We start from the raw sequence: 129,724 nt of genomic DNA on the forward strand, positions 1-129,724 counted from the left end.
TTTCCTGGGAGTCTGTAGAGATCCAGGGCATGGTTATCCCAAAGGTGCTTTTTTTAGGAGGCAACTGGACTTTCTTGGTTTTTCATTTGAAGATGTTTCGCTTCTCATCCAAGAAACTTCTTCGGCTCTGATTGGATGATGGGGAACAGAAGGATTCATATTCCTTGCAGACAGCTTTTTCATTTGTATCCTTTTAGAGGGTCGTTGAGGCAACTTGGAAGTTTATCTGTATCCTCAGGGTCACCCGAGTGGTGCAAGTGGTTCCTGTAATCTGCAATTTTCCTGGTTCCTGTAGTCTGCAATTCCTTTGCAATTTCCACAGGAAAGAAAATTGCAGACTACAGGAACCAGGAACACCGCTCAGGTGACCCTGAGGACACAGATAAACCTCCAAGTGGCCTCCTCTCAAAGGATGCAAATGACAAGCTGTCTACAAGGGGAATAAATCCTTCCCTTCCCCACCATCCAGTCAGAGCTGAAGAAGCTTCTTGGACGAGAAGCGAAACGTCTTCAAAGGAAAAAAAACAAGAAAGTCCAGTTGCCCTCTTGTGAAAAAGCACCTTTGGGACTTGATATAGGTAGGCCGCTTCCTGAAGAGCTCTCAAGAAGCAGTATCCGGGTGATTTGTAAATCGTACTGTTTTTCCTCTTTATTTATAGAAAATGGAATGCCTCGTAAAAGAAACACGTTTTCTTTGAAAGGATGAGTGTGTGGGGCAGCACCTACAGAAACACGTTACCCAAAAAAAATAAAAATAAAAATAAAAATTATGAATGGCTTCACATACTGAGCTAGGAAGTGAAACAATGAAGGTTAACTTAAGAGTCACAGTCAGTGGAACACCGAGTCGAGTAGTGTCGAGTATCTTTGTCCCTCGTCTTGGTTGCCATTTGTACAGTTAAAAACGATAAAAACATTCAATAGTGACAGCTGAACCGGGGGTCGTTGGGTCGGTTTGCCCTCTCTTGTCCTGCAAAGCCCTCTCCCTGGGCAGTTTGTTCCTGCCGGCCACCTGGGATGAATCCTTGTCTGGAAAAGAGAGAGAGAGAGAGAGAGAGACCACCATGAGAAGGGAAGGACCGCAGGTCAGGAGCCCTTTTCCCATCCCCAGCTGTGCTCCATGCTCCTTCCTCTTTTTGCAAGGGATTAATTTACCCTGGTTGCAGCACTGGAATTGTTCAGGCTAGAATCAGGGGTCTCCAACCTTGGCAACTTTAAGACTTGTGGACTTCAACTCCCAGAATTCCTCAGCCAGCTTTGCTTTGCTGGCTGAGGGATTCTGGGAGTTGAAGTCCACAAGTCTTAAAGTTGCCAAGGTTGGAGACCCCTGGGCTAGATGGACTTCGCTGCACCAGTTTCCTAACCTTGGCAACTTTTAACGGCCAGGAATGGGTGGACTTTTCATTCCCAGAAAGGATGTGTGAATTCCCAGAATTCTACAGCCAGAACGTGTGTGGGATTCAACTCCCAGAATTCCCCAGATGAGAGGAGTGGACGTCAACGCCTAGAATTCTCCAGCCGGGATGTGTGTGGCTTCAACTCCCAGAGTTCCCTAGCTAGCATCCGGCTTGGGGAATTCTGGGAATGGAACGACGTTTGGTCCCAAAGTTGAGGGAACGTTAGGCGGGACAATCTCTCCCTTCCTTCCAAGGAAAGGCAAGAAAAAAAATATATTAAGTGATCCAGGACCCTAAGGTCGAATTGGAAGGAAAATAATGGATCTAAAACGTAGAAACGGGCCCCTTAGAGCGCAGCTAGATAATGCAGTGTTAAAAAACCCTCCAAATGCCGTACTGGGAGAGGAAGGGCTGGTTTGGGAAGTAGAGGGGGAGACTGCTATATAAAAACCATCTAGGTTTGCTATTAAGTCAAATGCATAACGAAAAAGGTTAACCTTACTCTGAATTCAGAAGGCTGAAGGCTTCTTACCCAGACATTCCACCTCGCGGCATTATGTGGCCACGCCGTTCTCTGCCCCCACCTAGAAAAAACGGAGTAATTCACACTTGCAGGTCTGAATCGCTCTGAAACAATCACATTTCCTCTGCTCTAGATTCGAACAGAACAGGAAAAGGAACTTTTGGAAGGAGAGCAATTCCGAACTTGTGGGGGGGTCCTTGGTGCTCTCTGCCCTTGTTTTTTTTTTTTTTTGCAGACGTTTCATGAACCAATCAGGTAATGGGACTAGGGGTGACATGACAGCAGTGTTCCAGTATTTGAGGGGCTGCCACAAAGAAGAGGGGGTCAAATTATTCTCCAAAGCACCTGAGGGCAGGACAAGGAGCAACCGATAGGAAGTAATGATGGAAAGAACCAACCTAGAACTAAAGAGAAATTTCTTAATAGTGCTAACAATTAATTAGTGGAACGACTTGCCTCCAGAAATTGTGGGTGCTCCATCACTGGAGGTTTTCAAGAAGAGACTGGACAGCAATTTGTCAAGAATGGTATTGTTGTGGTCCGTCAGCAGCCTACGGAGCTGGCAACAGAGTTGGACAGCGATGAGGCTGAGGAAGAGCGTAGGGTAGTCCTGGAGGCTGGGGAAGGCCCGTCGGAGGCTGAGGTGGGGCCAGGGCCATCGGGAAGTGAGGTGCGGACTCCGGAGCCTCCAGAGGCTGACAGTAGTGAGGCAGAGGAACAGGAGCCTGTTCCTAATGCACGCATGAGAAGAGCTGCCAGAAGGCAAGAGCAGCTCAAGCAAAAAGGACGACTCGGGAGTAAGGCCAGGAGATGATTGGCCCCTCCCATAAGGCTTAAAACAGACCAGCACCGATGTTTCAGCTTGCAGGAAAACAATGTAGCTGTGTCCTCTGCTTCGTGAATTTCTTTGTTTTTGTGGCTTCTGGACATTTGCCAGGAAGGGCCTTTGGCAGTTTGCCTAATTGGACTAAGGTTTGTGAGATAACTGAGGAATTTGTGTTGGGAGGCATTGTTTTACTTTGAGTTGAACAACGCTGGGAATGAAGTAATTCCCAGCTGTTCAAATAAAGTTTGTTTTTCTACGGACTAAGTTTGTTGCTTGGGCCTGGGTCACAACAGGTATAGGGCAGTGATGGCAAACCTTTTCTGGAACGAGTGCCCAAACCGGAAGGCACGTGTGCGCGCATGCTGGAGCCCTGGAAACTCAAATACCAGCTGGCCGGTATTTGGCATGCATGCGCCGGCCACCTGGTCTTTGGGTTTCAGGCGCGTGAAACCACAAGAGCAGCTGGTCATGGCACATGTGCCCACAGAGAGGGCTCTGCATGCCACCTAGGGCACGCGTGCCATAGGTTCGCCATCACGGGTATAGGGTCTCCTGACTGAGCAGGGGGTTAGACTAGAAGACCTCCAAGGTCCCTTCCAACCCTATTATTCTATGTTCTAAGTTTTTTAAAGGACATCATCTGTGCTAGAAAGGCAGAAGGATTTGGTCTCACTTGTTTATAGAGGTAGTCGTTGAGTTACAAATTTGCTTAGTGACTGTTCAAAATTACAAGGGCATTGAAAAAAGTTGACATGACCATTTTCCACACTTACGACCACCTCAGCATCCCCATGGTTGCGCGATTTACATTCGGATGCTTGGTAAATGGTTCATATTATGACGGTTGCAGTGTCCCGGAATCATGTGATCACCTTTTGTGACCTTCTGACAAGCAAAGTTCAATTCAGATTCACTTAGCTATTTTAACAGCAGCGGTGGTTCACTTAACAACTGTGGCAAGAAGAGTCGTAAAATGGGGCAAAACTCACCACATATTTCTCACTTAGCAAGATAAAATTTTGGCCTCAATTGTAGTCGTCAGCTGAGCACTGCCTGTATACAGTGGCTTGTTCTGCCAATGTTGTTTTCCTCTTGGCAGTTCCTTAAATTAGGTTGCTGCTTACTGTTGCATTGTTTGTCTGAGTCGACAGTGGCAGGTCCCTTTATATAAACAGAGCGAACCCCACACCCCCTTCTAGCACTGTGTCAGTTTTGGAAGGGAATTTTCTTTTTGCTTCTTAACTGCCACATATTTTAGCTGGGGAAGTTGGGAGGGGGTTGTTGTTGGAGCGGTAGAAAGTTAGTCATAACAACATTCCGTATTCAAGGACTTTTGCCTGCGTCTGATGTAGACTGTCTGAAGATTGTATCCAATTGAGTGTGTAGAGTTGACTGGACAATGTGATGAATTTGTGGGTGTGGGGCAGGGCTGTGAAGTGTCAACCGGGTGTGGAAAACCCAGAAGCTTTCAGTTTCGGGTTTTCCCAGCTGTGCCAACATGACATCTCTAATAAATTGGAACTTTAAGGAACCTCAAGCCTCAGAGCTTTATTTCGTTGGGGGTGTTCCTTGGAACCCTGACACACTGATGATGTTATCTAGCTGGGTCATGAAACGTCTGCAACAAAACAACCAAGATCAGACACCTTCAAGGAGTCCACAGTTCAATCCTGAACTACAAGCTACAGATATTCCCTTCTGTTAATTTCTGAACCTAACAGACTGTGGGAACACAGCTTCTTTCTTCATAGGAACCCACCCGACTCTAAATAGCACCCCCAAAAGCTGTTCGAGCTGCAGCACCGACTGATCTCTCCTTCTGCCCAAATGGAAAAGCCCTAATATCAACTATAGAAGGAACAAACATAGGGGTCTTGCTGTGCTCCCACAACAAACTCGGCTGGCCTGGGACTGGACAGCTAAAAGGGCAGAATATCTGGACATTAGCCAGGGGACAGTAAGCGCTATTCAAACAAGGACACCAACAAAAAAAAAAAGAGGGAAGATTGGTCAGCTCAACGTTCAAGAAATGACCCTCTTCAAATCATCCTTTTGTCATTCCATTCGTTTCAAAAACAGTTAAGCCTGAAGGAAAGCCCTTTAAAAAAAAAAAAAAAGAATTGTGGAAATGATAGCTTTAGGAGACCCATATAGGCTGTCCTCAATTTATAACCGTTCATTCTGTAACCGTTGGAAGTTACAACAGCACTGCAAAATGTGACTTATGACCGTTTTTCACATCCCTGTGGTCACGTGATCAAAATCTGGACACTTGACAACTGGCGTGTATTGATGACGGTCGCCGTGTCCAGGAGGTGGTGGTCATGTGATCCCCTTTTGCGACCTTCTGACAAGCAAAGTCAGTGGGGGAAGCCAGATTCATTTCACAACCGTGTTGGTAACTTAGAAACGGCAGTGATTCGCTTAACAGCTGAGACAAGAAAGGTCGTAACATGGGACAAGAGTCACTCAGCAACTGTCTTGCTCAGCAGTGGAAATTTTGGGCTCAGTTGTGGCTATTTTAAGTCGAGGATTATCTGTAATCTGAAGAATGGAGAAAGCTTAGAGCAGGGGTCGCCAACCTTGGCAACTTTACGACTTGTGGACTTCAACTCCCAGAGTTCCTCGGCCAGGAAGTTGAAGTCCACAAGGAGACCCCTGGCTTAGAGGATAAATCAATAAGCAGATGATATTTCTTTCCCTGGCTTTTCTGTTCTGCACGGAATAGGATCTTGGAACGCTCAACCCTGCCTACGTCCTATCCCCAAAGCCTAAACACAACAGGAGTTTTCCCCAAAGGAAAACCGCAGCTGCGAAGGGAACAAAATGAATTACCTCGCCATCGCTCATGTTCACGTCCTGGTGGGCCCCCATCATCGTTGCCTGGCCAGGAGCGATCGGGGTGGCCTTCAAATTTTCTAATGTGATCTCCCCAGTCACGTCCATCTCTGAAAGGCAAGGAGGTTGTCACGGATCTAGTGGTCAACCAGTTTCTAAAACGGAGATAATCCCGAAAGCTCACAAGTTCAGGAGGCCCTCTAAAAACTACCCACAGAAAAGAGAGCTTATGCGGTAAATGTTTAATGGGTTTTAAAAAATACGGAGGCGAAGGGGGACAGAACACCTTTTACGTTACTTCACTGTTACTTCACCTCCGAAAAAACAGCTAGGCCGCCTTTTTGAGAGGTCTCTTAATTTTTCCCCCACGTGCCTCGCCTGTCCACTGTACTGCTTCTTCCGTGGCTGAAAAGAGCAAGTGACGCGACCCAGGCAATTTGCGCACCCTTGCCTACCTGTAATGGTCACTCCAGCTACTGGTAGCTGTCTACCTGGAAAAGCTTGCCATCAGCAACTCCAGCAAATCTGGCCACGCATGCAGTTAAATAGGGCCTAATTTTGACGGTGGGGCCTAATTTTAACGCATGCGCACAAAACAGGGTTGGTCCTTTTTTTGGGGGGTGGGTCATGTTTTAGGAGAAACACGGTATTTATGACCCTTTTTGGAATTTCAATGACTGCATACAGTTCTGTGGTCACATGACTGCATTTTAGGGATTTGGCAAGACTCACCTTTATCCCCGGCTGCAGCATTCTTCAGTCACATGACAGCGACTTACAATGTTTTCTGCCAATTTCTAGTCTTTACAAAGCAAGAAATGCCCACAGGCATTTCACTTAATCATTCCAACGGTAGTTTCGCCTGGTCCTGGGGAGTTTGGGCCATCCTAGTGCCCCTGTGGTCATGTGAACCTACCTGGGTGCTTGGCAACCTGTTTGCACTTAAAACCTGTTTGCCAAGTGCATCCCGCGATCATCATCTGCTAACTTTCCTGATGGATTCCACAGAAAGTCAATGGGGAAGGCAGCAGGGAAGGTTGTGGAGCACTGGGGTAACTCTCCTCCACTCTCAAACCCTCCCCCAGGCCCTGAGCGCTCACATCACGCTGGGGCTGCGACAGAGAAGAAGGGGGTCACCCTATTCTCCAAAGCACCTGAAGGCAGGACAAGGAGGAACAGATGGAAACTCATCCAGGAGAGAAGCAATTTAGGACTAAGGAGAAATTTCCTGAGAGCTAGAACAATTAATCAGTGGAACAACTTGCCTCCAGAAGTTGTGGGCGCTTCATCACTGTGTTTTTTTTTTAAGAAGAGACTGGACAGTCACTTATCTGAAATGGTATAAGTCTCATGCTTGAGCAGGGGGCTGGACTAGAAGACCTCCAAGGTCCCTTCCAGCTCTATTTCTATTCTGTTCTATTCCAAAGCACCTGAAGGCAGGACAAGAAGGAACAGATGGAAACTCATCAAGGGGAGAATCAATTTAGAATTAAAGGAGACATTTTCTGATAGAACAATTAACGAGTGGAACCGCTTGCTCTTAGAAGTTGTAGGTAATCCAGCACTGGAGGTTTTCAAGAAAAGACTGGACAGCCATCTGTCTGAAATAGTCTAGGATTTCCTGCCTGTGAAGAAGGTTGGACTAGAACAGGGGTCTCCAATCTTGGTCCCTTTAAGACTTGTGGACTTCAACTCCCAGAGTCCCTCAGCCAGCAAAGCTGGCTGAGGAACTCTGGGAGTTGAAGTCCACAAGTCTTAAAGGGACCAAGGTTGGAGACCCCTGGACTAGAACAGCTCTAAGGTTCCTTCCAATTCTATTATGCTGTTAAACTCTCATCCACCTTCCTCAACCCATGCGGGCACCTCTTATGTCCTCCACCAACCCACATGGCACATTTTGTATATGCTCCCCTTCAACGCCCCTCACCCCCAAAAGTAGCCGCTTACCTATCTGCAGGTCTGGGATTTGCAACTTCCCGTCAGCTTCCTCACTGGCTGTGGGAAGCTGGCAGGAAGTTGCCTAACCTAAAGACCGAGGGATTCAATTAACAACTGAAGGGACTGCAGGGACTGCCTTTGCTAAATGATACAGTTGTACCTTATGACCAGATCGGTTAACGAAGGAAGTTGTGGTCTTGATTGCTGTTGTAGGTCAAGGACTCCTTGCACCTATAGTCTGCTTGTATCTTAACTGGTTTCTGGACTCCACCATTTGAATGTGATCACCCGCAAGCCACTCACCGGGACTGTGGAGGTATTCTCCGCCCCTCGTTCATGCGCCTGTCCGACCCATAACTGCCCCAGCCGTCTCTGGAGTGGCGATCTGGATCCCTGTGGCGTTCCTCTGCATAGTGCTGAAAGAGGGGAAGGAGACAAGAACAGCAAATGATCCAACGGGTACATGGAGGTGTCAGAATATTCATGACCGGGAAGACATAGGAACAAGGTCAGCCAATGAACAGGCATGGTAACAGATCAGCCAATGGGAGCTGCATTGGAAACTGAAACGGGAAGGAGCCTGGGTGAGGCTCTGCAGCTTTCAGCTCTGTGCTCTGAGTCTAGCAAACAAGTCTGGTCTTGTCTCAACTGAACTGAAACTGATCTCTCCTCTCTACCAAGTTGGAAGAACCACTCTTGGTACTGTACATTTATTCATGTGTTATTATGTATATAAAGAAGTTAATGAATCCTGCTGAATCAAGTGTGCTTTCTGGATTTGAATTTTTGCAACAAACACTGACAAGGAGGAATACCAAGTGGGGTGCAGGTGAAGATTTTTGAAGCCACGCAGCAAGTTCCCTACAAGGAGATAAAAGGCAGGGGAGCGACACAAAGGCTGTGTAGCAGGTATTTCGACAATCTCTCTCTCTCTCTCTCTTTTGCCTGCTGGCTCATTTGTTTCTAAAGGAAACACAAGAAACTCACAAGCAACTGAACTAAGAACATAGCCTGAAGCATTGGGACTTTTAAAAGGTTTGAGAGCTTTCAAAAGCTGCAAAGCACTGCTTTCTCAAAAGTGCTCCAGGAGTGTGAAGAAATTCTAGAGCCAGATATTTATGTTGGTTCAGAAAATTTTGAAAAATGTGTATAAAATTGAAACCTGAAGCTTTTTTTTTTTTTAAAGGAATGGCAGCTAACACAGAATCATAGGGCTGGAAGAGACCTCAAAGGTCATCTAGACCAATCCCCTGTTCAAGGTAGGAGATGTTATACCATCCCAAAATAACAGAATAACAGAGTTGGAAGGGACCTTGGCAGTCACTCGCATCTGGGAGGGAGGGGCCCTCACCGGCCTCTACTTGCCCTTCCCCTCCCAGCTACTCCTCGCCTTAGGGCCCCAAAAGGAAGCAATTGTTGGAATTAAGCAGCACCATGAGAAAGAATTGGCAAAACAGCTCAGTTCAAATTGGATCTGGCCGAGAAGGAGGCTCAGCAGAAGCACCTCACTGAGGACTAGAAGCATAGGCTTTCCAAGTAGAGGGAAGACCTGCGGGAGGGCAAGGCCAGGTACCAGCGCCTCGAGGCTCAGCAGGCTGAGATGGTCAGCCAGTTCCAGGCCATGATGCAGTCCCACTGGAACAAGGTCCTCCGGCTCTTCGCCACCAGTGAACGTATCTTTTCTTTTATGTACACTGAGAGCATATGCACCAAGACAAATTCCTTGTGTGTCCAATCACACTTGGCCAATAAAATTCTATTCTATTCTATTCTATTCTATTCTATTCTATTCTATTCTATTTCTATTCTATTCTACCAGTGGCGCTTCCTTCCAGCCTTCGCCCAAAGCCCCACACCAGGAGGCTGAAGCAGCCCCCAAGTTGGAATTTCTGTCCCCCTCCCCCGACCCACACAAAGAGACCCCAAAGGGGGAGACTCTCTGCAGCAACACAAACGTTCATTGCACGTATCCGGCCCAGGGGCCGTAGTTTGAGGACCCCTGATTTAGTGCAATATAAAAAATGCAAATAATTTCTCTGTGGACCAGCAGTTGGTGACCATTGTTCTAGACCAACCCCTCCCCACTCAAGAAGAAAATCCTATACCATTTTGGACAAATGATTGTCCAATCTCTTCTTAAAAACCTCTATTCCCCACCATCCAAGTCAGAGCTGAAGAAGCTTCCTAGATGAGAAGTGAAATGTTTTCAAAAGCAAATAAGAAAGTCCAGTTGCCTGTTGAAAAAAAAAAAGCACTTTTGGGACATCCATGACCTGGATGGCTGAGAATCTCCATAGAGCCCCAGTGCTGGAGCACCTACAATTTCTGAAGGCAAGTGGCCTCTAAAAGAATGCCGGGATAGCTCAGGCTGTTAGAAGCCTGTTATTAGAACACAGCAGCCTGCAATTACTGCAGGTTCAAGCCCGGCCCAAGGTTGACTCAGCCTTCCATCCTTTATAAGGTAGGTAAAATGAGGACCCAGATTGTTGGGGGGGCAATAAGTTGACTTTGTAAAATATACAAATAGAATGAGACTATTGCCTTATACACTGTAAGCCGCCCTGAGTCTTCGGAGAAGGGCGGGATATAAATGTAAATTAAAAAAAAACAACTCACCTGCCTCTCTCGGTCTCCCATCATCCCCCGTGACCCTTCTCTCCTGGGGAATAAAATACAGTCACGTCAAATTTTGGACCTGGATTGATCCCCAGTAAATTGCCATTAGCAATGGAAATTGTGGTCCCCTTTCTGGTTTTAAGTTTGAGGACTCTCTGCATTTCAAATATTCAGGAGCAGAGTTAGGGCTGGGGTGAGAAATATTTTTTTTCCAAAAATTATGCCGAACAGGAATCCCTCATGGAGAAAAAAAGATATTGTCTGAATTTCTCCTGAACAGTACTCTGCCTCTGAACATTTGAAATACAGAGTTCGAATATTATATTAAATTATATATTCTGAGCTGAGAATATTATCTATTAATATCCACGTGGTCTGTTAGGCCCTTTAATCAGAACCCTTTTCTCTCTCCAAGACCTTAGCAACTGAGGAAAGAATATCTTCTTCTAGATAAAGGGGTCTCCAAATTTAGCAACTTTTAAGACTTGTGGACTCCAATTCCCAGAATTCCTCAGCCAGCCACATTGAAGGGAATGATACCAACAGAATGTCCACAATAGAAGGGTAAATACACTACACCTCCTCAGGGAGAGGGGGAGAATAGATCCCCGCTGTTAATTTAACAACGTTGTGTCTTTAAAAAAATCACATTAGGGTGTGAATTGTCACTTTCTTCTAAGAAAAAGTGACAGCCAAGCAAGCAGATTTAAGGGGAAGGAAGACGGGCAGCTGGACAGAGAATGGCTGGGGGATGGAGGAAAAGAGAAAGCTTAATGTGGTTGAACCCCCAAATCCTCTTTGTGACAAACTTAAAACAGGTGTCTCCAACCTGTAGCCCACTGGAAAGCCAGTAATGAGGCCCCATAAGATAATAAAAAATACAGAAAAATAAAGGAAGTTTGTTATTGATATCCATTAACTACCGTATTTTTGGACTATAAGACGCACTGGAGTATAAGATGCACCTTAGTTTTTTGGGGAGGAAAATAAGAAAAAAGCTGATTGGGGGGTGGATCAGCCTCCTGAAATACCCCCAATCAGCTGTTCCCAGAAGTGAACTTTAGCAAAAAAAATTGTTAGTTGTGAGCTCTGCACTGTGTTTTTTTCCCCAGCCCCTGAAACCCCCGTTTCAGAGGCTTTTTTTTCAGCCTCTCAAACGGAGGTTTAAGCTTTTTTTCAGCCTCCGAAACCTCCGTTTCAGAGACTGGGCGGGGCTACATTCGGTGTATAAGACGCATCCAAATTTTTACCCTCTTTTAGGGAGGAAAAAGGTACATCTTATGCTGCGAAAAATACGGTAGTTTATATAATATAATATAATATAACAACAGAGTTGGAAGGGACCTTGGAGGCCTTCTAGTCCAACCCCCTGCCCAGGCAGGAAACCCTACACCATCTCAGTCAGATGGTTATCCAACATTTTCTTAAAAATTTCCAGTGTTGGAGCATTTACAACTTCTGCAGGCAAGTCATTCCACTGATTAATTGTTCTGACTGTCAGGAAATTTCTCCTTAGTTCTAAGTTGCTTCTTTCCTTGATCAGTTTCCACCCATTGCTTCTTGTTCTACCCTCAGGTGCTTTGGAGAACAGCCCGACTCCCTCTTCTTTGTGGCAGCCCCTGAGATATTGGAACACAGCTATCATGTCTCCCCTAGTCCTTCTTTTCATTAAACTAGACATACCCAGTTCCTGCAACCGTTCTTCATATGTTTTAGCCTCCAGTCCCCTAATCATCTTGGTTGCTCTTCTCTGCACTCTTTCTAGAGTCTCAACATCTTTTTTACATCGTGGCGACCAAAAGTGGATGCAATATTCCAAGTGTGGCCTTACCAAGGCATTATAAAGTGGTATTAACACTTCGAGTGATCTTGATTCTATCCCTCTGTTGATGCAGCCCAGAACTGTGTTGGCTTTTTTGGCAGCTGCTGCACACTGCTGGCTCATATCTAGATGGTTATCCACTAGGACTCCAAGATCCCTCTCACAGTTACTACTATTGAGCAAGGTACCACATATATGGTACCTGTGCATTTTGTTTTTTTGGCCTAAATGTAGAACCTTACTTTTTTCACTGTTGAAAATATATATTTTATGTAGCCCCAGATAAGTCCTTTTTCACTCAAAGTGGCTCAGGTAAGCCCAAAGATTGGACAACCATGAACTCAACAGTCGTTTTGATAACGAAGCCAAATGGAGAGAGACTATAGGTAGTCCTCGACTTACAACAGTTCATTTAGTGACCGTTCAAAGTTACAACGGCACTGGGAAAAAAGTTGACTCGGGACCATTTTCCAGTTACAACCTTTATGATATCCCCATGATCATGTGCTCAAAATTCAGATGCTTGGCAACTGACTCATATTTATGACGGTTGTAGTGTCCCCGTGGTCATGCGATCCTCTTTTATGACCTTCTGACAAGGGAGGTTAATGGGGAAGCCAGATTCACTTGACAACCGTGTTACTTATCAAACTACAGTGATTCATTTAACAGCTGTGGCTGGAAAGGTCGTAAAATGGGGCAAAACTCACTTAACAAATGTCTTACTTAATAACGGAAATTCTGAGCTCAACTGTGGTTGTAAATTGAGGACTACCTATACATAATACTTTCTCCCTATCTATCAAAAGCAGAACAAGTAAAAAAAGGTGACAATATTTATGTAAGATTAAATTTATTTATTTTATTTATTTAATTACAATAAATTCAATTTGTGAACTCCTAATTTAGGGGCAAGTGGGTTGTTAAAGGACATTTACCTCAATTTAAACAAAAAGGAATACGGGTGGTCCTTGACTTGAGACCGTAATTGAGTTTGGAATGAAACAGATCACATGATTGCAACTTGCTTTTATGACCTTTACTTGCCGTGGTCGTTAAGTGAATGTGCTGGCCATTAAGCAAATCTATTTTATCCAACGATCATTTTTTTTTTTTGCTGGAAACTAGAAGTAAACACTGTGTTGTGGCTACAGCCCCCCCTCGGGCCTGGCCCCCTGCCAGAAAGTGACTCAGAGAGTGAGGGGGAAGGGCCGTCAGGGCTCCCTTCTGCAGGGCCGGTCTCTCTGGCTCAGCTCCAGGAGCCAGAGCCAGGCCAGATGGAGAAAATAACGAGGCCTCTGTCTCCTGTATCCTCCCCCCCCCAGGCAATGCTCCCAGACCCAGCTGTGGACAATCAGTCCTGGTTAGATCCCAGGTTTCGTAGACAAGAGAGGCGGGAACAACAGAAGAAGGGGTGGAGCAGGCCTAGAAAATGCTGAGTCACGGAGCCACACCTCACAGGGTATAAAAGCAGGAGGGGCTGCTCTACTACTTCGTGACGGACAAATCAAACTGACTGGAGAAAACTTGAGCTGAACTATTTGACTGAGCATTTGGCTTGGAGTGCTGTTTGTTCCTGACTTCCTGGTTGACACGCCGGCATCAAGAAAGATAAAAGAAAACCTTGGCAGACGCTCGCTGGTTTGCTGCCAGAGCCGATAGCTGCCGTGGACTAAATTGCTGGCTAATTGAGTCATTTCTCGTGCCTCCTGGACTGAGGTGGGGGGACAGAACACACTGTAAACTAGCAAAAAATCATTGAAATTTACGGCCACATGACTGGGAATGCTGCAAATAGCTGCAATGACCAATCAGTTGCCAAGTGGCCTAAATGCGATGACAGGACCATAGGGTGTGTGGTCTATGTGGTTGTGAGAACTTTGAAATTGACATTAGGTACCATTTGCGGGGTAACTTGGAATGGTCGTAAAGTGAGGACTACCCATGATCCACTTTTCTGCAGGTATACTTAAGCTTGAACAAAAGAAACCCCTCCCCCAACAGGAAAACAAAACGTTTCGGTCGCTGGCTTACCTGTCTAGGGGATGGCCCTGGTACCGTCCACGTTCCCTGTGATCAAAGTCATGGAACCGATCCTGGCGGCCGAAATCGGAGCGGTGACGATCGTCCATTGGCATCCGCTTGGCTTCTGGCCAGTAGGGATCATCCCTCCTGCAAGCAACATTTGAGGTCAAGAGACCAGCCTAAAGAAACTTTTCCCCGACCTCCTAAATTGCTGCTGGGTCCAATATAAGGGGATGGAACCTGATTCACAATAAAGGAGAAGGTTTGTAGCTCAGGGCTGAAATGAGGGGTCCTTAGTGCTCTCTGAGCTTCTCTTCTTGCAGACGTTTTATTACCCAAACTAGGTAACATCATCAGTGCTAGAAGGGAGTGGGGTTTGTGGAGAGGAGGAGGAGGAGGAGGAGGAGGAGGAGGAGGAGGAGGAGGAGGAGGAGGAGGAGGAGGAGGAGGAGGAGGAGGAGGAGGAGGAGAAACGACTGTGGTATCCTTGGTGCCGTCTGAGCTTGCTTGTCTCCTCGCAGACATTTCAAAACCTAACTAGGTAACATCATTGGTGCTAGAAGGGAGTGAGGTTCGCAGAGTGGTGGAGGAGGATTGTGAGATCCTTGGCGCTCTCCGAGCTTGTTTTGTTGCAGACGTTTCATGACCCAATTAGGAAACATCATTAGTGCCAGAAAAGAGCAAACCCCACATTCCCTTCTAGCACTGATGATGTTACCTAGTTGGGTCATGAAAGGTCTACAAGAAAGCAACCAAGCTTGGAGAGCACCAAAGACATCACAGTCCTCCTCCTCTCTACAAACCACATCCCCTTCTTGCATTGATGGTATTACCTAGTCGGGGGATGAAACGTCTGCAAGCAAACAATCAAGCTCAGAAGGTTCCAAAGACCTGTTGTGTCTGCGTCCCCCGAGCTGGGCCTCCTGCCAGAAAGTGACTTGGAAAGTGAGGGGGAAGGGCCATCAGGACTTACCTTGGGAGCACCGGCTTCCCTGGCTCAGCTCCAGGAGCCAGAGGCAGGCCAGGTGGAGGAGATAACAAAGCCTCCGTCCCCTGACTCTTCCCCCCCCAGGCCACGCCACCAGACCCAGCTGATGGCAATCAGGCCTGGCTGGACCCTAGGTTTCGTAGGCAGGAGAAGCGGGAACAACAGAAGCAGGGGTGGGGCAGGCCTAAGAAGTGCTGATATCCTTTATATCACAGGATATAAAAACCAGCGAGGGCTGCTATGCCTCTTCGTAGCAGGCAAATCAACTGCTTAACTACAGCTGAAGTACTGTTTGTTCCTGGATGACTCATCGGCATCAACGGAGATAACAGAGTCACTTGGCAGACGCTTGCTAGTTTGCTCTAGAGCTGATAGTGCTGGCTAATTAAGCCATCGCTCGGACGGAGGCGAGGGGGGACAGAACAGGACCCTTCACCTGACCCAGTTGCAAATGTGACTTTCACCTGCCATCCATGTCATACGGCCTCCGCAGGGCCACGCGCCTCTCCTTGTCGTAGCGCAGCTGCTCGTGCTGCCGCCGCAGTTCCTCTCTCTCCCGCTGGATCCGTTCCTGCTCTCGTCTCCGCTCGTGCTCAATGTACATCCGCTCTCTCTCCAGCCGCTCCCGTTCCATCTGCTCCCGTTCCAGGCGCGCCCGTTCAATCTCCAGCTTCTCGCGGGTGATCTCCAACCTCTTCCTCTCCTCCTGCTCCCAGATGGCTTGCAAACGCAAGCGCTGCCTTTCTCGACGATCACCGGTGCTGTGAGGCAGAGAAAGACTGTTGGCTGTTTTTGTCTTTTGGCTCCTCCTGTCACGTTTCCCCGTTGAAGGAATGAGCAAGTGAGGAAGCCCAGCCTCCCATTTGGCCAGTTTCCTGACGCTGAACTGGCTGGGGAGAAGGAATTGTCACCTCCACTCTCACAAAGGTAGTTACACAGAGCCAGTTTGGTATAGCAGTGAAGGTACTAGATTAGAAATCAGGAGGAAGTCGGTTCTGTTCCCACCTTAGGCGTGAAAGCCAGCTGGGTGACGTTGAGGCAATCACTAGGTGGTGAGCTAGTCCCACCTTAGGCAGCAAAACTGGCTGGTTTCATATTGGGCCAATCATCAGGAGACTGGAAGTTTTGGTCCCGCCTTGGGCATGAAAGCTGACTAGGTAACTTTGGGCCAATCACCAGGAGACTGGGAGTTCTGGTCCTGCCTTAGGCATGAAACCTAACTGGGTGACTTTGGGCCAATCACCAGAAGATGGTGAGTTCAAGTCTGCCTTAGGCATTAAAGTTGGCTGAGTGACTTTGGCTAGTCACCCTCTCTCTGCCTAACCCAATTCATAGGTTGGTTGTTGTGGGGAAAATAAGAGAAAGAAGGAATATTATGTATGTTAACCACCTTGAATAGCCTATAAGTAAAATCTAAAAATAAACACAGCAGAATGGCAAGGAGTCCCAAGTTCTGTACCTCCTTGATTAGTTATTCTTACTACAATTGTTTGTAAACCTTTTGTTTAAGTACAACAATATAAAAGGTAGGTCTTTTAATATTAGAAGGACATATCATAAGATCAGCCTTCTCTAAATTGAGGTTCTCCCAATGTACCGGCCTACAGATAGTCTCCGACTTATGACTGCAATTGAGCCTGCAATTTTGGTCCCAAGTCAATATGGTTAAGCGAGTCACCCACATGACTGCCTGCCCCGTTTTACAACTTTTGTGCAACGGTTGCTAAGTGAACATGGTGGTCACAAAGCGAGCACTGTGGTTAAGTGTACCAATTTGCTATGGAATGTTTTTGCCAGAAACTGGAAGCAAGTTTTTTTTGGGGGGGGGGAAAAGGTCACAAATCATGATCATGTGACCATCCAGCATTGCACGTGACTGTAAACGCAGGTGAGCTGCAGAGCACTCAAAGTGTGGTCATGTGACCGTGAGGAGGGAACTGGGCCTTTGGAACCTCAAATATGGCCCATAGATTACTTTTGGGAATCTGTCATAACTTTGAATAGCCATCAAGTGACCAGTTGTAAGAAGGAGTACCTGTACAATGGTCATTCCCTATCAGCACAATGGCTAGATGTGATAAGAACCAAAGGTGCTTTCTCAAAAGGCCACGGACTTTCTTTGTTCTCTGAAGACATTTCACTTCTCACCCAAGAAGCTTCTTCTGTTCTGACTGAATGGTGGGGAATGGAAGGATTTATATTCCTTGCAGTCCTTAAATCCCTCCGTTCCCCACCATTCAGCGAGACCGGAAGCAGCTTCTTGGATGAGAAGCAAAACGTTTTCAAGGAAAAAAACAAAGGAAGTCCAGTTGTCTCTTGAAAAAAGCACCTTTGGGACAACCATGACCTGGATGACTGAGAATCTCCCCAGACATTGATGATAAAAGAGTTTTACCCAAAATAGAGAAGGCTGTAAATATGACACAGGTTAAAAAAAAAAAAAGGCAAAGCATGTGAACACAACCACAGATTTAGCCCCTTCCTTTAGCCTGTAGGTCTCACCGGTGCTGTTCTTCATTCGGTCGCCTGTCTCTGGTTTTGCTGAACGGCACGGAGCCTTGTCGCTCTCGGCTCTTTTCTCTGCTCTCCGACTTGCGATCCTGACTTTTCTCGCTCTGTATTTGAAGACACAGTACAAAGTTGCAACTTCTCTAACCCATTAAAGGAAGGGTCATGTCTGGGCCTCTGTGGCTCAGACTGGTAAGACAGTCTGTTATTAACAGCAGCTGCTTGCAATTACTGCAGGTTCTAGTCCCACCAGGCCCAAGGTTGACTCAGCCTTCCATCCTTTATAAGGTAGGTAAAATGAGGACCCAGATTGTTGGGGGCAGTAAGTTGACTTTGTATATAAATATACAAATAGGATGAAGACTATTGCTTGACATAGTGTAAGCCGCCCTGAGTCTTCGGAGAAGGGCAGGATATAAATGCAAATTAAAAAAAAAAAAGGAAAAGGAAGGAAGATCAAGCGAACGGCCATTTCAATCTTGGCTCTAAGAGGCGGCCCTGCCTTTCTGCTACAGATTGTTTCTTGTCTTGCCTTCTGCTGCTTTAGAGAATAGCTTGACTCCCTCTTCTTTGTGGCAGCCCCTCAATATTGGAAGACTGCCATGTCATCCCTAGTCCTTCTTTTCATACCGAATTTCTGCAACCATTCTTCATATGTTTTCTTTGAGAATCAGGATTATATAATAAATATATATATTGTGTGTGTATGTGTGTGTGTGTGTGTGTGTGCTAGTCGTTCCTGACTCTGGGGGCGGTGCTCATCTCCGTTTCAAAGCCGAAGAGCCAGCGCTGTCCAAAGATGTCTCCGTGGTCATGTGGCCAGCATAACTAAACACCAAAGGTGCACAGAACGCTGTTACCTTCTCACCAAAGGTGGTCCCTATTTTTCTACTTGCATTTTTTACCTGCTTTCGAACTGCTAGGTTAGCAGAAGCTGGGACAAGTAACGGGAGCTCACCCCATTCCGCAGCACTAGGGATTCGAACCACTGAACTGTTCGTTGGGCATAAAGATTTTGAGTCCACCTTAAGACTTACCGGTAATAATCAAAATCAACTTCAATAAAGAATCTTAAAGGTTTCACATTGATTTTCCCATTTGCAATATGCAGGGTGAAAGGATGTTTACTTCTTAGTATCAAGTTTCCAAAACACGAAGATGGAAAGACACACTTAATTCCCCACAACAGAAGAATGGATGGCAAAAGTGATGGGCTTGGCGGAGATGGCAAAATTGACCATTTGAATTAAGGAGAAAAAATTTATATAGTTTTTGTTTCCATTTGGAAACCACTGATGGATTTTGTACTCAAATCTGAAAAAAAAACTTGAAACTCTAATTTTAGCTTTTTATAATTAGAATGATTTTGTTGTTATAGGCTTGAAGTATTTAGAAAGGAAAAGGTTGAGACTGTAATTGTTTTTTTTATTCCACTTTAAAAAGTTCCTTTTTTTCCCGTTATTTCTGATCTCCTTTTCCACCTTTCTCTCTCTTTAACTTTTGTATTTTACTTTACAGTAATGAAACTTTTTGGAACTAGAAAAAAAGTTTCCAGGAGTCAAAGTAGATAGTTGCATTTCAGTTATCCAGTGATTTTTATTTCATTGGTTAAGGTTTTTATAAGAGTGGACAATGAGTGCTTCTAGAACGAAGATTAAGGGGAAAAAAGTCCTGATGTTTCAGTAATTCTGTATAGCAAATGAAAATGAAATCAGCGATATAAAACTTCTCAAGGATAAAACAGTAAAACTGTCCTATTTCCTTCCCTTGCTTTAAGAAATTTGTACCCTATGACCATCACTAAGTATTTTAAGTGTTGTACCTTGATGAAAGTATCTTTTCTTTTATGTACACTGAGAGCATATGCACTTGGCCAATAAAAAAAGAAAATAAAATCTAATAAATAGCAATTGTGAAAAGGAAAGCTAACGATTCACTTACTCTTTCTTTTGATCGTGATGTGGTCTTCACTCTAATAACTGGTTCGCCCTTAGACTTATCCATTATCACGGTTCTTTCTGTCCCTTTGCTCCCTACGCAAAAGCAAAGAGATTGGATGCCAGCAATGAATGGCTGAGGGCAGTGTTTCTTGGCAACTTTTAAGATGGGTGGACTTCAACTCCCAGAATTCCCTAGCCAGCCCAGAACTTTGGATGTTGAAGTCTACCCATCTTTAAGTTGCCAAGGTTGAAAAACACCGACTTAGGGTTTTTCCCCCCCACCAGCAATAAATTACCTGATTTGGGAGCCTTAGATTTATCGGCAGATCCAGATTTCTGCTCTTCTTTCCCCTTTTCGTCTTTTTCATCCGCTTTGTTATTATCTTCTTTTGAATCAGCTTTTTCATTCTTTTTCGCACTGGAAGCCCTGAAAAAGCAGTTAAGTTCACAATGTTTAGATAGACCTGGGTATTTTATTCCCATCACCCATCTCCTTCCACTGTAACTTTGTTGCTTGTATCCTTACGATTTATACTGATATTGTTTCCTGATTGCTTATTTGTAGCCTATGACTATCATTAAGTGCTGTATCATTAAGTGTTAAATTTGTACCCTACGACTATCATTAAGTGTTGTAAGTGTTGTACCTTGATGAAGGTATCTTTTCTTTTATGTACACTGAGAGCGTATGCACCAATTCAAATTCCTTGTGTCCAATCACACTTGGCCCATAAAATTCTATTCTATTCTATTCTATTCTATTCTAGGGGCCTCTGGTGGCTCAGACTGGTAAGACAGTCTGTTATTAACAGCAACTGCTTGCAATTACTGCAGGTTCAAGCCCCACCAGGCCCAAGGTTGACTCAGCCTTCCATCCTTTATAAGGTAGGTAAAATGAGGACCCAGATTGTTGGGGGCAATAAGTTGACTTTGTATATAATATACAAGTGGATGAAGACTATTGCTTGACATAGTGTAAGCCGCTCTGAGTCTTCGGAGAAGGGCGGGATATAAATGCAAATAAAATAAAATAAAATAAAATAAATATTCTATTCTATTCTATTCTATGACTATCATTAAGTGTTCTAAGTGTTGTACTTTGATGAAGGTATCTTTTCTTTTATGTACACTGAGAGCATATGCACCAAGACAAATTCCTTGTGTCCAATCACACTTGGCCAATGAAGAATTCTATTCTATTCTATTCTATTCTATTCTATTCTATTCTATTCTATTCTATTCTATTCTATTCTATTCTATTCTATTCATTTATGTTCTGCCTTTATTATTTTGTTTATAAATACCTCAAAAGCAGCTAACATATCTAATACTCTTCCCTCCTCCTATTTCCCCCCACAACAACCCTGTGAGGTGGGTTGGGCCGACTATGACTGCCACACTAACCCTGCAGTCACAATTGGAATTTCGGCGCTTGGCAACTGGCTCACACTGACAACTGTTGCCGCATCCTGTGGTCACATGATCAAAATCTGCATCCTTCCCAGCTGTCTTCCGACAAGCAAAATCAATGGGGGAAACCGGGGCACATTTATCGATTCAGGGTAAAAATAGCCATAAAATTGGTTTTGGTCACATAACTTTAATGACTGCATTGCTTAGTAACTGAAATTCTGGTTCCAATGGTGATTCTAAGTTGAGAACTACTTGTAAAGAAGATAATCTAGACCAGTGTTTCTCACCCTTGGCAAATTGAAGACCTGTGGATTTCTACTTCCAAAATTCCTCAGCCAGCCATCTTGGCTGGGGAATTCTGGGAGCTGAAGTCCACATGTCTTTAAGTTACCAAGGTTGAGAAACACTGACCTAGATAGAGACATATTAAGGTCCACTGCCAGACCAATGAGGGGCAAGATATATGTTGGATCTATGGTAGACAATATTTAAAAGTAGCTCAGGCAGACACCTCCGTAATTCACAGCAGTATAAGGGGGAGAATAAACGGCAGTATGAAGTAACAGAATAACAGGGTTGAAAGGGACCTAGGTGGTCTTCCTGCTCAAGCCTGACAATAATATCATTTCAGACAAATGGTTGTCCATTCTCTTCTTAAGAACCTCCAGGGTTGCAGTGCTCACAACTTCCGAAGGCAACTTCTGTTCCATGGGTTGATTGTTCTCAAGGTCAGAAAATTTCTCCTTATTTCCAGGTTGAATCTCTCCTTGTTCAGTTTCCATCCATTGTTCCTTGTCTGGCCTTCGGGTGCTTTGGAGAACAGCTTGACCCCCTCCTCTGTGGCAGTCCCTCAAATATTGGAATACTGCTGTCATGTCTCCCCTTGTCCTTCTCTTCCCTAGACTTCATATGTTTTCTAGCCTCCAGTCCCCTAATCATTTTTGTTGCTCTTCTCTGCACTCTTACTAGAGTCTCAACATCTTCTTCATATCATGGCAGCCAAAACTGGATGCAGTATTCCAAGCATGGACTTACCAAGTACGTTGATTCTTATCTGATGCCAATTTGCCTTGACCAGGGGTCTGCAACCTTAAACACTCAAAGAGACACTTGGACCCATTTCCCACAGAAAAGAAAACACCGGGAGCCACAAAACCCTTCCTGTGCCTGACTATTTCTTGAGCGGCCACAGAACTAGCATCTGTCGTTGAATTAAATGTTCTGTTTTCTTTTGAAACTTTTCTTTTCTTGGATTTATCCATGGTTGGCCTCCCGGGGGTTGAAAAGTTCAATAATCGCGTGCCGGCGGATGTCGCACATTGGTGGTTGTGGCGCATTATTTTGAGTGACAGGGAGCCGCAGCAGAGGGATGAAAGAGCCACATGCGGCTCCAGAGCCGCAGGTTGCTGACCCCTCGCCTTGACCATTGGATCACCAGATTCTTGTGAATAGATAGCATGAAATAAACTCGTAATGCTTCTGAATTCTAAGCTGGCGCCTGATTTCCTGCGCCTGACAGTTATTTCTGAAGAGAGTGGGGGAGAGGAGTAAACTGCCCACATTACGACGAGCACATCTAATAAATGGAAAAGCAAAGCAAGTTGCCGAACTTACCTATCCCCAGGGGATGTTTCAGTCTTCCCCTCACCGTCCTTTTTATCCAGAAGCTTCCTCGTGGCAGGTTCATTCTTTGCCTGAAATTATATTGGATCATCAGGAAAAAAAAATGAAGCGACGGGTTATTGTCCCACCAGTCTGGGGGCTGGAGGAAGGAGGGACGCCCCACTTACTCTTTCCACTGAGATTATTTTGCCGTGCAGCTCCGTCTTGTGGCAATGGGCGATGCATTTGGTAGTTTCTTCAGCTGTGGACATTGTCACAAAACCGTAACAGCGAGCTCCCGGGCTACGAGCGTTGGTCACCACCTTGGCACCAACCACCTAGAGAAGAGAAACCACACACACACACGGTCTCGGGAACTGATTGGCTGACGATCCATCGCATCCCACAGCCTTCTAAGATCGAGCACCAGACCAGTGATGGCGAAGCTATGACGTATGTGACACAGAGGACACACCATGCCGTTTTCTGGTGACAGGCAAGGTCTCTCTGACTCTCTGGAAGTTGTGCGAGAAGGCCTTGTTCTTGCGCAGCCTCTGAAAACTGCACAAGCGTTGTCACGTTATTTTCTGAGGGGCACCCTTGCGCGACTTCTGAGAAGATCTGGAAAGTCCAGAGAGGTCCAGAGGGGCCTCTTTTGTCTGGGGTGAGGGTGAAGCGTATGACATACCAGCAGAGCAAAGGTGGGCATTTTCTGAATTTTTGACACACTGAATGCAAAAGATTTACAGTCACTGAACTAACCCTACCGGTTGGAAGGAACAGAGACAATAATTTCATTTCGTCAGTCAGCCCCTCCCCCCAATTTTCTCCCCCGCTGTCAATCTATGGAGACAAAACAGTTGTGGACCGCTGCTGTAAAGCATTATGGGGCAGTTGTTAGTTGCGCAGTCGTGTCCGACCCATCGCGACCCCATGGACGACGTTCCTCCAGGCCTTCCTATCCTCTACCATCCTCTGGAGTCCATTTAAGCTCACACCGACTGCTTCAGTGACTCCAACCAGCCACCTCGTTCTCTGCCGTCCCCTTCTTCTTTTGCCCTCAATCTTTCCTAGCATTAGGCTCTTCTCCAGTGAGTCCTTCCTTCTCATTAGGTGGCCAAAGGATTTCAGATTCATCTTATGGGGCAGTATATAAGACCAAATGCTGTTTATATGGCTAGTGTCCTGATAGAGGACATGAACCGGTGCTACCCCAAAGCCCTTGTGTTGGAAGGGAGATAAAAGGAACTTGTAACCAAAACTGATCCATCTTTGGACTTAAGGAATAAATAAAAATAGCCTTACTTTCCCATATTTGCTAAAGAGGTTCTTCAGGTCAGTTGCTCGGGTACTGGAAGCGAGGCCGCTGACCCAGAAGTTCCGACCAGTGCTAGTGCTACTGTGACCTAGTTGGAAACGGAAAAAGAAAGCATGTGACAAAGTGCAAAGAGGGCAATCCAGCCACTCTTCACTGCTGCCCGTCCTTTGAAAGGAATGCAGCTCCAGAAAAATATCTTTTATGTTCCACTAAAGGCTCTGTTCTCAACCCAAGGGGATTGGCTCGTCCCACCCATGCCGGCAGAAGGGGCATGCTCTTGGTCAAAAGACCCCAGCCGGCAGTGATCCAGAAGGGGCCTTTTCTGCCATGGCTCCCACCTTCTGGAACATCACGTCCCTCAAGGTGAGATTTGTCCCCCACCTTCTTCGCTTTCCAGAAGAGCCTTGAAAACCTGGCTCCAGGGGGAATCTCACTCTGAAGGACGTTAAGAGAAGATTCCATTTCCACTCCATTGTATGTTGTTTCCTTCCCTAGCTGTCTTTTTTTTTTGGATTTATATCCCGCCCTTCTCCGAAGACTCAGGGCGGCTTACACTATGTCAGGCAATAGTCTTCATCCATTTGTATACTATATACAAAGTCAACTTATTGCCCCCAACAATCTGGGTCCTCATTTTACCTACCTTATAAAGGATGGAAGGCTGAGTCAACCTTGGGCCTGGTGGGACTTGAACCTGCAATATTGCAAGCAGTTGATGTTAATAATAGGCTGCATTAGCCTGTTGCGCCACCAGAGGCGCAACATTTGACATTTGAATGTCTGGTGGCTCAACAGACTAAGCAGTCTGTTATTAACACAGCTGCTTGCAATTACTGCAAGTTCAAGTCCCACCAGGCCCAAGGTTGACTCAGCCTTCCATCCTTTATAAGGTAGGTAAAATGAGGACCCAGATTTTTGGGGGCAATAAAAGTTGACTTTGTATATAATATACAAATGGATGAAGACTATTGCTTAACACTGTGTAAGCCGCCCTGAGTCTTCGAAGAAGGGCGGGATATAAATTCAAATAAAAAAAAAATCTATCGTTTTGTTTTCTATTGTGGTTTTTATCTCATAAGTCACTAGATGGTAAAATGGACAGCATATAAATTTAATTATATAAAAGCTGTGGTGGCACAGTAGATTTAATGCATTCTTGCAGGCTAACTCTCTATTCCCACTGCCAAGAGTTCGATACAGACTGACTGAAGGTGGCCTTCCATCTTTCCAAAGTCGGTAAAATGAGGACCCAGATTATTGGGGGCAAGAGGCTGATTTTGAAAAACCGCTTAGAGGGCTGTAAAGCACTATGGACCAGTATATATGTCTAAGTGCTATTGCTAATGCCTGAAAATGTAGTAATAGTCATACTTGAGGCCCAGTATCTTAGTTTTAACTGCAGCCAGTATCCGCTGACGAATGCCATCATAGAAAAGATGCCTGAAATTACTGCCTTTGGCATGCCAGCATTCAACAGTCTTTGCCATCTGCAGGACAGTATCCACCATCACAAAATGCCATCTTGCTAATTGATAAATAATGCCTATTATTTATTTTTTTAACTGACAAAAATCCTGTAGGATTTCATCTCAATAATTAGCATCAGCTGAGGTCATACGTAAACCCATCCAACATTTAAATGTCCTCTCCCCAGTAATGCTTATGTGTTAGATGGACAGATATAAGTTTTTAGACGAAGTAACACAAATACCTTTTTCATCTTTTGAAGATTGTTTGGGGTCTTTGGATTCCTCAGAACTAAGAACAAAAAAGAGAAAGGAAAACTCAAGTCAGGAGTTTACAATAAGGGTATTTTAAAAATTCATTAGAATCCAAATACCTACCCGATTTAAACATAAACGAATCAGTGAATTAAAAAAAGCAGTCTTACAGTACTCACAATTTAATCTTAGAAACAATTTTTTTTATAAAGATTAAAAAAAAAAAGGTTCCAAAACAATGTTTAATGGTCAAGAAAGGGAAAAAGCAAAACCTAAAGGATTTTTTTTTAAGTAGCAAGGAATTTTAGTGGGCTTGCAGGCCAAATTGAAGAAACATCCTAACTTAACTTCGTACAGACCAGCTGTCTATCTACATATACTGTATATAGGTATATATAAAAAAAGGAAAAAGGCAGCATTTTGTCTAGAAATGGAGAAATGTAACGTACCAGCCCGTATTACCCACGGATTAAATAAAACTGTTAAGAGCTAGCAGGATTAATTAACTCATTACTTGCACAACTGAAAAAGAGGGGAAGGTTAACATTCTGAGGAATTGGGAGAAAAATAAACAGATGCAACAATAATTTTTTTAAAAATTCCCTCCCTGATTCAAGGAGGAGGATGAAGGGGTATAATATGTTCCAGTTACTGATAGGAACCCAGTTATTTTTGGCTTTATTACTGACATGAAGTACTGAAAGTGCATAGCTGCAATCCTTCATTTCTGTAGTAGTCGTATTTAGCATAATGTATCTCTTTTAAGTACAGGTAGTCCTCGACTTACAACCATAACTGAGCCCAAAATTTATGTTGCTAACCGAGACATTTCTTAAGTGAGTTTTGCTCCATTTTATGAAGTGTCTTGCCACAGTTGTTAACTGTGCCTAACAACAGGGCTTAAGTTAGAGACACGGTTGTTAAGTGAATCTCGCTTCACCATTGACTTTGCTTGCCGGAAGGTCACAAAAGGGGATCACGCAGTATGCTGCAACCATCATAAATATGAGTGAGTCGCCAAGCGGCAGAATTCTGATCATGTGACTACAGGGATGCGGCAACTGTCACGTGAAAAATGGTCATAGGTCACTTTTTTTCAGTGCTGATGTAACTTTGAACAGTCACTAATTGAACTGTTGTAAGTCAAGGACTATCTGTCCTGTAATATAACCACAAATTGTACCATGTTGTCCTTATGATGTTCTGAAGGGGCGGCTAGTTTTCCTACACCACCTTCTGGGGCCAGGTGAAACATTTTTAAAAAGATTTTATTACACTCTAAGGTGTGTATGTGTGCAGGTGTATGTCTGTAACAATCCCTTTCCTACATAGGCTATCTATTCTAGAATTGTCCTGGCATTCCACCCTGTGGATCAGGTGTATTCAGTCTTGATCTTGGACATGAAAAAAAAATGCCACCAAGAAAAGTGGCCACGAAAAGCTCTCAATTATTGCATCTATCTTGTCTTCCTCTGTTGTGGAAAGCGTTAACCTCTCCATCCTTACAGTTGTCTAGATAGCGGCTTACCTGTTAAGTTATATCAAGGCTCACAGGATTATAAATATGGGTATCGTACCGGCTGGTACCTTACTCTGGCTCTTTGGATGGATGCTATACTGGCAATAGCGGATCAGGGATTGGCATTTTCCTTTTGTTGCTAAAACGGAGAGAAACAAACCTCGTGTTCTGATCACCACCCTCTGGGGCAGAGGACTCTCTAGTGGCAGAGGGCTCCTCCTCAACATTAGCCTTCACTTCCATCTTCTCGGCCTCTGGACTAACCACTTGAGGACCTGTGTCCGATTCCGCGGTTTCCTCACTACAGGCTTCCAGAGTCTGGGCTTCTTTGCTACTCTCACCACCTCCACCTCCACCTCCACTCCTGCTCTCTACCGCTAACGAGTCCGAGTCCGGTTTGTCTTCCTCAACTGTCTGCTCGCTCGGCTCCCCTTTCGCTACCACTAAGAGCTTTGCATCGTCCTCTTGATTCTTGGCCTCAGCCGGGCCTGATTGGCTGTCTGTATCTACAAGGTCTTCGTCCGACTGGGTGTCAGCAGCCAGCGCGTCTTCCTCTTCTTCCTTTTTGCCCAGGGACGGTTCATTTGCTTCCTGCGCCTGCTCAGCTTCGGAAGTGTCTTCTTTAAGAGGCTCAGATTTACAAGTGTCACCCAAAATGTCGAGCATTTTCTCATTTTCTATAGATTTAACAGGAATAGAATGGCACAAGGTTTAATCACCGGGGAAACATAGCAAAGACATATGCGGAACGGGCATGGCTGCCAGTCTAACAGTATGGTTATAGCTACACAGAAACTGGAAAAAACGCTTTCGGTATACCACATTCAAATGCCTAAAGCTAAGACATAATTTTAAAAAGATCATACGCTACGAAGGAAAAGAAAAAAAAAACCAACCCTGATCTTATCAGTTTAACAACAAAAAAAAAAAACACCTTCTGGCTCAATTCTTGAGAGTTCTTCAAGAGGTTCTTTCTTCCAGAATTCCAAGAGGCTTAAACAGAATGCATCAAGAACACACATTTCCATTTCAAACTCTGACTTTCTTTCTTTCGTTTTGGTTTAAAGCATGGTGGTCCAACAGGAAAACTGGAAGTTCCTTCTTCTGATGGCATGAACATGTAACTCCAAGAAAGTAAATAGAATTTTTTTTTTTAATGGAATTTCCACGTAGAACCTCTCTTCTTGCTTCTTCTGTTCAGCTTGCAACTCACAACGCTTCCCTAGGGCAACTTTTAAGGCAGCCTTTCTGCGCTACTGATCACACATATCACATACTACAATCTGCTCTATAGGATTTGCTTTCATCATATTCGACATTAACTTTCTTCTAGTGTACCTGTGAAACTAGAGGACTTTAAAAAAAAATTTCTCCCCAGGTCTAGGAAAAAAAGCACTTAAGTGACAGGCATGAATTCACAGAGTTGGAATCACGACATCTTGCATTCCAGATATTTACACACTAGAGAATTACATGGGTAATTAATTAATTAACACAACTAAGAAAGTGCAAGAACTGGCCCCTTACCTCCGCTGCACTTTAAAAAAAAAAAAGAAGAAATTAACAGAAAAATACCTGGTTCTGAATGTTGCTCTTCCAAATCCTGTAGCAAAAACAGGAAAGGAAAAATATTACATGAGGGGAGAAAATAACTGCTTCTACGTTCATATTGTGATTTCAAGCTCTATCTAGAAAAAAGCCTGAGATTAAATTATTGTAATCTGCTCCTCGCGCCTGATTCCTTTATGGCAAATCCCATCCTGAACAAGGTTATTTTGTGAAATTGCTAAGTGCTTATGTTAAGCACCTAAGATTTTAAAATAGTTGTTAAATGTTCAAAACATGTAGTAACAGGATTCTATAGATTTTTTTTAAAAATCCACATATACTGGAAAATATTCAGAGATGCTAAAAGCACAATTGCAAGAGAGGAAGGAGACAGAAAGACAACGGAACAAGCCAACAAGAGCTGAAAACAAAAAAAGGCCAGAGTCATGTAGTCGAGAGGCGTGCTTATATGAGTCTAATAAAGGGGGAAACGGGTCACCCAAAAAAAGAGCCTGTGATCCAGAATTACCGATGTTTGTCAAGTAGACTACCATTCACAATAAATTGGGAACAACGTAACAGACTAACAGAGTTGGAAAGGACCTTGGAGGTCTTCTAGTCCAACCCCATCAAGGGGGAAAATAGCTAAGAAAAACAAAACTGGAATCAAATTATTCAAAATTATTTGTTTGATGTGTTCAAGCCTACTCAGAGGCTGCCAGCCACTTGTTGGGAATGTTTAATTAATGAATGTAAGTTGGATCTATGATCTAATGGCTTCTTTCAAATTAGGGGACTGGAGGCTAAAACATATGAAGAACGGTTGCAGGAACTGGGGATGTCTAGTTTAATGAAAAGAAGGACTAGGGGAGACATGATAGCAGTGTTCCAATATCTCAGGGGCTGCCACAAAGAAGAGGGAGTCGGGCTGTTCTCCAAAGCACCTGAGGACAGGACAAGAAGCAATGAGTGGAAACTGATCAAGGAAAGAAGCAACTTAGAACTAAGGAGAAATTTCCTGACAGTCAGAACAATTAATCAGTGGAACGACTTGTGAATGCTCCAACACTGGAAGTTTTTAAGAAGATGCTGGAGAACCATTTGTCTGAAGTGGTGTAGGGTTTCCTGCCTAAGCAGGGGTTGGACTAGAAGACCTCCAAGGTCCCTTCCAACTCTGTTATTCGATTCTAAATCCTAGATTCCTTTTAAAAAACAACAGCCGCATCCATATGATATTTCACCTTGCACTCAGTTAACGAGTATTTTACAAAACCCTAAGCCAGTGTTTCTCAAGTGTGGCAACTTGAAGATGGATAAACTTCAACTCCCAAAATTCCACAGCCAGTGTTTCTGGGAGTTGAAAGCTGCCAAGGTTGAGAAACACTGTTCTAAGCCAATTAGGACTCTTAAAAAATAGGCTAAGTTCCTGCTGTTACTTTTAAAAGGAATAGTTGGTCAGAGTATGTCAATACTGTAATATATCTAAGGAATCTAAATCTCAAGGGCTGAAACCAGCTTCTTGTTCAATTCCCAGAACGTCACCTGATTACAGGCATTTCTTTTCCAAACACAAAGTTTCTCAGCCACAGGCTATCAAGCTTCTAGAAAAGCAAAGGGCTCTTAAATCCATTTCTGCCTATGCAAACAGCAACACAGAACCTGTGGGATACTCTTCCTTCTGATATTTATACCTCATCTTTTTGTGAAAAAAGGGTAGTATAATCAAGATCAAAGTCGGTTGAATGGTTACAGCTGTTGTGGTCCGCCAGCAGCCCACGAAGCTAACAGCAGAATCGGACAGTGAGGAGGCTGGGGAGGACCATGGGCCAGTCCTGGACTCTGGGGAAGGCCCGGACGAGGGCTCTGCGTCGGAGGCAGAGATGGGGCCAGGGCCATCTGGGAGCGATGCGCGGACTCCGGAGCCTCCAGAGGCGGACAGCAGAGAGGCAGAGGAACAGGAGCCTGTTCCTAGTGCACACATGGGAAGGGCTGCCAGAAGGCAAGAGCAGCTGAAGCAAAAAGAACGACTCAGGAGTAAGGCCAGGAGATTATTGGCCCCTCCCATAAGGCTTAAAATAGCAGCAACAGCTCTCAGCATCGGATTGTGGAGCTTTGCCAAGAACGGCAGGGTGCCAGAGAAGACAAAGGTTTGCGATAAAGCCGAAGGACTTTGTTTTGGACTTAATTTGGACTAAGCTGAGAATGAAGGAATTCTCAGCTGTTCTAATAAAATATGTTTGTTTAGGACCTATTGTGTCTAGTAATAACTACCTGGGCCTAGATCACAACAACAGCACATTTCCCAAGCCCATGAGAGGAGAACCAGCAGGTTACCTTCACTTCAGCCAAGTCAGGTGAAGCAGCCTCTAACTGGTCATCAAGTTCGTCACCATTCTCCTGACAGGATAAATAACGAACACAGATGCGTCTTTCAAAAGCCGATCATCTTTTTGCAGAGGCAAAATCCATCAAAAGTATATGAATGTTTGTGCCCCACTACTATAGGTGCTTACTGCAAAGAGCAACTCACTGAAGAAGTTAACAAATTTCACAGACACGCTTATCTAGTACCAAGTGTCGCTTCCCAGGGACACTCAGCCTGTGTAATGTCAGAGGAGTCCTGTGAACATTCCAACTGCTGAAGGGAAGGCAGCAGAAATAGCACAGGACTGAGGAGTGGAAGTGGGGGTATGCAGCTAATCTTTGCATTTATTTACATTATATCCTGCAGAAAAACAATGCCCATGTTAAAATGGGCCGGAATAGCTCAGGCTGTAAGGAGCCTGTTATTAGAACACACTAGCCTGCAATTACTGCAGGTTCAAGCCCGGCCCAAGGTTGACTCAGCCTTCCATCCTTTATAAGGTAGGTAAAATGAGGACCCAGATTGTTGGGGGGGCAATAAGTTGACTTTGTAAATATACAAATAGAATGAGACTATTGCCTTATACACTGTAAGCCGCCCTGAGTCTTCGGAGAAGGGCGGGATATAAATGTAAAAAGAAGAAGAAGAAGAAGAAGAAAATGGGGTGTGTGTGTGTGTGTGTCTGAATTTCATTCATTCATTCACTCACTCAAGTCAGTCACAGGTAGTCCTCGACTTACAACAGTTCGTTTAGTGACCATTCAAAGTTACAACAGCATTAGAAAACAATTACTTATGACTATTTTTTCCACACTCAAGGACGTTTTGCAGAATCCCCATGATCATGCGATCAAAATTTGGACGCTTGGCAACGGACACATATTTATGACGGTTGCAGTATCCTGGATCAAGTGACCGCTTTTTGTAACCTTTTGACGAGCAAAGTCAATGGGAAAGCCAGACTCACTTAACAACCGGGTTGCTAACTTATCAACTGTGGTGATTCCCATCAACAACGGTGAGGTCGTAAAATGGGGAAAACTCACTTAACAAATGTCTTACTGAACAACAGAAATTTTGGACTCAACTGTGGTTGTAAGTCAAAGACTACCTGTAGTCAGTCATAAAACTTATTGGCTGCCCATCTTACCACACAGGGACGCTGGGTGGCTTACAATCATAAAAGGTAAACATCTATCTATCTGTAGATATGTTATTACAAGCCAAATGCTACGATCCAATTAAAGATGGGGAAGGGCGGGGGCAGGATGGAGCGGGGGATCAATTGTTAAATCGATCCATCACCTCCACTGTGATGCTTCTCCATTGGAGCCCCAAGCTAATTGGCAGAACTAGGTCTTTATATTGGTTTTGAGTAGTCAGCCTTAATCTTTGCAGGCACATCTCTAAGGTAAAGGTAAAGGTTCCCCTCGCACATACATGCTAGTCGTTGCCGACTCTAGGGGGCGGTGCTCATCTCCGTTTCAAAGCCGAAGAGCCAGCGCTGTGCAAAGACGTCTCTGTGGTCATGTGGCCGGCATAACTCAACGCCAAAGGCGCACAGAACGCTGTTCCCTTCCCACCAAAGGTGGTCCCTATTTTTTCTACTTGCATTTTTACATGCTTTCGAAACTGCTAGGTTGGCAGAAGCTGGGACAAGTAACGGGAGCTCACCCCGTTAGACGGCAGCACTAGGGATTCGAACTACTGAGCTGCCGACCTTTTGATCGACAAGCTCAACATCCTAGCCCGAGCCACCGCGTCCCTTGGCACATCTCTGGCATGATATAAATAATCAAATAGACCTCCTGATGATCTACCTCACTTTCCATCAGCTGCTCTGGAAGTTCTTTCATTTCCATATCAATGTTGTCTTTATCAGGATCCAGAATGCTTTCAGAGCGGTAGTCATCTCCACAGTCCACGGCGCTGCTGTTATCTATTTCGGCTTCATCCAACACGCTGATGTCCATCATGTCGATATCCTGCAAGTTGTCTGAGCTTGCTTCAACATCCTTCTATAGGTGGAGGTGGAATGAAAAGAAAAAGGGAAACCAGTTCTTACTGTGACATGAAAGAAACTTTCAAAAGAAACAATGCATTTTTCTTTTCCCCCCCATACCTGTCCATCTCTGGAATTCTCTTCCAATCCATTGTCCTCGCCCCCTTCTTCTTCTGATTTACGCCCTAAAAGAATAAAACTTTAATATACTGCTAGAAAGTTAACAACAAAATGGATAGCCCTCAGAAACAGAATACTAAAGTCTAAGCCAGTGATAACTCGCCTTTACCTACAGAGGGATAAAATAGTTGCCAACTTCATTGTTAAGGAAAAAAAAAAAAACAAAGCAGAATTTTTAAATATTCCAAGCCTGAGATTTTTATATCACACATCAATGTATCATACAAATATGAAACTCTTATTGCCAGATAATGTCAATTTTATTATGTAGGTCAAGTGCAAATAAATGCCTCTAGTTTGGCAAAATATACTGAGGTCCAGAACTCTGAAGAGTAAAACTGGGCTCCAAAATACAGATTCTGAACACCACTAGTTTGAAGCAGAAAACATGCATTAAGAATTATTTTTAATGTGATTACTTTAAAAAGAATGCAAATGGAAGTTGGCTGACTATACTGTTTCCTAATTCAGAATTCTTGCACAATTGTCATCGCTGACTTTAAAGGGAAAAAAAACAAGGGCTGCTACAGGTTAGCTATGCTAACAGCAAATTCTGGTAGTGAATATTAAAATAACTAGACCCAAGATGGAGCTGCTAAGAAAGTGATCTGCAAGCTCTCATTAACCCAGAGATTGAAGAATCATAAAAAGCGATCTTCTAAAAATATCAAAGAACGTCACAATTTCCCAGTTACTCAGAAGATTAAATATGTCCAGGAACCATGCATTAAAATGTCAAGTAAGAGGAAAAACAATGATTTCTGTTAATGGCAAGAATATATGACAAAGCCAAGTAGTGGTGCACTTTTTATTTACCTAGATTCCACTTTTTATTTACCTAGAATCAAGCTGCATGTTTGTTTGTTTTTTTAATGACCACCTGCAGGTTTGCAATCTGAATATATACAGTATATACACACATGTAATTCAATTTTAATGAAAAACTGTTTTGTACCTTTCAAAGATCTTTTGGGGGTCTTCTTGCTAGTGTTGTCTGAGGCCATGGGAGCCTCCTCAGGATTTCCTCCTTCTTCTTCAATGGCCTGTCAGGAGGAAACAGTGTGAGGTTTTACAGCAAGAGCAACTTGTTTCTAAATTGCCCAGGAAAAAAAAGGCAGCCTTCTCTGCTCTACACCCTGTTTCCTGTTCACAGTGGATACCCGAACCTATCTCTGTTTTGCTTCTCTTCTCTCCTAGTTTGATTTATTCTTTTCCTATTCCTTATTTGCCTCTGTTATTCTTCTCCCTGCTGACATTATCTAAATCTTCTCTTCCCCATAACCTACAGTACTTCAATCATTTCTGCCAGGTCACCTTTTCTTATTGTAATACTCCCACCTCTGCTTAAGATAAATGCTTTCCATTTGCCTTTTTGTCTTCCCCTAATTTTTCCCTCATATTGCCATGACTGCTTTACATACCATTTTAGAAAAGCAGTATATATTTTCCAAACAAGCAAATAACTTTATTGTAAAATCTAATACAGTAGTTCCCAACCTTTTATTCACCGCGGACTCCCTTTAAATACCTTGGACCCCCCCAAGGCGTAACTCAAGATTTAAATCATAACATTTCATCAAGGCTTCACTGTGATGACATCACAGCTACCTAGAGGTCCACGGTCCACAGGTCGAGAACCCCTGGACTAATAATTTCTCCCTTTCTATGTCTCAACTCACTCAATTTCCCCTACTCATTTCTCTTATTGTTCATCAAACCCTCATCCTTGCTTATTGTTGCTAGAATCTCATTATTCCTTTTTCTGGACTTCAATTCCAGCCATCATTTTCCACATAAATTATTTCTAGTCCTACCTTTCTTATTTGCCTCACTTAGCAGTCCCTCCTCCTCTGCAAAATGCTCTGGCTTTTCTTCTCCCTTTCTACTTCCAAAGTCACATTTTCCATTTATATCTTCACTGCCCCCTTCATCTCATAACCTTATTCTGCTGAATCTGACCAAACACCCAATAAGACAACAGCAATCACATTAATATTAATGGTTGCTGTTCCACAGGGATATATTAAAAGGAGGGATAAATAGCTACTGAAAGCAACAGGATCAGAATATATTTAAACTGCAGCAAAACAAACATCAAATACAGCATACATTTTTATTCATTCCATTCTCTTTCGAATCCATTCTTTAACTATTATTACTTATTGCTATTTCTAATTTCAATGGAGCCAGTTGAATCAATCACCATTCTTGGTTCCCAGTTTTTCCTATGGACCTTTTAGCCTAAGATTTAGAGATATCATACTCTGAAATTAGTATTCAATGACAGAATGCCTCTGATTCTGGAGGCTAGTGAACGGTAGTTTTTGAAACCTTCATATGAATAATAATATAGCCTTATAATGAATTCAGGAAGCAATGAATTCAGGAAGCCTATGCCTTAGCTTACTAGACTTTTAGTTGTTCCTGTTAGCCTCCATGAATTTCACCGTACCAGAATGCAAGTTCATCCACCGAAATTAAATGATGCAAAACTAAAGGCCCAAATTCACAGAAATTAAGACTATCACAGTGGAGAGCATAACCACTTCCAAATGCCAGTTACTGAAAATAGGAGCTAGAAAGTGCTAAACATTTGTATCCTACCAGTAGTCTTCCCAGAGGCTTTGCAAAAAACAAGATGCGAGATAACAAGAGCATTTTGCTTGATCCAGCTGATCTCTCCTTAGGGAGATTTATCATGATTACAAATTGGTCTCCATACATCATTAACTGCTAGGAACAAGAGAAGGCAATGTCCCAAAGGTCTTTTTCAAGAGACAACTGGACTTTCCAGTTTTTTTTCTTTGAAGACATTTCATTTAGCTTCTCAACCAAGAAGCTTCTTTAGCTCTGACTGGATGGTGGGGAATGGACTCAGGTGACTACTCGGGTAACCTCCAGGCAGCCTCAACAACTCTCTCAAAGAATGCAAATGGCCAGCTGTCTGCAATGAGTATAAATCCTTCCATTCCCCACCATCCAGTCAGAGCTGAAGAAGCTTTTTGGATGAGAAATGAAATGTCTTCAAAGAAAAAAATCCAACAGTTCAGTTGCCTCTTGAAAAAAAAAAGCACCTTTGGGACAACCATGACCTGGATGACTGAGAATCTCCACAGAGATTAAGACGAGGCTATGATGCACAAGGCTTTCCAACAGAATAAAGGGTGCTGAACCAAAAGGACTTGTGTTAGTTACATTCCCACTGAGCTCTCCCCACCTATCTTGACTTCCCTTCAAATCACTTCCCTCTTTTGATTTCAACACCCCCATCCAGATCCAGTGACTTTGGGTTAGATGCTAACCATCATTGGGGGGGGGGGGAGGCTGGGGGGGGGGATGCAGCCTTTGTCCTCCTGTGGATTCAATTCTCAATGTCCCTTAAACCTGGCTGACAGGTGGTGTAATCTGTGGTCTCTGGAAGACCAGCAAGTTAGGGCAAAGCTGCCTTGGATGCTGCCCTCCAGGGAGAATGAGCTCAGCCTCAGAAAAGTGGCTAATAATGGATGTTGTACCAAAGATACCCTTTGGGACAACCATGACCTGGATGACTGGTATCTCCATAGACAATGGGAGTTGTAGTCCACTCTGTGGAGGGCCACCAAGTGCTGTGAGGCTGCCTGAGTCCCCTTCCCTCCGGTGAGACGGGGCTTCGGTTCCCATTCTCCTTCCAACTGGTACATGGGAACTGTAATCTGTCATGTCTGGAAGGCTGCTTTAAATCCTTCTCTAGTGCTTGCCTCAATTTCTACCCCCCCCCACCACCATTCAAGGCTGGCTGATGGGAGTTGTATTCTATGGAAAGCTGCCTTAAATCCTGCCCTCGGGAGACACAGCACTTCAATCCCCATCATCCCCAAGGCCGGCTGATGTGAGTTGTAATCCCTGGAAGGCTGCTTTAAATTCTGCTGCCCAGAGGCAACACTTCAAACCCCCACCCCTCATCATCCCCAAGGCTGGCTGATGGGACCTGTAATCTGTGGGATGCTGCCTTAAATCCTTCCTCCCTCCAGTCAGCATTTCAACCCCCATCATCCACCAGGCTGGCTGATGGGAGTTGTAATCCCTGGAAGGCTGCCTCCACAGAGACAGCACTTCAACCCCCATCATCCCCAAGGCCTTAATGGGATTTGTAATTCCTGGAAGGCTGCCTCCACAGAGACAGCACTTCAATCCCCATCATCCACCAGGCTAGCTGATGGGAGTTGTAATCCCTGGAAGGCTGCCTCCACAGCACTTCAACCCCCATCATCCCCAAGGCTGGCTGATGGGAGTTGTAATTCCTGGAAGGCTGCCTTAAATCCGTCCTCCCTCCAGTCAGCATTTCAATCCCCATCATCCACCAGGCTGGCTGATGGGAGTTGTAATCCCTGGAAGGCTGCCTCCACAGAGACAGCACTTCAACCCCCATCATCCTCAAGGCTGGCTGATGGGAACTGTAATTCCGGGAAGGCTGCCTCCACAGCACTTCAACTCCCATCATCCCCAAGGCTGGCTGATGGGAGTTGTAATCCCTGGAAGGCTGCCTCCACAGCACTTCAACCCCCATCATCCCCAAGGCTGGCTGATGGGAACTGTAATTCCTGGAAGGCTGCCTCCACAGCACTTCAACTCCCATCGTCTCCAAGGCTGGTTGATGGGAGTTGTGATCCCCGGAAGGCTGCCTCCAGCGAACCCCCACTTTACGACGCTGCCGGGATGGGCCTTGTAGTCCTCGGCCCCGAGCTTCCCCCGCTCCTTGCCCCACCGCGCTCACGCTTTGCAGCCGCTCGAGGAGAACGCTCTTGTTGCCGCTCGTGTCCAGGTTGCGGCGCTTCAGCTCGGCCCGGAGGTCGATGACCCGCAGGTCGCTCAGGCGCCGCCGAGGGGTCGAGGACGCGACGGGGGCCGTCCCGGAGCCGCCCGCTGAAGGAGCCGCTGCTGCTGTTGCCGCCGCCTCGTCTTCGCCAACGGGCCCGGCCGGCCCTTGCGCTTCCTCCGCCATCCGCGAGAGCTTCCAGGCGCCGCTTTTCCTCACATGAAGCGACCGAAACAAGTCGCGGGGCAAAAATCACGGCGTCGGAGCAAAAAAAAAAAACACTATATGGCTTCCCTTGGTTTTTTTTTTTAATTTTATTTTCGTCGCCGCGGCCGTTCCCCCCCCCCCTCTACGGCCCGGTTCTTTCTCCCCCTCAGACAAAATGGCGGGAAGGCCTAACACCGAGAGACAAGCACGGCCTCGGGAGGGGGCGCTCAAGCTGCGCCTGCGCGGAAGGAAGGGAGGGGGGGGAAAGAGATGACTGAAGAGGAAGAGGAACAACCTGCGCAAGCGCGGCAGGCCGAAACTCGCTGGGCTCGCGGAGTCGCGGAGTGCGCGCGCACAGGAGGGAGGGAGCGCGCGGGAACTCGCTGCGCATGCGCGAGCGAGAACGAGCCGTCCCCCTTCCACCCCTTTAACTATAGAGCTAAACAAGTTAAGAGCAGAGCTTCCCCATCCTGGTTGGGGAATTCTGGGAGTTGAAGTCCACGTGCTTTTTATTTATTTATTTATTTATTTATTTTGTCACAACATCATACAAAAAGATTATATAGCATATAAACATATATATGAGTAAATATAAGGAGGTAAAAGCATATATATATATATATAGAAAGAAGAAAAGAAAAACAATAGGACAGGAACGGTAGGCACGTTTGTGCGCTTATGCACGCCCCTTATGGTCCTCTTAGGAATGGGGTGAGGTCAATAGTAGAAAGTTTTTGGTTAAAGCAGTGATTCCCAAACTGTGAGCCGCGGCTCCCCAGGGAGCCGCGCTATCGTCATGGGGGCGCCGCGGAATATCTGCGCCCGCTGGGTCCGGCGCTGATGCGCCATTTCTGGGGCGTCTGGTGCGCATGCGCAGTTGCAGGTCGGATTTCCAGGGGAGCCGCGGGCGCGTCTGGTGCGCATGCGCAGTTGCAGGTCGGATTTCCGGGGGAGCCGCGGGCGAAAAAGATTGGGAACCTCTGGGTTAAAGCTTTTAGGATTATGGGAAGAGACCACAGAGTCAGGTAAAGTGTTCCAAGCACTGATGATTCTGTTACAGAAGTCATATTTTCTGCAATCTAGATTAAAGCGGTTAACATTAAGTTTAAATCTGTTCGTTGCTCTTGTATTATTGCAGTTAAAGCTGAAGTAGTCTTTGACAGGAAGGACATTACAATAGATGATTCTGTGAGTTAAACTTAGGTCTTGTCGTAGGCGACGGAGTTCCAAGTTTTCTAAGCCTAGGATTTCAAGTCTAGTGGGATAAGGTATTTTATCGTTTTCAGAGGAGTGGAGAACTCTTCTTGTAAAATATTTCTGGACACGTTCAATTGTATTGATGTCAGAGATGTGGTGAGGGTTCCAAACAGGCGAGCTGTATTCTAGAATTGGTCTAGCAAATGTTTTATATGCTCTGGTTAGTAGTGTGGTGTTTTTGGAAAAGAAGCTACACAAGATTAGGTTTACAACTCTTAGAGCTTTTTTTGCTATGTAGTTGCAGTGGGCTTTGGTACTTAGATCATTTGACATGAAAACTCCAAGGTCTTTAACGGGATGGGGGTCGTCTGTAAGGTAATGTCCATCTAGTATGTACTTAGTTTTTGGGTTCTTTTTTCCTATATGTAAGACTGAGCATTTGCTGGTTGAAATTTGGAGCTGCCAATTTTTAGACCAAGCAGTTAGATGGTCAAGGTCGTTTTGAATGATAGAAGTGTTGTCTGTGATGTTAAATAGTTTGACATCGTCACAATTACTTGCGATATGGTCACAAAGATCATTAATGTATAGTATAAAGAGTGTTGGTCCAAGGACGCTGCCTTGAGGAACGCCACTCCTGACAGGAACAGGATTTGATAAAGCATTGCCAATTTTGACCACTTGTCTGTTAGACAGAAAAGCAGATATCCATTTGTGGAGGGGTCCTGAGATGCCATAGGATGTTAGTTTTAGGAGAAGTTTATCGTGTACTACTGAGTCAAAAGCTTTGCAGAAGTCTATGTAGATTGCATCTATTGATTTGCCTTGATCTAGATTTGAAGTCCATATGACTTTTTAAAGCGGCCAAGTTTCTGAAACGCTGAATTTATTTATTTATTTATTTGTTTGTTTGTTTGTTTGTTTCAATTTCTATACCGCCCTTCTCCCAAAGGACTCAGAGAAGCATAGGACTGCTGAATTGCGAAAATCAGAATAGTATTTGTTTAAGGGGAGTATTTCATCCATCTTATTTGCAAGTGAGCGTATATTTGTTAGGAAAATTGAAGGCAGAGGAGTTTTAATGCGAGTTCTTAGCCTGATTAAGATCCCAGATCGCTTACCCCTCTTCCTTCGTTTCCGTCGTTTGGTTTTTTTAGTAATCCATGGCTCCGTGGGAATTGCCCCCTCCTGTGTTAGAATCTCCTCTGTGTTTGTAAAGACAGGCGGGGGTGAGATTAAAGAAAGCTGCTCCTTAAAGAAATGTTCCTTAATTTTTAGCAGATGGTCTCGTGAGTAGGAAATCTGTAGTGAGTCACAGAGAAGAATTAGAAATAAAGAAACAATTAGAGAGCATTTCACCGAGGCAGCTTTCGTCGGCGCCATCTTGGATGATCATCAGGACTCAGGGCGGTTTACAGACAGCCAAAGTAAAAACCATTAGTACAATTTTTAAAACCAGTTTAAAAGGAAAATTTAGAGTTGGTTGAAGACTTAAAACCAATAAAACCCATTATTATTAAAACCCCATTAGGCCAGTCCTGCACGATGAAACAGAATTCAAGGGACTGACCCTCCACGTGTCTTGCGGTGGGGATTTTTCATTTAGTGACCGCTCGAAGTTACAACGGCACTGAAAAAAAGGGACTTACACCTGTTTTTCACACATCCCTATGGACATGCGATTTACATTTGGATGCTTGGTGACTGGTTCATATTTATGATGGTTGTAGTTCTCGGGGGTCATGTGGTCCCCCTATTATATTTATGCTTATATATCGTATAGTTATTTCATGCTTATGCTTATATATACTGTTGTGACAAAATAAAATAAATAAATAAATAAATAAACTTTCTGATGCGGAAAGTCTTTGGGGACCACAGATTTACTTAACTACAGTCAGACAGGTTGCAAAATGAGGCAAAGCTCCCTTAACTGTCTCACCTCCCAGTTGAAATTCTAAGCTCAGTTATGGTCATAAATTGAGGACCACCTGAACTTCGGAGTGCTAGGATTTCGAATCCTCTAAGGACTTTTCTTTGGCCACCTAATGAGAAAGAAGGGCTCCCTGGAGAAGAGCCTAATGCTGGGAAAGATTGAGGGCAAAAGAAGAAGAAAGGGACGGCAGAGAACGAGGTGGCTGGATGGAGTCACTGAAGCAGTCGTGAGCTTAAATGGACTCCAGAGGATGGTAGAGGACAGGAAGGCCTGGAGGAATGTTATCCATGGGGTCGCGATGGGTCGGACACGACTTCGCAACTAACAACAACAAAGGACTTTTCTGTTTTATTTGTTTAATTGTCTATGGAGATTCTCAGTCATCCAGGTCACGGTTGTCATAAAAAGGTGCTTTGTTTCAAGCGGCAATTGGACTTTCTGGTTTTTCTTTGAAGACGTTTCACTTCGCATCCAAGAAGCTTCTTCAGCTCTGATTGGCTGGTGGGGAATGGAAAGATTTATACTCATTGCAGACAGATGGCTATTTGCATTTTTTTTTAAATTTACATTTATATCCCGCCCTTCTCCGAAGACTCAGGGCTGCTTACAGTGTATAAGGCAATAGTCTCATTCTATTTGTATATTTACAAAGTCAACTTATTGCCCCCCCAACAATCTGGGTCCTCATTTTACCTACCTTATAAAGGATGGAAGGCTGAGTCAACCTTGGGCCGGGCTTGAACCTGCAGTAATTGCAGGCTGCTGTGTTCTAATAACAGGCTTCTAACAGCCTGAGCTATCCCGGCATTCTTTTAGAGGCCACCTGGAGGTTTATCTATATCATCAGGGTCACCTGAGTGGTTTATTTTATTTGTTATTTATTTATTTATTCATGTATGAATACATAAATGAATTGACTATTAATATTAATTAATTAATTAGTATTTATGTATTTATGTATTAGTATATATAAGCATACATTTATATATTAGTATAAATGTATTTATGTATTGTTGGAAGAAATATCCATCTGGGTTCAGTTCCAAGTGGGGAAAAAGACACTGGAAACATGGAGGCTGCTTGGAAAGATGGTTTAATGGTGGTCAGGATCACACGGCTTGAGTTCCTGAACAGAAAAGGGCTGAGAGGCTGAGTGTGCCCTGGCTTTATGCTTTCTCTGAGCTTTGAACTTCCTGGGGCACAGGAAGAGTATTCTGATTGGTTATCAGTCTCCCAGGGGGTGGGGTGGGGGTCTTAGCTAGCCTTGCTGGCTGATGTAATAGAGCACTGCACACAACTAGACACAAGAAGGCCATCACTCTGCTAAACAAATAATTCCCTCAACACTGTCAAACTATTTACTAAATCTGCACTACTATTAATCTTCTCATCGTTCCCATCACCCATCTCCTTCCACTTATGACTGTATGACTGTAACTTTGTTGCTGGCAATCCTTATGATTTATATTGATATATTGACCATCAATTGTGTTGTAAATATTGTACCTTGATGAACGTATCTTTTCTTTTATGTACACTGAGAGCATATGCACCAAGACAAATTCCTTGTGTGCCCAATCACACTTGGCCAATAAAAAAATTCTATTCTATTCTAATCTTCCCAGGTGCCATGTGGTGAGTTTCTGTTCCTAGGTGGGTCCTATTGCGTTTCAGATGATTGTCCCATTGACAAAGGTGGGTAGAGGCAGGAAGCTGCAGGGAGAGCTGCTTTGTCCTTAAAACATGTTTCTCCATTTCTCATCCAGGGAAATATAATATTCTGCCCTTTTTAATATTTCCTAAGATATTTCATTCTTCTAGGAGGCGAGGTGGGTGCTAACTTCCTACAGTTCATTTGCTGTCGCAAGCTGACTGGGCAGTTTACAATGTTTTTAAAAAATGAAGTAATACAACAACATACATATAACAAGAGTAAGAAAGACTAAGTTTGGGGATTTATTTGTGGTGGGACCCCCACTCAGGATATTTGGGTTTGTAGCCCCCCCCCATCAAAATGATTTTTTGCTAGATGTTATGTTCCACTTAAAATAGCAGTCCCCAACCTTTGTGTCTTGGCAGCTCGGGGAGGGGGGGTGGAACCGGGGACGGGACTGGGCTGCCTGAGTGGTGGGCTGGTGTGCATGCAGCTCAAGTTTATTTGTTTATTTGCTAAACAAATAATTCCATCAACACTGTCAAACTATTTACTAAATCTGCACTACTATTAATCGTTTCATAGTTCCCATCACCAATCTCTTTCCACTTATGACTGTATGACTGTAACTTGTTGCTGGCAATCCTTATGATTTATATTGATATATAAATTACATCAATTGTGTTGTAAATGTTGTACCTTGATGAACGTATCTTTTCTTTTATGTACACTGAGAGCATATGCACCAAGACAAATTCCTTGTGTGTCCAATCACACTTGGCCAATAAAATTCTATTCTATTTTATTCTATTTATTTATTTATTTATTGAATTTATATTGCCGCCTATTCGCCCATGGCAACTCCAAGTGGCTAAACAAGTTACATAACAAAGCAACGAGCACCAACATGCATGCAAGTTGCATAATTTGCGTATACACAGGTGCCGGCCCAAGTCGAGCTGCACACCCACCCACGCACCCACACACACGTGCGTATTGGCAAAACACTTGCATAACCTGGTTGCAAATAGGCAACTCACTCTCATTCTCACTTTATCTCTGTCTGTCTGTCTATCATCTGCCATGGTGGCGCAGTGCTTAGAATGCCCACGGTCAGGAATTTGATCCTTCTGCAGTCGGTAAAATGAGGACCCAGATTGATGGGGGTGAGAGGCTGACTCTGTAAACCACTTAGAGAGCGATAAAGCCCTGTGAAGCGGTATATAAAGTCTAGGTGCTATTGCTAATATATTATTATGATTAATATTAATATGAGTCAATATGAAATGCTTGCATCTACCTCTGTTCGTCTTTTGGCTGTATTGCTTAAATTATTAAAAGGGACTAATTGCTTTAAATTTTAATATTATTAGTTTCAGAGGAATTATTGAGTCTGTCATCTGCACCTCTATAACTGCAACCCAACAAGACAGACACAGACTTCAGAGGATAATTGGAACTGCAGAAAAAACAATGGCTACCAACCTGCCTTCCATTGAGGACCTGTATACTGCACGAATCAAGAAGAGGGCCGTGAAAATATTTACAGATCCCTCGCATCCTGGACATAAACTGTTTCAACTCCTACCCTCAAAACGACGCTATAGAGCACTGCACACCAGAACAACTAGACACAAGAACAGTTTTTTCCCGAAGGCCATCACTCTGCTAAACAAATAATTCCCTCAACACTGTCAGACTATTTACTGAATTTGCACTACTATTAATCTTCTCATCGTTCCCATCACCAATCTCTTTCCATTTATGACTGTATGACTATAACTTTGTTGCTGGCAATCCTTATGATTTATATTGATATATTGACCATCATTTGTGTTGTAAATGTTGAACGTATCTTTTCTTTTATGTACACTGAGAGCATATGCACCAAGACAAATTCCTTGTACGTCCAATCACACTTGGCCAATAAAAAATTCTATTCTATTCTATTCTATTCTATTCTATTCTATTCTATTCTATTCTATTCTATTCTATTCTATTCTATTCTATTCTATTCTATTCTATTCTATTCTATTCCCTCCTGCAAGCTCCAATACTTCTCCAGTTTCTCCTATTCCTTCTTCCTGAGGTTGCTGTCACTTGGCATGGCTGCATCTGGCACTAGTGATGGTGATGTAGTGGATATCTATATACCTGCCTGCTTGCTTATTAAAGGTTATTAAAGTTAAACTTTCGCGCAATTTCTCATGTCTAGCTGCTTTGAAGTGGTTCTGATCAGAAATCAGATTCTTGCTTTGTTGCTTCAAAGAAATTAGAAACATTAATCCAAGCTTCCTTGTTACTGAAAACAGTTACAGGTAGTCCTCGACTTATGAACCGCAATGGAGCCAACATTTCCATTGCTGAACAAGTCAGTTAAGTGAATTTTGCCCCATTTTATGACCTTTCTGCCACAGTTATGTGAATCACTACAGTTGTTAAATTAGTAACACGGTTGTTGAGTAAATCTGGCTTCCCCATTGACTTTGCTTGTCAAAACGGGATCCCACTGGCCTGGGACACTGCAACCGTCGTAAATACATGCCAGTTGCCAAGTGTCCAAATTTTGATCATGTGACTACAGGGATACTATTTATTTTATTTATTTATTTATTTATTTATTTATTTATTTATTTATTTATTTATTTATTTTGTCACAACAATATATGTAGGAATCATACAAAAGATTATATAGTATATAAACATATATGGGTAAATATAAGGGGTATAAGCATATATATAGAAAGAAGAAAAGAAAAACAATAGGACAGGAACGGTAGGCACGTAGGAACAGTAAGCACTGATGATTCTGTTACAGAAGTCATTTTCTGCAATCTAGATTAAAGCGGTTGACATTAAGTTTAAATCTATTAGTTGCTCTAGTATTATTGCAATTAAAGCTGAAGTAGTCTTTAACCGGAAGGACATTACAATAGATGATTCTGTGAGTTAAACTTAGGTCTTGTCGAAGGCGACGGAGTTCCAAGTTTTCTAAGCCTAGGATTTCAAGTCTGGTGGGATAGGGTATTCTATTGTTTTCAGAGGAATGGAGAACTCTTCTTGTAAAATATTTCTGGACACGTTCAATTGTATTGATGTCAGAGATGTGGTGAGGGTTCCAAACAGGTGAGCTGTATTCTAGAATTGGTCTAGCAAATGTTTTATATGCTCTGGTTAATAGTGTGGTGTTTTTGGAAAAGAAACTACGCAAGATTAGGTTTACAACTCTTAGAGCTTTTTTTGCTATGTAATTGCAGTGGGCTTTGGAACTTAGATCATTTGACATGAAAACTCCAAGGTCTTTAATGGGATGGGGGTCATCTGTAAGGTAATGTCCATCTAGTATGTACTTAGTTTTTTGGTTCTTTTTTCCTATATGTAAAACTGAGCATTTGCTGGTTGAAATTTGGAGCTGCCAATTTTTAGACCAAGCGGTTAGATGATCAAGGTCGTTTTGAATTATAGAAGTATTGTCTGTGATGTTAAATAGTTTGACATCGTCAGCAAAGAGAACACAATTACTTGAGATATGGTCACAAAGATCATTAATGTATAGTATAAAGAGTGTTGGTCCAAGAACGCTGCCTTGAGGAACGCCACTCTTGACAGGAACAGGATTTGATAGAGCATTGCCAATTTTGACCATTTGTTGTCTGTTAGACAGGAAAGCAGATATCCATTTGTGGAGGGGTCCTGAGATGCCATAGGTCTCCAACCTTGGCAACTTTAAGCCTGGAGGACTTCAACTCCCAGAATCCCCCAGCCAGCAAAGCTTACGGGTTACTTACGGGACCGCCTATTGCCACCGTTTGCCTCCCACCGACCTGTGCGCTCTCACAGAGAGGGACTCCTCAGGGTACCGTCAGCCAAGCAATGTCGGCTGGCGGCCCCCAGGGGAAGGGCCTTCTCTGTGGGGGCTCCCGCCCTCTGGAACAAACTTCCCCCAGGACTTCGTCAACTTCCCGACCTTCGGACCTATCGCCGCGAGCTGAAGACGTATTTATTTATTCGCGCAGGACTGGCATAGAATTTTTAGAAGTTTTTATTATTCGGTTTTAAATTTTAAAGTGGGTTTTATTGTTTTAAATGCATTTTAATTTGGGGCCATATTTAATAAGTTTTTTAATTATTGATTTTATTCTGTATTTATTCATTGTTGTTTTATTTGGCTGTGAACCGCCCTGAGTCCTTCGGGAGAAAGGCGGTATAAAAATTTAATAAATAAAATAAATAAAATAAATCAATAAATAAAGTTGCCAAGGTTGGAGACCCCTGCTATAATGGCCGTGTGAAAAACGGTCATAAGTCACCATTGTAGCTTTGAACAGTCACTAAATGAATGTTGTAAATCAAGGACTACCTTCATTCAGACAGACCCCCTTCTCCTGTCCCCATCAGTTTTAATTGTAGAAAAAAAAAGTCTTAAATGGCAACATATTCATGTGGAGAAAAGCAAGATTTTACACCTGGGCAGGAAAAACTATAGGTACAAGTATAGATTAGGTGAAACCTGGCTCAAAAACACTAACTGTGAGAGGGACTGTTGGAAGAAATGTCCATCTGGGTTCAGTTCCAAGTGGGGAAAAAAGACACTGGATTCATGGAAGTTGCTTGGAAAGAAGATTTATTGATGAACAGGATCACATGGCTTGAGTTCCTGAGCAGAAAAGAATAGAATAGAATAGAATTTTTTATTGGCCAAGTGTGATTGGACACACAAGGAATTTGTCTTGGTGCATATGCTCTCAAAGGGAAGAGATGCTGAGAGTGCTTGGGTTTTATACCCTCTGTGGGGCTTTGAATTTGAGCTTGTCTTCTGATTGGTTGTCAGACTCCCGTGGGGTCATGCAGGGGTAACTTTGTAAGCTGCCTGTGTCCCAGGCTTGGTTGAGCCTTGCTGGGTGATGATGCAATGAAGGGGCTTTGGGCAATTCCTATTATTCGGCTGATGTTATGCAATGCACGGTCCGTGGCCAATAAGGCCCCCCTAATTTATGATCTTATCCAGGGGGGTGCCGCGGACCTTATGGGCGTTACGGAGACCTGGTTGGGCGCAGAAGGGGGCGTGCCCCTTGTCCAAATGTGCCCGCCAGGTTTCCAAGCATTCCATCAGCCGAGGGCCCAGGGTAGGGGTGGAGGGGTGGCGGTTGTGATTAGAGAGAGTCTGGAGCCGAGGGAGACCACTGTGCCTCAGATTGCCGGGTGTGAATCCCTCTTTGTGAGGTGGGGTCATAGATGTCAGATGGGCTTGTTTGTCACGTACCTGGCTCCTTGCGACGTGGCAGCAGCCCTGCCCGAGCTCCTGGAGGTGCTTGCTGGAGTAGTGGTGGAGACCCCCAGACTTATTGTCATGGGGGACTTTAACTTGCCATCGACCGGCCTGTCATCTTCAGCTGCTCGGGAGTTCACGGCTTCCATGACGGCCTTGGACCTAACTCAAGTAGTTGATGGCCCTACCCACAGTGGGGGTGGCACCCTGGATTTGATTTTCATCTCTGGTCAGTGGTTGAAGGATCTGGACTTGAGGGATTTAGTCATTGAGCCTTTGTCATGGTCAGATCACTTCCTCCTTCGCCTAGACTTTCTGACCGCCATTCAACACCGCAGGGAGACGGAACCAATACGTTGGTTCCGTCCCAGGTGCCTGATGGACCCGGAGAGGTTCCAGACGGAGCTTGGGCCGTTTCCTGAGGGTCTGGCTCACGGCTCGGCCGAGGAACTTGTCGCGGCTTGGGAACGAGCCGCGGCGGGGACCTTGGATCGTGTCGTGCCTTTGCGGCCTCTGATCCGGCGTAGGTCTCAACCAGCTCCCTGGTATTCAGAGGAGCTGAGGGAGATGAAACGCCGGAGAAGACGCCTAGAGAGTTCCTGGAGGTCTAGTCGTTCGGAGGCTGATCGGACACTAGTTAGGTCCTATACTAGGTCCTACCTAGTGGCAATGGGGGAAGCGAGACGTTGCTACGTCTCCTCCCTCATTGCGTCGGCAGATAACCGCCCAGCCGCCCTGTTTCGGGTGACTCGTTCCCTCCTTCACCAGGGGGAGCGGGATGACCCGTTGCAGGGACGTGCTGAGGAGTTTAACGGTTATCTATACGATAAAATCGTTCAGCTTCGGGACGGTTTGGACCAAAATTGCGGTGACTCAGGTGAGACGTCTGAGGGTGGTCTTGGTGACATTGTTTGGGATGAGTTTGACCCTGTGGCTCCCGAGGACATGGACAGGTTGTTGGGTAGGTTGAATGCCACCACGTGTTTACTGGACCCGTGCCCCTCCTGGCTGGTGCTGGCCACTCAGGAGGTGACAGGAGGCTGGCTCCAGGCGATTACGAGTGCTTCTTTGGTGGAGGGTGTCCTTCCGGCCGCCTTGAAAGAGGCGGTTGTGAGGCCCCTCCTCAAGAAGCCTTCCCTGGACCTGGCTGTTTTAGGTAATTATCGTCCGGTCTCCAACCTTCGCTTCGCGGCGAAGGTTGTAGAGAGTATGGTGGCATATCAGTTTCCCTTACACCTGGATGAAACTGTCTATCTAGACCCGTTCCAGTCCGGTTTCCGGCCCGGTTACAGCACGGAGACGGCTTTGGTCGCGTTGGTGGATGATCTCTGGAGGGCCAGGGATAGGGGTTGTTCCTCTGCCCTGGTCCTATTAGACCTCTCAGTGGCTTTCGATACCATCGACCATGGTATCCTGCTGCGCCGGTTGGAGGGATTGGGAGTGGGAGGCACCGTTTATCGGTGGTTCTCCTCCTATCTCTCCGATCGGCCGCAGACGGTGTTGACAGGGGGGCAGAGGTCGGCTCCGAGGCGCCTCACTTGTGGGGTGCCGCAGGGGTCGATTCTCTCACCCCTTCTGTTCAACATCTATATGAAGCCGCTGGGTGAGATCATCAGTGGCTTCGGTGTGAGGTACCAGCTGTACGCGGATGACACCCAGCTGTACTTTTCCACACCGGGCCACCCCAACGAAGCTATCGAAGTGCTGTCCCGGTGTCTGGAAGCCGTACGGGTCTGGATGGGGAGAAACAGGCTCAAGCTCAATCCCTCCAAGACAGAGTGGCTGTGGATGCCGGCATCCCGGTACAGTCAGCTGAGTCCACGGCTGACTGTTGGAGGCGAGTCATTGGCCCCGATGGAGAGGGTGCGCAACTTGGGCGTCCTCCTGGATGAACGGCTGTCTCTGGAAGATCATTTGACGGCCGTCTCCAGGAGAGCGTTTTACCAGGTTCGCCTGGTGCGCCCCTTTCTAGACCGGGATGCCCTATGCACGGTCACTCACGCCCTCGTGACGTCTCGCCTGGATTATTGCAATGCTCTCTACATGGGGCTCCCCTTTAAGGGCATCCGGAGGCTGCAGTTAGTCCAGAATGCGGCTGCGGGTGATAGAGGAGCCCTCGTGGCTCCGTATGACACCTATCCTGCGCAGACTGCACTGGCTACCTGTGGCCTTCCGGGTGCGCTTCAAGGTCTTGGTAACCACCTTTAAAGCGCTCCATGGCATAGGGCCGGGTTATTTACGGGACCGCCTACTGCTACCGAATACCTCTCACCGACCCGTGCGCTCTCACAGAGAGGGACTCCTCAGGGTGCCGTCAGCGAGGCAGTGTCGTCTGGCGACGCCCAGGGGAAGGGCCTTCTCTGTGGGGGCTCCCACCCTCTGGAACGAACTACCCCCAGGACTTCGTCAACTTCCGGACCTCCGAACCTTCCGTCGCGAGCTTAAAACACACTTATTCATCTGCGCAGGACTGGATTAGATTTTAAATTTATTGGTTTTAAATGGGTTTTATTATTTATACTGTTTTTAAATATTTGGCCTTGTAAAATAAGTTTTTTAATTGTGATTTTAATCTGTATTTATATGTTTTTATTTGCCTGTGAACCGCCCTGAGTCCTTCGGGAGAAGGGCGGTATAAAAATTTAATAAAATAAATAAAAAATAAAATAAAATAATCTACCAGAAGAAAACACACACAAACCGCTATCTGCACGCACTCTCACACCACCACCCAGCACAGATCAACTCCGTAGCCAAGACACTCATCTCTAGAACAAAACACTTAGCTGACGAACAACACCTAAAAACCGAACTACACACTCTCACAAACGTACTAATATCCAATGGATTCCAGAAAAATAAGATTACCAAACTAATCCAAAAAGAACCCCCCACTAAAATCGAAGACAGAGAACAAGAAAACGGCACAGCCCTCCTCCCATATATAAAAGGCACCACAGACAGAATCAGCAAGATCCTCCACAAACATAACATCAAGACAGCATTCTGCACAAACCAAAAAATATCCACCATCCTAAGAAACCCCAAAGACAAAATTGAGTTAGAAAATCAAGGAGTATATGAAATCCCATGCACCGCCTGCCCCACCACATACATCGGACAAACCAACAGAAGAATAAGTGCACGCATTGAAGAACACAAGAACTCAGTCAAAAAAGAGGAACCAACTTCTTCCCTGGTCCAACACCTTAAAGCCACAGGACACGATATTGACTTTAAAAAGACCAGAACTATCGCCAAAACTGAACACTTTAACAACAGAATAATCAGAGAAGCCATCGAGATAGAAAAACGCCCACACAGCATGAACAAATGAGATGATACCTCCCGCCTACCAGCCATTTGGAAACCCGCCCTTATTGACAAACGAGTCCCTAACACGAGGAATGACACCAGACCCACACTCACATGGTCCACACAGGATTTCACCACCACACATCCACCCAGAAAGCAGACCCAAACCCACACTGATCAGGAAGTACGACCAAGGACCAGAAGCCAGACCGCAGCTGCAACATTAGCCATTTCAAACCCCTCCAATCCATACATACAGCAGACAGACACCCACTATGAAGATGTAGCACGACCACAAACACGAAGCCAAACAACAGCAATGCAGCTCACCAGCTCAAATCCCCCTGCAACTCAGACTAATCTGAGCACAACCAAGCCCCCACCCAAACAGGACACCCCCCCAGCCAATCCGAGCACACAAAAAACCCCATCCAATCAGAGCACAGCCAAGCTCCCACCCAATCAGTTCAAACCCCAACTAGCAGTTAAAAAGGAAGAAACAGCTGCAATCACACATTGCTCCCAGAAGCATGAAGCTGAAGAAAAAAGAATAACAATAGGACAGGAACGGTAGGCACGTTTGTACTCTTATTCACGCCCCTTTTGGTCCTCTTAGGAATGGGGTGAGGTCAATAGTAGAAAGTTTTTGGTTAAAGCTTTTAGGATTATGGGAAGAGACCAGAGTCAGGTAAAGTGTTCCAAGCACTGATGATTCTGTTACAGAAGTCATATTTTCTGCAATCTAGATTAAAGCGGTTAACATTAAGTTTAAATCTATTGGTTGCTCTTGTATTATTGCAATTAAAGCTAAAGTAGTCTTTGACAGGAAGGAGATTACAGTAGATGATTCTATGAGTTAAACTTAGGTCTTGTCGAAGGCAACTTGTTTGTATAATAATCTTATATAACTTGGTTGTATAAGAATGAAAATCAGTTATTAATACGGCTTGATAAAGCCTTAGTAAGGTCCGCACCTGGAACAGGGCATCCAGTTTTGGTCCCATTACAAAAAAGATGTTGAGAGTTGGGAAAAAGTGCAAAAACTATGCTTTAACTATGATTTAAGGGGCCCCGGAGACTAAATCATATGAAGAACGGTTGCAGGATTTTGAGTTTGGCTAGTTTAGAGAAAAGAAGGCGATTGGCACATTTTTAAAATTCTATTTTTATTCAGCACCATTCCCTATTCAGGCAAGGGCACGGGAAGAAGGGGGAAAAAAATAAAACGCCCGCCCGCGCACATAGCTGCGTTCTTAGCTTTCTATATTTAGCCGCATCCAAAGCGGGCCAAGCTACGCTCAAGGCGCATGCGCTCCCAGTGCTCTCTTTCGTTTTTCCGCTTTCTTCGGCCGTTCCCGCGCGCGCACGCGCGCGCACCCCCACCCGTCTCTTTTCCCCCCTAATTAGGGCCGTGTTGAAGCAGAACGCACATGCGCAGTGATCCTTCACCGGGCCAGTTTTGCGCGTGCGCAGAAAGAGAACGCTCGTCCGCCATTTTATGCGTGCCGGGAGTGCTCGCGCGCCCCTCATAGACGTTACCGTTTTCAGAAATTTTGTTTTTTTTTAAAAAAAATTTTGGGGGGAAGGGGGCCTTAATTCGGTATTTTTTTTTTTGAGAGCCAACATTTTGCGCGAGAAGCCGTCTTCCCTTATGGCGGCGGAGAATCAGGCCGGGCTCGCCGCAGAAGCGACGGTTTCCCTCAGCGGTGGCGACTCGGAAAGCGCCGGGATGACCAAGCGGCGGCTGAGCGACCTGAGGGTGATCGACCTGCGGGCCGAACTGAAGCAGCGCAACCTGGACACCGGAGGCAACAAGAGCATCCTTCTCGAGAGGCTCCGGAAGGTAAGAAGAGCGCGGAGCCTTTTCGGGAAGGGCTGGCGGGGCTGAAGGGGTTAAATAGTTTGCGCATGCGCCACATCGCAACTTTCGCCTCCGGGATTTGGCGAAACGTAGACTCTCTAAAAACTGGAGAGTCGCCTTCGGAACCGGGCATTGAGGGACTCTTGCGAAATTCGTGGCTGCTGCTTGAATCCTCCTCAATTCCTGAGAATTGCCTGGTACTGTAACTATTTTCAGGGGAATTATGCCAACGATGTATTATTTATTGGTGGTGTAACTGAAATATTTATCTTTTAACAAATGGAATGGAAGCCCAGTTCAAGTTACGTTTTCAAAACGATTAATAACCCCAATAACAACACTATCTCAGGCTAAGGTTATTTCCCCCTTGTGCCTAATACATGCATCTTCATGTTATCTCCCAGCCAGTTTAAGATCCATTTTGGAATGGCTAGCCTTCAGCATTTGTGGGTGCTCCCATTACTGAATAGAATAGAACAGAACAGAACAGAACAGATTGGACACACAAGGAATTTGTCTTGGTGCATATGCTCTCAGTGTATATAAAAGAAAAGATACCTTCATCAAGGTGCAACATTTACAACACAAATGATGGTCAATATATCAATATAAATCATAAAGATTACCAGCAACAAGGTTACAGTCATACAGTCATAAGTGGAAAGAGATTGGTGATGGGAACGATGAGAAGATTAATAGTAGTGCAGATGTAGTCAATAGTTTGACAGTGTTGAGGGAATTATTGGTTTAGCAGAGTGATGGCGTTTGGGGAAAAAACTGTTCTTGTGTCTAGTTGTTCTGGTTTTTAAGATGCCATTTACGGGATCTGAGATGGTATACAGGGTCTCCTGCTTGAGCAGGGGGTTGGACTAGAAGACCTCCAAGGTCCCTTCCAACTCTATTATTCTGACCACTAAGGGAGCTACATAAGTCTCCCAATCTATTACGGTTTCAGGAGAAAGAAAGAATCAAATCCAGCTGGATCTCAGGGAGAGGCAGTCCATGTAATCTTCTTAACAAAGAGTACAGGACAGGAGGGCTTTGATGTTGCTGCCTTCTGTGTGTGTGGTTTTTTCTGGTTTTCCATTCTAATTGGCAGCTTTGGGCTTTCCTGGTGGTCTCCCATCCAAGCACTAAGAAGGTCGATCCTACTTAGGTTTTGGTGGGGAGACTCAACTAATGTCTGCTCCCTGCTTCAACTAAAGTGGCTGTACACACCTAACATTCTGTAACAAAAGTAAGGAAATCATATTTCCATATGGCATAGGACCGGGTTACTTACGGGACAGCCTGCTGCAACCGGCGACCTCCCATCAACCAGTGCGCTCCCATAGGGAGGGTCTCCTTAGGGTGCCGTCGGCCAGTCAATGGCGGCTGGCGACGCCCAGGGGGAGGGCCTTCTCTCTGGGGACACCAATCCTCTGGAACGAGCTACCACCAGGTATCCGCCAACTCCCTGATCTTCAGACCTTTCGACGCGAGCTGAAGACATTTCTGTTCCATCGTGCAGGACTGGCCTAATGGGATTTTAATAATGGGGTTTTATTGGTTTTAAGTCTTCAACCAACTTTAAATTTTCCTTTTAAACTGGTTTTAATTTTTGTACTAATTGTTTTTACTTTGGCTGTAAACCGTCCTGAGTCCTTTGGGAGAAGGGCGGTATAGAAATTTATACAATAAATAAATAAATAAATATTATGGCAGGAGTATTCAACCTTGGCAGCTGTAAGACTTGTGGACTTCAACTCCCAGAATTCCCCAGCCAACCGTAAGTCTTAAAAGTTGCCAAGGTTGGACACACCTATATTAATGGTTAGTGGGTGATATGACTGGCTGCTGGTTGAATTATAACAATTCTGTTTCTTGCATTTGGCTACATTATGTTTTGATTCTCCTCGACTACCTCTTTCAATTGCTGCAATTGCAGCAAAAAAAAAAAAAAAGTGACCCTTGAACAGTGGCCTGTTAGCTTTTCTAGTTTGTGGTAGCTGAAACCTAGTAGCAACTGTGGGAGATAAGCAGGGTAACATTTGAAATGTCACCTGGTGCTTACATTTTTCTTCCTATCCTTCTGATTTGAAGATTTGTCACTTGACAGATTCCGATAAATGAACAACAAAACCAGAATTGGTCCCTGTATTTGAAGTAGTAATCTTAAAAACATGGTAGGCCAGGGAAAAAATTCTCCCAAAATCAAATGAAATCCTTTTCAGGATTCTTTCCATTCTCTTGTTTCACATCTGAATATTGATATTGTAGATAAGAATCAGCAGGGGGGAAAAATGCCATAATATATCAGTCTTTAAAACAGGCATGTCCAACCAGCAGTGCATGGGTCGCATGAGGCAAGTAATGTGGCCCCACAAGATATTTATAAAAAATAGAAAAAAAATAAAGAAGTTTGTTATTTACATATATTAACTATATTATATATATTTATACGCATCCTAAGACAATTTCTCCTCACTCAGTGCGGTCCAAGCAAGATAAAAGGTTGGACACCCATTCTTTAAAATAGTGGTCCTCAACTCTTGGACTGTGAACTGGTCCTGGTCTGTGGCCTGTTGGGAATTGGGCTGCGTAAGAGGTGGGTGAATATGTGAAGCTTCATTTGCACTGACACGGGAGCTAGGATGTGCACATGAAACCATCATCACACCCACCCACCACTGCCAGTCCGAACCCAGAAAGGGTGGAAACTCAATGGAGGTTGTAAGTTGAGGACCACCTGTATATATTGAAGAGGTCTAAGGTATCTCTCATTAGGAAAAGGTTTATAGCTAAGAATATAGTTATTAGGAAAGAAAACAAAGATGATTAGGGGACTGGAGACTCAAACATATAAAGAACGGTTGCAGGAACTGGGTATGTCTAGTTTAATGAAAAGGAGGACTAGGGGAGACATGATAGCAGTCTTCCAATGTCTCAGGGGCTGCCACAAAGAAGAGGGAGTCAAACTATTCTCCAAAGTACCAGAGGGTAGAATAAGAAGCAATGGGTGGAAACTAATCAAGGAGAGAAGCAACCTAGAACTAAGGAGAAATTTCCTGACAGTGAGAACAATTAATCAGTGGGAACAACTTGCCTCCAGAAATTGTGAATGCTCCAACACTGGAAATTTTTAAGAAGATGTTGGATAACCATTTGTCTGAAGTGGTGTAGGGTTTCCTGCCTAAGCAGGGGGTTGGACTAGAAGGCCTCCAAGGTCCCTTCCAACTCTATTATTATTTTCTAATCAGAGAATTTAAAATGTCACCATCCTCATGTTTGTGTAGGGTTTGCATGTTGAATATTGTGTGTTTTTGGTTGCTGTGCTTGAAAAACTATATAATAACTGGAGAACATGTGACCAGACCAGCCAGAAAAATTGTGGGCTCAGATTGTTCCATCTATAATAAAAGATTTAGAATTCTTTAGCTTGGTTTGGATAGAAGGGAAATGATTGAAGTGCTTAAAATCATGCAAAAGATTGGGAAAAGATTTAACATAGACTCATTTGTATAATTTATGTATCTGTGGAGTTAATTATTGTGAATTAGGATGATAGCTACTCATAGAATATAGCTTGAAAAGAGGATTTGGATACATTTCTGGAAGAGGGGACAGTACTTCGACTTGTGACAACAATTGAGCCCAATATTTCTGTTGTTAAGTGAGACATTTGTTGTCAGTTTTGTCCCATTTTATGACCTTTCTTGCCACAGTTGATAAGTGAATCACTGCAATTGATAAATTGGTAACATACTTGTTGAGTAAATCTGGCTTCTGCACTGATTTTGGAAAATGTGATCACATGACCTTGGGAATGTCAGGGTTCCAGATAACAGACCCAACAAAATCAAAACTCTGAGGCCTAGGAGTTCCTCAAGTACAGATTTATTAGGCATGTCATATTGGCACATCTGGTGAAAACCCAACTCTAAAGGTCCTACCCAAATTAAAAGTCAAAGTTCTCCCAGGAGAAAGAATTTTATTTTGGCTACAAGTTCCCAGCTATCTATATTCCCCCCTCCTGTTCCCACAGCTCCAAGCAGCATAGCTGTGGCAGCCCCGAAAATGGTTCAGAAATGGCTTCAGGGTTGACAGGGACACAGCAACAGTCATAAGTATGAGCCAGATGCCAAGCATTTTGATCACATCCCAGGGATGCTGCAAAGGTCGTAACTGTGAAAAATGGTCATGAGTCCCTTTTCAGTGTCATCGTGACTTTGAGTGGTCACTAAATGAACTGTTCTTTATATCAGGGTATTTGTCTTCAAGGCTCAGTATTATCGGTGGGCTGAGAATGTGTCTCTATGCCAGTTGCACAGCATTGAAAGGGAAATAGGGAAATGTCTCCATCTGCTGCTTGTCTGCGGGCATCAGGCTCTCTAGCCTGAGGAAGCAGGATTGAGATGTGTGTTGGCCTGATGCAGCCGAACGGTTCTTGTCATGCTTGGTGCTAGAGCTGTAGGCTTATTTGCCTCCCTAGGCAGAAGGGAGAGCTGCCTCTAGGAAGCAAATAAACAGAAATACAGCTGACTCACATTAATGACGGTTATAGTCTCCCAGGGTCATGGGATCACTCTTGCGACCTTCCAACAAGCAAAGTCAATGGGGAAGCCAGATTTGCTTAGCAACCGTGTGACTCACTTAACAACTTCAGTGATTACTTTAAGAAAGGTGGCCAGAAAGGTCATTAAAGTGGGGCAAAATTCACTTAACAAATGTCTCACTTACCAACATAAATTTTGGCCTTAAATGTGGTCATAAGTTGAGGAATATTTGTAGCCATGTTGGGTTAGGCCAGAAGTCTATCTTAGTGCCAACTTCCTCTTTTGCAATCAACAACAGCTGTGCATGTCCCTCAGCCGATTGTGGAGGCAGAAAATGTCATGCAGGCTTTTCTCTGTGAACTTATAGAGACTACACTTTAGTGTGACTGCCTGTTTTCTTTCTGTTCATATGACATGAGATAAAATTCCCACAACACTTGTCTTATGCACTAGGTAAGGGGTATCAAACTCAAGGCCCAGGGCTGGATTTGGCCCATGGGATGCTTAGATTGGGCCCGTGGGGCTACCCTGCAAACAGCGAAGGACTGGCCTGCGGTGCCTCTGTGTGCGGACCTCCCGAGCTCCGTTTTTGCTGGCAGAGGGTTGCAGGAGGTCATCACAGCCGAAAATGGAGCTCTGGAGCCTGTTTTTGCTGGCAGTGCGTTCGGGCCGCCACAGGCGCCCCCGACATGAGTGACATTGAGCTGGCCACAACCACCCTGGCCCCCCCAAGATCAGACACATCCCTGATGTGGCCCTCAATCGACCTAGGGCCTAGGTTGTCAAACCACATAGTAAGGTTGTATTACTATTATCCTTCTCATCTTTCCTGTTACCTTTAGCATCTTATGACTGTCACTTTGTTCTTTGTATCTTAGTATTTATGCTGATTGCTTTTTTTTTTAGTATCCTATGATTATCACTGAGTATTATATCTTATGGTTTATGATGATTGTATTTTATGATTATGATAATGATTTATCTCTTGCTACTTGTATGTACACTTATGCACTGGAGAGAAATTCCTTGCGTGTCCAATCACACTTGGCCAATAAAGGGTTTTCTATTCTATTCTAAGTCAATGGCCATCATGAATGGAACACTGCTTACTACACTTTTTCCTCTATGGTATTTTCTGCCAAATTCAATATTGCTCTGTTTACCATGCTGACTTTGTCTCTTTCTAACAGGCTATTGAGGAAGAAGGAGGACACCCCGATGAGATTCCAGCGGTGTCCGAAATAATTCCCAAGAAAGTGCCAAAAAGAAGCAGTAAAGGTATGCAAGGAAATAGATAAAGGTTAATAAAGGTTAAATTGGTTAATAGACATCAAATTCCTGCTCTGCAAATGCCGAGAGATTTGTTTTAAGACCTGGGTACTCAGATAGCCTCGTAACATTTGCTCCGTTCAGAGAAGTAACGGAAGGATTGAAAACTTTCTGTAGTTCAGTGTTTCTCAGTCTTGACAACTTTCAGACATGCAGACTTTTATTCCCAAAATTTCCTGCCAAAAGGTTGAGACATAATGATACAAGTCATTGTAGTAACCAGAGTTGCAACAGTACTGGAAAAAGTGACTTACAACCAATACTTATGCTTACAGCTATCCCCATAATCAAAATAATGGCACTTGCCAATCGGCATGTATGTATGATAGTTTCAGTGTCCCGGAGTCAGTCATATGATCACTATTCACGATCTTCCTAGCCAGCTTTTGACAGGCAAAGTCAGTGGGGGAAGCCATATTTGCTTAAAAACTATGGCAAAAAGGTTGTAAAATGCTTGACAGTTGAACTTCCAGTCCAAATGTAAATTGACGACTATCTGTATAAAACTCCATGGCATAGATCCTGGTTACTTAAGGGGTAGATAGATAGACACAGAGAGTTAAATACTGGTAGCCCTCAACTTAGGACTCCAATTGAGCCCCAAATTAATGTTAAGTGAGAAATTTGTTAAGAGAGTTTTGCCCTATTTTATGATTTTTCTTGCCACATTTGTTAAATGAATCACGTTAAATTAATAAATTAATTTAAATTAATAACATGGTTGTTAATGGATCTGCTTTCTCCATGGACTTTGCTTGTCAGAAGGTCACAAAAGGTGATTGCATGACTCCTGGACACTGAACTATCATAAATGTTAGTTGTCAAGCATCATCACATGACCATGGGGATGCTACAACAGTTGTAAGTGTGAAAAATGGTCATGTCACTTTTTTCAGTGATGTTGTGTCAGGGTAATGATGAGTTAAAGCTGACCAGCCCTTTAAAACTGAGGATGAGTCAGTAGGGTTACTGCCCTTTAAGAAGCTGCATATATAAGGGAGGCCATTAGAGGGCGTCCCTCCCTCCCTCCCTCCCTCCCTCCCTCTCTCTCTCTCTCTCTCTCCCCCCTCATGTATCACTCTCCTCATTGCGTGTGTATGCATTGTAGTCCTCCGTGTAGAGTTGAAGAAGACTGATTGATTGCCTGGCTTTGCTTAGCACATGTATGTATATATATATATATATATATATATATATATATATATATATATATATATATATATATATATATATGTCTTGTATATAAACCACTGTTTGAAAGACCTCTGTGTACTGCACTTTTGTATAAACCACTGTTTGAAAGACCTCTGTGTACTGCACTTTGCTCCTGGGTTATTTCAAAATAGTAGTCACACCGTAAACACTTTGACATGTTGTAACTTTGAACGGTAACTAAATGAACTGTTGTAAGTTGAAGTAGATAGATATAGAAATAGATGATAGCTAGCTAGCTAGCTAGATATGGGAATGGTGTGGAGGCATAGAGGTGGAGCTCTCACCTCACAATCAGGAGGATGTGAATTTGATCCTAGGTAGAGGCAGCTATTTCTCTTGGCATAGGAAGGGCATCCGGCCAGTAAACACTCAGCTCCATTCTGTTGCCCAGACTCCACCCTGCAAGGGATTATGGGATCATTAAAAAGAGATGATGATAGATATGGAGATAGATAGATAGATAGATAGATAGATAGATAGATAGATAGATAGATATAGAGCGAGTGAGCGAGCGAGAGAGAAAGAGATAACGTGTGTTTGCTCAAGGATTCTGTTCTTTTTAGGGCGGAGGCTTGAGGAAGAAGGAGTAGAGGACAACGGCCTTGAAGACGAATCCGGAGATGGGCAGGTATTGCGAACGAACTTAGGCTATCAGATGTCCCGTAAGACTTCTACGTCGGAACCCCAGCAACTATTATATATGTGGCTTTTTTTTTTCTTTTTGCAGGAGGATATTGAAGCAAGTTTGGATAACTTGCAGGATATTGACATGATGGATATTAGTGTGTTAGATGAAGCAGTCATAGATAACAGCAGTGGTGTAGACTGCCGAGAGGATAGCAGTGCTGATAGTAGACTTGACTCCCTCTTTGACAGTAAGGAGAGTGCTGATGCAGAAAGGCGAGGACTTCCAGAGCAGCTGACAGGAGGTGCTCTGGCTAACATGGAGGCAGCCCTATCCTTATCAGACATGCCAGAAGAATCCAGAGAAATACCAGTAGCCATGGTATGCACCTTCTTCGGGAGCAGATATATTCACCATCCTTATAAATGTTTCATTTTTTTATTTTTTTGGTTTCTTCCCCCCCCCCTCCCTTGAAAGGACATAAATGACCCAGGATTGAAAAAATAACCTCCCTTCTTATCCCCTCCATCTATATGTGTGTGTGTGTGTGTGTGTGTGTGAGAATCCATAGCCATGGCATTCTTGTTTGCAGCTTCTAGTTTTTCAATGCATGCTTTGTTTAGAAACTCCAAAAAGTTTTATTAATGAAATGCTGTGTGTGTGTGTTTCTCCTCCGCCCCTCCCCCTGTGTGTGTTTCCATTCACTCATTTTCATGTGTGTAGAAGAAGGTGGATAGGGAGGCTTAGGTCACTGCTGCGACTCGTGAGTCAGTGGAAGGGAAATCTTGGTCTTGCAACCATATTAGTTGTGTTTTCAAAAACTAATAAATGTTTTGGTTTGGAATGGTGGTGAATGTTTTAAGCAAAAGAATACTTGAGTGAAAGTTCAGTTACTAAACATACTTTTTTTGCAAATGATTTGTGAACAGATTCTAAAGTACCGGGAGTCCTTGATTTACAACAGTTTGTTTAGTGACCATTCAATGATCCCACTATCAAAAATACTTGTGGGTTGCCAAGTATCTGAATTTTAATCATGTGGGGATGCTGTGATCATTACATATGCGAATCAGTTGTAAATCATGGTTTTCGGTGTCGTAACTTTGGTTCGCTAAACGAATGGTTGTAGATTGAGGACTACCTGCGATTGGGGTGTTCAATTCTGTGACTATAGCCTTTTAATTAGATTGAACTTGTGGGGCAGGGAAGGATCAAGAGCCAGCCTCAACCGCAGATTTGTGTCATGAATAGGGTGGAATGGATTTTAAATTCCTCTTTGCAAACCTCCAATGAAAAGAATTATTTAGATTTGACTTAGGTGTGAATCTAGCCAATAGTTTATTCAGCGCACAAAAAGGATGAAGCAAATCACGGTTTCGCATAACGTCCAAATGTTATTTTGATGAAAAGCCTACTAGGGGTGATTTCTGAAGCCGTGGATATTAAACTTGCCTCCTGGAGAATTTGGGAATTGGAAGCTTTATGAGGACTGTTGTGCATTCTGGATAATTTATGAGAATGTTCTTTTTCCCCCCCTAGCATTCTTTTGATCCTATGATAGAAGCGCACAGGACTCACCTGTGACAAAGCAGGGTGTCTCACGAAGACTTGAGTCCCATCTCAGTTGAAACAGGACTTTTCCTGCTTTCAAGCTTAGCCTTCTCCCTTTTCTAAAAGCCACAGCCATCCCCAGGCCTAAAGAAAAAAAAAAAGCCTCAAATCTTCCCTGGTTCTCCTCTATCTTAGTTTCCTCAGTTCAGTGTTTGTCAGCCTTGGTAGCTTTAGGATGTGGAGTCTTCAACTCCCAGAATTCCCTAGCCAGCCATGCTTTGGGAGTTGAAATCCGCACATCCTAAAATCTCCAAAGTTGAGAAACACCACCTTAGTCAGAAAGCTTGAAAATGCACCAAAATGAACGTCTGTTAAGAGAAACTGGCTGTCCTGGGCTAACAGATAATGCCCCAATTCTCCTTTCTTCCTTCAGCTCCTTATACAGACAGTCCTCAACTTACGACCACAATTGAGCCCACAATGTATGTTGCTAAGGGAGACATTTGCTAAGTGAGTTTTGCCCCATTTTTACGATCTTTCTCGCCACAGTTGGGAAGCGAATCGCCGCAGGGATTGAGTCAGTCACGCGGTTGTTAAGTGAATCTGGCTTCCCCTTTGACTTTGCCAGTCAGAAGGTCTCAAAAGGGGATTGCATGACCCCGAGACGCTGCCACGGGTCATAAATACGAGTCAGTTGCTAAGCGTCTTGAATTTTGATCATGTGACCCTGGGGTATGCTGCAAAGTCCCTTTTTAAAACGCCGTTGTAACTATGAACGGTCACCAAGTGAACGGTTTTAAGTCGAAGAACACCCACATGCAATCTTGTCCTCTGGGCATGCCACCAGAGCGGGAACATGTCCCTGAGGGCCTGTTGCTGCAAGTTAGTATCCACTCTTAATGTGGATACGAAGGGCTACAATTAGGTGTGTTCTTTTCCAACTCGGCTCTCCCGCCTTCCCGCTCCAGGTTAGCAAGCAGAAGGCAAGCAGCAATTTGCTTAAGATATTTTCTGAATCACGCGTGTTACATAGGGCTGGGTTGCACTTCAGATCTGAAGCCATCAGCAGACTTCGGAGTCTATGGAGATTCTCCCAAAGATGCTTTTTTTCAAGAGGCAACTGGACTTCCCTGTTTTTTTCTTTGAAGACGTTTCGCTTCCCCTCCAAGAAGCTTCTTCAGCTCTGACTGGATGGCGGGGAATGGAAGGCTTTATATGCCTTGCAGATAGCTGGTCATTGGCACTCATTCTGAGGGTCGTTGAGGCCACGTGGAGGTTTAATCTGTGTCCTCAGGGTCACCCAAGTGGTGCCAAATGGGTGTGGAGCCTCCTTGGAACTGCTGAAAGGACTGTGTTGTAGATTGGAGATAGATGATATCGTATCCCTTCCCCTCCGTTGAGAGAGCGATGTTCAGTTTTGACGTCGATGGCCTCTTTGACCCCCTCTTTCAAACTGGCCATCCTCTCTGTCCAAAATATGGACTTTGTTGTTTTCAAAAGACTGGACTTTGTCTTTTAAATGCAGACGGACTGCTGAATCTAGTCCTGATGGGTTTGTTCTCTGTTGTGCCATTTATGGAGACGTTTAGAGAGATTCTCAGCCATCCAGGTCACGGTTGTCCCAAAGGTGCTTTTTCACGCAGAGCTGAAGAAGCTTCTTGGATGAGAAGCAAAAGAAAAACCAGAAAGTCCAGTTGCCTCTTGAAAAAAAAAAAAAAATCTTTGGGACAGATTTTGGCTTGCGTGAATCGGTAAGAAGGTCGCTTGAGGTTAGTCTAATGGATGAACTCGGGAAAAGTTGTTGTTTCTGCAAGGGGAAGCTTGAGTGCCTGCGCTGTTTTGGCTTTGGATTCAAAATCCAGGACAGGTAGTCCTCGACTTACTGACCACAGTGGAGCCCCAAATTTCTCTTGTTAAGCGAGACATTGGTTTAGTGGATTTTTGCCCCATTGGGTGCCTTGCCACATTCGTTAAGCGAATTGCTGCAGCTGTGAAGTTGTTAAGTGAACGCTTAACACCGTTGTTAAGTGAACGTGGCTTCCCCCCTTGGCTTTGCTTGTCAGAAGGTCGCAGATGCTGATTACATGACCCTCAAGGCACTGCAGCCGTCGTAACTATGAACCAAGTGGCGGAATTTCAATCGTGTGATCCCGGGGTTGCTGCAAAGGTTAAAACTATGAAAAAGTCACCTTTTTCAGTGCCATTGTAACTTTGAAGGTCATTAAACAAACTGTTGTAAGTCGGGGACCTCCCGCATATCTCTTAATATTTAGACTTAAGTATGGATGTGTATCCCTGTTGGCGGTGTTTGACTTATTGTTTCCAGCTCAGGCCAAACCAACAAATACCTCCATGCTTGTTTCTGATGTGCTTGGAGATGCTTTGAGTGTTTGGCGTGTTGCCTTGTTGCTTTTGGCTTGTATAAAGTGCAATCCAACCTGTATAAAAATGATAGAGAGCCTGTTTCCAGCCTCACGTTCCCTAAGGACGGTGGATTCTGTAAGTTCCAGCAGTTGTGGTTGGCCTGGCCTAGGATCCCTGATTCCCAGACAGTTTGAAAACCGGTAGGAATTCAAAAGGAAAAGGACAACATCAACCATTGAAGCATCCCCATCAAAAGACAGTTCTCATTTTGTCCCATCACATTTTATTTCTATTCCGCTCCATTTATTTTTTATATTTATTATTTGGCAGAAAGCGAGTAGATTTGTATGGTGGTGGCTACCAACCATGTTTGGGGGATAATGGATCGAGGAGAGAGAGCGCGACCGATTTCCGGGGCCTGACTTTAGTGAAAGAGTGGTAGCTTTTCGGAAAATGTGATGAATTTTTATTTTCATTTTATCTCTTTCAGGGAGAGACTGAAGAGGCCAGTAACACCATAGATCTATCATCTGCTGATTTTGCAAGCCTGAAGGTATTTGAACTTTATGAAGAGGTTAATAATATAAGCAAAGAGGTTTGACGCTGTTTTTCAGTTCTCTGTTCTTCCCACAGGAAAAAAAAAATCCTGTACTGTTGCAAAACTACTCTTTTTTTTTGGTTAGAACAAGAAAATGTTACGTTCTAAGCCAATTTATGTTCACACCGTGATTTGTGCAAGCTTCCATCAGATTTAGCTGCTTTGCCCTCCATTCCTGGCATGAATGTGGCTATAGGAGTATTTGGGAGTTTCCAACAATGCTATGAGTTTGGAATTTTGTCCTTGGAGAAAAATTTAGATTTTTTTACTTCTACATCAGAACTGGAGTTCTGTTGCAATTGGGTATTGAAGAAACGTTGGAAATTTCCTGCCTAAATAAGAATTGTGAGTATGTATTTAAATTGTATTTGGGCACCTGTACAGGCAGTCCTCGACTTACAACCACAACTGAGCCCAAAATTCCTGTTTGTCAAATGAGTGTTGCCCCATTTTATGACCTCTCTTGCCACCGTTGTTAAGTGAATTACTGCAACTTATAAATTAGTAACCCGGTTGTTAAAGTGAATTTGGCTTCCCTATTGACTTTGCTTGTCAGAAGGTCACAAAATGTGATCACATGACCCCAGGGCACTGCAACCGTCATAACTATGAGTTGCGAAGCATCCGAATTTTGTTCACATGGCCATGGGGATGCTGCAAAAGTCGTAAAGTGTGAAAAACAGTCCTAAGTTCTTTTTTTTTTTTTGATGCTGTTGTAACTGAACGGTCACTAAACGAACAGTTATAAATTGAGGACAACCTGTATTCAGAAATCTCGCAACAACTTCATAGTCTCCTTGACAGAAACTTTTCCAGGTGCCCCAAACAATTCTTTTGACATGCAAGTTATCAAAAAGCAACTTTGAAATTAAGTAGCCAATAGCAGAAAACGTTTGGGTTTCATTAAAGGAATCCTCCACTTACGAATGCAATTGGGACTGGAGTTTGGTTGCTATGTGATGTCATTCAGTGAGTGAACAGACATGGTTTCACAATCTTTTTTTATCACATTGTTAAGCGAATCATCTGGTTGTTAAGGGAATCGCTCAGTCATTAATAAGCTAATTTGGCTTCCCCAGTTGACTTGGCTTTTCGGAAGCTGGCTGGGAAGGTCGCAATCATGTGACTGCAAGATGCAACAACCATCATAATTGTGAGCTGGAGGCCAAATGCCTGAATTGTGATCTTGTAATTGTGGGGTAGTACAATAATCATAACGAGGAGGATGACTTGTAAATACATTTATTGACATTGTTGTAGTATAGAATATGCCCCCTCCCCCCAACGTTTTGGGCACCAGGGACCAATTTCCGTGGGGACAGGTTTTTCCATGGACCCGGAGGGGGTGTAGTTGCACGTGTTGTCTGCATACCATGGATGGGGCTTTGCTTGTTTGCACAACCTGGTTTCTGGCATGCACACCCCGGTGCCCGTCCATGGACCGGGGGTTCGGGGACCCCTGGTATAGAAGTGTTGTGACTCAGGCCCAAGTAGGTAGTAATAAACTTAGTCCGTGGAAAAACAATCTTTATTTGAACAGCTGGGAATTACTTCATTCCCAGCGTTGTTCAACTCAAAGTAAAACAGATGCCTCCCAACACAAATTCCTCAGTTATCTAACAAACCTTAGTCCAATTAGGCAAACTGCCAAAGGCCCTTCCTGGCAAATGTCCAGAAGCCACAAAAACAAAGACATACACGAAGCAGAAGACGGAGCAGAAGACGCAGCTACCACATTGTTTTCCGGCAAAGCTCAAATGCCGGTGCTGGTCTGTTATTAAGCCTTGTGGGAGGGGGCCAATCATCTCTTGGCCTTACTCCCGAGTCGTCCTCCTTGCTTGAGCTGATCTTGCCTCCTGGCTGCTCTTTTCATGCGTGCATTAGGAACAGGCTCCTCCTGTTCCTCTGCCTCACTACTATCAGGCTCTGGAGCCTCTGGAGTCCGCACCTCACTTCCCGATGGCCCTGGCCTCACCTCAGCCTCATTGCTGTCCGACTCCGTTGCCAGCTCCGTAGGCTGCTGACGGACCACAACAAGAAGGAAAATGGTGAGCCAGGGTAAGCATCGCACACAAGCTGAGAGGTGGTGGTGTAACTTCTGCCTCCAGGCCATCACTGAATTAGTATGAAGCCAGAGGGGATTAAAATCAGGAGACTAATTTTACCTACCGGTAGTCCTCAACTTACAACAGTTCATTTAGCAACTCTTCGAAGTTACAACGTCCCTGAAAAAAAGCGACTTATAACCGTTTTTTATACTTACAACAATTGCAGCATCCCCATGGTCACATGATCAACATTCACACACTTGGTTCGTATTTACGACAGTTGCAGTGTCCCGGGGTCACACGATCCCCTTTTGCGACCTTCTGACAAGCGAAATTACTAGGGAAGCCAGACTTACTGAACACCCGTGTTACTAAACTGAGCCACTGCAGTGATTCACTTAACAACTGCGGCAAGAAAGATCTCAAAATTCACTTAACAACTGTCTTGCTTAGCAACAGAAATTTGGGGCTGAATTGTGCCCGTAAATCAAGGACTACCTATGTTTGTAGCTCAGGTTTGAACTGTGGGGTCCCAGGTAACTTTTAACCTCCTAGTCTTCTGTTGCAGATTCTTTGGTGCTCTCTGAGCTTGGTGGTTTCCTTGCAGACGTTTCATTGCCCAATTAGGTAACATCATCAGTGCTGGAAGGGAATGGGGGGTATCTCCCTTCTATCGCTGATGACGTTATCTAGTTTGGTTATCAAACGTCTGCAAGAAAACCACCGCGCTCAGAGAGCACCAAAGAATCTGCAACAGAAGACTAGGAGGGTAAGGTGCAAAAATATAAATAATGGAATAATCACACGTGCCAGATGACCCCTGACTCCTTTTTTTTGTGATTCTTAATAGGAGCTTGACGAGTTTCCTTTGGAATCAGGTACTGTATTTCAAAAAAACCTTCTGCCCCTCCTGTGCATTTTCCACTAAATCTCGCACACCAGTCCCTTTAGTTACTCTCTCTTTGGTTTTTATCCCATAAGTAGCCGTAGTCCATTATTCTAACTTGGTGCACGGTCCAGAACACCTCCAAAAGAAAAAAGCCACAGAGATTGGAAATTCTGGCCATATCACCAGATCTGCGGGAGCACCTTCGATTCTTATCGCACAGTAATCGGACTTACGAGACGATAATTTTGCTTAAGATCCCTTCACCGGGGAGCAGGCCAGGCCCCACATATACAGGAGCCGTTAAGACGTGCCGAGCAGATCCTGTGATATCGCTCAGGGCTTTGGGACAGTAACTTTGGCTAGAGAGGTGCAGTTGAATAATGTCAAAGCAGGGATCCAATCTTTTTTAAGTGCCTACGCGAAGACTTGAAGACGGAAGGTCACGGAAGGCCTTCCGCTTTGCTTTCTGGACTCCAAACGTATTTCGAACCACTTCCAAAGTTCTTCCGGTGTTCACATGTGGACTTAGTCTCCTTAAAAGAATATTGGTAAAACCCGCAAGCCGAACAGTTGAAAAGCACCGCTCCCATCTGCACAAACACGCACAACCCCCCGCGCTTGGAAGCGAGTCTCAGCAAGAATTGGAAAGGCGTCGCAGTTGTGTGAAGATAGCCAAGGATCACGCCCGGAAGCATTGTGCATAAAGGTTATTCTTCCTTCTCTCTTTCAGGCCCTGCTCTGATAGCCGTGTTAGACTGCAGTTGGTTTTAAGGCGTGTGAATGTTGGTTGGCCCAGAGGGTTTTCCAATCTCTGTGTTAGCCTTTAAGCCCTACGCTCTCGGTGTTAGTCGGGCAGCCATGCCCGTCCGGCATTTGTCTTTGCTATGTTTCCCTGGTGATTAAACCTTGTGCCATTCTATTCCTGTTAAATCCATAGAAAATGAGAAAGTGCTCGACATTTTGGGTGACACTTGTAAATCTGAGCCTCTTAAAGAAGACACTTCCGAAGCTGAGCAGGCGCAGGAAACGAATAATTCATGCCCGGGCAAACAGGAAGCCGTGGAGGAGGAGGAGGAGGAGGAGGAGGAAGAGGAGGAAGAAGAAGAAGAAGGAGAAGAAGAAGACGTGTTGGCTGCCGCCTCTCCCGCCCACTCGGACGAAGACCTTGTAGATACAGACAACCAATCAGGCCCTGCTGAGGCCAAGAATCAAGAGGACGATTCAAAGGTCTTAGTGGTAGCCAAAGGGGAGCCGAGCGAGCAGACAGTTGAGGAAGACAAACTGGACTCGGACTCTTTAGCAGTAGAGAGCAGGAGTGGAGGTGGAGGTGGAGGTGGTGAGAGTAGCAAAGAAGCCCAGACTCTGGAAGCCTGTAGTGAGGAAACCGCGGAATCGGACACAGGTCCTCAAGTGGTTAGTCCAGAGGCCGAGAAGATGGAAGTGAAGGCTAATGTTGAGGAGGAGCCCTCTGCCACTAGAGAGTCCTCTGCCCCAGAGGGTGGTGATCAGAACACGAGGTTTGTTTCTCTCCGTTTTAGACCAGATGCTGTCTTTTTTTCTCGCCCGTTGGTTATTTATGAATGCCAAAAACGTGCTGTGATGCCTTCCAGTCAAACCCCACCCCCACCCCACTGCCGAGGGCCCCAACGAGACGATAGCTTATCCTTCAATGTAGATTTTCTCTTTTTTTTTTTTTTAAGTTGTCTTTACACAGTTCGTTTCCATAGGAGAACGTTTGGCTGTTTTTTTTCCTTAAAGCGTTGAAAGATATATATATATATATATATATATTTATACATATATATAATCATCTCCATCTTCCAAAAGGTTTGCATTCTTAACTTTATATTCCTGATTAGCAGTTAGTTCTCTGGTGGTCAACGGAGATTTTCCTTTGGGTTTTTTTTTTTAAAAGACCCACTGTGCCCCTTCCCTAGTAAAGGATAATTCTTTTTTCTTTTTTGTTTCTTTTTGGTTTTTCTCTGGTAGGTATTTGATCATAGCACCCATTGTCATGCCTGTTCATTTTCCAGATGGCTTTTTTTCTGGTTGAATAATGTTCTTATCTTTTTTTTCTTTCTCGTCTTTAGCTCAAATGAGAATGCAGAGGCTAAAAGTGTTTCCAAAGATGAGAAGGGTAGGTTTATGGCCATATATATATATATATGCATATAGCTCCAGGTTGTCCTCAACTTGCAACCATTCCTTTAGTGACCATTTGAAGTTCAAAAGTCCTTAAAAATGATGAATAGAACAAAACTAGAATAGGAATAGGGATGGGACGGGATGAGATAGGATAGGATGGAATAGGAATTGAACTTTATTGTCACTAATCAGCATACATTAAAATGAAATTTTGTTGCATTCAGCTCTCAAAAGGTAACCATTATGCATATACCCTGTTTCCCCCAAAATAAGACATCCCCTGATAATAAGCCCGATCGGGCTTTTGAGCACATGGCAATAAGGCCAAGCGCTTATTTCAGGGTTCAAAAAAAAATATATAAGACAGGCTCTTATTTTTGGGGAAACACGGTATCCACATATACACACAATTATGACACAGAGAAACACCGCAGTCTAGTTCGGATGTGTACATGTACATGGCGAGAAAAAGGAATCCCGAGAGTTTACCAGACTGATGGCCTAGGACAGGGGTCTGCAAACTTGGCTCTTTTAAGACTTGTGGACTTCAACTCCCAGACTTCCTCAGCCAACTTTGCTGGCTGAGGAATTCTGGGAGTTGAAGTCCACAAGTCTTAAAAAGAGCCACGTTGGCAGACCTCTGGCCTAGGGAACAAAACTCTTTCAGAATCTGGTAGTCCTGCTCGAAATACTTCGAAACTTCCTCCCAGAGGGGAGCAATAGAAACAGTCTGTGAAGTGCGTGTGTGGAAATCTGCTTAATATTTGGGAGGGATTTTTCAACCCAGAGTGCCTTGTCATGTTTGATGTCTCCTCTCCCCTCCCTTCCCCCTCCCCCAAATATAGGTCGCTCCACTCCTAGCTCTGGCAGAAATCTGTGGGTCAGTGGTCTTTCCTCTTCGACCAGAGCGACTGATCTGAAGAACCTGTTTAGTAAATATGGCAAGGTAGGTGTCAGGGTTCCAATAACACCCCCAACGAAAGAAGACTCCGCGGCTAGAAGTTCCTCAAAGTTCCATTTTATTAGAGATGCCATATTGGCAGATGAATAGAAGTAAAATGGTATGCTAAAAGTTTTTGTCAGCTCAATATTGCCAGATAAATGTTTTGATTAAAGTAGTAATTTTAAATTTGAAAAGAGAAAAAAAGAGGACCCTACATAAGGGTTGTTTTTGGCCACTGTTGCTCCATATTTTTATTTAAGTGTGATTTGGGGGGGGGGGGGTTTATTCATCTGCCTTAGCTACAGAAGGATGCTCACTGACAGATTTATGTGATACTTGCAGAGTTATTCCCTTGCAAATTGTGTCTTGAGAAGTTAACCAGTTAATCTAGTTCAGTCATCGAGCTCCTAATTCCATGCTACATAACAAAAAGGAATTACAAGATTAGTGGGGGATCAAGATGTCAAAAAAAATGTCCTTCCTGTCAATTTTAAAGTTTGCCAATAAAATGCTTTTTATTATTTTTTGGGGTGTGTGTTATGGTCCATGGCAGGGGTGGGTTGGTACCAGTTTGCCCTGGTTTGGGCGAACAGGTAGTGGTGGCGGCGGAAGGCTCCGCCCACCCGCCCAGAAGTCATCAAAAATGCTCTGCGCATGTGCAGAACCTTATGCGCATAAGCACTACATGCTCGGCGAGAGCATGTGCCCACGTGCTCCCAAGAGCGAACCGGTAGCGCCGGGATTTGAATCCCACTACTGGTCCATGGGGTTCCAAAGAATCAGCCACGACTTAGCGACTGAACAGCCACAAATGTCTGCAAGAAGTGGATGGTTCCACACATGATACAAAACCATAATGTGACCTGCTGTATGGAGTAAACACAACACACTGAATGGGTTATGGCTTTGAAAACAGGATTTAAAATAGGAGTGAAATCCAGCAGGTTCTGGAGAACCGGTAGCGGAAATTTTGAGTAGTTCGGAGAACCGGCAATTGCCACCTCTGGCTGGCCCCAGACTGCAGTGGGAATGGAGATTTTGCAATATTCTTCCTCTGCCATGCCCACCAAGCCACACCCATAGAACCACTAGTAAAAAAATTTGGATTTCACCACTGATTCAAAGCGTAGCTGATTGTCATGGTTTAGTTAATAAGCCATGGCTAAATAAAGATAAGATAACCTTTATGGTCACTTGTTTTTTTGAAAACACTATACGGTAAAAAATGACATTGTGATGCCTGCTCTTAAACAAACATACATGTATATATATATCCATATCTAAACATGCCCCATACATAAACATATTCTCCCCCACTCTGTGTGTGTGTGTGTATATATATATATATATATATATATCTCACACACACGCACACACAGATGCACAGACCATTTAGAACAAAAGTCTCCAACCTCAGCAACTTTAAGGTTTGTGGACTACAACTTCCAGAATTCCCCAGCCTGCATGGCTGATTGAGGAATTCTGGGAATTGAAGTCCACAAGTCTTAATGTTGGAGACCCTTGATTTAGAATACATGGCGGAAAAAAGACTCCCGAGAGTTAACAAATTTGATACTATATGGTATAAAGCTATTACATAATCTTACCTATTCTGGTTTGGATACTGCCAAGCCTCTTCCCAGAAGGTTACATCACCTTTTTAGATACTTTTGGCCTGGATGATTGAGTCTTCATTTATATCAGGGGTCTCCAACCTTGGCAACTTGAAGACTTGTGGTCTTCAACTCCCAAAATTCCTCAGCCATGATTTACATGTTACATCTCTGTGGTGGTGCAGTCATTATGCAGGCTACTTCTGCTGACTGCCGGCTGCCAGCAATTTGGCAGTTCGATCCTGATGGGCTCAAGGTTGACTCAACTGCCCATCCTTCCGAGGTCGGTAAAATGAGGACCCAGATTGTTGAAAGGGCAAGAGGCTGACTCGGTAAACCGCTTAGAGACGGCTGCAAAGCATGTACGAAGCGGTATATATATAAGTGCTATTGCTATCTCCCAGAAGGTAACAAACAAACAACAGCTAGTAGTGTTTAGATGTGTAAACCCAACCAATGTTTCTCATCTTGTTCGTTTCTCTCTCTTTGAAGGTGGTAGGTGCAAAAGTAGTCACAAATGCCCGCAGCCCCGGGGCCCGCTGTTACGGCTTCGTCACCATGTCTTCGTCTGAGGAAGCCACCAAGTGCATCAACCACCTCCACAGGACGGAACTACACGGGAAGATGATTTCTGTGGAAAGAGTGAGTGTTTGCATCAGCGCTGAAATCCAAATGTACAAGTCGTTCTCCACTTACGACTGTAATTGAGCCCAACGTTTTTGCTGCTGAAGGGAGACGTTGGTTAAGCGAATCTTGCCCCATTCTGTGACCTTTCTCGCCACAGTTGTTAAGGGAATCGCTGCAGCGATATAAATTAGTAACCCGGTTGTTAAGTGAATCTGGCATCCCCCACTGACTTTGCTCGTCAGAAGGTCGCAAAAGTTGATCACATGACCTAGGGACGCTGCAGTCATAAATATGAGTCAGCTACCAAGCATCTGAACTTCCGATTGCCTGACCACGGGGATGCCGTAACGGTCGTAAATGTGAAAAATGGTCGTATGTCACTTTTTTCAGTGCTGTTGTAACTGAACAGTCACTAAATGAACTGTTGTAAGTTGAGGACTTACTTTATTCCCATCCAGGAGAGGAACCAACATCAGTCCCAGCCAGGAAAGGGTCATGCAGCAGATAAGATGGCAGTGATAGGAAAGAGACTGGAAGGTCCAGAGATGGGTCCCTCAGCCCTAGATGGCATATGAACCCTGGCCATGGTGATAACTTCTTAACCAGCCACAACAAAATAGTCTTCCCTACCTGAGATCTTTCAGATTCTTTGGGACTTCAATTCCCAGAATTCTCTCTGTTATGCCAGTGAGGAACTCTGGGAGTGTTGGTCCCAACCTGTCGTGTCCCCCTCCCCCTCCGACGACCGGGTCTAGGTAGTCCGTGTCAAGCGTGGCCATGAAGCCTCTACAGCTTTGCCAAATACCTTTCAGATTTTTCAGGGCAGGCAGGAATCCAAGTTGTGACTTCAGCAAACGAAAGGAGACTTTGCTTGACTCAAAGTTGCTTGACTCAAGCTGATCCTTTATATAGGCTGTGGGGTGTGGCTCCATGACTCAGCACTTATCCAGGCCTGCCCCTCCCTTCCTTCTGCTGACGTCGCCTCTCAGATCTCCGGAAGCGGGGATCCGTCCACTGTGAATTCCCTTCCTCTGGATTTGCTGCTGGTAATTCCAGCACGTGGCTGGCTCCCTGCTCACACGCTGTAGGAGTGAGGTTTGTTTGTTCATTCCTGACATCCTGTCCGGGCATGGGGCCAAGGCTGGGGGCTGGAGGCATGCCAGGCCGTTCCTCTTCATTATCAGACTCTGAATCTGATAGCAGGCCCGGGAGGCGACAGGAGGGGCCCGGCTGAGGAGAGGAGGGAGGGTGAGGCACAACACAACCTATCTGGAGGTCGTCAGGTTGAGGAAAACCAGTCTAAGTGATTACTTCGATCCAGCTCTACCAGCAGAACATTGGTGAACTGTTATTCTGCTGAACTATTGATAAAGAGAGTATTTGTAGTTCAGGGTTGAACTGCAGGGGTTATTTTTTTCTTGCAGATGTTTTCATGACCCAAGCAGGTAACATCATCAGTGCTAAAAGGGAGTGGGGTTTGTGGAGTGGAGGAGGGGGTGGGAGCGTGGGGTCCTTGGTATCCTCTGAGCTTGGTTGTTTCCTTGTAGACGTTTCATGACCCAATTAGGTAACATCAGTGCTAGAAAGCGGTGAGGTTTATGGAGAGGAGGAGGACGACGACTTGTGAGGTCCTTGGTGCTCTCTAAGCTTGGTTGTTTTCTTGCAGTCGTTTCATGATCCATGTCGGGAACTTCATCAACGCCAGAAGGGAGCGAACCCCACGTTCCCTTCTAGCACTGATGGTGTTACCTAGTTGGGTCATGGAACGTCTGCAGGAAAACAACCTAGTTTAGAGAGCACCAAGGACACCCCCACAGTGTTAAATTATTCTGCATACATTTTAGGACGGGTCTCCAACCTTGGCAACTTTAAGACTTGTGGACTTCAACTCCCAGAGTTCAGAGAATTCTGGGAGTTGAAGTCCACAAGTCTTAAAGTTGCTAAGGTTGGAGACTCCTATTTTAGCACACATTAAGATCAAAAGAAACATCCCGGAGAAGGATTTTAACCTTCCCCTATTCCTCCACCTCTTACGTTTGATTTTTCTTATGGAGCATTTGGAGATGATTGCACTGTGCTTTTCCTTCCCCCCGCCTCATCCTGCTTGCGGTTCCGAACAAGAGAAGGTTGCTTGCCGTTTTATTTTTCTCCCGCTCTTCTAAACCAGACGCCAAATCAACCCCTTTTCCTTGTCTGATTCCAGGCCAAAAACGAACCTGCTGGGAAAAAAACGTTACCCGAGAAGAAAGAAAGTGAAAGCAAGAAGGAAAAAGACAGGCGGCATTCTACCGACTCCAAATCGGAAAAGTAAGAAACCAGGACTGTTCGTCATCTGTTTTTGCTGAAGCGCTCAGGCGGCTCTCTTCTAAAGAGAGCAAACCTTTTAATCGCAGCTTGTTCAACCAGGCTGTGGTCAGTACGGCCACAGGGATAAACTGGAATTGGACCGCATGACAAGTAGTCCTCGACTTAAGACCACAATGGAGCCCAACATTTCTATTGTTAAGCGAGACATTTGTTTTGCCCCATTTTACGACCTTTCTTGCCTCTGTTGTTAAGTGAATCACTGCAGTTGATAAATTAGTAATCCGGTGGTTACGTGAATCTGGCTTCCCCCACTGACTATGCTTATCTGAAGGTCGTGAAAGGGGATCACGTGACCCTGGGACACTGCGACTGTCTTAAATATGAGTCAGTTGCCAAGCCTCTGAATTTTGATGGTCTGCAACGGTCGTAACTGTGAAAAACAGTCATAGTTCACTTTTTTCAGTGTAGTTGTAACTTTGAACGGTGACTCGACTTACAACGGTTCGTTTAGTGACCGTTCAGAGTTACAGCATCACTGAAAAAAGTGACTTACGACCATTTTCCACACTTAACGACAGTTGCAGCATTCACAAGGTCATGTGATCAAAATTTAGGTACTTGGCTACTGACTCGTATTTATGACGGTTGCACTCTCCACGTGATTCCCTTTTGTGACCTTCTGCCGAGTAAAGTCAATGGGGAAACTAGATTCACTTAACAAATGTGTTACTAACTTAACAACTGCAGTTGAGTCGCTTAACAACCGTGGCAAGAAAGGTGGTAAAATGGGACAAAACTCACTTAGCAGCTGTCTCGCTTAGCAACATAATTTCTGGGCTCAATTGTGGTCGTAAGTTGAGGACTACCTGTATGAGGGAGATTGGGTTGGTACCCTTCATGCTGTTTTTCAGATTTAGATCTGAACGCCACCTTTACTGTACTTTGGCAAGTCATCACCCGATGCTCTTTTCCTCCTGAGATCAAAGTGATAAATTTCTACTTGCAACATATGACAGATAGAGCTTCAGCTGCTGTTTTGATGTGTTTGTAGATCTCTCAACCTTAAGGAAGAAAAAACCGACAAAAATGAAGACTCTCAAAGAGAAGACAGCGGAGATGAAAAGAAAGATAAAGGAACGGAAGAGCAGAAAAATGGGTCGTCTGGACGTTCACGATCTGTTAAATCAGGTAATGAAAACTTTTGGTGGAATATGATTTTTTAGAATAGAATAGAATAGAATAGAATAGAACTTTTTATTGGCCAAGTGTGATTGGACACACAAGGAATTTGTCTTGATGCATATGCTCTCAGTGTACATAAAAGAAAAGATACCTTCATCAAGGTACAACATTTACAACACAATTGATGGTCAATATATCAGTATAAATCATAAGGATTGCCAGCAACAAAGTTACAGTCATACAGTCATTTCAGGGCTAATGGTGAGCCGATTCCTTCATGTGAATGTCCTAGTGGACAACCATTTAAATATGAGCCAGCCGTGTGCAGCAGCTGCCAAAAAAGCCAACACAGTTCTAGGCTGCATCAACAGAGGGATAGAATCAAGATCACGTGAAGTGTTAATACCACTTTATAAGGCCTTGGTAAGGCCACACTTGGAATACGACATCCAGTTTTGGTCGCCACGATGTAAAAAAGATGTTGAGACTCTGGAAAGAGTGCAGAGAAGAGCAACAGAGATGATTAGGGGACTGGAGGCTAAAACATATAATCAAGAACGGTTTCTAGAATTGGGTATGTTTAGATTAATGAAAAGAAGGACTAGGGGAGACATGATAGCAGTGTTCCAATATCTCAGGGGTTGCCACAAAGAAGAGGGAGTCAAGCTATTCTCCAAAGCACCTGAAGGCAAGACAATAACCAAGGAGAGAAGAAACTTAGAACTAAGGAGTAATTTTCTGACAGTTAGAACAATTAATCAGTGGAACATCTTGCCTCCAGAAGTTGTGAATGCTGCAACGCTGGATGTTTTTAAGAGATTGGATAACCATTTGTTTGAAGTGGTGTAAGGGGCTCCTGCCTAAGCAGGGGGTTGGACTAGAAGACCTCCAGGGTTCTCTTCCAACCCTGTTATTCTATTCTAATGTGTTCTTTGGCATTTGAAATCTTTTATCTGCCTTCTGGACACTTCTGGAGATCCAAAGCATCTCCTTGGGTAGCGTTTCTCAAGCTCGGCAACTTCAAAATGCCTGGCCTTCCGTTCCCAGAATTCCCCAGCCGGTGACGTCCACAAATGCATGAATTCTGTAAACAAATGATCATGTCGTATGAAAAGTTGAGAAACACTGTCCTACGGTGTCATTTTATGCCACTCTAGGAAGCCGAGGAACCGAGCGGACGGTTGTTATGGACAAATGCAAAGGGGAGCCGGTGATTAGCGTGAAAACTGCATCCACCTCCAAAGAGAGAGTAAGTCTTTGGTTTTACTTCTGGTCTGCGAAACAAGACAAGCTGGAGAGGGTCAAGACCACGTCCATTATTATTTCCGCCTTCCTAGCTGATGAAATTTGGGTCCAGAGTTTAACTTTTCAAGCATCGTTTATTATAATTCTGCTTTTCAAGCTGAGGCAGGGAAGTGGATTTCCATCAAAACTGGTGAAATGATAATATATTTATTTACTTATTAAATTTGTATGCCACCTGTCTGTCTCTACCAAGCGACAGTGTCGTAATTAAGATAAACCTAAAATAAGCCCCCGCCTCCTCCCACATGTATCTTCCTCCCTTCTTTGCCAACTTGGTTAATTTTAAAAGTCAATGTTGGCATTAATATTACTGTAATGTTTTATCACTTTTATTGATTGTAAGCTGCCTAGAGTCGCCCTTAGGCAAGATGGGTGGCATATGAGTTTAGTAAGTAAGTAAATAAATAAATAGATAGATAAATGGAATAAAACAACTACAGGATTAAAAGGTCAGACATTAACAGCTAATATATGTTTTTGAATTGTGAGATGCCCCGAGTCATTTGCTGAGATGGGCGGCTATAGAAATTGGATGGATGGATGGATAAGTGGTCCTTTATACTCTCTGAGCTTGGTTGTTTTCTTGCAGAAGTTTTATTACCCAAACTAGGTGACATCAGTATTAAAAGGGATCGTGGGATTTGCTCTTTTCTGGCACTGATGATGTTCCTTAGTTGGATCGTTATCTAGTTTGGGTAATGAAATGTCTGCAAGAAAACAAGCAAGCTCAGACAGCACCAAGGAACCCTCATGTCAACTTTGAGCTACAAATATTCACCTTTATTACATAGACAGACAGACTTTATTACATAGACAGACAGATAGATAAAACATTACCATTAAAATGGATAAAAAAACTAATGCATAGATGGGATGGAGGTGAGATATTGTACTAGGCTACTGACCACCTTCAAAATGTCCCCATAAGGGCCCCAGGGTAGTTGTTAAAGTCAGGTTTAAAGGCTCTTAAAAGGTGTGTGTGTGGATGAATCTCATATTGGGGAGGGGAGGGGGATGATATTCCAGAGGGTGGGGTGAAATGCTCCCAGTTCGGACCGGCTCGCGCGATCCGGTAGCGATGGCGGCTGCTGGTTCGGAGGATCGGTAGCAAAAATCCCTGCCCGCCCCCCTCTGCTGAGCTGCACCATCAGCAGAGGGTTTTTTTTTTACTTTTAAAAACCGGTTTTTCTTCAGCTGAAAACAGCCTTTAAAAGTAAAAAAAAAGCCTTTGAGGATCCCGCCCCTCAGCTGAGATCGGCAGAGTCTTTAAACTTGAAAATTGCTAGAGCAGTTGGGACAGGCCATAATGCCAGGACTGGTTTTCTTGGCTCCAGATTATGGGAGCCCTCCAAAATGTGAAGGTCACCCCATCTAAAGTGGGCTGCTCATTTTGAGCAGGGAGGGCCAAGGAGCAGTCATGAACTCTATGGCTTCATGAATTATGGGAGCACCACAGATGGATTTTACCCCATGGAATTTGGGCGGCTCCTCTATAAATGCTGAAAGGCACTGAGCGTCAGGCTCCAAACCAAGAATGGCACGTGGTAATTTTTCCAAGATGAGTTCTTTATTGTTTCAACCCTGTGGGCAAAATCTCGCCAGACTGAACCCTCTATTCTACATCAACAAACAAGGGTGTCCAATCTCTAAGATTTGTGGACTTCCAACTCCCAGAATTCTCTAGCCAGCATGGCTGGCTGGGGAATTCTGGGAGTTGGAAGTACACAAGTCTTAAAGTTGCCAAGGTTGGCCACCACTGGTCTACAATATACTCTGAGAACTACTTGGGAGGGTCCTGTAGAGATACTCAGTCATCCAGGTCATAGTTGGCCCCGAAGGTGTTTTTTTCAGGAGACAACTGGACTTTCTTGTTTTTTTCCTTTGAAGATGTTTTGCTTCTCGTCCAAGAAGCTTCTTGTTGTAGAAACATCTTCGAAAGAAAAAAACAAGAAAGTCCAGTTGCCTCCTGAAAAAAACACCTTCGGGACAACCATGACCTGGATGACTGAGAATCTCTACAGACCTTTAGCTGTACAATTTGGGATGAACACCCTTGGAATGGTGTGGGAGTTAGGAATGGATTTCCAGAGGAAAAATTGCAGATTACAGGAACCATTTGCACCACTCAGGTGACCCTGAGGACACAAATAAACCTCCAAGTGCTTCAAGAACCCTCTCAAAGGATGCAAATGGCCAGCTGTCAGCAAGGAATATCAATCCTTCCATTCCCCACCATCCAGTCAGAGGTGAAGAAGCTTCTTGGATGAGAAGCAAAACGCCTTCAAAAGAAACAACAAGAAAGTCCAGTGGCCTCCTGAAAAAGCACCTTTGGGACTACTAGGGCGGGGCTGTCTTTACCCTCTTTCTCTCACACGTAATACCTGGATCTTCCTCTGGGACACCCTCTCTCCCATTTGGGGATCCAGCTCCTCACTGCCTCCCATCCCTCTTGAACCTGCAGTGCTTGGGAGTTGAAGGCCCCGAGAGTAAAAAAACGCATGCGCTACATGGCTACTCTAGCCACCTTCTTTTCTGCTTCGCTTCAGAGCATCAAAAGCCAGGACCGCAAGTCGGAGAGCAAAGAGAAGCAAGACATCCTGTCCTTTGATAAAATCAAGGAGCAGCGTGAGCGAGAACGCCAGAGGCAACGCGAGCGAGAGATCCGAGAGACGGAACGGAGGAGGTGGGTTGACGTTGGCTCCCTCGCCACGTTCCGACCCCCCGCTCTTCTTCTTCTTTTTTTTTTTTGGAAAGAACATTCTTCTTTCCAAAAATCACAAACCTTTTACCATTAGCCTAATTTCATATCTTGGCATGCCAAATTACGTAGAGTCCTTGACTTGCAGCCATTCATTTAGTGGCCGTTCCGAGTTAAACGGCGCTGAAAAAAGTGACATGACCTGTTTTCACACTTTGGGATTGTGGCAGCAGCCCTACTATAAGGCCTGGCCTCTCTCCCTTATTCAAGAAAGTAAAGACTCTTGAAACTTGGCATTTCAAAAGGAACCTTTTATTGAACGGGGTGATAGCAGGGCGAAAGGAAAGCAGGTTCTGAGGTCCCCTCAGGCCATACAGTTAGAATAAAGGAATTAGAAACCCCACCCAACAGTCCAATGCGGATTCAGCCAATCCGCAGGTGCGAAGCTGTTGGGCCGCTCTGAGAGAAAAACATAAGGGAACTTTCTCAGGGTCATCTTCCACCCATGGCCCTCCCTCCCCTTAATATTCCCCAAAAGGTGCGAAAAATGCCAGGGCGCTTAGGAAGCAGGCTAGAGGTTATAAATCAATAAATTGCAGGATGCAAGATACATGGGGAAGAAAGCAATAAGTAAAGAAAGTGATTAAAAATCCCCCCTTCCCCTGAAGAATGGCAGATACATAAATCTGACATCCAGGGTCATGGGATCAAAATCCAGACACTTGGCAAGTGGCTCATATTTAGTAGCTTGGAGTTGTCTTAAAAGTGGCCAAGGTTGGGCACCCCTGCGAACAAACAACCTGTTTGAAACCCGTCATTCGCCTGGTGAGCTGCCAGTTGGTCTGGCAGCTCTTTTGGTCGCTTTGATCTTCTCTCGGAGTCCTTGGAAAAAAAAGTTTGCTGAGGTCGCCATTCTTGGCTCACTTCAAAAATGGACGGAAGACTTGCCTTGTGTTACCTGTCTAGCGCTGGACGGGTTTTTCAAAACCCTTTTTAGTTTTTCATGTGTCCTTGTCGTCGCTCAGCAGGCGCCCGTCCGACGCTGAGCTCTTTCCCCCCTTTTTTGAAACCCTCCTGCCTCCCTGCCACAGTCAGAGTGGATTATCCTGGCATGAATCTGCGTTCCGTTGACATGATCTATTATGCAGCTGTCACTTTCCTCCCCGGCTCTGCTCTCTGTTTGGGCGTAATTCAGTTGCTGAGTGAAATCTTCCATGTTTCTCTCCTTGTTCCAAGTAGATATTTTAAAGGGCTCTTTATTATGTAGGAGCGCGCGGTGCGTTTTCCCACTGAATGGATCGTACGTCAGCGGGCTGGTGGAGCTCTTTCTCTTGATTAAATGTTGTCAGGGGTCTTTTTTCCCCCCTGCATATGACACGTAATTATTAATGTTGGAAGAAGCCTTTCCCGCTCTCTCTCCCCCTCCATGACCTAAATATTCCTTTCCAAATTTGCAACTCTCCGTTCATTTGACGTACTCACATTCTCTTCGTTCGTTTCTCCTAATCAAGGCAGGTGGATTCAGCCTGCTGGATTTTTTAAAAAAATTTCATTTTATTTATTTATATCACATTTTTATTATACTTACAAATATCTCAAGGTTGTGAACCTATCCTACCCATCTTCCTTCTCCTATTTTCCCCACAACAACAACCCTGTGAGATGGGTTGGACTGAGAGCGACTGACCCAAAGTTACCCAGCCGGCTTTCAGATCTACGGGGGGATTAGAACTCATTGTCTGCTGGTAATTGGCCCAAACTCACCCAGCCAGCTTTCATGCCTAAGGTGAGACTAGAACTCACCATCTCCTGGTGATTGGCCATCCTAGCTGGCTTTCATGCCTAAGTCGGGACTAGAACTTAGTGTCTGCTGGTAATTGGCCCAAAGTCACTCAACCAACTCTCATGCCTAAGACAGGACTAGAATCGCCGTCTCCTGCTGATTGGCCCAGTCACCCAATAGCTGTCATGGCTAAAGCAGGACTTGAACTCACAATTCCCTGCTTTGAACCCGGGATTCTGCAATCTTCATAAATATGAGCCAGTTGCCAAGTGCCTGAATTTGATCACTTGACCGTAGGGATGCTGCAATGGTCATAAGTATGAAAAAACGATTGTAAGTCACTTTTCAAGAGCCTTTGTAACTTCAAACAGTCGTTAAACAAACCGTTGTAAGTTGCCAACTACCTGCATTAACATTTAAGTATTAAAATGTCCTCTATCCTGGTATGTTTCACTGAGTGCACAGAGAGTAACCCCTGAGTTGAGATTGTGGCAAGAAAAGTCTTAAAAGCAGATCTGTTTTTAAATCTAGGATGACTACAATGGTATGTCTGAAGCATTTGCCCTAAGAATACAAAATAAAAATACATTTTATAATCCAGCAGGATAAACCAGTAAGTGTAAAGCTATTGTCAATCAATATAATTTCTTCTACAAGCAAAGCTAATTAAAATTAATGCTTTAAAAGTTACTGAAGCTAGCTACAATTTAGATTCACGTGTCTTTTCTCCTCCTTTCCTATTAAAAGGAAAAAAAAAATTCCCCTTCGTAATAAAGTCCTAGATTACAACGGAGCAATGTGAAAAAGCAATACCAGCCATGCCATTAAACAAAATTAAATCTAAACGGCCACAGCATAACTGCTTCTTAACATTATATCTAGCTAATTGCTTTTTAGTAATACTTGGAATTTCTCCACGATCAGATGCAGGAGCTATAAACAAATCAATTTCATACTTTTAAGTGGGGAAAAAAAATAATGTTTCCTACCTTTACTTATCTTTATCCCCAAGGCCTTGCCTGGTTTTAGATTCAGAACAACCGCTTCCGACATAGAAGGCCTCTGTCGTTGTCCTCCAGAATGGTTTGTCAACAGTTCACATTCTAGCCATGGCTAGAATTTAGATTCTTGAAAATAAGCTTGGATTTAACTCATTATCACTTTGGAGCAGAACTTAAGACTTGTGGGCTTCAACTCCCAGAATTCTTCAGCCAGCTATGCTGACTGGGGAATTCTGGGAGTTGGAAGTTCTCAAGTCTTAAAAGTGGCCAAGGTTGGAGACCTGTTCTTTAGAGCAAGAATTTCCGGTCCATTAAATTTGGGATTTCACAAGCTCTGTTCTTGAGTGCGCCTGGTTCTTCTTTGGAGCTACCTTAACGCATGAATTTTGTTCAGATCGACTCTGAAAGAGATCAACTCAATCCAGATCTTAGCAGATCCTATTCTCGTCCCATGTTCGTTGTTTCTCAGCACCCAAAATGTGTTGAATTAATTGAACTATTTCAAAGGCTCCATAATTAGTCCTCGACTTACATCCACAACTGGGACTAGAACTTTGGTCGCTAAGCGATATGGTTGTTAAGTGAACCACACCTGATTTTATGAACTTTTTTTTGCCACAGTCGTTAAGCAAATCACACGGTCATTAAGTGAATCCGGCTTACCCCCGCATGGTTCTTACTTGTTGGAAGCCCCCTGGGAAGGTTGCAAATGGTGATCACGTAATGTCAGGATGCTGCAACCGTTGTAGAGACATGCTGGTTGCCAAGCAGCCGAATTTTGATCATGTGAACGTGGGGACGCTGTGACGGTTGTAAGTGTGAGGATGATCATAAGTCACTTTTTTCCCAGCATCGCTTTAACTCCACGTAGTTGCAAGTCATGGACTAATCCTGTTCTGTTCTCGGAGTATGGTCCTTCACATGTCACTCAAGGCCAAACGTAGACCTTAAATCTGAGAAAACGTGAATACAGGTAGTCCTTGACTTATGACCAAAACCGAGCCCAAAATTTATGTTGCTAAGCAAGACATTTAATCTGAGTTTTACCTCAGTCTATGACCTTCCTTGCCGCAGTTGTTAAGTGAATCACTCCAGTTAAGTCAATAACACGGTTGTTAAGTGAATCCTGCTTCCCCCCCATTGACTTTGCTGTTCAGAAGGTTGCAAAAGGGGATCCCATGACCTTGGGACACTGCAACTGTCATAAAGGTGAGTCAGTTGCCATATGTCTGAATTTTGATCACGTGACCACGGGGCTGCAACAGTGATAAGTGTGAAAAACGGTCATAAGTCTCTTTTTTTCCAGCGCCGTTGTAACTTCAGCAGTTACTAAACAAACTGTTGTAAGTCGAGGACTACCTGTACTCTGCTACAAACCCATTGCAGAGGCAATAGTATCTTCCAGAGAGCGGGCACCAGTTCCCATCGTTCCCCGCTGATATCTGAAAGCCAACAATTTGGGGAACGCTAACCCTCAGCCTTGCCGTCTTCCCCATGCAAACCTTTCCATTTGTGAACACAGGGAACGGGAGCGGAAGGACCGAGACCAGCACTCGCAGGAGACCAACGAATGGGATGAAAGGCAGCGGCTACAAAGGGAGCGGGAGCGGCTGCACTTCCAGAGGCAACGGCTGGAGCGGGAGCGGATGGAGCGGGAACGGCTGGAGCGGGAGCGGATGCGCATCGAGCAGGAGCGGCGGAGGGAGCAGGAGCGCATCCACTGGGAGCGGGAAGAGTTACGGCGACAGCACGAGCAGCTGCGCTACGAGCAGGACCGCCGATCGTCCTTGCGGAGACCTTACCATGACGGACGGTGAGAGGGAGTCCGCTTGTAAGGCAGTGCCTGGCGGGTCTTGCCATTTAAGTTAGACTCGGAGCTTTTGTAACTGCCCTGTGTGTTTTTGTAACCTTTCTACCTTGGGGACATTTTGTTCCCTGCTCTTTCTGGTCAAATCCTGCATCTGTTGGCCCTAATATTATTAACCAAAAAAGCCAACACAGTCCTAGGTTGCATTAACAGAGGGATAGAATCAAGATGACGTGAAGTGTTAATACTGCTTGATAATGCGTTGCTAAGAATATGGCATCTAGTTTTTGTCGCCACGATGTAAAAAAGATGTTGAGACTCTGGAAAGAGTGCAGAGGAGAGCAGCAAAGATGATGAGGGGACTGGAGGCTAAAACATACGAAGAACGGTTCCAGGAATTGGGTATGTCTAGTTCAATGAAAAGAAGGACTCGGGGTGACATGATGGCAGTCTTCCAATATTTGAGGGGCTGCCACAAAGAGGAGAGAGTCAAGCTGTTCTCCAACGCACCTGAAGTCAGAATAAGAAGCAATGGTTGGAAACTAATCAACCTAGAAATAGGTTCACCTGACAAGTGAAAGAACTTGCCCCCAGAATTTGTAGGTGCTCCATTGCTGGAATCTGTAGAGATTCTCAGTCATCCAGGTCATAGTTGTCCCAAAGGTACGTTTTTTCAGGAAGCAATTGGGCTTATTTGTTTTTTCTTTGAAGACGTTTAGCTTCTCCTCCAAGAAGCTTCTTCAGCTCTGACAGGAAAGTGGGGGAATGGAAGGATTTATATCTCTTGCAGACAGCTGGTCATTTGCAGCCTTTTGGTGGGTCGTTGAAACACTTGGACAGGGACATGGTGGCTCAGGGGTTAGGACGTTGAGCTTGTCGATCGAAAGATTGGCAGCTCAGCAGTTCGAATCCCTAGTGCTGCCGTGTAACGGGGTGAGCTCTCGTTACTTGTCCCAGCTTCTGCCAACCTAGCATTTTCGAAAGCACGTAAAAATGCAAGTAGAAAAAATAGGAACCACCTTTGGTGGGAAGGTAACAGCGTTCCGTGCGCCTTTGGTGTGAGTCATGCCGACCACATGACCACAGAGACGTCTTCGGACAGTGCTGGCTCTTCGGCTTTGAAACGGAGATGAGCACCGCCCCCTAGAGTCGGGAACGACTAGCACATATGTGCGAGGGAAACCTTTATCTGAAACACTTGGAGGTTTATTTGTGTCCTCAGGGCCACCTGAGTGGTGCTGCTGGTTCCTGTAGGCTGCAGTTTTTTTCCCCTCTGCAAATCCATTCCTACTCCCAAAGGGTGTTCATCCCAAATTATATAGCTGAAAGTCTGTAGAGATTCTCAGGTCATGGTTGTCCCAAAGGTGCTTTTTCAGGAGGCAATTGGACTTTCTCGTTTTTTCTTTGAATACGTTCAAGAAGCTGAAGAAGCTTCTTTGATGAGAAGCGAAACATCTTCAAATGAAAAACAAGAAAATCCAATTGCCTCCTGAAAAAGCACCTTTGAGACAACCATCAGTTTTTAAGAAGAGACTGGACAGCTGTTTGTCTGGAATGGCTTGAGCAGAGGGTTGGACTGGAAGATCTCCAAGGTCCTTTCCAACTCTGTTATTCTGTATGAAAGCTGATTGGACGACTTGGAGTCAGGCCCTCTCTCTCAGTCCAACTCACCTCACAGGAGTGTTGTGGAGAAAAAGGAAAGAGTATTACGTACGTTGGCTGCCTTGAGTTACTCAAAAGGGCTAATAAAGGCTAAACATCTAATCAATAAATTCGTATATAAATAAATTGCTAAAATGGTAACCCAGATCTGTCTGGAACCGGAGCGCTGATAACTTGTTGAATCTGAACTCTTTGCAGGCGTGACGATGGCTACTGGCAGGAACCAAAGCGGATGGCCATGGATGACCGATACCATTCGGACTTCAGCCGGCAAGATCGCTTCCACAGCTTCGACCACAGAGATCGTGGCCGATACCACGACCACTTCGGGGACAGGTAAGTAACTCAAAGCTCTCAAAACACAAACTGAACCAGGAACAAGTTTGCTCCTGAAGCTGTTTCACCCATGGTTTCCAAAGTCCTGTAGAGAAATTAAAAAATGACTGACACATCCAAGAGAATCAAGGTGGCCATACATTTATTAAACCCTCATCTCATCATGGTCATCCTGGCGCATGTTTTGGGGAGGGGAAAATCACTAGGATTGGTGCCAATTGGTATTAACTATTATTCATCGACAAGGTAGACAACAAAGGCATCCCCCCTTTATAAAGATACCTATTTATACTTTTTCTGCACGGGGTCAAGAAGGCTGGAATTGTCCAAACTTCATAATTATGAAGAAAGAGAAAGAACAAATTGAATATTATAAGATATGGGAATTATATTATCAATGGTTAGAGAATAAAAATGGAAGTTGGAAGTAAAAGAAGGAGACTAAAGAAGAGTATAATTGTTATTATGATTATTATGCTTAATATTCTTATATTCTTATTAGAAGATACGCGAAGAGGGAAAAATGAGTTAAGTTTACGAAGCTCAATTGTTTAATATACTACAATTGTAAGATGAGAGAATTAATATCAATGTAATGAATGAGATTGTAAATTTTGATGGTTATTGCACAGAAATCTTTGCACCCAGACGACAGTTACAGGGAAGATGGAATGTTGTGTTTATATATGTTTATATTTTAAAAAATAAAAACTTAAAAAAAGCCTTCATAATTATTTTAATTTCTGATAAATATATATACATATATATATATATAGGTCTTTGGTTGTTCGGGTTTTCTCCCGTGTAAAATTGGAAGTGTCTTGGCGACGTTTCGACGAAGTCTCATTCGTCATCTTCAGGCTTCAGCTTCGTGCTTCTGGGAGTTGCTCCCAGAAGCACGAAGCTGAAGCCTGAAGATGACGAATGAGACTTCGTCGAAACGTCGCCAAGACACTTCCAATTTTACACGGGAGAAAACCCGAACAACCAAAGACCTATATACAAACACCCGTGAAAACCTCAGAAAACAAATATATATATATATATATATATGTGTGGCGCATAATTTCCTTTTCTCCTTCTAGGAGAGAAAGTTCAAGAATGATGCCAGATCGAGATGGACAGGTACGCTTGGCTTGATCGGTGGTGTGAACTGTTAAATTTAATTTCTGCCTCTTGCTGAAAAACTGCCCAGTTTTTAAGATTTTAGGATTCTCAGTTTCTAAGGGGCGGGTCTGAAGTGGACCACAGGAGCTCGCTTGAACTGGGTCCATCGTCCATTGAAGGAAGGGAGAGTAGAGGCCACGCCCATCATTCCCAAGCCAATTTTACAGGCAGTCCTCGACTTACAACTGTTCATTTAGTGACCATTCAAAGTCACAACAGCACTGAAAAAAGCAACTTGCGACCATCGTCATGCTTACGGCCATTATAGTCATCCCCATGGTCATGTGATCAAAATTTGGACACTTGGCAACTGACTCACATTTATGACAATTGCACTGTCCCGGGGGTCACGTGATCCCCTTTTGTGACCTTCTGACCGGCAAAATCAACAAGGAAACCAGATTCACTTAACGACTGTGTGATTGACTTAACAACTGCAGTGATTCGCTTAATGATCATGGCAAGAAAGGTTGTAAAATGGGGCAAAATTCACTTGTGTCTCACTTAGCAACGGAAACATTGGGCTCCATTGTGGTCGTAAGTCGAGGACTACCTCTGCTCGATCTTTGGATGCCCGCCTCTTGAATTCGTGCGGGCTGCTCTCCTGCATGGTCTTTTTCACATACTCACACATCGCCGACATGGGAATGCAAATTAGCCATTAAAAATTGGACCGTGAAATTAGATGCTTCCTCATCCAAAGTCAGGTTTTGTTTAATACAGACACTCGCTTTCTGCGGCGATTAAACTCAAAGTAGATTTGCTACAGATGTAAGGGTGACAGGATCACAATTTATTCCAAACTGAGCAACTATAGAGTTTTTTTTTTTTATGTTTTTGATAGAGGAGCTGGCTTCTGCGTTCAGTTTCATGACCACTGAAGAGTGCCCCAAAGGCATAGCTAGACATTTAGGTTTATATACACCACCTCATGTCGCTTTACTGCGCTCTCTGGGTGGTTTACAATGTAGAAGCATTATTTGCATGTTGCCCACAACAATCTGGATCCTCACTTTACCGACCTCAGAAGGATGGAGTCAACCTACCCTCTGGAATGAGCTTCCCCCAGGACTTCGACAACTTGCCTTATACACTGTAAGCCGCCCTGAGTCTTCGGAAAAGGGCGGGATATAAATGTAAATAAATAAATAAAAAATCTTCCTGACCTCTGGACCTTTCGCCGCGAGCTTAAAACATATCTATTCTTCCGAGCAGGACTGGCTTAATAGGGTTTTTAAACATGGATTTTATTGGGGTTTATTTTATATTTTGTATTGTATTTTAAATTTAGGCTTTATTGAATAAGTTTTTTAAATAGTGTTTTTTATTGAAATGTATTGTATTATTTTATCTGCCTGTTCACCGCCCTGAGTCCTTCGGGAGAAGGGCGGTATAAAAATTAAATTATTATTATTATTATTATTATTATTATTATTATTATTATTATTATTATTATTATTATTATTATTATTATTAACCGTGAGCCAGTAGTCAGGATTGAACTTCTGGCAGTGGGCAGAGTTAGCCTGCAGTGCTGCATTCTCACCACTGCACCACCCCGGCTCTTCCACGAAATTAATGATTGTAAATTAAGGAGATAGATAGATGGATAGATAAATAGATAGATGTACAGATAGAAAGACATAGATGAGAGAGAGAGAGAAATAGATAGAGATAAGAAATAAGAGAGATGATAGAGAAGAGAAGAGAGATGAGAGAGAGAAATGGATAGATAGAAAGTGATAGATGAGAGAGATTAGATAGATAGAAATATAGACAGGCATGCAGGCAGACATACCGATATCCACCACATCACCACCACTAGTGCCAGATGCAACCGTGCCAAGTGACAAGAGCCTCAGGAAGAAGGAATAGGAGAAACTGGAGAAATATCGGGGCTTGAAGGAGGAAATGGGGAGGATGCAGAAAGTAAAGGTCAAATTGGTCCCAGTGGTGGAAGTAACTAATAATAATTATAATAATACATTAGCAATAGCACCTAGACTTTATATACCACTTCACAGGGCTTTACAGACCTCTCTAAGTGGTTTGCAGGGTCAGCCTATTGCCCTCCCCCCCCCCCAAATCTGGGTCCCCATTTTACCAACTCTGGAAAGGCGGAAGGCTGAGTCAACCTCGAGCCCCATCAGGATTGAACTCTAGGCTCTGGGCAGAGTCAGCCTGCAATGCTGCACTTTAACCACTGGGCCACCAAGGGTCAGAGCTGCCCCCTTTAACACCTTAACAGAGCCGTTGTTTTAACCTGTGAACCTTGAGGGTTGAGAAGCTTTGTAACCTGATTTTGTGGCCTATCTCTTTCAGCACTATCCTGACGAGAGGCACGGGGGCCCCGATCGCCATTCCCGGGACGGCTGGGCGGGTTACGGGTCAGAGCGGAGGATGAGCAGAGGCCGAGGTTTACCTCCCCAATCCCGGTGAGTTGATTTAAAGAGCAAGAGGCGCCTTTCATCCCATGCTTTCTGGAGAAAGAAAGAGGGGGTACACGCATACAGGTAATCCTCGACTTATGACTGCAATTGAACCCAAGATGCCTGTTGGCTAAGCGAGACATTTCTTAAGTGAATTTTGCTCCATTTATCTCCATCTATCTATCTATCTAATCTGCCCATCTCAGTTAATGGCTCTGGGGCAACTAACACATCAAAAAATATACGTGTCAAGGTTCCAGAAAAACCTCTTCTGCATAAAGAAAACTCAGAAGCCATTGTCTTTTAGAGTTCTTTACTAGCATGAGGAAACTGGCACACGATGAGTGAAATTCCAAAACTGAACTTCCGGATTCTTTTCCCAGTTATACAAACCCCAAGAGTCCCACCCCCCTGACCCCTTTGATGGTCACATGGTCCCACGTTCTCCCAGTTCATTCGAATATCTTCTCGCCACTCCTCCTGCAGATGTGAACACCATCCGACCTTGACCGCTTGAAGAATGTTACCATACCCCTCAACCCCCCTTCTTCCCCTCAGGGGAAAAATGTGGCAGCGTCTGGAACCCTAAAGTCTAGTATGGTTTCCAGACCTGCAATACTCCAATTAAAACAATATTATTTTTTTTTGAAAACTGGCAAGAGAAAAAAAAAAACCTAGCTATTTCCTCCCCACCCTCTTTCAGAGAAGGGAGACACTGGGGAGATCACGGCCGAAAGCTGGAGGGGCATCAAGATCGCTCCTGGACAGGGAGTGCAGACAGAGAGGTGGACCATGATCGATGGCAAGGTAAAAGCCCGGATTTCCTCCTAGATGGAGTTGAGACAATGTGGGATTCGGCGGCGCCCCCTTTCTCTGCTTCTGATGAAAGGATTTGGCCCTATTCTTGATAAGGCGGCTCCTTGTACCGATGGAGGAGAATATTTGTAGCTCAGGGGTCCTTGGTGATCTCTGAACTTGGTTCTTTTCTTGCAGACGTTTCATGACCCAACTAGGTAACATCATCAGTGCTAGAAGGGAGAGGGGGTTTTGGAGGGAGGAGGAGGAGGAGGAGGACGACGACGACTGTGGGATCCTTGGTGTTCTCTGAACTTGGTTGCTTTCTTGCAGACATTTCATTACCAGACTAGGTAACATCATCAGTGCTAGAAGGGAGTGTGGGGTTGGTATATAACAGCCTAATCAAGGAAGCACCGAGAATACTCCCACCAACGCTGACAGGGCAAGTCACCTGTATATAAACTGAGAGCAAAGCCCACTCCATTCTAGCAGTGATGTGCTACCTGGTTGGGTAATGTCTGCAAGAAAACAACCAAGGTCACCAAGCACCAAGGACCCCACACTTTCCTCCTCCTCCTCCTCCTCCACCAGTTCCCCTCTCCACAACCCCCACTCTTTTCTAGCACCGATGGTATAACCTAGCTGGGTCAGGAAATGGTAAGTCCAAGAAAACCCCAAGCTCAGAGTTGCCCGAAGGATCCCATTTTGTTCTCAAAAGAGGCCAAGCCAGGTCTTTGGGTCAGTCGCAACCGGTGGAGCCCCATTGTATTTGGTGTGCACAGAAAAAAAACCCTCCACGTGTCACAACTTTGACCCTGATGGTTTTACAAAGAATGTTCTTCAATAACGACGGCTGGATGTGGATGCCACAGTAAAGTCTATTTTGGCTTGTTAGGTGGAGAGCGGAATGTTCCTAGCCAGGCCGGGCCCGGCCATGTAATGAACAGAGGAGAAATACCGGGGTGAGTATCAATAAAAAGTTCCCTGTATTTCTAGTCCTGTCTCCCCACTTTTATCTCACATCCTTTCCCCAAGAAAGCTCATTTCTGCATGCAGCCAGAAAAAGTTCGATTTCTCCCCCCCCCATACAGAAGTACAACCAAGATGTGCCCACCCCCCCACCCCACCCCTCATATGTTCTGTGCCAAAGTATTATTATGGGGGTGCTGTAGGCAGTCCTTGACTTACCATTCCCTTAGTGACTTTCTGAAGTTACGACAGCACTGAGAAAAGTGACTTAGGACCATTTTCACACTTGTGACTCTTGCAGGATGGTCACAGGATCAAAATTTGGATGATTGGCAACTGGCTCATAATTATGACCATTGCAGTGTCCCGGGGTCATGTGATCCCCTTTTGCAACCTTCTGACAAACCAAATCAGTGGGGAAGCTGGGTTCCCTTAACAACTGCGGCAAGAAAGGTCTTAAAATGGGCCAAAACTCACTTAACAATTGTCTTGCGTAGCAGTGTAAATTTTGGGCCCAAAGTCACCCTGCTTGCTTTCATGGCTAAGGCAGGATGAGAACTCCCCACCTCTTGGCTAAGAGTCACCCAGTAGCTTCCATATCTAAGGTGGGATTAGAACTCCTCATCTCCTGGCATTTGGCTCTGAGTTAGCCAGGCAGCTTCCATAACTAGGTTCAGGACTAAAACTCCCCATCTCTGCGGTTTCTAGCCTGGTCCCTTTGCTGCTAGACAGAACTGCCAATCCATCCTTAAAGCTCTTCTCCTTATCTAAAGGAACGTGAGAGATAATTCAGAACTAAAGAACTTCTTCTTCTTCTTCTTCTTCTTCTTCTTCTTCTTCTTCTTCTTCTTCTTCTTCTTCTTCTTCTTCTTCTTCTTCTTCTTCTTCTTCTTCTTCTTCTTCTTCTTCTTCTTCTTCTTCTTCTTCTTCTTCTTCTTCTCCTTCTCCTCCTCCTCCTCCTCCTCCTCCTCCTCCTCCTCCTCCTCCTCCTCCTCATCCTTCTTCTTCTTCTCCTCCTCCTCCTCCTCCTCCTCCTCCTCCTCCTCCTCCTCCTTTTTTTTTTGTCCACACAGGCGTGGAGAATTTGCACAAGGCGGATCGCAGAACCCAGTCGCGCAAACAGGCAATATGCCAGGCGGTTTTGCAAGCCAGGATAGAACAACCCCACCGGGTGACCCACGTTTTGCTCGCCGTTATTGAAGATTACTTTTTTTTTTCTCTTCCTTTTCCGTCACGACTCTGTGGCCACTCTGTGGAATTTTGCTCCCCTGGTTATGGCCTTGAACTGTTGTTGCTGAAACAGAAGCCCACCACAGTAGCTTGCAGATGATGTGAACTTACCCGTGGTTTTTTTTTCCCCCCTGTGTGTATGTATATGTGTGTGTGTGTGGGTGTGTGTTTCCTCCCCTTCCCAGCTCTGGGTATGTTCTTACCGGGACACCATTCAGTTGTTTCGCAGGAAACATTCCATTTTCCACAAATAATAAATCTTACTGTATTGAGCTGATGGGAAAATCTTTGGGGCAGATTGGGGGAGCTTGAATAACCTTATCCATGTTTTCCGTGAAAATAAAGTTTCCCCTGAAGGATGGGTGAATACAGGTAGTCCTTGACTTAACAACCGCAATTGAGCCGAACATTTCTGTCGCTACGCAAGATGTTAAGGGAGTTTTGCCCCGTGTTACGACCTTTCTTGCCACATTTGTTAAGGGAGTCGCTGCAGTCACGGTTGTTAAGTGGATCTGGCACCCTCATTGACTTTGTTTGTTAGAAGGTCACAAAAGCCGAGCCTCTGAATTTTGAGCTTGTGACGGTGTGGATGCTGCAATGGTTGTGAGTCTAAAAAAACTGTCTTAAGTCACTTTATTCAATGTTTTTGTAACTTCAGATGGTTGCAAGTTGAGGACTATCTGTATTCAGTTTGGCGAGTGTTTAATCTTGCCTTGGCACGCTGGACAAGCAGCTTAGGTGTTAGTGAGTGGGCACGGTACCCAGAAGAAGAAAAAAAAAAGATAAAAAATTTACAGTTTGAAAGAGAATGGGGAAAAAGCAGCGGGCGAGATTGATTTTGGGGGGCAGTGTTTCTTAAAACTTGGCAATTTTAAAATGGGGGGACTTCAACTTCCAGAATTCCCCATCCAGCGTGCTTTAAGATGCATGGACTTCAACTCCCAGAATTCCCAAGCTAGCATACTTCAAGATGGGTGGACTTCAATTCCCAGAATTCCATAGCCAGCTTGCTTCAAGATAGGTGGGCTTCAGTTGCCAGAATTCCCCAGCTGACTTGCTTTACCATGTATAAACTTCAACTCCCAGAATTCTCCTGCCAGCATGTTTCAAGATGGGAGGATGTCAACTTCCAGAATTCCTAAACTGACACGCTTTAAGATGGGCGGGCTTCAACTCCCAGAATTCCCCAGCTAGCATGCTGGGAGTTGAAGTCCACCCATCTTAAAAGCGGCCAGGTTTGAAAATTAACGTTCTTTCAAAAAGCAGAACGAAAAGCCCGGCCTTTGCTTCCAGCGATGTCCCCCCGTTTGAAGGCTCCCTCTGAAGTCCTCGTGGGTCATGGCGGAAAGAAAATTGAGCGGCTGAAACAGACGGAGGAGGCCACCTGCAGGAGAAAAAGAACAAAGCCTTTAGAAACTTGACTTGGTGGCAAGGAAGCGCCTCTCCGATTTGAACTGGGTGCCTTTTTGCAATTGTGGAAAGAGAGTTGGAACTTCAGAGGTATCTAGTCCAGCCTCGTTGGATGCTTGGCCTGTAGGACCAGACAGCGTAGACCCGGTCCAGATCCCATTTCTTAAGCTGCAGGGATGGGAACCTAAGAAATCAACCTCTGCTTACTGCATTTGCCCCTTGGAACACCAGTTATGGCTGCCGGTTTGGCTTTTTTGACCTCCCCATGGACATCTAATCCCCCCTCCCTGCACAAGCCATGTTCAAAATAAATAAATAAATAAATCTCTGAAACCCAGATTCTTCCCCCAAGCCCTGGTTTAGTGCAGTGGCTCCCAACCCTTTGGGCATCAGGGATTGGTTCTACGCAGAGAAGTTTTTTCCGCAGACCGGAAAAGACGTGGTTTCGCATGGTGCCTACATTCCATGGATGGGGCTTTGCTTGTTTGCATTAGCCCAGTTTCTACCATGCTGTGGACCTATAGACTGGGCATTGGAGACCCATAGTTTACACCAGGGGTCTCCAACCTTGGCAACTTTAAGACTTGTGGACTTCAACTCCCAGAGTTCCTCAGCCAGCAAAGCTGGCTGATGAACTCTGGGAGTTGAAGTCCACAAGTCTTAAAGTTGCCAAGGTTGGAAGCCCCTGGTTTACAGTATTTATCCACATTCACACAGAGTATTTATCCCCATAAAGCAATGGACAATGGCTTTATTGTCAATTTTAATGGTATTTTTTTATCCTGGTGTACGCGAGGGTGTGGTGCTTTTGCAAAAAAATGCATTGCACAGTTCAGTGGTGGGTTCTAACCAGTTTTACCACCGGTTTGCACCGCGCACACGATACAGTTGTATTTATGGTCTTTGGCACCCAAATCATTGTACAGTTAGTCAACCTTACAAATTTCTTAAGTAGAAATAGAAGAACTTAAAGCAAGGAAGGTACCCGTCGTGTCCCCCTCCCCCTCCAACGACCGGGTCTAGGAAGTCTGTATCAAGCGAGGCCACGAAGCCTCTGCAGCTTTGCCAAATTCCTTTCAGATTTCTCAGGGCAGGCAGGAATCCAAGTTGTGACTTCAGCAAACCAGATGAGACTGCTTGAGTCAAAGTTGCTTGACTCAAGCTGATCCTTTATATAGGCCATGGGGTGTGGCTCCATGACTTGGCACTTATCCAGGCCTGCCCCTCCCTGCTGACGTTGCTTCTCAGATCTCCGGAAGCGGGGATCCTCCCACTGTGGGTTCTCTTCCTCTGGATCTGCTGCTGGTAATTCCAGCACGTGGCTGGCTCCCTGCTCACACGCTGTAGGAGTGAGGTTTGTTTGTTCATTCCTGACATTCTGTCCGGGCATGATGCCAGGGCTGGGGGCTGGAAGCATGCCAGGCCGTTCCTCTTCATTATCAGACTCTGAATCTGATAGCAGGCCCTGGAGGAGGCGGGAGGGGCCCGGCTGAGGAGAGAAGGGAGGACGAGGCACAACAGTACCCCTGAGATGACGGTGGGGTTGCTATCGGTTCTCCCCGGTTTGGGAGAGCCTGGTAGCCGAAATCTTGATATGAAAATGAAACGGTTTGCTCCTAACATCAGCTGGGCCCTCCCACCCACCCCCGCGCTATACCTACCTTTATTTTGTTTTTAGCTCAGCTGTAAGGCATGGCAGAGTGGATTGTCATGCCTCAGCTGTTTTTTTACTCATTGTACGAGCATTCACATGGTGATTGTGCGCAAAGCGCGTGCGCGATGCGAACTGGTGGTAAAACTGGTTAGAACTCACCACTGCCCTGAGAGCATCAAGACCAACCCATTGCTCTGCTTAGAGGTTAGTTTAGGAGCTCCGATAGTTTTCCAACCGCAGTTTGACTGCAACCAATGTAAGAAAGTCAGCATCTCTCTTGGGCTTTGCATTGTCCGACAGCTCTTTGTGAGTGGTTTTTTTTTTTTCCTAACATCCCTCCTGATAGCTTAAATCCCTTACACATAGTCCTCGACTTACAACAGTTCCCTTTAATAACCGTTCCAAGTTTTTTTTTTTTTTTGCATTTATATCCCGCCCTTCTCCGAAGACTCAGGGCGGCTTACACTATGTCAAGCAATAGTCTTCATCCATTTGTATATTATATACAAAGTCAACTTTATTGCCCCCAACAATCTGGGTCCTCATTTTACCTACCTTATAAAGGATGGAGGGCTGAGTCAACCTTGGACCTGGTGGGACTCGAACCTGCAGTAATTGCAAGCAGCTGCTGTTAATAACAGACTGTCTTAGCAGTCTGAGCCACAGAGGCCCTTTGTTACAATGGCACTGAAAAAAGTGCCTTATGACTTTTTCACACATGGCTGTTGCAGCATCCCTGTGGTCACGTGATCAAAATTCAGACACCCCCCCGGCAGTTCATATTTATGACGGTTGCAGTATCCTGGCATCTCATGATCCTTTTTTGCGACCTGACAAAGTCAACGGGAAAGCCAGATTCACTTAACTGGGTTCCTAACTTCACAACTGCTGTGATTGACGTAACAATGGCGGCAAGAAAGGTGGTAAAATTTGCTTGACTGCTGTCTCACTTAGCAACAGAAGCGGTCGTAAATCGAGGACTAACTGTATTGCTTGGCCTTCCCTCTTGAGATTATTTTTTTCCCTCAAGATTAAAACTTCCCATTTTCTCTGACTATAACTTAATTTCCCGCTTGTCCTCTCCGTCTTTTAAACGCTCCTGTTTTCCAAACCCTTTTCTTCAAATCTTGATGCCGAGCCTTGGATACAGAGGAGGTCTGACCAATTCAGGAATAAAATGCAAACAATTAACTTGTGGGGTTGCCCCAAAGAAGTGGGAGGGGGCGGGGCGGGGTCAACCCATTTTCCAAAGCACCCGAGGGCAGGAACAAGAAGGAACGGCTGGAAACCAATCAAGGAAAGAAGAAAACAACCTTAGAACTAAGGAGAAATTTCCTGACGGTGAGAACAGTTAGCCTGTGGAACAGCTTGCCTCCAGAAGTTGCAGATGCTCTCATCACTCGAGGTCTTTTTTTAAAAAAAAGATTGTACAGTTGTCTGAAATGGTATAGGGCCGGGATGGGCGAACCTATGGCACGCGTCATAGACCTCTCAGATCTCCATGGCATTTCTTTCGTGAGCTTGTTTCCCTGCAAACGACGAAACAGACGCTCGGGAAAGAAAAAACCTCTTACCTCTTGCTGTGCTGCCGACGTTGGGATTCCCTGCCGGCCAGCTGGTCTTCGAATCTGCGCATGTCCGTGTATGCAAACATTCATGTATATGCATGCACATGTCTGTGCGTGCGTGCGTTTGCGCGCACGCACACACCTTTCAGTTTGGGCATGTATGTGCGGAGTTTGGGCACTCGCTGTCTGAAAGGTATCGCTGCAGGTTTCCTACTTGAGCAGGGGGTTGGACTAGTGCAGGGATCTCCAACCTTGGCAACTTTAAGCCTGGTGGACTTCAACTCCCAGAATCCCCCAGCCAGCAAAGCTTAAAGTTGCCAAGGCTTAAAGTTGCCAAGGTTGGAGACCCCTGGACTAAAAGACTTCCAAGGTCTCTTCCAATTTTGTTCTATTATTCTGTTACGAAGCAATGGATGGAAACTAATCAAGGAGAGAAGCAACCTGGAACTAAAGAGAAATTTCCTGACAGTTAGAACAATTAATCAGCGGAACGACTTGCCTCCAGAACTTGTGGATGTTCCAACACTGGAAGTTTTTATTTATTTATTTTATTTATTTTATTTTATTCAATTTTTATACCGCCCTTCTCCCGAAGGACTCAGGGCGGTGTACAGCCATGTAAAAAATCACATTATAAACATTAAAAGAAATTAAAACAAGCATATTATAAGGTGGCCGAATTTAAAACCATTTAAAACATTAAAATATAAATAACCCCACTAAAATTTTAAGCCAGTCCCGCTTGAATAAATAGGTGCGTTTTCAGCTCACGGCGAAAGGTCCGAAGATCAGGCACTTGACGTAACCCAGGGGGAAGCTCGTTCCAGAGCGTAGGAGCTCCCACAGAGAAGATGTTGGATAACCAGTGGTGGGATTCAAATAATTTTAACAACCGGTTCTCTGCCCTCATGATTTCTTCCAACAACCAGTTGACCAAACTTCTCAGAAAGTTAACAACCGGTTCTCCCGAAGTGGTGCGAACTGGCTGAATCCCACCACTGTGGATAACCATTTGTCTGAAAAGGTGTAGGGTTTCCTGCTTGGGATTGACTGGAAGACCTCCAAGGTCCCTTTAAACTCTGAGAATTCTGTTCTGTTCTGATTATTTTTTTAACTGGAAGGAATTAAGTCTCAAAGACTGGGAATCGCTAGACTTCTGTTCTTTAAAAAAATATATAGTGTGGAACAAACTGCCATCGCTGATAAAATAGCAGAATATGCAGTAGTTAAGATACGAGTCTCGGCTGACCAAAATTAATACTAAAACCTTCCTGAGGTTGGTGGTGGTTGAATTTGGGAATTTTTGCACTAAAACAGACGCCCTGCCATTAAACAATGCTTTTCTCCTTCTGAAACACCCAAGGGATCTACTTCCAGTTGCAAAATCTGAGATTGGATGACCTCATCTCTGCTTTTCAACGTCTCCCATTGGTCGGCGTCTCACCCCCTGCGATTCTTTAATCAGCCACCAGATGGCAGTAGGAAATAACCAATGGAGCCTCTTGCTTTTTTCTTTTTTTGCCCCTAAATTAACTTTTAATTTTTCTTTTTGGAATGTATAGAATAACTAGCTGGATCCCCGGGCTTTGCTAGGAAACAATGTGATCGGGCTTGATAAATCGACACAGCTTGAATCCTCCCCTATCCTCTCCCTTTCTCTCCAGAGTTATTTTCAAGTTGGGAGGGGGAGTAGAACATCTAATTAACATCAGAGCGTGTCAATCATAATATAGGAAATACTAATGGCTCTGATGGTCATTTTGAAAAATCCTTTCTTAGAGAGGACCTAGAAGCCAAGAGGAACATAACGTGGCAAATTTCAAGTTTGTAAGCTTTACGGTTCTGGAGATTTCGTGATTAATGCGCGAGTGGTTTTCGCTTTTTATATAATATAATTCTCTCCACCTCCAGTGAATTTGCAAGCTAAGCTACTTCAGGGTGCCGTGGCGAGATGGGACGCCTAGAAGCCTATTAATAAATAAATGAAATAAAATGTATGACTGAAAACGTCCCCATTCAAAAATGCTTTTTCAAAAAAAGGATGATGAATGTCAAGTATCGCCTAAATTCCACAATTCCATTTTTCTGGTCACAGAAGACGTAAAGATTTCCTCTCAAATCTTTTTCCTTGCTATATTAAACATTTACATTCTGTTGGCTCCTTTTAAAGGTTTTGAAGTGCTTCATGCATCTCACCCTCACAAGAATCCTGCGAGGTGGGACACTATCCAGTTTCCCTTAGGTTCCTGCTTCAAATGTCAGACGAGCGGAGAAAAAAATCATTCAATCGTTTTAGGTACCATTTTCCTAGTAATCCAGCTCTGCTTCTCTATGATGATGTTACTAGTTTGAATGAGCAGTGGATTTAGCTGATTTAAAAAACCAGTTTTTCTCAACCTTGGGCACATTAAGAAGTGTAGACTTCAACTCCCAGAATTCCCCAGCCCAGCATAGTTGACTAGGGAATTCTGGGAGCTGAAGTCCACACCTCAGCATGGCTGATAGGGACATCTCAGCATGGCTGACTGGGGCATTCTGGGAGCTGAAGTCTATATCTGAGCATAGTTGACTGGGGCATTCTGGGAGCTGAAGTCCACACCTCAGCATAGCTGACTGGGGCATTCTGGGAGCTGAAGTCCATATCTCAGCATAGCTGACTGGGGCATTCTGGGAGCTGAAGTCCAGTCCACACCTCAGCATGGCTGACTGGGGCACCTCAGCATAGCTGACTGGGGCATTCTGGGAGCTGAAATCCATATCTCAGCATGGCTGACTGGGGCATTCTGGGAGCTGAAGTCTATATCTGAGCATAATTGACTGGGGCATTCTGGGAGCTGAAGTCCAATCCATACCTCAGCATAGCTGACTAGGGCATTCTGGGAGCTGAAGTCCATATCTCAGCATAGTTGACTGGGGCATTCTGGGAGCTGAAATCCACACCTCAGCATAGCTGACAGGGGCACCTCAGCATAGCTGACTGGGGCATTCTGGGAGCTGAAGTCCATATCTCAGCATAGCTGACTGGGGCATTCTGGGAGCTGAAATCCACAGCTCAGCATAGCTGACTGGGGCATCTCAGCATAGCTGACTGGGGCATTCTGGGAGCTGAAGTCCAGTCCACACCTCAGCATATCTGACTGGGGAATTCTGGGAGCTGAAGTCCACACCTCAGCATGGCTGACGGGGGAATTCTGGGAGCCGAAGTCCACACCTCAGCATGGCTGACGGGGGAATTCTGGGAGCTGAAGTCCATATCTCAGCATAGCTGACTAGGGCATTCTGGGAGCTGAAGTCCATATCTCAGCATAGTTGACTGGGGCATTCTGGGAGCTGAAATCCACACCTCAGCATAGCTGACAGGGGCACCTCAGCATAGCTGACTGGGGCATTCTGGGAGCTGAAGTCCATATCTCAGCATAGCTGACTGGGGCATTCTGGGAGCTGAAATCCACACCTCAGCATAGCTGACTGGGGCACCTCAGCATGGCTGACTGGGGCATTCTGGGAGCTGAAGTCTATATCTGAGCATAGTTGACTGGGGCATTGTGGGAGCTGAAGTCCATACCTCAGCATAGCTGACTGGGGCATTCTGGGAGCTGAAGTCCATACCTCAGCATGGCTGACTGGGGAATTCTGGGAGCTGAAGTCCAGTCCACACCTCAGCATGGCTGACTGGGGAATTCTGGGAGCCGAAGTCCACACCTCTTAAAAGTTGCCAGGGTTGAAAATTCCAAAATGGTGCAAATCCACATCTAAAGCCTCCCAAAGCTCTGTCAGCAATTTTCTGATCCAGAGGCTGGTTGACACAACATGTTGTCCGCAATGTTCCCAAGGACATTGCAACATTCAACTCCCATAATTCCCCAGCTAGCATTTGTGTACTTCAACTCCCATAATTCCCCAGGCAGCATGACAAAAGTTGAATAATAGTTACATTACATAATTAGTGGGAAAGAAAAGGAGTCATTATTGGGCATTTGCAAGCTGGCTGGGAAATTCTGATAATATTTTTATTGAAGTTTTAAAATACAGAGATAATAAACTAATTCAAACGAAGAAAAATATAAAAAGGAGAAAAAGTGAAAAAAGAGGAGAAAATGGGGGAGGGGAGTAGAGAAAAATATATTCAATAAAAAAAGAATAAAAAAAATGAAATGACTTCCTTCTTTGTCAAGACAAGTACAAATATTTTCAATATCTCAACACCATGTCTAATATTTCAACCAAAATCTATCTCATATCTCATTGTTATCTATTGGCAAATAATAACGCTTCAATTGTCAATCTTAATCAGCAAAAGTCCATTCATTTCTATCAGAAATAATCATATCTATCTTTCTCTCTCTCTCTCTCCGTCCATCCGTCCATCCATCCATCCATCCATCCATCCATCCATCCATCCATCCATCCATCTATCCATTTGAATATTTCTGATACTTCTTCATGAACTTTTCCTGATTAAGACTGAAAGCTGAAGCTTTATTATATAAACTTTGAACAAGCAAATCAATTTCATATTTCCTTTCCTTTCTTTTACACAACGCCTTCTCATTTTCTCTAAAAATGCACAGGAAAAAAAAATTGTCTTCAACCAAGTATAACTTCTCTAAAATCTTATTTCCAGCCAATCTGACCTCTTGGCTCCTTTGAAAAGCTTCCAAAATCAACATTCTAATCATCCTTAATTCCAAGTAGGAAAAGTTTTTTTTTAAAAGAAAAAGTCTTAAACTCGCATAAATCTTCTTTTGCTGCGGGTTGAAGGAAAAATCACCCAGTGTAATAAAATTTGTTCTTCTGGAGGTTCTTAATGTCTTAAAAACACAATTTACAAGGTATTTCAAATAAAAAGTGATTAAGTGAGGAAGTCGGGGAATTCAGTGTCCTTTTGAAATGCTCTGAACCAGCTTGAGCAAAACTGTCTCTCCCAGAGCTCTAAAATGTAGAAAAATCCCATTTTTAGAGTCTGGATAGAGGAAACATTTGCAAGGGGATGTCGTGTCCCACCCACCACGAACGAGTCAAGGAAGTCCGTAACAAACTTGGCAACGAAGCCTCTGCAGCTTGCTAAATCCCTTCGAGGTTTATCAGGGCAGGCAGGAGTCCAAGTTGTGACATCAGCGATAGGGTCCGGTATCAGCAAACTCGATAAGACTTTGCTTGACTCAAGGTTGGAATGCCAAAAGCAGGTCCTTTATATAGGCTGTGGGGTGTGGCTCCATGACTCAGCATTTATCCAGGCCTGTCCCTCCCTTCCTTCTGCTGGCGTTGCCTCTCAGATCTCCAGAAGCGAGGATCCTCCTACTTTGAATTTCTTCAGCTGGATCTGCTGTTTGGGAAAGGGAGGGCTCAGAAGGAGTAGGCCCGAGCAATTCCAATACCTGGCTGGCTTCCTGCTCTGACGGCTGAGCCAAAGGAACACACGATTTATGAATGAGGTTTTTTTTTTTTTTTTGCATTTATATCCCGCCCTTCTCCGAAGACTCAGGGCGGCTTACACTATGTCAAGAAATAGTCTTCATCCATTTGTATATTATATACAAAATCAACTTATTGCCCCCCAATAATCTGGGTCCTCATTTTACCTACCTTATAAAGGATGGAAGGCTGAGTCGACCTTGGGCCTGGTGGGACTTGAACCTGCAATATTGCAAGCAGTTGCTGTTAATAACAGGCTGCATTAGCCTGTTGCGCCACCAGAGGCACCTATATAAACTAGGTTTATTGGGCTTGTCCTCCCACTCCTGGAATCCTCTCCGGGCATGGGGCCAGGGCCCGGGGCTGGAGGCATGACAGGCCGTTCATCTTCATTATCAGACTCGGAGTCTGATAACAGGCCCAGTTGGAGACGGGAGGGGCCTGGCTGAGGAGAGGAGGGAGGACGAGCCACAACAGGGGCATTCTGGGCCGTCTCAAGTCCTCACCTTTATCCAGAGCAGGGGTCCCCAACCTTTCGGACCTTAGGGACCACTAAATTCATAATTTTAAATCCCACGGACCTCGTCATATCCACTTAATATGGTTATTACATACTCATTCTTATATATATGCTTATATATTGTATAATTATTTCATGCTTATGCTTATATATACTGTGTGACAAAATAAATAAATAAATAAAATAAAATAAATATGATCCGCCTAATGATCGGCTGGGTGGATGTAGCTAGGTGGTCATGTGACTGGGTGGGCGTGGTCAACTCATTGTCACTCACGTCGAGGGGCACCTTACCGGCCTCTACTTGCTCCTCCCCTCCCAGCTACTCGTCACCTGCCCGCCCGGGCTCTTTAGGGACCCAACAGGAAGCAGTTGCTGGAGCTAAGCAGCCACCATGAGAAAGAGTTGGCAAAACAACTTGGTTCAAATTGGATCTGATCGAGAAGGAGGCTCAGCAGAAGCACCTCACTGAGGACTAGGAGCATAGGCTTTCCAAGCAGAGGGAAGACCTGCAGGAGTGCAAGGCCAGGTACTAGCACCTGGAGGCTCAGCGGGCTGAGATGGTCAGCCAGTTCCAGGCCATGATGCAGTCCCACTGGAACAAGGCCCTCCGGCTCTTCGCCACCAGCGGTACTTCCCTCCTGCCTTCACCCAAAGCCCCGCACCAGGAGGCTGAAGCAGACCTCAAGTCGGAATTTCTTCGCCCCCTCCGACCCACACAAAAAGACCCCGAAAGGGGAGACTCTTTGCAGCAACACAAACGTTCATTGCACGTATCTGGCCCAGGGGCTGTAGTTTGAGGACCTCTGATTTAGTGCAATATAAAAAATGCAAATAATTTTTCTGCGGACCACCAAAATTTTCTCGCGGACCACCAGTGGTCCATGGACCACAAGTTGGTGACCTCTGATCCAGAGAGTTAGCCGATTCCTTCCCACTGTGATTGTCAGCCCTGTTAAAGCAAAGCTGTCTTAGTCCACTATTGCTTCCCTGCAAGTGCTGACTGGGGAATTCTGAGAACTGAAGTGCACACATCTTAAAAGTTGCCACAAAGTTGAGAAACACTGATGTGGAAAAACTAAAGAAAAATAAAATGAAGGCCATCTCTAGAAACAGGCTCCCTGGATTGCGTATACAGCTAGTTAACAGATTTAACAGTAACGGAAGGGACCTTGGAGGTCAACTAGTCCAACCCCCTGCTCACGCAGGAGACCTGTACTAGAGATCTCGACGAACGACCACAACTGAGCCCAAAATTTCCGCCGCTAAGCGAGAGGGTTGTTGAGTGAGTTTGGCTTCATTTTACGACCTGCCTTGATGCAGTTGCTAAGCAAATCCAACTGTAGTTCTTCAATTTTAGTAACACGGTTGTTATGTGTTGTGACTCCAGCTCCTGAACCTGGCCCCATGCCCGAAAGTGACTCCGAGAGTGAGGGGGAAGGGCCGGTAAGGCTTACCTCGGGAGCACCAATTCCTTTGGCCCGGCTCCAGGAGCCAGAAACAGACCAGTCGGAGGACGTAATGAGGCCGTCATCCCCTGATTCCTCCCTTCCCCAGGCTACGCCTTCAGACCCAGCTGATAATAATAATAATCAAGCTTGGCTTGACCCGTGCTTCAGAAGATTAGAGCCCCACCACACAGGATATATAAGGAGCTTTAGGACTGCTCTCATTCCACGGGAAGCAAAAATTAGCTGAACCGTTTCAAAGAGAGCTGAAAGTCTTATTCTGTGAGTCATTTGTTTGAACTTTGGCGGGCAGCTGCGATTTCTCTGCCAGGACTGATAAGAGCCGTGAATCCACTGGCTGAAGGCCAGCTCGTTGCTCCAAAGTGGGGAAGGAGACAGAACATTATGTGAATCTGGCTTCCCCATTGATTTTGCTGGTCAGAAGGTCGCGAAAGGGGATCACATGACCCCGGGACACTGCAACCGTCATAAATATGAGCCAGGTTTTATTTTTTTTTTTTGAACACTTGACCATGGGGGATGTCGCAATGGTCGCAAGTTTGAAAAACGGTTGTAAGTCCCTTTTTTCAGTGGCTTTGCAGCTTGGAACGGTCTCTAAATGGACTGTTGTAAGTCGAGAACTACTTGTAACCTGTTTGAAAGTACAGTGTTTTTTTTATTTATGGGTGGCTTTTTTAAAAATAAGGGTGGAAAATTGTTTCGTTTTGTTATTCGGTTCTTTTCAAGCTCTTCTCCCCCGTCCTTTTCTTTTTTTAACACGGCCATGTTGGAAAAGCTGTTGCAAGACATCCTAAATCTGCAAATAGGCCAAGCTTTGGCGTAAACGTGCTTAGCATAACACGGGGAAGGAACAAAGCAAAGAAATTTATAGGGACTCCTGGTTGGCTTCCCATCAGTACAGTATTTCTTGAGTAGGCTTGCAGAGAAGGGTTTTTTTGGGGAGTGGGTGGGTGGGGGTGGCTGTCTCTTTGCTTGTTTATCTCCCCCTATTTCTAAACAACCTTTTAGATCCGCTGTCTTGCCACAGCCGCTGACGGTAGTCGCAGCAAACACAACAACGGCGCGTTTAAACCTTTCCTTTGTTGCCATCAAATACGGCTTGCAGACAGTTGAAAAGAAGCCAGCGACGGGGAAATGCCGCTGAAATGCAAGAACAGCCCGAGCGCAGCTGAAGCGCCAGGAAAGCAAAGGGAGGCGGCTGCGTTAAACTGAAAAACAGAAAAAGACTCTCTCTCTCTCTCTCTCTTTCTCTGTATCTTTCTCTGGGAGGAGCCAGCAAGTCAGGGAGGTGGGGCTTGCATGCCAGTGGGAGGGGCCCAGAGGTGGGCTCCAAAATTTTTAGCAAGGGGTTCTCTGCCCGGTTGCTGAGTGGGCGTGGCCATGGTGGGTGTGGCCTAGTCCAGGGGTCTCCAACCTTGGCAACTTTAAGCCAGGAGGACTTAAAGTGGGGAATTCTGGGAGTTGAAGTCCTCCTGGCTTAAAGTTGCCAAGGTTGGAGACCCCTGGACTAGTCGGCCTCCTCGGGCTCCAGAGGTTTTCCTCAAGCCTCCGGAAGGGTGAATATGGCCTCCCCAGGCTCTGGAGGCGCTCTGAAAGCCAGAAATGGGCCCATTTCTGGCCTTCCCGAACTTCCAGTGGGCCCGTTTTTCGCCCTCCCCGAGCCTCCAAGCGTGTCCTGCACTTATCGGGCCGTGTGGGGGACTCCTGGAAGGGGCGGGGTGGGGTGGGCGGGGCCAACCAGGAGCGGGATTTGCGGGTTCTCCAAACTGCACCGAATCTTAGCTAGAGGTTCTCCCGAACCCCTGCGAACCCCCAGCAGCCCCACCCCTGGAGGGAGCTGACAGATTGAAAAGGTGGAGCTGGCTTATATAAATGCACGTAGTCCTCGACTTACGACCACAACGGAGCCCAAAATTTCTGTTGCTGAGTGAAACATTTCTTAAGGGAGTTTTGCCCCATTATATGACCTTCCTTGCCACCGTTGTTAAGTGAATCACTTCAGTTGATAAGTGAGTAACCCGGTTGTTCAGTGAATCTGGCTTCCCCATTGACTTCGCTTGTCAGAAGGTTGCAACTGGGGATCATGTGATCGTGGGATACAGCAGTGGTAAAATCTCATTTTTTTTACTACCGGTTCTGTGGGTGTGGCTTGGTGGGCGTGGCAGGGGAAGGATATTGCAAAATCTCCATTCCCACCCCCACTCTGGGGCCAGCCAGAGATGGTTCTCTGAACTACTCAAAATTTCTACTACCGGTTCTCCGAACTGCTCAGAATTTCTGCTACCGGTTCTCTAGAACCTGTCAAAACATTGCTGGATTTCACCCCTGGGATACAGCAATGGTCATAAATACCATAAATTGTTTGTTATTTGTTATTTGCATTTATATCCCGCCCTTTTCCGAAGACTCAGGGCGGCTTACACTGTGTTAAGCAATAGTCTTCATCCATTTGTATATTTATATACAAAGTCAACTTGTATTGCCCCCAACAATCTGGGTCCTCATTTTACCTACCTTATAAAGGATGGAAGGCTGAGTTAACCCTGGGCCTGGTGGGACTTGAACCTGCAGTAATTGCAAGCAGCTGCTATTAATAACAATTATTATTATTATTATTATACGAACCCGTTGCCAAGCGTCTGAATTTGGATCACGTGATCAAGGGGATGCTGCGAAGGTCGTAACTGTGAAACGCAGTCGTAAGTCACTTTTTGAGCACCGTTGTAACTTGGAACGGTCACTAAACGAGCTGTTCGTAAGTGGAGGACTACCTGTATAGTTAGCCCTCGACTTACGCACCATTCGTTTAGAGCAGGGGGTCTCCAACCTTAGCAACCTTAAGACTTGTGGACTTCAACTCCCAGAATTCCTCAGCCAGCTTTGCTGTTGTGGAACCACACTTCCGCCCCTCCATCTCTCCTATCCCCCTAGGATTAAATCTGGACTCTTTTCCTGCCGAGCAGATGCTTCCTCCTCCAACCCTGCTTCCCCCAATTACCGCACTTCCGAAGGTTTGACCTAACGTTCATTATTTTTAGTCTTCAATACCGAAGGGACTCGAAAATCAAAAATCTCCCTTGAAGGTCTGCCAAACTCAGCTTGGGCTGAGCAAAGCATATTTGAATATACTGCAGCGCACCTTGGCTGCCTCTTGCAAGATTTCGCTCTCCTTTATGGCAGGCGGAATCATAGGTGGAATCATAGAGTTGGCAGGGGCTCCCAAGGATCATCTAGATCAGGGGTCTCCAACCTTGGCAACTTTAAGACTGGCGGACGTCAACTCCCAGAATTCCCCAGCCAGCAAAGCTATCCTTCCTTCCTTCCTTCCTTCCTTCCTTCCTTCCTTCCTTCCTTCCTTCCTTCCTTCCTTCCTTCCTTCCTTCCTTCCTTCCTTCCTTCCTTCCTTCCCAATGGTTAGAAGGCAGTATTGCAGGCTAACTCTGCCCACTCCCAGCAGTTCAATCCAGACCGGCTCAACCTTCCGTCGTTCCGAGGTCGGTAAAATGAGGAGCGAGATTGTTGAGGAGCAAGGGGCTGACTCTGTAAACCGCTTAGAGAGGGTTGAAAAGCACTGTGAAGTGGGATATAAGTCTATGTGCTATTGCCTGTCCTTCCTTCCTTCCTTCCTTCCTTCCTTCCTTCCTTCCTTCCTTCCTTCCTTCCTTCCTTCCCCATTTTATTCTTTTTATTTTCCTTCTATTTTCCCCTCAACAACAACCCTATGAGGAGGATTGGGCTGAGAGAGGGACTGGCTCAAAGTCACCCAATGGGCTTTCAGGGCTAAGGAGGGACTAGAACTCAGTGTCTCCTGGTGATTGGCCCAAAGTCACCCAAAGGGCTTTCATGCCTAAGGCAAGACTAGAACTCACTGTCTCCCAGTTTCTCATCTGGCGTCTTACCCACTAGGCCAAACTTTGCAGGTGAGAAGATATCCTAATTCATATCCTAATTTGTGGTCCCTTTTTCTTCTGGAAAATTAAAATACAGTACAGTTTTAAACTGCTCTCTCCTTTCTAATTTTGCTGCCAAGATCCCAAGTTTGCCATTGCTCACATCTTTGGATTATATAATTTTTTTGCCGGACAATGAGGGGCTGTAAAGATTCACATTCTGTGTTCCCTAGAGGTGGGTGAATGTGTTTTTAAAGCAATATGGGGAGTCTCACTCCTGTGCTGCCCTTGGCTTCATTCTCAATCTCGCAGCTGCTGTTGCCTTGGCGTAGAGAAAGTTTTATTGGAAGGAATTGTAAAAAAAAACATAAGCATGCAAAATCTGGCTAATGCAGCCTTAGTTTCGTTGCTAAGACTTTGCACGACATTAAAAGTGATACTAAAAGCTGGAAGGAGGGGAAAAGATTTTGGTTTCTAAGACAGAATTCCCGGCTTTGGTCACTCCACTGAAAACTATGAATCTCTGTCTGTCTGTCTGTCTGTCTATCCATCCATCCATCCATCCATCATCTATTTTTCTGTATGTCTATCTACCCATCTACCTAATCTACCTATTATCTACCTTCCTTCCTTCCTTCCTCCCTCCCTCCCTCCCTCCCTCCCTCCCTCTCTTTCTTTCTTTCTTTCTCTTTTATCTATCTTTTTATCTCTTATCCATCCATCTACTATTTATCTCTTTCCATCCATCTATCCATCCATTATCTACTTGTCTGTCTGTCTGTCTGTCTGTCTGTCTGTCTGTCTATCTATCTATCTATCTATCTATCTATCTATCTATCTATCTATCTATCTATCTATCTATCTATCTATCTATCTATCTATCTATCATTATTATTATTATTATCATCATCTTCTTCTTCAATCTTTTAATCTATTTTATCCATCCATCTACTATTTATCACTGTCCATCCATCCATCCTCTACTTTTCTGTCTATCTATCTATCCATCCATCTATAATCTACTTTTCTTTCTTTCTTTCTTTCTTTCTTTCTTCCTTTCTTTCTTTCTTTCTTTCTTTCTTTCTTTCTTTCTTTCTCTATCCATTATCTAGCTTTTTATCTCTTTTCCATCCATCTATTATTTATCTCTGTCCATCCATCCATCCATCCATCCATCCATCCATCCATCCATCCATCCATCCATCCATTATTTACTTTTCTTTCTATCTATCTATCTATCTATCTATCTATCTATCTATCTATCTATCTATCTATCTATCTATCTATCTATCTATCTATCTGTTATTGTTATTGTTATTGTTACTGTCAGGAAATTGTTATTTGCCTAACTAGTTGGCCAGGCAATATATAAACTAACTATGTATGTTTGTAGAAAGGCCTGATATTGCTTTAAGGCTGTGCTGCATCATGCAAGCATCCTGATTGGTTGAGCTCTGTAGCCAATGTATAAAAGGACTAGTAAATTATGGCTTGTTGAGGAATTACAGGGACGCTACAGCATTGTAACCTGATGACATGCTGCAACTGTATATGTGAGCTTTATGATCGTTGCTTGATCATGGCTAGTTACTGATTCCTCAAGATACTGACTGTTGTGTATTGAACTGTGTTTTGCCGAACTGAAAGAAGACCTTGTTTGTTGTGCACGTCAACGTTTGGTAAGAAGACTTTGCAACATCCCTGATTGACTGACTTTATATGTGTATGACCTGGAATTGTTTTTGGACTATGACTTTGCCTTTTCCCTAAAAGTAAAGGAATATCAAACCCCAGTTTGTCTGCAAGTGACTGTTACTGTATACAACCAGTCTCAGTCGTTTTCATGCGTAGGGTACTCTGCTCAACAGTCCACAATCTTGGTTGTGAACCCAGATTACCCTTAACAGTTACTATCTATCTTTTTATCTGTCTTATCCATCCATCTATCCCTCCCTCCCTCCCTCTATTACCTCTCTCTCCCCCTCCCTCTGATCACTTGATCAAAATTCAGACTCTTCGAAACTGACTCACATTTAAGACGGTCGCAGTGTCCCAGGGTCATGCAATTCCCTTTTGCAACCTTCTGGCAAGCAAAGTCAATGGGGAAGCCAAGGTCACTTAACAACCGTGTCACTAATTGAACAAGTGCAGTGATTCACTTAACCGCCGTGGCAAGAAAGTTGGTAAAATAGGGGAAAATTCAGACCAACTGTCTCGCTCAGCAACAGAAAATTTGGGCTCAATTGTGGTTGTACGGTGAGGACTGCCTGCATTTCCTTATCAGATTCCTCAAGGGGCTCAACAATGGCCGAGTTTCTGATGGGAAAAACGGCCTGAAGTCATTGTTTTTCAGTGCTGTTGTAAATTCAGATGGTGACTACATGAATCATTGTAAGTCAAGGACATAGGGACGCGGTAGCTTAGTGGCTCAGACGCTGTGCTTGTCAATCGAAAGGTCGGCAGTTCAGCGGTTCGAATCCCTAGTGTTGTCGTGTAACGGGGTGAGCTCCCGTTCCTTGTCCCAGCTTCTGCCAACCTAGCAGTTCGAAAGCAGGTAAAAAAATGCAAGTAGAAAAATAGGGACCATCTTTGGTGGGAAGGTAACAGTGCCTTTGGCGTTTAGTCATGCCAGCCACATGACCACGGAGACGTCTTCTGACAGCACTGGCTCTTCAGCTTTGAAACGGAGATGAGCACCGCCCCCTAGAGTTGGCAACGACTAGCACATATGTGCGAGGGGAACCATTACCATTAAGTCAAGGACAACCTCGGGTGGGCTTCGAAAATTTTAGCAAGGGGTTCTCTACCGGTTGCTAGTTGGCCTCCTGCACCATGGTGGGGGGGGGGGCTTTTTGCCCTCCCCGGGCTCCGGAGGCTTTCCTCTAGCCTTCAGGAGGGCAAAATTGGCCTCCCCAGGCTCTGGAGGCCGGAAACAGGCCCATTTCTGGTCTTCCTGAACTTCCAGTAGGCCTGTTTTTCACCCTTTCCAAGCCTCCGTCTGTGCCCTGCACTTACCTGCATCCGAAATGGGTCGTGTGGGGACTCCTGGGCGGGGCAAGTTGGGGTGGGCGGGGCCAGCCAGGAGTGGGATTTGAGGGTTCTCCAAACTGCACAGAACCTTAGCTAGAGGTTCTCCCGAACCCCCAGCAGCGAACCCCTGGACAACCTGTATGTAGACGTCTACTTTCTGCTTTTCTGTTTTTTCCTGCTGAACACGAATATTTCAAGGCTGTAGTGCTCAGTTGTGTCTTTTTTATCAGCCGTCACGGATGACAGATCCTGTGGACCTACTTAATGCAAGGGGGAGGTGGGGGGGTAAGACTAAATGACCTCCAAAATCCCACCAAATGTTGAAAAGCTTATGGTTTTAAGCTCCCATCTGTCTGGCAGCCGAGTCTTAAAATTGCAGTTTTGGGTTATGGTGAGCATAAGTAAGGGCTTAAGCTCCCAGAGTCTGGTTCCCTCCTGGCTGGCTACCTTTCTCACAACAACAAATCCCTCTGATTAACCTGCATGATTCAGCAGGACACTTCGGCTTCTATCTTTTGTTTCAATCCAAATGTTGTGACCCAGGCCCCAGTAGGTAGTAGGAAACTCAGTCAGAGTGAAAACAAACACACTTTATTCGAACAGCTGAGAATTAACTCATTCTCAGCGTAGTTCAACTAAATTAAAGCAAATTTCTCCCAACACAAATTCCTCCGTCCTATCTCAAACATTGGTCCAATTAGGCAAACTGCCAAAGGCCTTTCTTGGCAAACGTTCAGAAGACATCGATACAAAATAAATGCAACAAGACGAAGCTATCAACATTGTTTTCCGGCAAAGAGCCCAAATGCTGTTGCTGGTCGTTTTTAAGCCTTATGGGAGGGGCCAATCATCTCTTGGCCCTACTCCCGAGTTGTCCTCTCTGCTTGAGCTGCTCTTGCCTTCTGGCAGCTCTTCTCATGCGTGCATTAGGAACAGGCTCTTCCTGTTCCTCTGCCTCACTATTATCAGTCACTGGAGGCTCTGGAGTCCGCACCTCACTCCCCGATGGCCCTGGCCCCATCTCTGCCTCTGATGCAGAGCCCTCATCCAGGCCTTCCCCAGCCTCCAGGACTGGCCCACGCTCTTCCTCAGCCTCATCGCTGTCCGACTCCATTGCCAGTTCCTCAGGCTGCTGGCGGACCACAACACCAAAAAAGGAATCTCTGGGAATCAAAGGATGGGAATTGACAAATGCCGGAATGAAAACCTTTGCCTTTTTTTTTTATGTACTGTGTCTTCATATGTTTTAGTCTCCAGGCCTTTAATCATCTCAGTTGCTTTTCTTTGCACTTTTTCCAAAGTCTCAACAACTTTTTTTTTGTCATGTGGGAACCAAAACTGGCTGGAGTTATTCCAGGCCTTACTAAGGCTTTTTAAAGTGTACTCAATAGTACTCAATAGTAGTACCTATGAGAGGGATCTTGGAGTCCTAGTGGACAACCATTTAGATATGAGCCAGCAGTGTGCAGCAGCTGCTAAAAAAGCCAACACAGCTCTGGGCTGCATAAACAGAGGGATAAAATCAAGATCACGTGAAATGTTAATACCACTTTATAAGGCCTTGGTAAGGTCGCACTTGGAATACGGCATTCAGTTTTGGTCACCACGATGTAAAAAAGATGCTGAGACTCTGGAAAGAGTGCAGAGAAGAGCAACAAGATGATTAGGGGACTGGAGGCTAAAACATATGAAGAATAGTTGCAGGAACTGGGTTTGTCTAGTTTAATAAAAAGAAGGACTAGGGGAGACATGATAGCAGTCTTCCAATATCTCAGGGGCTGCCACAAAGAAGAGGCAGTCAAGCTATTCTCCAAAGCACCTGAGAGTAGAACAAGAAGCAATGGGTGGAAACTGATCAAGGAAAGAAGCAACTTAGAACTAAGGAGAAATTTCCTGACAGTTAGAACAATTAATCAGTGGAACGACTTGCCTGCAGAAGTTATGAATGCTCCAACACTGGAAATTTTTAAGAAAATGTTGGATAACCATCTGTCTGAGATGGTGTAGGGCAGGGATGTCCAAACTTGGCCCCTTGAAGAGTGGTGGACTTCAACTCCCAGAATTCCCCAGCCAGCAACTTGTTCATATTTATAGCTCATGCTGGCTGGGGAATTCTGGGAGCTGAAGTCCACCACTCTTCAAGGGGCCAAGTTTGGACATCCCTGGTGTAGGGTTTCCTGCCTGGGCAGGGGGTTGGACTAGAAGGCCTTCAAGGTCCCTTCCAACTCTGTTGTTGTTGTTGTTGTTGTTGTTGTTGTTGTTATTATTATTATTATTACTTCACGTAATTCTGATTCTGTGCCTCTGTTTATACAACCAAGGATTGAACTGACTTTTTTGACTGCTGTCGCACATGGCTGGCTCATGTTTGTGTGATCATCCACTAGGACCCCAAAATCCCTCTCACATATATTGTTTTTGAGCCAGGTTTCACCTAATCTGTACTTGTGCCTTTGGTTTTTCTTGCCCAGGTATAAAACCTAGCTTTTTAAATAGAATAGAATAGAATAGAATAGAATAGAATAGAATAGAATAGAATAGAATAGAATAGAATAGAATAGAATAGAATAACAGAATTGGAAGGGACCTTGGAAGGTCTTGCTGCTTTCCTGCTTAGGCAGGAAACCCTACACCACTTCAGACAAAGGGTTATCCAACATCTTCTTAAAAACTTCCAGTGTTGGAGCATTCACAACTTCTGGGGGCAAGTTGTTCCGCTGATTAATTGTTCTAACTGTCAGGAAATTTCTCCTTAGTTCTAAGTTGCTTCTTTCTTTGATCAGTTTCCACCCATTGCTTCTTGTTCTACCCTCAGGTGCTTTGGAGAACAGCCCGACTCCCTCTTCTTTGTGGCAACCCCTGAGATATTGGAAGACTGCTATCATATCTCCCCTAGTCCTTCTTTTCATTAAACTAGACATACTGAGTTCCAGCAACCGTTCTTCATACGTTTTAGCCTCCAGCCCCCGAATCATCTTTTCTCCACATTAAATTGGACAGGGCCCATTGTTCAAGTCTGTCAAGATCTTTTTGGATCCTGAGCTTGTCTTCTGGGGTTATATTTATAATAGTTCACTTAGTGACCGTTCAGCAAGTTACAGTGGCAATGAAAAAAGGTAGAAGGGGAATTTATCAAATCTGCAGATGATACTAAGCTGGCAGAAATAGCCAACACCCTAGATTGGGGTCTCCAACCTTGGTCACTTTAAGAGTTCTAGGAGTTGAAGTCCACAAGTCTTAAAGTGACCAAGGTTGGAGACCCCTGCCCTAGATGATAGGCTCAAGATCCAGGTGGATCTTGACAGACTTGAACACTGGGCCCTAATTAACAAAATGAAATTCAGTGTAGAGAAGTTTTTTTTAAATTTGCATTTATATCCCGCCCTTCTCCGAAGACTCAGGACAGCTTACACTATGTCAAGCAATAGTCTTCATCCATTTATATATTATATACAAAGTCAACTTAATTGCCCCCAACAATCTGGGTCCTCATTTTACCTACTTTATAAAGGATGGAAGGCTGAGTCAACCTTGGGCCTGGTGGGGCTTGAACCTGCAGTAATTGCAAGCAGCTGTAATTGCAAGCAGCTAAATATAAAGTCTTATATTTAGGCAAGAAAAACCAAAAGGACACATATAGATTGGGAGAAACCAGGCTTAATAGTAATAACTGTGAGAGGGGATCTTGGAGTCCTAGTGGACAATCACTTAAATATGAGCCAGCCATGTGCAGCAGCTGCCAAAAAAAGCCAAAACAGTTCTAGGGTGCATTAACAGAGGGACTGAATCAAGATCACGTGAAGAGTTAATACCGCTTCATAATGCTTTGATAAGACCATACTGGGGATACTGCATCCAGTTTTGGTCACCACAATATAAAAAAGAAATTGAAACTCAGGAAAGAGTGCAGAGAAGAGCAACCAAGATGATTAGGGGACTGGAGGCTAAAACATAGGAAGAATGGTTGCAGGAATTAAGTATATTTAGTTTAATGAAAAGAAGGACTAGGGGAGACATGATAGCAGTCTTCCAATATCTCAGGGGCTGCCACAAAGAAGAGGGAGTCCACCTATTCTCCAAAGCAGGGGTCTCCAACCTTGGTAACTTGAAGACTTCTGGACTTTAACTCCCAGAGTTCCTTAGCCAGCTTTGCTCTGGGAGTTGAAGTCCAGAAGTCTTCAAGTTGCCAAGGTTGGAGACTCCTGCTCCAAAGCACCTGAAGTTGAAACAAGAAGCAATGGGTGGAAACTAATCAAGGAGAGAAGCAACCTAGAACTAAGGAGAAATTTCCTGACAGTGAGAACAATTAATCAGCGGAACAACTTGCCACCAGAAGTTGTGGGATGCTCCATCACTGGAGGTTTTGAAGAAGAGACTGGGCAGACGTTTGTCCACGACGGAATAAAGTCTCCCGCTTGAGCAGAGGGTTGGACTAGATAACCTCCAAGGTCCCTCTCAATTCTGTGATTCTGTGAAATAACTTTTGATAATAAGGTTGGGAAAGGAGGGAGGAAAAGAGGGGTCATTTGCTCGCCCCCTCCATCCCCATCGGACCCGCCTGACCCTCGATTCTGCCTGCCCGAAATAAATAAAAAACCCCTTTGGACTGTCTTTAAGATTTCCTGAGTGGAAAAAATTCCTTCTGGGGCTCTTGAGAAGCTTATCGGCTTGGATGCCGGAGAATCAAGTAAGCCGGAGTCGTCTGACGCAGATTTCCGAATGCGTCTTGCTGAGAAGATGAATTTTTATTTCTTCTTGCCAATTTGCAACTCGTTGGCCTCGGAAGGAGGGGAGGGGGGAGATTAAATGCAATGTCGCCTCCCACCCTCTCTAACCTGGTATGGCGCCTTCCAGATGTTTGGGGATTACTGGGCGCAGAACACCCACCAAGCAGGACCAAGGCAGAGTTGATGTTTTCTTCCTAATCCTCGTTGGCAGCTGTCTTCCAGCTTTCGGGGATGCATAACGGCCTCACCCAGGGCAAAAAAAAATAAAAATAAAAATTACGCGGCATATCTCGCTTTGCAAACTGCTGGTTCCACCCGCTTGGTGGGAGAAATTCCTTTTTCTGTGGACACATAGGGCCCCCCACCTTTGAAAATATTGGAAGTTAAATGCATAGAGCAGCGATGGCTAACCTGTTTGCTATTACGTGCCAAAAGTGGGGGGAGCAAGGGGCGGTCGTGTGCATGCGTGCCCACATCCATAATTTAATGCCCCCCCCACATGTATGTGCCCCTGTGCTCTCCCTCATTTTTGGCACACGATGGAACGGTGGGCTTGTTTTTCGCACTCCCCAGGCTCCAGAGCCTTTCTAGGAGCCTGGGGAGGACGAAAACGGCCTTCCCCACTGTCCCGGAGGCCCTCTGGAGGCTGGAAACAGCTTGTTTCCCGACTTCCGGTGGGCTCGGAAGGCCCGAAAACCAGCTGGCTTGCACGCGCATGCACGCTGGAGCTGAGCTAGGGCAATGCTCGTGTGCTGATAGATATGGCTCCACTTGCCACCTGGTTCGCCATCACGGGCATAAGGTATAGGACCAGGATGTCGGACCGATGGCACGCGGCACACTCTCTGACGGCATGCGAGCCGTCGCCCCAGTTCAGCTCCGCCACGCATGTGCGCGCCTCCTGCTGGCCGGCTGGTCTTCGGATCTCTGCCGTGCATGTGTGGGGGAAAGGGCGTGTTTAGGGGGCCCGCAGGTGCATGCGTAGGGAGTGGGGGCCTGTGTACGCATGCACGGGGGGTGTTGTGTCTTGCCCGCCCTCAGAGCAGCCGGGGCCTTCTTACCTGCTCCCGCACACTGAGGAATGTATGCCTCCCGGCCCCAGTCCTGGCTCCATGCCCACACAAACTGCAGAAGAAGGAGCATCTCCCGGCCCCAGCCCTGACTCCATGCCCAGGCAAACGGAGCAGCTAGACCCCTCCCCCTCCTCCACAGCAGGTGAGCCTGAGGAGGGTTTACTCCCAAGAACAGCTGATTGGAGTGACCCTCGCATCAGAAGATTGGAGAGGCGGAGGCTACAGAGGAAGGAGGGCAGGCCTTAATGAGTGCTGAGTCATGGAGCCACACCCCATGGCCTATATAAAGGATCTACTTTCTGGCAGTCTCTGAGTCAGGCAAAAGTCAAACTTATCTTGCTGAAGTCACTTTCTGGTCTCCTGCCTGCTCTGAGGACTTTGCTAGGACTTTGGGCAGAGCTGCAGAGGCAAGCCTGATTCGGATTTCCCGGACCCAGCCGTCAGCGGAGGAGTGGGACACGACAGGGGGTGGGGCACAAGCGGGGGGCTCTGTGCACATGCATGGGGGTGGAGTTTGTGCAGGGGGCATGCATGGGGAGCAGGGCGTGTGCAGGGCCACTGGCTCATGCATGGGGGGTGGGGCACATGCACGGGGCTCGTGCGTGCATTGCATTTTGGGGGTTTGGGCTTGAATGCATGCATTAGCGTGCGCATGCACGCATTTTGTGCACTTGGTCCGGAAAAGGTTAGTCATCACTGGTATAGAACATAGAATAATAGCGTTGGAGACCCTACAGCAGGGGTGTCAAACTCAAGGCCCGCGGGCCAGATCCAGCCCGCAGGGTTGGCCTGGAAACAGCAAAGGACCAGCCCGCAGTGGGCTCTGTTAGCAAAAATGGAGCCGGGCGGGGGGGGGAGGCTGCGTGTTGCCACCTTGTACCCCGTTTTCGGCTGCGATGGTCTCCTGCAGCCTTCTGCCAGTGAAAATGGAGCTGCTGGGGGAGGGGGCTGCGTGCTGAGTTCCTTTTTCCCTGGCAGGGGGCTATCAAAACAACCTAAAAACAAAACAAAATTGGAGAACCGTTTCCCCTTTTGCATTTGAGCATGCAAGAAGGGCCAGGAAAGGAGAAAGGGAAAAAGGAAAGACCAAGGAAAAGAAGGAAAGATGGGAAGAGAGCAAGGAAGGAAAAAGAAGGAAAGAGGGGAAGGAAGAAGAAAGGAGAAGGAAGAGGGAAGGAAAAAAGAAGGGGAAGGGAGGAAAGGAAGGAAGGAAGGAAGGAAGAAAGGAAGATTACAACGAGAGAGAGGGAGGGTCTCTGGGCAGTCCTGCCTTAGCACTTGGCCACCACAGGTACCCCCAACACAAGTCCTGTGTCATGCCCATCCTGGCCACACCCACCCAGCCCTCCAAGGTCAAACACAACCCTCAAAGAAATTGATTTTGACACCCCTGCCGTCTAACATTTCAGACAAATGGTTATCCAGCATCTTCTTCTTTTTTTTATTCAAAAAGTTTTACAAAAATTTTTTCCCTGTACATCCCCCCATCCCTCCCGCCCTCCCCCTCTTCCCTCCCCTCCTTCCCCCACTCCCTCCCCCCCCAGACTTCTCAGAGCAAATACAGAATATAATGCCAACAATCACAAACTAAAATATACTAATCATCCAAAAGCTCCCACCCCTCTCTAAACCCTTAACTCCCCTTTTCCATAAAAAACGAAGAAAAGATTGTAGCGATACAATTTACAGTCTTTCCATTCATAAGCTATTTAACTTTTTAGTCTTTCAGTCCAATTTTTAAGTATCAGTCTTATCTTCTCCATTCCTGTATATTTCTTGCATGAGCATATATGATATTTCCACGTTGCCATCTAAGTTCATAAATTTTACTGTCCATTCTTCAACAATAAGCAGTATTCCAACGTCCGATATTACACCATCAAGAGTTATTCTTCAATATACCTTATAATCCATATTTGCTTTCTAAAATGTATTTGGCGATCAAAAATCAATTAGGAAATATACTTATAGTCCATATTTGTATGCCCGTCAAATAAACATCATCCTTTTAATTTGTTTAAATCTAACATTTAACTCCAGTTCATTCTCATATTCCCAACATTGATCTTCTTAAAAACTTCCAGTGTTGGAGCATTCACAACTTCTGGTGGCAAGTTGTTCCACGGATTAATTGTTCTCACTGTCAGGAAATTTCTCCTTAGTTCTAGGTTGCGTCTCCCCTCAGTTTCCATCCGCTGCTTCTTAACAGAATAACAGAATAACAGAGTTGGAAGGGGCTTAGGAGGTCTTCTAGTCCAGGGGTCTCCAACCTTGGTCCCTTTAAGACTTGTGGACTTCAACTCCCAGAGTTCCTTAGCCAGCTCTGCTTTGCTGGCTGAGGGTCTCTGGGAGTTGAAGTCCACAAGTCCTACAGGGACCAAGGTTGGAGACCCCTGTTCTAGTCCAACCCCCTGGTCGAGCAGGGGACACTATACTGCAGTGTACTAATACCGTAGTGTACTAATTTTCAACCAGAATTGGGATCTGACTGTCCGTTGTTAAGCAAGGCAGTTGTTGCTGGAAGGGCCTCTGGTGGCAACACAGCTGCTTGCAATTACTGCAGGTTCAAGTCCCACCAGGCCCAAGGTTGACTCAGCCTTCCATCCTTTATAAGGTAGGTAAAATGAGGACCCAGATTGTTGGGGGCAATAAGTTGACTTTGTATATAATATACAAATGGATGAAGACTATTGCTTAACATAGTGTAAGCCGCCCTGAGTCTTTGGAGAAGGGCGGGATATAAATTCAAATTAAAAAAAAAAAAGACAATCCCAGGTCTGCAGGTGCAGCAAACGTGAAAAATACAAGCCGGTTGCTGAGTGCCAAAATTTTGACCACGCGACGATGGGGATGCTGCGACGGCCGTAAGTGCGAGGAATGATCGTTAGTCCTTTTTTCAGTGCTATCGTAACTTCAAAGGTCGCTAAACGGATGTTTGTAAGTCGAGGACTGTCGATAAATGTTCCTTCTTCTTCTTGTTTGAAAATACAAATGGGTCCTCGGCTTACAACAGTTCATTTAGTGACCGTTCAAAGTTACAACGTCACTGAAAAAAAAATGACTTGCTGTGACCCGTTTTTTCATACTTACGACCGTTGCAGCCATTCCCATGGTCACGTGATCAAAATTCGTAGGCTTGGCAACTGACTCACATTTACGACGGCTGCAGTGTCCCAAGATTACGTGATCCCCTTTTGCGACCTTCTGACAAGCAAAGTCAACCAGGGAAGCCAGATTCACTTAAAGACCATAATCGCTTAACAACTGCAGTGAATTCCCTTAACCACTTTGGCAAGAAAGGTCGCAAAACGAGGCAACACTCACTTAACGAATTTCTCGCCGGGCAACATAAATTTTGGGCTCAAATTGCGGTCGTAAGTCGAGGACTCCCTGTCGGGGGGTGGGGGAAATAAAATCAAATAAACTTTTTCCCTCTGCAAGACAACAGACCGCCGGAGCCTTAAAATCCTAATCTTGCTGGTAGGATGGTTTTAATTCACAGCTCTTACAAATAGAATAAGCTTATGACGTTTGAAATCTCTCTTTATTTTGCAAGTCTTTCTGCTTTAAATCTGTTTTTATCTCCAGAAGAGGGTTTTAATGATGATTAAGGAGAAAAGATCTTTTCTCCATACAATGTTGTAATATGAAATCTTAAGAGGATTGGGGCAGGATTGGATTCGGCGGCTACGTCGACACTGTTCTGAAATTCTTAGAGGCTGACAATGCGCTTAAGGCAGGACAATTAAGGAGCTGGCAGCTGCAATTTGGACGCGGTTAGTTTTAACCACCTGCCCTTTGGTACGTTTATTTTATATTTATTTATTTGTCAAACACAACAGTATATATAAGCATAAGCATGAAACAACCATACGAATTGGATACAATCAAAGGGAACATTAGGACAGGAAGGGTAGGCACGCTGGTGCTCTTATGCACGCCCCTTACAGACCTCTTAGGAATGGGGGTGAGGTCAACAGTAGATAGTTTTTGGTTAAAGCTTTGGGGATTTTGGGAAGAGACCACAGAGTCAGGTAGTGCGTTCCAGGCATTAACAACTCTGTTACTGAAGTCATATTTTCTACACTCAAGATTGGAACGGTTCACATTAAGCTTAAATCTATTGTGTGCTCGTGTATTGTTGCGACTGAAGCTGAAGTAGTCTTCGACAGGAAGGACATTGTAATAAGATGATTTTATGAGTTAAACTCAGGTCATGTCGAAGGCGGCGGAGTTCTAAGTTTTCTAAGCCCAGGATTTCAAGTCTGGTGGCATGTTGCGCGAATACAGTACTTTCCATGAGTTCAGGATCCAGTGGTAGAGTTTGCAACCTTATACAGTAGTGGCCAAAATTGTGGAAACCTTTTGTGAAAAGTATATTTTTGAGGTTTGATGGCTAATAACACACTGGTGAAATCCAATTTTTTTAACTTCCGGTTCTGTGGGCGTGGCTTGGTGGGCATGGCAGGGGAAGGATACTGCAAAATCCCCATTCCCTCCCTACTCCAGGGGAAGGATACTTCAAAATCTCCATTCCCTCCCCACTCCACGGGAAGGATACTGCAAAATCCCCATTCCCTCCCCATTCCCTCTCCGCTCCAGGGGAAGGATACTACAAAATCCCCATTCCCTCCCCACTCCTGGGGGAAGGATACTACAAAATCTCCATTCCCACCCCATTCTGAAGTCAGCCAGAGGTGGTATTTACCGGTTCTCCGAACTACTCAAAATTTCCGCTACCGGTTCTCCAGAACCTGTAAGAACCTGCTGGATTTCAACCCTTGTAAAACACCACTTTTGTTTTGTAGTAGTACCATCATATTATATCAATGGAAAGATAATTTAATCAGGAATGTAATGCAACAAAGTTTGTTCGATTATCTGTGTTCTATGAAAAGTTACAGCCAAAGAACCAGAAAAAGGTAGCACAACTTGTTTAGGTTGATATCAAGTAGCTTTCCTTCATCAGATTTGCTTAATTTGTGAGTTGCTGTGATTGCCTTAACAGCTGTGGCACAAAAGATTGTTAAATCGGGTGTGGCTCACTTCACAACCCCTTTTCCTTAACAATGGAAATTCTTGACCCAGTTGTGTTCATAAGTTGAGGACTATCTGCAGCTAACCATATAGCTAAACAACTCAACAACTCAACAACTAAAACTTTGGTTTTTATGTTTGCATATCTTATTTTATTTTTATTTATTTAATTTTGTCATAACAATATATGTAGGTATCGTACAAAAAGATAATATAATATATAAACACATATATGAGTAAATATAAGGAGGTATAAGCATATATATAGGAAGAAGAAAAGAAAAACAATAGGACAGGAACGGTAGGCACGTTTGTGCGCTTATGCACGCCCCTTATGGTCCTCTTAGGAATGGGGTGAGGTCAATAGTAGAAAGTTTTTGGTTAAAGCTTTTGGGATTATGGGAAGAGACCACAGAGTCAGGTAAAGTATTCCAAGCACTGATGATTCTGTTACAGAAGTCATATTTTCTGCAATCTAGATTAAAGCGGTTGACATTAAGTTTAAATCTATTGGTTGCTCTAGTATTGTTGCAATTGAAGCTGAAGTAGTCTTTGACAGGAAGGACATTACAATAGATGATTCTATGAGTTAAACTCAGGTCTTGTCGAAGGCGACCGAGTTCCAAGTTTTCTAAGCCTAGGATTTCAAGTCTGGTGGGGTAAAGTATATATATCATGCAAAGGGACACGGTGGCTCAGGGGCTAGGACGTTGAGCTTGTCAATCAAAAGGTCGGCAGTTTGGTGGTTCGAATCCCTAGTGCTGCCGTGTAACGGGGTGAGCTCCCGTTCCTTGTCCCAGCTTCTGCCAACCTAGCAGTTTCGAAAGCACGTAAAAATGCAAGTAGAAAAAATAGGGTCCACCTTTGATGGGAAGGTAACAGCGTTCCGTGCACCTTTGGCGTTGAGTCATGCCGGCCACATGACCATGGAGACGTCTTCGGACAGCGCTGGCTCTTCGGCTTTGAAACGGAGATGAGCACCGCCCCCTAGAGTCGGGAACAATTAGCACATATGTGCGAGGGGAACCTTTACCTTACCTTACCTTATCATGCAAAAATGAGTTTTATTTCTGGGTGTGGATGAGAGGTGGGACCCCAGTCCTGTGAGCTAGCACAATGTTTCTTAACCTCGGCAACTTTAAGATGTGTGTACTTCAACTCCCAGAATTACCCAGCCATTGTGTAATAAGTTGAAGTCTACAAATGCTGCCTGGAAATTCTAGCAATTAAAAATCCACAAATGCTGGCTGAGGTATTCTGGGATTTGAAGTCCACAAATCCTGCCTGGGGAATTCTGGGAGTTGAAGTCTACAAATCCTGCTTGGGGAATTCTGGGATTTGAAGTCCACAAATACTGCCTAGGGAATTCTGGGAGCTGAAATCCACAAATGCTGCCTGAAAATTCTGGGAATTAAAAATCCACAAATGCTGCCTATGGAATTCTGAGATTTGAAGTCCACAAATGGTGACTGAGGGAATTCTGGGAATTAAAAATCCACAAATACTGACTGGAAATTCTGGGATTTGAAGTCCACAAATACTACCTAGGGAATTCTAGGAATTAAAAATCCACAAATGCTGTCTGGGGAATTCTGTGAGATGTGTCCACACATCTTAAAGTAGCCAAGGTTGAGAAACACTGCTCAGCATCACCATATATATGGTCTCCAATATTTCCCGCCTTTTCCACAAATCCCTTACCCCAGCATTCCCAAATCCTACAAAGCCCCTTAAATTCCCCTCACATCCTGCATTTGCATCCGCAACATCCTACACAACTTGGTGGATTGCATCGTTGGTTCTTTCTGTTCTCTTGGGGCTCAGTTTGTCGTAAGAACTCAGCCCCTTGGTAGCTTCTCAGTTTCTGAAATTAAAGCACGCCTAGATGCGATGGCCTTGTTTTGTTCCTTCCATAAAAGGGAGGCTGAGTTTCGTTTCTTTTCTTTTTTTTTCCTGAGCACCCCAAGAGGCGAAGACAACGTGCTTCCTTGGAATGGGAAAAATGCAGCCGAGCATTCGCCGGGAACCGGTTGGGCCTGCCCTGCAGGGTGGTGTTCCTTCCTGAAACTCTTGGATCTCTCTGGAGTTTCTCCTCTTTTGCATTCGGCGGCTGGATGCTCCTGCCTGTTGCTCTCACCGCAGGGACGGACGTTCGGGAGCTGTGGACGATGGAGACCCTCCGCAGGAGCCTTTCTCGTTGGAAGAGGTACCACATCAAGGTCCACCTGGCCGAGGAGGATCAGCTGCTCCCGCTGACGGTGCGGCCGACGGATACCGTGATGGACTTGAGAGCTTACCTGGTCCGGGAAGGTGTCACTTCTTGGAAAAAGAACTTCCATTACAATGCCCGTCAACTGGACGAGCACGAAACGGTCAAAGAGGCCAAGATCCAGAATGGTTCGGTGGTCTTGCTGGTTAGCGAGAAAAGGTAGGTTTTTTGGGGCAGGGAAGGGATGGAGCTTCTGAAACAAAATTTGGGGGGGGGAAAAAGGTGTGTTTGTGTGCTTGTGTTGTTGTTGTTGTTGAAACAGACACCAGACGACCTCAGCAAGGTGATCACATATCCGGGAATCCTGCCTACCTGCCTGCATATTTGTTTATTTTTCTTAGGTGTCTGCCTGTTTGTCCATCCATCTCTTCATTTCATCCAGCCAGCCAGCTCTCCTTTTATACCTGTTTGTGCCTGTCTGTGTGTCTGTCAATTATTTGTCTGTTTAGCTGTCTATCAAACCTTCCAATCCTCTATAGCCAGCCAGCCTTCTTTCTTTTCCTGTTGGTATCTGTCTATGTACTGAGTTATCCATCATGCAATGAGTCTGTCCGTCAACCTATCTCCATCTCTCTCTCCCCCCCTCTCTCATCACCATCATCACCATCAATCTTATCCATCCATCCATCCATCCATCCATCATCAATCAATGTATCATCCATTTATTCATCTATCAAAAATCAATTAGTGATCTGTCCGTTTCTCTCTCTCTTTCTCTACCTACCTATTCACCAACCCACCTACTATATATCTCTCTCTCTCTCCATCCATCCATCCATCCATCTACCTACCTACTGTATCTATCTACTAACCTACCTACCTACCTACCTACTGTATGTATGTGTCTGTCTGTCTGTCTTTCTGTCTGTCTATCATCATATCTATCTATCTATCTATCTATCTATCTATCTATCTATCTATCTATCTATCTATCTATCTATCTATATCTATCTATCTATCTATCTATCTATCTATCTATCTATCTATCTATCTATCTATCTATCTATCTATCTATCTATCTATCTATCTATCTATCTATCTATCTATCTATCCACCCACCTACCTACTCTATCTATCTACTTACCTACCTACCTACTTGCCTACCTACTGTATGTATGTATGTGTCTGTCTGTTTGTCTTTCTGTCTGTCTATCATTATCTATCTATCTATCTATCTATCTATCTATCTATCTATCTATCTATCTATCTATCTATCCACCCACCTACCTACTGTATCTATCTACTTACCTACCTACCTACCTACTTACCTACCTACTGTATGTATGTATGTGTCTATCTGTCTTTATGTCTGACTGTCTATCATTATCTATCTATCTATCTATCTATCTATCTATCTATCTATCTATCTATCTATCTATCTATCTATCTATCTATCTATCTATCTATCTATCTATCATCTATCTATCACTATCGCTATCTAGCTGTAGCTAGCATCTGTCTGTCTTTACCCACCTACCTACCTACCTACCTACCTACCTACATCTATCTATCTATCTATCTATCTATCTATCTATCTATCTATCTATCTATCTATCTATCTATCTATCTATCTATCTATCTATCTATCTATCTATCTATCTATCTATCTATCTATCTATCTATCTATCTATCTATCATCTATCTGCCTGCCTGCCTGTGTCTTTTCAAAGCTGTCTTATTGCTTCTCTGTTTCCTAGCTCCCTTTCCCTCTACACAAAAATGGAAAAATCTGCAAACATATTGGCTAAAATCTGATTCCGAGAAATATTATTATGATTGCAGTCAGTTGGGACTGTGCATTCAATGGCAAACCCGAAACGCCTCCCCTTTGAAACGGCCAACACTTCTGTGTTTCTGAGACAGACCGAAAATTGTATCCTGGGAGGCTCATCAATGCTTTTGCGATGGGGCTTTAGACTTCTGGGGTGGGTTTTTTTCGAAAAATAACCTCCGCTTGGTACAGTTTTGAAAACTGTGAACGTTGAGAAGGGCAAACAGGTTCGGGGAAAATATTTTGGACCCCGTTTGGCCACCAACAGGGTTCTTGCCTCGTTGCCCTTCCTTAGAAAGATCCAAAGACAGCAAGGATGTGACCAATTTCCATAGCTAACACCCTTCTGTAATTTTGGTTTTGCAAATAAAATAACCCCAGGAAATTTGAGTAAGTTGCTTGCTATTCAAAGCGTCTGTCGGGATGTTCGGAAAAATTCAAAAGGCGGCTTCCGTTCCACGTTGCAAACATTCCACGTCCGTCCTTTTTTAGATGCACACATTAAAATGTGGCAGAATTATGAAGGAGGTTGGCGGGAATTCAGCGGAGCCATTTTGACTTTTTCGACCTTCCTGCCAATGCCCAGATTTGCAATATCCTGTTAACGTTACAGGGGTGTCGGCAGGGAGGTCAAAAAAGTCAAAATGGTGGCTGTAACTGTGCAAGCCTGTAAAAAGGGAGGGACCCGCCATATTTTTTCCTCATCTCCGTTGCAAAACTCTCCACTATTACACATATTGTAATTATGCACGCAAATTCCTAATTTGTCTGAATTCTGTACAGGGTTTCCTAATATACCTTTCGTTTGAGATACACGCAGTTTGAAATAGGCCCTTTGATTGGGACGCCTCGTTGTTTTAAATAAATGCATTTATTTTCCATGCAAACGTCTGGTTTTTGTTTTTGTTTTTAAAGTGAATTTGGTTCAGTAACTGTTCCTTTCTGCCAGGCTATGAGCACTTCAGAGAATTGTACTTCCGATGAAATCTGCGCTAGATTTAAAACAAACAAACAAACAAACCTCCCTGCATTTGTCAAGTGAATTTAGGCTGTGCTGGATTCAGCGCCTGTGTTATATTTGTTTTAAGTTATTGTTATGTTCCCGTAAGACGCAAGAACCAGTTTGATCTGTGGTTAAGGTGCTGGCCTAGGAACTAGGAAACGGTGAGTTCCAGTTTCCGAGTTAGGCATGAAAGCCAACTGGGCGACTTTGGGCCAGTCACCAGGAGATTGGGAGTTCTAGTCCCGCCTTAGGCATGAAAACTGAGTGGATGACTTGTACCAATCACCAGGAGATGGTGAGTTCCAGTTTCCGGGTTAGGCATGGGAGCCAACTGGGTGACTTTGAGCCAATCACTAGGAGATTGGAAGTTCTAGTCCCACTTAAGGCATGAAAGCCAGATAAGTGATTT

General features: G+C 44.7%; 3 protein-coding genes across 6 annotated transcripts in view; 2 read left to right on the forward strand and 1 right to left on the reverse strand.

Moving 5' to 3' along the window:
- Positions 1-620: 620 nt before the first annotated feature.
- LOC131188342 (scaffold attachment factor B1-like) lies at positions 621-38,323 on the reverse strand. 2 transcript variants are annotated; one of them, XM_058163559.1, is made up of 21 exons: positions 37,843-38,323; positions 34,045-34,132; positions 33,030-33,094; positions 32,728-32,925; positions 30,877-30,939; positions 28,570-28,597; positions 27,155-27,671; positions 25,466-25,512; positions 23,742-23,842; positions 22,625-22,774; positions 22,449-22,528; positions 19,718-19,848; positions 19,423-19,514; positions 17,476-17,588; positions 15,438-15,734; positions 13,995-14,132; positions 10,139-10,181; positions 7,826-7,938; positions 5,582-5,694; positions 1,930-1,981; positions 621-1,029 (listed from the first exon to the last, which is right to left on the reverse strand). In XM_058163559.1, the coding sequence occupies exons 1-21, from the start codon at positions 38,068-38,070 to the stop codon at positions 918-920; spliced, it is 2,769 nt and encodes a 922-aa protein (XP_058019542.1). In that variant the 5' UTR covers positions 38,071-38,323; the 3' UTR covers positions 621-917. The 2 variants fall into 2 exon arrangements, with proteins under 2 accessions (XP_058019542.1, XP_058019543.1); XM_058163560.1 differs by having other exon boundaries at positions 1,900-1,981; positions 37,843-38,322.
- A 14,560-nt stretch (positions 38,324-52,883) lies between these two features.
- LOC131188341 (scaffold attachment factor B1-like) lies at positions 52,884-94,751 on the forward strand. Of its 3 annotated transcripts, XM_058163556.1 has the most exons (21): positions 52,890-53,305; positions 59,049-59,136; positions 60,966-61,030; positions 61,130-61,408; positions 65,433-65,495; positions 68,439-68,466; positions 69,415-69,994; positions 70,568-70,614; positions 71,468-71,568; positions 73,671-73,820; positions 76,009-76,112; positions 77,164-77,300; positions 78,452-78,543; positions 81,146-81,282; positions 85,604-85,894; positions 87,749-87,886; positions 88,972-89,011; positions 91,376-91,488; positions 92,186-92,289; positions 93,176-93,242; positions 94,323-94,751. In XM_058163556.1, exons 1-21 carry the CDS (start codon positions 53,114-53,116, stop codon positions 94,447-94,449), a joined length of 2,943 nt encoding a protein of 980 aa, XP_058019539.1. In that variant the 5' UTR covers positions 52,890-53,113; the 3' UTR covers positions 94,450-94,751. The 3 variants fall into 3 exon arrangements, with proteins under 3 accessions (XP_058019540.1, XP_058019539.1, XP_058019541.1); XM_058163557.1 differs by lacking the exon at positions 92,186-92,289 and having other exon boundaries at positions 52,884-53,305; positions 94,323-94,462; XM_058163558.1 differs by lacking the exon at positions 61,130-61,408 and having other exon boundaries at positions 52,892-53,305.
- Positions 94,752-126,373: 31,622 nt separating this feature from the next.
- TINCR (TINCR ubiquitin domain containing) overlaps positions 126,374-129,724 on the forward strand; it is a 19,706-nt gene continuing 16,355 nt past the window's right edge. The window contains exon 1 of the mRNA XM_058163582.1: positions 126,374-126,700. Within this exon, the coding sequence (XP_058019565.1) occupies positions 126,387-126,700 (314 nt within the window). The 5' untranslated portion in view covers positions 126,374-126,386. The remainder of the gene's footprint in view (positions 126,701-129,724) is intronic.

This window comes from Ahaetulla prasina, chromosome 1 (genome assembly GCF_028640845.1).
Source record: "Ahaetulla prasina isolate Xishuangbanna chromosome 1, ASM2864084v1, whole genome shotgun sequence".
Lineage (NCBI taxonomy): Eukaryota > Metazoa > Chordata > Lepidosauria > Squamata > Colubridae > Ahaetulla > Ahaetulla prasina.

Bases quoted from the DNA above. Each gene is read 5' to 3' on its own strand.
- LOC131188341 (XM_058163556.1), top strand. From the start codon at position 53,114: ATGGCGGCGGAGAATCAGGCCGGGCTCGCCGCAGAAGCGACGGTTTCC. The intron at 59,137-60,965 runs GTATGCAAGGAA...TGTTCTTTTTAG, and splicing joins GCCAAAAAGAAGCAGTAAAG to GGCGGAGGCTTGAGGAAGAA. The intron at 87,887-88,971 runs GTAAGTAACTCA...TTCTCCTTCTAG, and splicing joins CACGACCACTTCGGGGACAG to GAGAGAAAGTTCAAGAATGA.
- LOC131188342 (XM_058163559.1), bottom strand. From the start codon at position 38,070: ATGGCGGAGGAAGCGCAAGGGCCGGCCGGGCCCGTTGGCGAAGACGAG. The intron at 30,940-32,727 runs GTAGATCATCAG...TTATCCTGTCAG, and splicing joins AGCAGCTGATGGAAAGTGAG to GAGAATGGTGACGAACTTGA. The intron at 5,695-7,825 runs GTGAGTGGCTTG...CTTGCCTTTCAG, and splicing joins AGAATACCTCCACAGTCCCG to AGATGGACGTGACTGGGGAG.